We start from the raw sequence: 104761 nt of genomic DNA on the forward strand, positions 1-104761 counted from the left end.
ACCATCTTGACTAACACAGCAGAGGATTGAACTGGGGACCTCCAGAGTTAAAACCCTGAGTGGCTACAGCTTGAACAAACCTGGCAAGAGTCGGCAGCTGGGGGCTATAACAGGTACCAAGCAGACCCTGTAACACCCTCAGCACCGGGTCACAGCTGTTTCGAGCAGGCAGTGAAAAAGGAAAGTGCAGGGGGGTGGATTTTAGGCAGGCAAAATGTAATTAGCCAAAGAGGACTTTGATGAGGACACCTGGAGTGAGAACCTCTAACATGGATGCCAGCAGCAGGCCCTTACTTAGGTCACTTAGCCATTGTCTGTCATGATTTGGGGTGCAATTAAGACCAGTGAGAGGTGATGTCACCTCTTGGCCTGTAACCCCAAGTACATTAAAATGCTCAGCTGTTGTAGCTCCTTATCTGGATGCTCCCAGCCAGTCAACTAACATGTACTGAGTGTCTCTGTGTTAAGCAGCCCTGGGTCAATAGCTCCGAGGCCAGCAGCCTGCCTGTTACACCACAGCCTCTCTCTGGTCTCCACCAGTCTTGGTTACTACTAGCCAAATGACCCCAACATACCCCCAGTCTCGAATTTCCCCCAAACCATCTGTACTGAAATGCCCAGCCCTCTCCTGGACCAGTCACAGGAGTAATAAGGTCCTTGCTCCTTTGAAGAGACAAGAACCCAGCTGTTCGGTGCTTTAAACTGGACTTAATCACTTCAGTGCAAACCGTGGGTTGGTTTAGCTTCAAAGTAAAATGAGCTAATTAAGAAAAAGCGGCAAGATTTGATGTCAGTTCAGGTGTCAGGGCTAAAGGCAGAAATGGTTACGAACAAATACACATGACAAATGCATTGTAGCAACTACAGCCTTGGTTCACGGCATGACTTTTACAACACAGCCGTTCAGCAAGACGGCTACTCCCTCCCTCCTGCGGTCAGGATCTCCCACAAAGGCCAAAGTGCTCGGTTGCTTTGTCGTCATAGGGGAAGGGTAACTTGGGGTTCGTTGCCCTTCTCTTTTATAGTCCAGGGAACTTTTGAAATGTGTCCTTCTTAGGGTGACCATATGGCCCGTTTTGGCCAGGACAGTCCCTTTTTTAGGTCCAATCCAGGCCATCCTGACTTGTTTGACAAAACTGGGCATTTGTCCTGTTTGCTCTTGTCAACTGAAGGACATAAATCCACACCGTGTAGAGGTCAAGCATAGGAGTTTATTCCATACAGCGCTGATGGAGTGTCACCTCGCTTATTAGGCTCAGAGACAGTCAATCAATTGATTACACTGGAATATATGGATTTTCCATGGGCGAGGGAAAGTGATGGGGTAGGCAGTCCCACAGCCCTGGGTAGGTTTAGCTGGAAGACATGATAGCACAGTAGCCAATGGTCAAAGGTTACATAATATCTCCGCCCATGGTCTCAATGTTAACAAATTAACATTTAGTATTTAATTAGTACTTTAATAAATGTATTAGTATAGAATATATGTTGGATTCAATTTGGGGTCCATAGGAATGAAGTAGCTCCTTTGGTTGTCCAACAGATACATATTTAGGGGTAAAAGCAAAGAAACAATGAAAGTATATGGCAATAAAGATTGTCTTTCAAGTTGCTTATTTGTGTTTTAAGTCAGGCATTGGTCCCTGGGAAAAGGAGGTGGGAGGAAGCCATATCTTATACTGACATGTTCCAACCTTTCATAAACTCAAGGTTGGATGTGTGGGAAGAACATCTCCCTACAGGAGAAACTAACACAACAGAAACAGGGCTTCTTTGTTCTGTTTGCAACTTTGAATAAGACAATTATTGCCCTTATTGCCCCCAACATCTGGCATTTTGCTGACCAGACATATCTTAACAAAAACAAGGTTATCTTTTGGTTATTCTGCTTTCTCTTAGCTAATCACTATTTGCTAGGCCTCTGACCTCTTGACCAAACTCTGGACTTTGGGCCTGTACACAAATCCATATACCAGGTTATTACATCAGCAATGGATTTTAACCCTTCACCAGCTGATCATCAGTTGGCAAGAGCAAATGGGGCAAATGCCCGGTTTTGTCAAAAAAGTGGGGTAGGACTCTTAGCGGGGCATGGGGGTGGGGTGGGATGGGGGGCGAGTGGCAATGCCAGCCCTGTGCTGGAGGAAGGGCTAGGGAGAGTGGCTCGGGCTGTCCGGCCCTCCCCGCACACAGGGGCAGGAGGGGGGCCTCGGGCGGCCCCACACAGGGGTATTCGGCAGGGTGGCTCAGACCACCAGCCCTGCACCTCGGATCACCAGCCCTGTGGGCGGGGGCGAAGCATGCCACGGGGGGCAGTCACAGGTGGGCGGCTCAGATGACCAGCCCAGCTCGTAGGTGGGCAGCGGGGAGGGGGGAGGTCTCAGAGGACCAGCCCCATGCACGGGGGAGAAGGCAGGGCTCAGAGCAGCCCCATTCATAGGGGGCAAGGAGACCACAGGGGGGCCGGGGGCGGGTGGCAGTGGGGCTCAGACCAGCCCCGCACACAGGTGGGAGAGGGGTTGTGGGGGGAGGAGGGGCACGGGCCGGCCCCGGGTGCCTGTTGCGAGGGGGACCTCAGGCTGGCCCCGTGTGGGCAGGAGGGTTCAGGTGGCCCCACGCATGGGCGGGCGGCGAAAGGGCTTGGGTGGCCCCACCCATGTGGGGGGCTGATGCCAGCCCTAGGGGGAGGGGGACCTGAGCCTGGTCCCTTGCCGGTGGGAGGCAGGGAGGGCTTGGGCAGGCCCTTTCTCTTTGGGAAAATATGGTTACCGTAGTCCTTCTGCAAGTCCAGTGCCCCCGCTGTTGGGGAAGATGCCATGGACAGATGATGGAAAAGATTCCCTGCTGGGTTCTTCCCCACCAGTGCTTGCTACAGTGCCCCATGGGCTGTCCCTGCAGCCTCTGATACGGCAGTGAATGGCCATGTGATGGGGAGTGCCAACTGCTCCGACTACCTTTCCGTTGTCTGGGGAAAAACCAACTGTTTACCCACACCCCAGATTTGTCTGGTGCCAACACATTTTAGGCCCATAACTTCTTCCCATTTGTACAGTCCTTTGGGCATTTACTGTACACACATCCTGCAAGACTATTCATGCTCAGTGTATTCCTGGTTTCCTACAGACACCTTACAGGACACCTGCTAGATACAGATTATGACATACGTGCCTCGGGGCATGCTGAACTGGTCAGGCCAGCTGATACTCACTCCTCGCTACCAGTGAGCCCCTGGACCCCTCTGGCATGGGGATGCTCTTATGGTCATTGCCCCTCCCTGAAGTACAGCCCCTTCCACACCCATACACAAGACTGCAGGGGAATTCCAAGCAGTCCCAGATCGCACCATTAATACGGGGGGCGTGGCAAGGCTTTAGGGACCTGCTGCACGTCAGTTGTCTGACTGGCGATCAAGGGTGGCCGCAAAAGCATGGGCCGGTGTGAAGTAAGTGACCATGGCTCCTGCTGCTCTTGGGCCTAGCAAATCAGCCTACCTGGCTTTAAGTAGCATTAAGAGCCTTAAAATGGTGGCAAGTGGCAGTGAGGAGAAGGCCTGGTTGGCACTGGGGAGGAAGGCTGGCCTTGCAGTTAAGATGCAGGACTGGGATGCTATGTGATGTGTGCTGGTCTCAATACCGCTACAGCCAGGTCTCGCTGGGTGATCTTGGCCAGTCACTGCAGCCTGGACCCTCAAAGGTATTTATCTAGGCACCTACTGCCCATTGAAATCAAGAGGAGTTCAGCACCTAAATACCTTTGAGGATCTGGGCCTTGACCCCTCTGTGTGTCACATCTGCACCTGCAGATTGGGGGGTGTTGGGACCCACCCTCAGGATCACTCGGTAGAGCTTGCAGCCCCGCAGATGGAAGATGCTTGTAGAACAGAATTGTTATGCCACAGACGGAAAACGAGCCATGAAACGAGGCCACAGGATTTGAGGCGGGGGTCTGGCGAGCAGAACTAGCTGAGTAGACAATGGAGTATTGGCCAGCGGCAAGAGACGCGAGCTGAGCTCAAGTTGCCCTCACTGCTGTGTGTCACTGAGAATTATGATAAAGACTTGAGCGCTGGATGTAGGTCAGCAGTCGCATAAGCATAAAGCATGGTTTCCAAGAGCAACCAGGACCAAGAACCAAGAAAATTCCGAAGCCTTGAAGCCACGCTGCCTTGAATCATCCAACTCCAAGAAGGACAAAGTAGAATAAGAAACCTGGTTAAACGACGAAACATGACAAATGGGGGAGGTGGGCTAGATTATATGGATCGTTTGAAATGACCAGTTGCAAGCAAGTGCCAAGAGGCTAGAGGTGGAAAAAAACACCACCACCATGCTGGGGAGAGCTGGTGTAGGGAGAGGCCCAGTTTCTGTGGTGATAGGGCCATAGAGAGAGAGAGAGAGAGAGACCTGAGATCGTAACATACTTGCCAGCTATATTTTAGTGACTCAGAGGACCACCCGGGGAGGAGCCCTGATTTGTGGAGCGATACTTTTCGTTATTGGTGAGTATTTGGGTAACCTCAGGAAAATGCTCATGAATCTCGTTACGCTTCACGAATTTGAACCCGCGGCATTATTCATCCACAAAGCCACACCCTGAGAGCACACTATATGCTCATCTCCGGGCCAGTCAGGGAGCAGAAGCCAGGCCACGGGCTTTACGTGACCAGTTGTGTGCCATTAAGGATGAAGAGTCAAAACAAAGCGTTGGCAAACACCCCATAGTCCCAAAGTGGTTCATCAGAACAATGCAGCAGCTCCGTACAAATACCAAATGTCTGAAGACAGTGGGGGCTGAGTCATGAGCGAGCTCCTTGCTAGCGAAGGGGTTAAATTCACAACAACATGTATGAGCAGCTGGCCTGATTGAAGCTGGTGCAGGTTCTCAACGACACCGCTGAGGCTCCATGCATATAACAGAGGGCTGCGCTTGGTCTCCTGATTGCCAGGGGCTGCTCTTCAACCCTGAGGCGGAGGCTTGTGGGATGGAGAAGCTTATTTTGCTGCGGCCCATGAGGAACCTGATCTGTGGCTCTGTAGAGGACTTCAGCCATCCTGAACGTGCCATCTGTCACCAGGCATGAGAACTAGACTCACTTAAAACAACACCCAGGGAAGGGGCCTGAAGGAGGGAAACACTAAGGAAAGGAAAGGGGGCTGAGGCAGCCCCCGCCAGCAGAGGGCTCAGATTTCCTCTAAGAAAGGACCGTGAGTGCTTTAAACAAAGAGAACTCTGACCATCAGTGTCTGCTCAGTCAGTCCACAGCCAGGCAGGGCTTTGTGGCAGGGAGGAGAGATGGATTTCAACCTGGTGGGTCAAAAAGTGGCAGCACCACGGGACAATGGCAGCCCGGGGTATGTTTCTAGGAAATTAGCATATGCTCTCATCTTTACCAGCTGAAGCCCAGGCTAATACTCGTGGGAGAAAGACTCTCGGCTGGGCACCTAGAGGGCAAAGAGCCAGCTGCCCAGAGAAACAGCCGTTGAGTGGAGATGATTACACTGCAGCATCGATCCGGCGGCCTGTTACTGCTTGAAATGACCAAGAGAAAGGTGATCCAAAAAGGGATGTTTGTCTGGAGGAGAATTTCAGTGGGAGTTTCAAGGGGAACCAGCCAGGCTGTTTTGGAGATATGAAACTAGGATTAACAAAGGAGTGTTAGTATGTATAGATCTGTATTGTGGCAGGATCTAGGTGCCCCGGTCATGGACCAGGGCCCCGTTGTGCCATGCGCTGTACAAACACAGAGCAAAAATATGGGCCCTGCCCCAAAGGGCTGAAAAGCACCTTTTGCTCATATCATATCTCAAAATTGACTTGGCCGAGACTCCCAGCCTTTGTTTGATCCAAGAGCCCTTGATGCGCCCCAGAGCACACAGCCTGGGGACGCAGGCCCAGATCCTCAAAGGCATTTAGGCTCCTAACTTCCATGGACTTCAGTGAGACTTGGATCAGCCCCAGAGGAATCATGGGAGATCAGCATTGACAATGTCCCAAATGTTGGGACCATGTTCTGTGAGAATCGACAGACCAGAAGTGTCTCCCTCCCCTCCTCTGTGCAGCCTACATACGTGTTTAGCCCCTCAGTAGGTAAGTATCACATACCCACACCCTGTGTTTTGCTGGTTTACGGGACTACGTACAGGGATTTAGAAACAGGAAAAGGGAAACTGAGCCAGGCTCGAAAAACAAACAGCAGCAGCAAAAATAAAACTATGCCCAGGGTGAGCAGCAGAGGCAGAGTGCAGGAGTAACAGTGCGCCAGCCAGGAACCTTTCCTAACCCTGGGCTGGCGCTTGCCAACCCAGCCCCAGAGCCTTTCACTCGCTGGGAGGGACGACTGAGCCCGGCCAGGCTTGGCACTCAGCTTCTCACTTTGCTCCCCGGGAGCTTGGGACGTGGCTTCTGCTCTCAGCACTGCATGCTCCCAGCCTGACAGCCTTTCCATTCTTCTCTAGGGAGCTTCAGCCCTCCCTGCCTTGGGAACAGCATGTGAGCAGCGTAACGCATCATGGCGCCCAACCATGCAGCTTAACAGCGCTGCACCCTGCCCCTTCGTGTTCATTAATGATCCCAGGGCTCATCCTGCCAGACCAGAGCAGACCTGCACTAATCCTTGAGTTGCAGCTAAATGCCTCCTGGAGTAGCAACGTGTTGTCTGCCTCAAATCTCCCTGCCGCATCACTGTTCTTTGCTCCTTGAGCTTATTTAGTGTCCCTGTGTGCTGGTAAATTGCTGTCGTGTTCCACCCCAGAAGGGGCTACATTTTGGGGGAACAAAGGGATAGCGATATAGATGTCACATCTCAGTGTGTCCAGCACCTAGGGGATCCTGCATGAGGACAGGTGCAAGCAATTAAATGGGAATGATCACCATAGAAGGCCCGATTAGAAAGTCTCTCCAAGAGTTTGCTTGAAACACATCATCTAAACCCCCAAGTGTAAACACTGCAACTACTCCCGAGAGCAGGCAGATGTAGCAACAAGAACAGGGGCTCCATGCAAGGCCCACTCTGCTAGCAAAGCCAGCCAGGGGAGGATTGAAAGCCAAATGCTCCACCTCCACTCAGTCTGTCAATCTCCTCAGGATCAGAAGCTAGCTGTGAACCATCCTTAACGCTGATTGATTCCTTTTGGGTTCCATGCTTTGCTCCTTCCTGCTACAAGAGCCAGACCAGCTGATTGGGGCTAATGATGGATAACTGGCAATCAGCTCCAATTAGCAGAGGCGTGGTTAAAGGCCCCAGTCTCACTGCACAGATCCCTTTGGGTCGGAGAAGGAGAGGTGGTGATAAACAGCCAGCCTGCCTCTCTAACGTCTGTGTGTGTGCCTGCAGATCCATGACGGGTCTATAAAGACCTGCCAATCACAAGCCACATGCTGTTTGACCTGGCTTCGCCAAAGGAGCTCAGATACAGGCTGCAGCTAGGTAGGCCGGTCTTCCCTGAGAAACTGAGTAAAGGGCTAGCAGGGCCAGCCTGCTCCGAGCGAGGAGCCACCACCGCAGTGAAAGAAGAGGTGCTGCATCGGACCTGAAGCTGCTGGGCAAATAATCGGCTAGTTAGTGACTTTAGGTACAGCCTGAGCAAGGAATGATGTCCCCCCCCCAGAGCATTGGCACCTAGAAGTCTCACTCAGTTCATCCGATTTTCTCTTTGGTCCTGCGTGCAGAAATGAATTATTGGCCTCTGTCAGGTCTGTTACTAATCCTGTCCCCACCCCACCCCTGCTGACTCAGCTGCACTGGCTAGCATGTGGGGGGACACCCAGTACAGGATAGAAACACCCCTTGTGGGAATGGGGTGCTGGCCCCTTGTAGGTACAGCCCAGACCACGGTATCTACCACACACACCACCAAAGCCACTCCCCTGCTCAGAGGAGAGGCCGAGGACGGAACGAGCCCGGGAGTGTGAATTTCCCTTCCTTTCCTAGAGCTCAGCATAGAGGTCCATTGGTGGGGCAATGGTGTAGTGAGGTCAGCTTAACTGCATGGATTTTTCACAGCCCTGAGCGACATAATGCAGCCCAGCCCAGCTGGGACTCCAGCCAGGCACCCAGCGTAGGGTGACCAGACAGCAAGTGTGAAAAATCGGGACAGGGAGTGGTGAGTAATAGAAGCCTATATAAGAAAATGACCCAAAAATCAGGACTGTCCCTATAAAATCGGGAGATCTGGTCACCCGAACCCCAAGTGAGCATTCAGTGACATGCCCGGCTGTAGATCACTAACTGAGGGGCAGTTTCCTTGGTTACGCTAACCCCCGGTGAGACTCTCATTCAGCTTCCTGAGTGAACGCAGACTGATCACCTGGTGCGGCTTCTTGTACGGGGCTCGGGCCTGCTCTTTCTTCAAGGGCCGTAGGGATAGAGATGACTTGATCGTGTTTTGCTGGAAATAGTCATTTCAAAACCAGGGAAATATTAGTGCTGCTCAAGTGCCAGCCTGGCAGCAAGGGGGGCTAGAAGCCCATACACGGGGCAGATTGGCCCCATGCCCCATGCCCCCCCTCAGCTAGAGTTCCCAACCTGCCCAGATTGGTCGGGAGTCATCCAGAATCAGCATCGAGCTCCCGGTGACTATTGAAAGCAATCCGGGAGATTTTAATAGGCTGCTAAAAGTCCAGTCGACGGCACAGGGGGGGCTAAGGTAGACTCCCTCCCTGCCCTGGCTCCGCGCGGCTCCTGGAAGTGGCCAGCATGTCCGGCTCCTAGGTGTAGGGGCGGCCACATGCTGCCCCCACCCCAAGCACCTACTCTGCAGCTCCCATTGGCCAGGAACTGCCTGGCCGTCCCTGCACCTAGGAGCTGGACATGCTGGTCGCTTCCAGGAGCCGCCTGAGATAAGCCCTCACCCATCCTGCACCCCAACCCTGCACCCAAACTCCCACCCAGAGCCCACACCCCGACCCCCTGCCCCAGCCCTGAGCCTCCTTCAGCTCCCCTGTACTCTAAACCCGTCTGCCCCTGCCCAGAGCCCTGTCCCACACGCCGAACCCCTTGGCCCCACCCCAGAATCCTGCCTCCCTCCCGCACCCCAACCCCCTGCCCCAACTCTGTGAAAGTGAGTAAGGGTGGGGCAGAGTGAGCGATGGAGGGAAGGGGGATGGAGTGAGCGGGGGTGGGGTCTTGGAGAAGGGGCGGGACATGGGTGGGGCCTCAGGGAAGGGACAGGGCAAGGATGTTCAGGTTTGTGCAATTAGGAAGTTGGCAACCCTAGCTTCAGCCCTGAGCTGTAGAGATTGTGTGTAAAAGGGCACACTCAGCGTCCAGGTCCCAGTGAACTCACTCCCCGTGAGCCTGCCAGAGGCCAGGCAGACGTCACCAGCTGAAGGGACAGGTGTGTGAATTCGGCCCAATCACCAAACAGCCCTCAGGTGGCATCTCCCCCACCCAAGTGATTTCCAGAGCAGCAAATTAACAACCTGCCCTTGCATAGCACCTGCTGCTTCACCAACCTTGAGGGATCCACAACAGTCCTGCGAGGTGGGCAAGAATTACCACTGCTACCGTTTCAGGAGTAACTGCACCTTCACACACACAGACCCCAGTCTTCCTCAAGGGCACCCACTTAAGGTTTCTGGCTTCCTTCCTTTCTGGTCTCCCACATCTCTCTCGCTCCAGACCGGGGTTTAAGCTTGCAGTCCTTCTGCTCCTTGCTGCCATGTCCCCAGAAGCTCTGCCTGGCATCCAGCACCTGTTGTTCTCCTTTCCCAGATGCTACACCGCTGGAGAGCAGTTACCAGCCAGCCTTCACAAGGCAAAATACATTTTTATTAGGGCAAAAGCATTACGGAGAAAACCTGAAAACCCAAGAACCTGCATGCACTTGCTAATTACACCAGGACTCACGCATCCATCTTGTGGGGCTCATGCAAGCCAAATTATTTCCAACTTTTCAGCAAGGGTTGGGGTTCCCCTAGGACCCAAGATCCTGTTTGTTGAGTCAAAAAGAAGACCCCTCCAACCTTCCCCAAACTCAGCCTTGATATACCACAAGCCCTTTCTTTGTTTCCTGGCCTCCTCAAAACCCAGCCTGACCCAGTGTATGCAAACCATCCTAAAGGTGGTACTTCTCCGGAGGTGTTTATAATCTCAGGGATTCTAGTAATCACACACAACACCCCCTTGTTTTTGGCTCTTGGGGGATTGTGGGTAACATCCCCTCCCCCATGGAGTTGCATACAATCTCTGGCCCACAATGACACACAAAAAAACACTCAAACTTCATACAATATAGTCCCCAAAGATACAGCAGGTGGTTGCAACATTAGCCGCAACCAGCATTTTGTAGCTGGAGAACATGAGGGAGAAAGGTTAAAGGACCTGCCTATGGGTATATAGCCAGTCTTTACCAGTCAAGGGCAGAACGCTATATCTCATGTACCTGACCGGGCCGCACACCCATTTGACTTGATGTTTTGACTTTGGAATCAGGATGCCCCACTTGGCTATTTAGCCCTGTTAAGTCTCTCCCCTGTTTCAGGATTCCTCTTCTAGTTTTTTTAAACTCACATGTGACCAGTGGCCTGTCTGAGCCAGTGCAAAGAACATAGGACTTGCCATTGTGGCTCAGACCCGATGCCCACCGCGCCTAGCTACAGATCTCTGCCAGGGACTAACAGCAGATGCTTCAGAGAAAGGTGTAAGAACCCCGCAGTAGGGGGATAATCTGACCCTGACACTAGATCTCATCCTGATCTCTGAAAGCTAGAGATTGGCTTGAACCCTGAAGCATGAGGTTTAATACCCCTTCCAAAATGCTTGTTAACAGTAGTTATTACAAAATGGATAGTTTTATTATCCATAGACATGACCAGTCTCTTTTTGACTCTTGTTAAGTTCTTGGCCTCAGTGACATCCAGTGGCAAAGAGTTCCACAGTCTAATTATGCATTGTACGTAACAGTATTTCCCTTTATCTATTCAGGATTTGCCACCTTTACATTTTGTCAAATGTCCCCTTGTTCTTGTGTTGAGTTGCGGGCCATGCTCGGCCCCACTTCTTCCTTCCTTAGGGCAGACCAGTCTCAGCCACACCCACAGTGGCGTTCCAGTGCTCTGGGTTGTAGCAGTAATGCCGAAGCCCCTGAGATCTGTTTGGGTACATTTACATCAGTTGGTGGGTGCGGATTAACCTTCCATTGTGGATGGCTTTACACCTGTAGCTGCAGCTTGATGTCCAAAGGAAGGATGCCTGACTCCGTAAGCCGCTTTGCAGAAGCATGCTAAGAGAGGGAATGCCTCCTCTAAACTCTCCTTTGCTGTGACAGCTACTGCAAAACACCACTTCCATCACTGAGGAGTAACATCTCCGTATTTCCTTGTGCGCCCCTGTCAAGTGAAAGTTCTTAGGGGCGGGAACCACTTCCGTGTTCTGTTTGTACAGTGCCTTGCACGCTGGGGCCCCAGCGGATGACTAGGGCTCTTGGGTCACATCATAATGGTGAGCAGAAAAGCGGGAGTAGGTAGGTCTGGGCTTGTGAGGTTGGCTCGGAGACTTCTTGTTCCTTCTGCTTCCTGCTGATGAAGCCAAAGCACATAGGGAAGGGCCAGTGCTTGTGACACCCAGTGACAAAGGTGTGACCACGGTTTCACGGACATGGTCTTTGTCACTCCTTTTCAATGGCTAAAGAGGCGCAGCAGGATTTATCTCAACAAGACATGGTAGGCCCTGGTCAATACGTGTGCATGGATACTGGGGCAGACAGTCAGAGCAGCCAGGAGATGGACACATCTTCCCTAGAAGTTATAAATAACTATTTCGATGTAAATGATAAAGATGCCAGTGTAAGGCCTGAGGCACCTTCACACCCCATCAGTGTGACAACATAATCCCAGTAGCGTTCAAATCATCACGCAGAGTGGAGCTCTGCCAGAATGACACCTACAAAAACTCATTCCTTCATGGCTCCAGGAAGCAGACCCCAGGCCTGTCCTAAGTCCCTGTGGAACAGGTGTCTTCCGCTGTGCACCCAGGTCACCAAGTTCAGGCTGTTTCGGAGCTGGGGGGGGGGGGGGGGGGAGTTCAAGAGTCAGACCCCTCATAGAGAACACCCTGCCAGCTGCTGCCTGATAACGAGGGAGAACGAACTCCAGCAGCTCTGCTGGCCTCAGCTGTAGTACAGCCAGGGGAGAGGCGATTCCCTCAGGTAGGCCGCTCCCAGGCCATAGAGGGCTTTATAGGGAATAGCCAGCACCTTAAACAACTTGGCAACCAAAGGGAAAACCAGTCCAGGCTCCAGAGCAGTGTGTATGATACTCCCAGCAAGATGCCCTGCTCAATAAGCAGCTGTGTTCTGCACCAGCTTTCCTCTACAAATGGCTTTAAGATGTAGCCACATGTAGAGGTCATTGCAGTAGCCTAATCTGGAGCTAACAAAGGATAACAGCAGTAAAAGTCAGCAGGCCCAAGGAACGGATATTAATGGAAGATGTGAAGTGCTTTGAAAATCCAGACCAGGATGAATTTTGCTATCTTTAGATGTGTAAAGCCCCCTATCCCTGTAGTATGAGCACCTCACAATCTTTAACAGATTTATCCTCACAACACCCCTTGTGAGGTGGGACAGTGCTGCTATGCCCATTGTACAGATGGGCAACTGAGGCCCAGAGACTGTGACTTGCCCACGGTGTGCCAGAGTCTGTGGCAGAGCAGGGAATCAAACCCAGGTCTCCTAGGTCAGGGCCCTAAACCACCAGTCCATCCTTCCTCTCTGCATGTCTTCTAAACTTGTAACTCACTTAACACTTTTCTAGCAGGAAATCAATGTAAGTTAATTAGCGTTGCCAGGCCTTTCCTCCCTCTTCAAACTCGTTTTGCAACGTCAAAACTATGATTTTCCCCATTCTTGGACACTGCTGGCTTGTGACTGGTTAACACGTTCCTGGTAAGATGAAGGTTACACCCAGGAAGCATTTGCTTTTCTGTTTGTAATAATTAGCACTTCCTTAGGTCCTTCCAAGCAAGGATTTGAGTGCTGAAGCTGGGATGGGCATGCTACGTGTTTGCAGATAGCCTGCAATAAGTAATAATGTGATTTGTGGTGCAACCAAGTCTAAACTTGCCTGTTGAAATGAGAGCTCAATGGATTGATACCAGATCAATACAATTCTTTCAGCTCTCTTCCCACAGCTGTTCATCCCAGCCCCCACCATCATACGACCTCAGCAGTAGCCGCTAAACAGCAAACCCCCCCACCACCACATCATCAGTTTGGCAAGTCATCCAGGTTTGCCAGGCACACGAAGGAAAGCCTTTAGCCTACATAGAAGGGCCACGCTTATAATATACCATGATCTAGTACATAACTGCCATAGTCCCCAGCCTCTCCAACCCCATTACTCATTGATGGAGACCCAAGTACCCACAATTCTGATGCAGCAAAGAGATGGGAGGGAAGGCGCCATCTGCGCTTTACAGCTTTCCAATGGCAATCAGACAGGCTTCCAGGACAGCATCAGCTGTGCTGCAATAACATTTACCCTAAATGGGGTTTCATTAAACAGAGGATTTCATGGGTTACTAAACTCAGGCAAATAAAGATCATTAAGCAGTCTGGGAGTGCTCTGAGAGACAAACAAACAGGGAGATTTGCCTTCTGAGGCAAAGAAAAAGCATCTGAGCAGGTCTGCCCCAGATCCTGCCAACTAAAGCACATAGCTGACAGCGTTTCACAGAAACAGAGGCTGTTTTAAGAATCCTACAACCACCCTGGGTGTTTCCACATCAAAGCAGATTCTAATCAGAGAAAAACAAGAGAATTCACAACTAGCCCCAAGTTGCTTGTAACTATTTATTTGTGTTTGTGTCTCAGGTCAAAACTCCAATAGAAAAACCAATAAATACAATCACGAACTGCCACATGCATGGTCTGCCCTATGTCAACACTGCAAGGAGTTCCATACAGCGCGGCTTCCAACTGGAAGGACAACAAGAGAGCCCAGAGCGGGACCTGTGCTGTCTAGAAGACATGGGGACCAGGGTTCCACAAGAGGCTGCTGCTATTGACTCAGATTTGGTTTCTCTCAGTGGGCTGTAAACCCATCAAGTAGCCAGGTGGTAAATGGTTTGCAAATTGGGAGAAGCTAGGCATCAATTCCTTTTTTAAAGTGGGATATTTTAGGAGATAGTAGCCACCAGTGTCGTCCCTGTGCCCCACGTCATACCACATTGACAAAGACACGTTCTCAGTGGTTGTGTGGCCTGCCCCTTCCCCTCCCCCGCCCACCAGGAGGGGCATCTACTGTAGAACGGGGATTCTTGATGGTTTCATCTACAGACACAATAAGGCAAGCAGCCTCAGACGCGGCCGTCAGCGCGTTGATGCGCACAATGGCCGGCTCCCACACGTAGGCTTCAAAATTATCGGCGATATCTTCGTTGTTCACATCCACGCCATACCAGGTACCTCCCTGAGGAAGACAACAGGAGGAAACATCAGTTACGCAGCAAAACAGGAGGGTGCAGACAAGAGGACAGGGAGAAGGAAGATGGCTCCTATGTGCTAACATAGAATCACAGAATATCAGGGTTGGAAGGGACCTCAGGAGGTCATCTAGTCCAACCCCCTGCTCAAAAGCAGGACCAATCCCCAATTAAATCATCCCAGCCAGGGCTTTGTCAAGCCTGACCTTAAAAACTTCTAAGGAAGGAGATTCCACCACCTCCCTAGGCAACGCATTCCAGTGTTTCACCACCCTCCTAGTGAAAAAGTTTTTCCTAATATCCAACCTAAACCTCCCCCACTGCAACTTGAGACCATTACTCCTTGTCCTGTCCTCTTCTACCACTGAGAATAGTCTAGAACCATCCTCTCTGGAACCACCTCTCAGGTAGTTGAAAGCAGCTATCAAATCCCCCCTCATTCTTCTCTTCCGCAGACTAAACAATCCCAGTTCCCTCAGCCTCTCCTCATAACTCATGTGTTCCAGACCCCTAATCATTTTTGTTGCCCTTCGCTGGACATACAGCAGGGGACAGCAATTCTTCTCCTCATTAACCTCACTTGCAATCAGAAAGAGTCTTGCTTGAGGAAAGTATTAGCTCTTAGCACTTTCCATCTGCCAACTGCATTACAAACCATTAACTATGCCTCACACTGTTCTCTGGCATTCACACCACTTAATGTACAGAGAAGCTAACAGAGAGAGATCAAAGTGCCCCTCACACCCAAACAGAATCTCAGGAATTGCCAGCTCCTAGCCCTGGGCTCAGATTGCATCTTTCCTAACCAAAAGATGCAATCACTTATCTTGCATACAGCATTTTACAAACTCTCCCTTGCTATCAACCTCATGGCTAACAGTACTTAGACGCAGTCAGCTCTGGGGTGGGACATGGCAAAGATCACAAATACTGCCCAACCATTTGCTAAGAAGGGAAGACCAATACTGGAGTCAAGTGAAATTTCCAGGGGCACTTAAGGAGGCAACATATAGTTGTCTGAACTGGAATCTGGCCAGGTTTGCATTTCATTGGAAAAGCACGATCAACCTTTATAATCCATCACTTTAAGGTTTAAAAGAGAAGACTCCTCCTGACAAGTGATGCCTTTTCAAAAAGCAAATCAAACCCCAGTAGCAGCTCTAAAAAAGTCACCCCACAGCTGCAATCAAAAGGAAAATAGGTTTCAGAGTAACAGCCGTGTTAATCTGTATTCGCAAAAAGAAAAGGAGTACTTGTGGCACCTTAGAGACTAACCAATTTATTTGAGCACAAGCTTTCGTGAGCTACAGCTCATTTCATCGGATGCATCATATGAAGTGAGCTGTAGCTCACGAAAGCTTATGCTCAAATAAATTGGTTAGTCTCTAAGGTGCCACAAGTCCTCCTTTTCTAAAAGGAGAATAGTTTCTCTTTATGAGCAGCAGCAGATTCCTCATCACATGTGAAAACCATTCACAGTACTTAATCAAAGAGGCAGCAACTGAAACAGTTACAGTTGTATCATTGCTCTGTTCTGCATGCTTCAGAAATTCAGTGTTATCGGTTCTCCCGGGAACATGTTCGTTCAACGGGGCGAGCCCACCTGTGCATGTTTGGCTCTCAGTTTGTTCAGAATGTTGGTGGCATCAAACCCGGCATTGTCACAGAGCTGGCGTGGAATGATCTCAAGGGCTTTAGCATAAGCTCCTATGAGCAACTGTTGTTTGCCTGGAATGGTCCTGGAGTAGTCCCGGAGGTATTTCGAAAGTTCCATCTCTATAGCACCACCGCCAGCAACAACGGAGTCGTTCTGAAACAGAGCAAGAGTAAAACGTTCCATGACCTTTCTCCAAACACAACGATTACACTGAAACTAGTTAGAGGAGAAAGCCCAGGACACGAAATTAACCTGTTACAGATCTGTTTGATGGCATCTCTGGATCTAGAGTATCCACATCATGCAAACCACCACCACCGTCAGGACAGCCTGCCTGCTTTGCAGGTAGTTTCTGCAGAGGGCCAGTGGCTCCTCCAGGCTTGGGAGGAGATGCTCTGGAAGGGGAGCTTACCCTGCCACAGACATATGTGGGTGCCTTTTCTCCAGCTCCACATTCTCTCAGGCCAGACACAGACCTGACTAGTAGTGAATTAAGTTACTTTCACTTCCATCAAGTGGTCAAAAAGATGGCACAAGCCTGATGTGCCATTTTCGCGAAGCAATTGCTTTGCTGCCAAGTGCCGCTACCAGCTATTTCTCCTGCATTTCCTTTGGTAAATCACAGATTGAGGAGTCTTTGCTAGAAGAAAATGGTCCAAAATCCTAAACTGCTTCCTCTTACGTTCCCCAAAGCACCCGTGCTCTGAGAATCTCTTACCTCAATGTATGCTAACACAACCGTACACGTGACGTACTATCCAGAGATGCCTACAAGCCATCAAAGATGACAAGCACATGGGGGGGCGGGGGGATAACACATGTAGACATAGATAAATATCACTGTCCCGGTGCCCCTAGCCCTGACTCATATCAGTTAGCTAGCTGCTTGGAGAGTCACCAGAATGCGTTTCAAGGAGAGGGCTGATAGCTTACGTGGAGTGCGAGGCAGAGTGAGAGTGAAAAAAGCCTCGAAAGAAGATGAGAGAGAAGCAGGCATGTGTGTCAGGGTACTCTGCTAAGGCACCATCCGAACCAAATGGAAGAGCCATTCTGCACCCCCGGAGATTCCTGATCACCCATCGGACTGGGGTTAGCACATACACGCCCCATTTGGTCAGGGGGCAGTTCTAGCCTCCAGGGCTGTGCTAGAGGAGAATGCCAGACAGCGTTCAAGGGTGGCTGGCTTCAAGGGGCCTGTGTTACTTTGGACACTGTCCCTTCAACACTGGCCAGCTTTCTGTTCACTGCACTATGGGAGTGGAGACCCACCGTATTGCTTCTCCTGAGAGGCAGGATCCTCCTGCCCCCAAACAAACACGTTCCCGATTTCCTTGCCCCACACACTTTCCCAAAACATCCCTCCATCCAAGGTGCTGCATGGGATTTACCTCCTTGCTAAGGAAGGTAAGTTTCGAGTCCTAGGCAGACCGTGATAGCCTTTTAAACAAGAACCCTGGCCTATGGCAAATGTAAACAGCTGGGCAACGTCTCCAGCTCCTCCATACCTTGATTGCTCTCCTGACTATCATGATGGCATCATGTAGGGACCTCTCAGTCTCTTCCATAAACTGCTCTGCACCTCCTCGCAATAGAAGCGTGCACGTCTTTGCCTTTGGGCAGCCTGTGAAGAAGTTGTACCTGCCGAGAGCAGAGCATGTCAAGGGTTAGCACTGCCAGGATAACCAGCACCTGGGGCTCATCTACACAAACACGTGGTTTGCACCAAGCTGGGGTGTAAGTCTACCGAGCGCTAGCCTGCCATGCACAGACTGGCTGCAGAACCCGCTGTCACTTGCTGACAGTTCTGTAATGCGTTCTTACACAGCGTGCGTGGAAATGGGAGCGATCAAAACACACCAGGGAACTGTTAACGCCCGGCCAAACGACGTGCAGCAGGCTAGCACATGGCAGACTTACCCCCCAACTTGCTGCGAACTAAGTGTTCATCGAGACAAGTCCTCAGACAGCTTCAAAAGGTGCTTCGTGGATGACCTGGCAAGAGAGATATTCCTTTCCAAAGCCAAACACATCTGCAGCCCTTCTAACTTATACTGTGACCCTGTTGAGCCTCTAGAGACACAGGGGAGGGCCAGATTAGTCTATGAATGGAATGCAAGTTCTTCTGCAAATACCCAGGTATTTGCCCCTGCCTGAGTCTGTGCTGAAGCAGTTAACTGGGGAGAAACAAACAGCAAGAGGGGTTAGGATGTTGGGATTGGTCCCCAAGAGGATCTCTCCCTTGAGATGGGCCACAGGATGGAAAAGCTGAAAATCCACTGAGGTATGGTATTAAGCTTAATTTGTGCTAGCTGATGCACAATGTGGCTGTGGGGTATTAACACAGATGCCCCACTCAACCCGAGAAGGGGCTGCATTGCAGGTGACGGATGAAGGGATGCTTCCACGATTTAGTTGGGGATTCGTCCCGCTTTGAGCAGGGGGCTGGGCTAGATGACCTCCTGAGGTCCCTTCCAACCCTGATATTCTATGATTCTAGGATATACTGTTTGTATATTGCTGCAGGATCCTTTGTACATACAAAGTCACTATGTACATACAAGACACTATATTAAGTCCACCGGACCTCAAGAGGTGTGACGAGGTGCGATACGCTTGGCCAGACATCAAGCCAAAACATGGAAAGATACTCAGACACGCTGAGATTTCACCAGGTTAGCACTTCACCGGTCAGAAATGTTACTCTTTCAGCAGTAATATTCCAACACAAATTAAAATGCCACAGTTCAAGCTACAGTATATTTACCTCTCCCCTCCAATCTGGGCCTCCTCGAAGAGTGCACACTGTCCCAGAACATCATCTGTGAGGGCATTAACACTAGTCTGAATAGACCCACCACAGGCCTGCAACGTACAGAAGAGACAAGGTGGCTTTAGTGTAACAGCAGAGGGACAAGCCCGAATAGCAGGTTACTGTTGTGCAATGGCATCATAGTCACAGAGCCTTGTAACTGGTTGGAATGACTGTGACCTCTAACTCCCAGACACGGAGCAGCCTTGGCTGTAGCCACCCCCAGGAGAAGGCTTAAGAAGCGACCAGCAAGAGAAACCAGAAATGCCAGGGGCAGCACAGGAAGGGTTCAGAAAACCTGACTGTTACACCAGCGTAACCGTATCAGTTAACCCCCCTCCTCACAAACGACAGACTTCTACTGATACAGACACTGGGTGCAGAGCAGGCCGAAGCAGTAGACAGAACACATTATGCTTACAGAGATCCTTCTGGCAGAGGAGCTCATGTTTTGCAGACACCAGTCAAGTGACATAGGTTAAATATCCCACCTATTTCCAGATGGATAAACTGAGGTACAAGTAAAAAAAAAGTGTAAGAAGGGCACTGAACTCCCAATCTCCCACTGGGACGTGGGCACCGAACTCTCTCCGGCTCCTCTGAAAATCCCAGCCTGAGTGACTTGCTCATAGCCATCAAATTACTGTAGTAAAGTCAGCAAAAAGAACGCAGGAGTCCTACTCCAACCACTACAGCACAATCCCCCGTACAGCAGAGCTTTCAATATGCTCCTCCATGCGTTAGCAAAGCATCAAATGGTTTAAAAGATCTTTTAAAATCTTCACTCGTAACGTCCCTTTCCTCATGCCATCTGCGTTGTTACATTTGCCCTACTTGCCACCCCCCTAACGCCAGCCCCGCACTTGCAACCTCCCAAAACGTGTCCCGTGACCCCTCTGGGGGCTGCAACCCCAGGTTGAGAAACACTGATCTAAATGAGTTGAGTACCCTCTGGGGGTACTCGCGTACGCCGGGCTGAGAACCACCGGCTTACAGTTCAGTACAGGGCAGGGAGGGAGTGAAAAAAGCCTTGAAGGATTAATAGCAAATCTAAACCCCTTATTACAAAGAGATGGAAGTTACCATCATAGTCCTTTTGAGATCTTCTTCCGGAACTCGACCAGCACAAAACAGATCTCTGTCTGCGAAGTACTGAGTAGCTACATCACCAATCGGAAGCTTGGACAAGACGACTTTGGCTCCCGACTTGTGGATTTTGTCTAACTTGTCATACAAGATGCTCCACTCTGCATCCACAATGGCCTGGTAATCCTAGCGGAAAAGAATCAGAGATGAGCTTGCAATGCAGTTTCATTACAAAGAATTGCAAATGTCATCACAGGTTACCTGCACAGGGAGATCCCTTGTGAGACAAAAGGCAGCGATAATGCTGCTTTATGCAGCCTTGGAAAGATGTTCACTTTACACACTCACAGGCAATTTTAGGTCACTCATTTTATAAGGAGACACAGAGAAAGTTACAAAGCTCAAAGCAGCATGACTAACAGATAAAGGGATTGGAGGAACTAACAGGAAGACAGTGACAGCTCAGTGTATCCTGATAACAGGTGATTAATGGGGAGGAGAAAGGAAGGGTTGTACAAATATCTGAGTGTTATTTATAGGAAGGAGAGGAGACTGTCTAATGCAGTTAGCGCAAGGAACTAATATAGCATACGGTACAACAGAGAAGAATGCAGATAGCGACGGATATTGATCTTGTGTTTTTCCATAGTGCTCATATTTTACAAACCAGACACAAAAGAGTCATTCCAGCCATCAATAAAATGCAGCCACTGCTGGGTGGCAAGGATTTAAACCAGGAACAGCAACACTATAGAACCATTCAGGACAGACCGTAAAGGAAGCCATGTTTGCTGGGCTGGCCTGGAGAATTTATGGGGAACAAAGTAACTACCCAGACTGTAACATGGCCAAGAAACCAAGATTACCCCTCTATTCCCACATAAACAGCAAGGGGATCTCGGGTGACCACAACTGCTGTGGGAACCAAAAATTAGCAACTCAACCCTCAATTAAATTCTCAGCCCTAACAGTCTCCCCGTAGTTTTGCCTTGAGCTTCCTCCCACGTGACGTTTCTCCAACAGCTTCTGTGTTTATCAGAAGCTGCACATGCCCAGTGGCTAAAAGCTTCACCTTGTTTTAATGCACTATGTGACGCTCCAGTGATTTCCACACATGTATGAAAATCAGCACTTAGGACACTGCTCAGTTCCAGTTTATACAAAGGGCCGGTCACTGGAATAAATGCAGCATGAGCCAGAGGCCAGATGCAGAGTTTGCCAAACTGTGGGTCACAACCCTGCCCCATGACCAGAGGGCGTCACAAGATGTGCATGCTGCACATGGGGCAGCTGCGTGCCCTGGCTACCACTGCCTCGCTGTACTGCGTGCGCTGGGCAGGGACAGCGCTGGATCAGCAGCACAGTCGCTCTGCAGCACACACAGGACAGTACAGCGAGGTGGCATCGACTAGCAGAATGGGGCTCACAGCTGCTGCTGCGCCAATCCCATGCACAGTGGGAGGGAGTCGAGCCAAGCCCAAGGGAGTTAGGTTGTTTTCTGACCTGACCTTGCACAGGCTGTTGTCAGGTCCCATTGGGTTTGGGTCACAGGGCCATATCTCAGACCTCTGGGGGGGTCACATTAACAGTGATGAGTCCAAGGGCGCGTCGGGGGTGGCACAAACAAGTTTGGGAATTACTAGGCTACAGAAAAACATAGTGGTACTGTCCTTTCCATATTGGCCAGGGACAACTCAGCCGCGGGATGGTAGACTTCCCTTCGGACCTGGAATACTGGGTTTCAGTTGGAACAGCCTGCCCAGGTCCTTAAATAAGGCCAATGATGCATATCAATCTGAGCTGGTAAGACAAGGGTACATAATGCAGCGATAGTTACGTGTGGAAGGGCAACAACCCAACCCCATCCAGGAGGGAACAGCAACTCTCCTGCACCAGAAGGTTTAGAAGAGGCTCGGAAATAGTCAGAGAAGCCTCATTCTGCATTGGAAGTGCACATTAGTTTTGGTCCTGATCTTTCCTTTCAGCTCTTACCTTCACGTTGTTGACTCTCACTTCAGCATTGTCTTTCTCTGCTTTGAGCTCTAGCTCAACGTTCAGCAGAGCGATCCTGGGGGACTCGTACTTTTTCGGCTGCATCTCAAACCCGGCATAAGAGAACGTTTTCTTAAAGGCAACTCCAGCCACCAGCTGGGACTCCTGAAAGAAGGGGGTTGGATGTTGGGGTTAGCCAGGCAGGGTTAACGAGATCCTGCAGGAAGACTCCCTGCTTCAGAATCAATGTATAAGGCGAAGTGCCATTTACCCTACGACAGCTGTTTCTTTTGATTAACCCACCCTTACAGAACACAAGTGGCAAACATTTATCTCCTCTGCCCAGGAAACCAACCTCTCCCATCAGATCCTTCCCGCCCACAAGATACCATCGCAAAAGGCACTATACAAAAACTCAGGCTCAACTCTCCAGTCTCTCACTGATGCCTTTCCCATTTGTACCCTTTGAAGATGCCTACCCCCACTCAACCACCTCCCTAAACTTGATCTTTTCCTGCCTTATTCTAGATTACAGCAATCTCGGGATGGGAGCTGCTAAGCACATGAGACTGGCTTGCCCAACGCTGCCCCCGATAACACTCCATGTTGGAAAAAAGTCAGTGTCACATTCTCTCCCCATCCTACATCTTTCTAACAACCCACTAGTTTCCATGTGGATTTCTCCCCAGCAGGCTTTCCTGCAGGGTCAACTACCCCAGGAAAGTATAGTCTCAAGGTCATTAGAATGGGGCTTCTGCACCAGGCCTTCAGAAAATGCCAGTTTCTTTTCACAGCACTCCCTGGTCTCCTGCCCTCTGGGAGGAGACAGGGCACAGCTCCAGCCCTTGAGTTACAACAACCTCCTGCCTCACCCCAAACTCAGCAACCATGCTGGCAGCTCCAATCCTGAGCATCAAGAACCCAGATGCAGCACATCCATTGTGACTAGGAGGAGCTGCCAAAGCCACAAAACCCTTCCCTAGGGTACATGAGCATGGCCCTCAAGGTGACCCAAAACCTTCACACAGCCTGGAGCAGAGTTACCTCAAGAGTTCAACCAACACCCTGGAAAGCAGGACGCTGCAATATCCTCAGGCTCACAGACCTGCCCTGCCAAACTCCTCAAAGTGGCAACTGGGGGGAAAAAACTATCCTCAAACCTGTACAAAATCAAATTCAAGGGCAAACAGCATCTGACAAAACTAGCTTCCATTCTCTGTAGCTCCTGCCAGGAACAGCTGAAATGATTTTCCTTAGAAAGTAAGGAAATAGGATGGTCTCTCCCATCTCAAGTCAGCTGGAGGGAGTTTTCTGTGACTCTCTGAAATGCGTGCAGACCCTCAGTTATGACTGGGTGCATGCAGAACCAATTCTGATTGACTACATTACCTGTCTGGGTGAGATAATGCAGTAGTGATCACCTCTTTTCTCCATGGAAATGCTTGTATGAAGTATTTACAGGCAGAAACCACCACAGAATTACAGTTCACTCACTAGAGACTAGGACAGGCTCCAGTTTTCAGTGGAGATATGCCAACTAACCCACCATCTACATGGGATTAAGATATAAGAGACTGAGACAGCACCAACCACCTTTTACCCCAGGAACGGTTTTCTATCGTGGTATGTACGTTTAACACTATGTACCACAGGTGGTCAGACACTATGGTGATGGGCACCACATAAGAACCTAGGCAAACAAATGGAAATGGACAACCCTTCGCAGCTCATACAGTCTATTCCCCCTGGCCAATTCAGGATAAGTCTCCTTGTGGTATGTAAACAAGGATGTTAGTTACTTCTAGAACCAAAGAAATGTAAGAACTTCCACCTGAATAAGGGCTGAAGACCTGACTTCTCTACTGCCTTGTGGAGTCCTTCATCCCCGCACGAAGCAGGTGTAGTGAAAGCTAGAAACACAGAAGTCACCGCTACGATCAGGAATGGCATTGCAGACCCGCTTTGTACAAAGGGCAGTGCTGTGGAGGATCTGGCTAGTAAGTTGTGCACAGAAACACAACCCTACCCACTCCTGCCTGTTTGCAAACTAAAGTGGGGAATTACAGACAGAAGGCAAAACAAGGAACCACTGACCAGCGTGGGGGATGTTTTGGGCATGAAAACCCTGGCACCGAGTAGGAGCAAATGATTAGGGCTCTACGGGTATGTGCACAGGCCAGCCATGGGGTTTCCTTTGCTGTGTAGACATACCCTAAGAACTCCTCTGAGCTAACAGGAGACTCAGAAAGAACTTACTTCCAGGGCACCTCCCTGCACCTTCTTTATTCCAATCATTTTGAGCTGCAGCAACTCATCAAGCATCATGACGGCATCTACCACCATCCGGGAGAAGAAGTCCTTCTGCTGTGAGATCAGCTTGGAGTTGAGGGCTGTGGCTGCACACTTCTCCAGCAGCCTTCTTTGCTCGCTGCAAGAGAAAAGAAAAGTCACATTTTGCACATGTCTTAGTGCCCTTTGCCAGATCGCAAAGCATTTTATATGCATTTCTTAAGCCTCACTCCCACCTCCAGCCCAAATGAGGAAGTATTAGCCCCCTTTTGCAGAGAGGGAAACCGAGGCACACAGTGTTTGAGGCACAAGTTTTCAGAAAGGGCCTCTCTAATTTACAGAGCTCCGCCTCAGACACCATGGGTCCAGATGTCAGAAGTGCTCAGAACCCACAACTCCAACCAAAGTCCACGGAAGCCACAAGCGTTCAGCTGTTCTGAAACACAGACCCCAAGGATCTCAAATGGGGCACCCAAACTAGAGGCCATTTTGAAACCTTTGGCTTACACTACTTGTTAGAAGTTGTAAGAGGGCAGGAACCAGAACTCAGGAGGGACCTGAGCTCACTCCTATGTTTACTAACGGTTACCAGAACTACTGTATTTTGCATCCACTGATGGATGTGCAAGGGCTTCCCCCACAGTCAGTAGGAATAATAAAAGCCATTCAGTGTGCAACATTCCCTCCTCATTAGAGCAGCTCAGTTCATTAGGGCCAAAAGCTGCCCACAGGGGTACATAAGGCGAGGGACATAGTAAGTGGCCTGATTTTCAGAGACATGCTGAGCATCTAAGATGCTTGCTGATTTCAGTGGGAGCTGCAGGTGGTTCAGTTCCCAGTGTGAAAAATCAGGCCATTTATTTAGGCGCCTAGCATTATGCACCCAAGCTGGCACACAATGGCCTAGATACTCTTCTGGAGTAACAGCCTTGGAGAGATAGCACTGCATCTTCTTAGTCAGACCTACAGATTCCAAATTCAGAGAAAAATCTAGCTGTGGCTGCAGCTGCTCATCCCAGATCTAAATCTGGCCTGGAATCCTCAACCTAGGACCACATAAAGTGCAGCAAAAAACAACTTTAAAATGCCTCTGAACCAACAAGGCACTTCCTGGGGCAGATCTACCATCTAGTCACAATATAGGCTTCTCAAACTCAAATAGGAACTTACTCTTTATCGTCCTTCTTCACTGTCACCGAAATCTCTTTGATCTTATTTACAGCCTGTCAAAACAAAAGCCAGTAGCTGGAATTAGTGGCTCACATTTAAGAATGTGATCAGCCCTCCAGCATATTCTTGTATTTGTATTTCAACCTTCATTGCTTCTTTTGATGTAGTTGAAATTTTAAGTACACAAGAACGGCCACAGTGGGAAAGATCAACGGTCATCTAGCCCAGTATCCCATCCCTGTCAGTGGCCAGAGCCAGAAGCTTCAGAGGGAATGAACACAACAGGGTAATTCTGAGTGATCCATGCTGTCATCCAGTCCCAGCTTGTGGCAGTTGGAGATTTAAGAGACATGCAGAGCATGGGGTTGTGTCCCTGACCATCTTGGCTAATAGCCATTGATGGACCTATCCAAGTATTTCACCTATTCTACTGCTTCCAGTCCAGTAATCAAGAACCATCTCCTTAAACATCGCTGCTCGGCAAGAAACCCAGGATCTATAATAAACTAGGAGGAGTGGTAGATACGCTGGAGGGTAGGGATAGAATACAGAGGGACCTAGATAAATTAGTGGATTGGGCCAAAATAAATCGGATGAGGTTCAACAAGGACAAGTGCAGAGTCCTGCACTTAGGACGGAAGAATCCCATGCACCGCTACAGACTAGGGAGCAGTTCTGCAGAAAAGGACCTAGGGGTGACAGTGGACGAGAAGCTGGATATGAGTCAGCAGTGTGCCCTTGTTGCCAAGAAGGCCAATGGCATTTTGGGATGTATAAGTAGGGGCACTGCCAGCAGATCAAGGATGTGATTGTTCCCCTCTATTCGACATTGGTGAGGCCTCATCTGGAGTACTGTGTCCAGTTTTGGGCCCCACACTATAAGAAGGAGGCGGAAAAATTGGAAAATGTCCAGCGGAGGGCAACAAAAATGATTAGGGGACTGGAACACATGACTTATGAGGAGAGGTTGAGGGAACTGGGATTGTTTAGTCTGCGGAAGAGAAGAATGAGGGGGGGATTTGACAGCTGCTTTCAACTACCTGAAAGGGGGTTCCACAGAGGATGGATCTAGACTGTTCTCAGTGGTAGCAGATGACAGAACGAGGAGCAATGGTCTCAAGTTGCAGTGGGGGAGGTTTAGGTTGGATATTAGGAAAAACTTTTTCACTAGGAGGGTGTGAAGCACTGGAATGGGTTACCTAGGGAGGTAGTGGAATCTCCTTCCTTTGAAGTTTTTACAGTCAGGCTTCACAAAGCCCTGGCTGGGATGATTTAGTTGGGGATTGGTCCTGCTTTGAGCAGGGGGCTGGGCTAGATGACCTCCTGAGGTCCCTTCCAACCCTGATCTTCTATGATTCTACAAATATCACTGGAACTGCTCTACTGCTGTCAGCACAAGCAATGATAGGAAACCAGATCTAGACGCAGATGAGATATGCTGAAGCCATGTGTGTAACTCAAGCACACTTTTAAGTGCAAGCAAAATTCCTATGGACGCAGAGGATGGGGTAGTAAACTATTTTCACTTCCTTTTTAAAATGACTACGTTCCCTGATGCTCCCTCCAAAACACTGTTCTAACAATGTTGGGACAGGACCCTGAAGTGAGCCTTTGGGCATTTTAAGCCAGACCTCCCACATTCGGTCAGGCTAAGAAAGAAGCCATGATAAAGTTCCTAGCAGTAACAACTGAGATGAGATTTAAAGTCATAAAGGATTAATGGCTGCTGTTGTGTTTTAAAGAAGCCAGCTGATATTTTGCAGTGGGTTGGAAGGGATTGTTACTGCTCATGATACTCTCCCCCGCCCCCAATCCATTTTAGAGATGGTTTTTGCCCTCTTCTGGTAGAGAATCACTGTCCAAAATGTTCTAGACAACTATACAATTTTGTGGTAACAGACGGACTCCCCACAAGCCTATGCATTTCCCTACCAGCTCGGTTGCAGTGCGGAAGGCTCGGATGATGATCTGAGGATGCACACCTTCCTCCACGTAGGGCTTCACTTGTTTCAGGAATTCTGCAGCCAGCATAGTCACAGAGGTCGTCCCATCGCCAACCTGCAGCACCACAAGGAAGTTTGTTCATATCACCATCACATCCTAAAGGTTCTACATTAGCACAAGTTCATCAAACCCATAAAGTACAGTTTCAGAAAGACATCCCACCCTTAAGCATGAGGTGTACATACTTTGAATGCAAACATGGACATTTGACTTAGACACTTATGCTGCCAGTGCCTTCCAGAGACCTGAGCAACACACACGGCCCCACTTGGTATCCCAGCATTTCATAGTACAGTAACTCCCCACTTAACGTCCTCTCGCTTAACGTTGTTTTGAACTTATGTCCCTGCTCAATTACAGAACATGCTCCATTTAAAGTTGTGCAATGCTTCGCCATAACGTCGTTTGGCTGCCTGCTTTGCCCACAGTTGGCAGCCCCCCTATGTTCCCCCCACAGCGCCTCCTGCCCGCCAACAGACCCTGCGGATCAGCACCTTCCTGCCCGCGGCAATCAGCTGGCTTGTGGCATTCAGGAGGGAGGGGGAAGGAGCAAGGACTCGGCGTGCAGGCTCCCCCTCCCTCCTCAACGCCGCAAACCAGCTGATTGCCGCGGGCAGGAGGCAGGGGAGGCTGCGCACCATGTCCTCGCTCCTCCCCCCTCCCTTCTTAACGCCACAAGGCAGCCAATTGCCACGGGCAGGAGGCAGGCGCGAGGACACAGGGTGTGGAGTAAAGAGGGAGGACGGGGGGGAAGAAGAGGCGGGTTAAGGATTGGGGCTTGGGTGGAAGGGTGGAGTGAGCGAGCCGAGGGTTGAGCCCCCCGCCCCTGGTGCCTGCAGAATAGGGGAAGCTGCCACCGTGCAATGTACTTCTCCTAGCCTACAGCACCTTCAGACTCCTTGCCTGCTTCATTGTCTCCAGTGCCAGTGGGCTGTGCCTGTGTGGGGTAAGGGAGGGCACCTCCCAACTATAGTGCTGCACTGTACTGTATGGCAAAAAAAAAATTTCCCTGGAACCTAACCCCCCCATTTACATTCATTCTTATGGGGAAAATTGGATTTGCTTAACATCATTTCACTTAAAATCGGATTTTTCAGGAACATAACTACAACGTTAAGTGAGGAGTTACTGTATGCTTCCTCTGTCCTCATGTGTTTATGCTTCAGAAGCACAGTTGTTCACATTCATACCTCTGCATCCTGAGATTTGGCAATGTCCACTAACGTCTTAGCAGCAGGGTGGACGACATCAAGAAGTTTCAGGATTGTGGCGCCATCATTTGAGATAGTTGCTTTGCCTATGGTTTTAGAAAAAGAGTTAAGTCCAAAGTTCCTGACTGAAGACACTTGCCTACCTGCTCCAAAGATAGATGTAAACTCCAGCATTTGATGGAGTTATTTAGAACTCAAGACCAGTTAGATTCATATTTTGATTAGTTTAACACACCAGGAAACCTCACTACACCTCTCTCTATTTTCCTTTTCAGGAAAAATTGGGCTCCTGGCTTTTGCTAAGGTAGAAAGGTTTCCATAAATTCTCTAAATGCGTGATTCCTGCACCGTGAGCTTTGCCATTGATTTCAATGAGCAGAGAATCAAGCCCTAAATCCTCATTAAAGACAACTTTTCTTCAGACAAATGACTGTCCCTCAAAAGCATATGGAACATGATCACTGCTGTATTTCCACACATTCCCACAAGTTGAAAGTGACTGACTACAAATCAGCTGAAAAGGACAGGAAATAGTCCAAGCTGAGAAAAAAGTAAAACAGTAAACAGTATAAATGGTGAAAAGCAAAATGGGTTTGAAAGATGGCCAGTCTTAATCTTAATGTAGCTAAGCATTTTTTAAAAAACATGAATTTTGATGTAAGAGTGCCTCTAACAACCCTGCTTGATAACATCACCTCACTTTCCTTCCCATTCTGGTTTTACAAATGGAGCATGCTAGGTGCCACAGAGGGTTAACAATAACTTTTCATATAAGGAAACTGTTAAGTGTTGAAGGCTGGAATGTCATTGCCTCAGTAACGCTCTTCAGGCTGCCCAGTGCTTCTGTTCTTGGAGCTCCAATGTTATCACTGCTAACAGCAGATACTGCAGTCTGCTCATTCAACAGACCTTGATGTTACTCAAAGAAAGACCACAGACTTGGTTTGATGGAGAAGGTGCTCGGCCAAGTTTATTATCAACGAAGCACAGTAGCTCCCTGGATCTATGTCTCAGGTACACAAACACATGCATGCTCGTTACAATGGACTCAGCCAGTCAGCAGTGGGACTTTCTGCGGCCCTCTCGGTTGGGCAAAGTGTTAAGGCGAGGTACCCCAGCATTTATAGACCAAGGCAAACAACTGGGATAAACAAGTTGTGTACCACTGTACATATTTTATAATGTACATTTTTTACCTGGTATTTTGGACAAAACATTATTATTATTTTGTCAAGCCATCTTATCTTGTACTAGATTGGGATATAGCTGTACTAGCTGGAATATATTTCCGTAAATATCCAGTGCCTAGTACAGTAGCAGCAACTTTGCCAAGTTAATGTACTAGACAGTGAACTTATAAGCACCTGCTTTGATACATGGCCTGACTCTGGTTCATGGCCTCTGGTTCAGGCCTCAGATTTGGCATCAGGCTCTCTCTCTACCACAGACACCTGGGCTTAGTTGTGAAACAAGAGAAAATAAGTTTAGCAATGTCAGTTCACTCCCTGCTCAGGCACAGCACTTCCACAAAGAGCCAAACAACTCAGCGCTGCAGGCCATCTCTGGCTTAAGACAGGTTCATAACTAGAGAGGCAAGTATCTCCAACAGCCAGAGATGGGGAGGGCTCTGAGTTACTAAAGAGAATTCTTTCCCAGGTGTCTGGCTGGTGGGTCTTGCCCACATACTAGGGGTCTAACTGCTCGCCATATTTGGGGCTGGGAAGGCATTTCCCCCCGGGGTTAGACTGGCAGACAGCCTGGAGGTTTTATGCCTTCCTCTGCAGCATGGGGCAAGGGTCATTTGCAGGTTTAAACTAGTGTAAATGGTGGATTCTCTGTGGTTTGAAGTCTTTAAATCATGATTTAAGGACTTGAGTAACTCAGCCAGAGGTTATGGGTCTATTACAGGAGTGGTTGGGTGAGATTCAGTGGCCTGCGATGTGCAGGATGATCATGACGGTCCCTTCTGACTTTAAAGTCTATGAGGCAAAGAAGTTTGTAGACCAGGTTTGAGGTACACTGGCAGAACTGGAGAGACAAAAACTTTCACAACACTTGGGCCACACTATGACAGGATCTAACCAGTACTATGGCACCTCCCTGTCATGACCACCTAGGTTTGGGGTATTTTTTAGAAAGAAAGAAAAAAAAGCTACCTTAACTCAGTCTCCTGGATAAACAATACATCCCTTTAAAGCTATTGGTATTTCTGTCACTAAAATATCTTGAACTAGCTGAGGCTGGAGTAAAGGTTTTAAGTTTGAATGTGATCACAAGGAATCAGACATGTGCACTAGAAGGAGGGTCTCCGTTAGAACTGAAAGCTATTGTGTAATTGAGAGTTGGAATGAGAATGGGGGTGAGGTAAGCGTGCTGAGGTCTATGAATGCTGGGTTAACCGGTGGTTGATGACTTGGGGGCGGGGGGGGGACACGACAGGGGAACAGGACTATCAACCTTAGCTCTAAATTAGCTAATCTTTAGTTTGGGCTTCCCCCCCCAACTTGAACACAGAAGTACCATATAATATGTATCGTGCAGGGATGTTATTTGTTAGTCAGTCAAAAGCCACTGCCTTACATGTGGTAACCTGAAGTGTTAAGAGTCATGATACTTTAGACTTACCTCTGTCATCAACAATAAGTTTGTCCATGCCCCGGGGGCCAAGGGTGGTGCGAACAGCTTCTGCGATTACCTGGCAAGCACTGATGTTACTTAGAAGCTGAGGAATCCCTTGGGAGGTATCTGTGCCTTCCTTCAACAAGATAACTGGTGTGGGCTGAAAAGACAACATACGTTAGCCAATGCCTTGCTCAGATTTTAATAGGCCAACTAGTCCCCCTAAAAATAACTGTGCATATCAAAATTTTCTAGCTCAGCTAATTAATATTATTGAATAAGTTCCCTCATGGGAACAATTTAGGAAATCAGTTCACTGTATTACAGTGTCACTGCTTGCAATTCCATATCTAAGGCTGAAACCAAAGTCTACCCCCCGCCTTAGGCTCTATAAATCTGAAGATTGGATGTCTTAGAACTAAGGATTTCCATATTTTTCAGCTGTTTGGGGGTTTTCTTCTGAATTTAATCTTGACCTTGAATTACCTGAGTTTCTAATTAATGTAGTTCACTACTCTTGTAAGCAGTTTTTGGTTGTTTAACCTTTACATTACTAAGCTGGATTCAACCCTAATTTAGATTTGTCTGAAAAATACAACTAACATGAAGGATAACCAAGACCCAAAGTGAAGATCCATTTTCTTCTAGAATACAATCACAATTCAACAAACGCAAGTAAATGAGCAGATCCTGTTAACATTAAATCTGGTTACCTGTCGGCTGCTACTCTGAAAGCTGTCATGGATATGTTCTGTAACCCCCCTCAGAGGCTGAATTCCTGGCCCTTCCCCCTTCAACAGCATGAAGCACAATGAAATGAATACCCTCCAGCTTCAACTCTGCACTAGATACGCAGTACCCATACTACTGCAACAGCCGGCAACAGTACCGAAATGCTAGGCAGGCAGCGTGGATGGGGCAAAGGCATTCCTACCACTTTGTCATGTAAACTTGTTGAGAGATTTTTCATGATGCCACGGTATGAACACCCGAGCCCCGTCCACTCTTGCATTGGTGCTGCCACCAGCACAGCTGTATCCGTTGCTGGTGGTAACCGATATGCAGATAATGAGGCCTGATCGACACAAGAAAATTAGGGCACAACATCATCACTCAGGGATGTGAAAAATCTACACCAGAGGGGCTTAGTTAAGCTAACTAAGTCCCTGTGTGGAGAGCTCTAGGTCAACTGAATTCTTCCATGGACCTAGCTACCAGCTCTGGATTACCTATGCCAACGGGAGAATCCCTAACGTTGGCATAGGTAACATCAACACTGAAGCGCTGCAGCTGTGTCGCAGACAAGCCCTGAATTCTGTAGTGTAGACAAGGCCTGAGAGGGAACATTTTGGGTCCCTCACACTTGGCTGACAAGGAAAACGGCTGGACAGTGTCAAAACTACAGATAAGATAACTGAAAGCAACAACAAAATTAGGCAAGTTCATGGAGGATAGGTCCATAAATAGCTATTAGTCAAGATGGTCAGGGATGCAACCCCATGCTCTAGGTTCCTAACCCTGCAACCCCAGAAAACTGGGAATGGACAGAAGCTGGATGACTCAAAATTGCCCTGTTCTGTTGATTCTCTCTAAAGCATCTGGCACTGGCAACTGCCAGGGAAAAGACACTGAGCTAGATGGACCATTGATCTGAACCAGTGTGGCCATTCTTATGCTCTTAAGAGAATGACTGAGGGACTCTAAAAGGCCATGGTAACATCCAGCCAATGGATCTTCACTGTGCTCTAGGATGGTCCCATACCACACACCGTGCTAGCCAGCAACCAGTTTTCATCTCTCACTACCTTTGAAAAATCAGAACAAGATGGTATCGCTTAAAGAGGAAGCTAGTCCAACACCTAACCAAACATGATGATTATCTTTACACCATGATGGTAATGTGAGAGATTGAGCCATTAGCAATAAATCATTTTACGGTAAGACCACTATGATTCAAAACAATTACAAAGTTGCGTTTCGAGATCTGTGGGACAAGGGGGACAGAGGTGGGGCATGAAAATTAAATATATGCCCTCAATTCAAGTTTGAAGAATATGTTGTGAAATAGAAACAAGGATCTTCTACCTCTGTCAGAATAACCCTAAACGGAAGTTTACAAAGGAAATCCAATTATTCTGCCTTTGAAAAAAATCAAGTTATATGCAGTGTAATAATACCGCGTGCAGATGTGGTCGCCCCATCTCAAAAAATCTATACTGGAATTGGAAAAGGTTCAGAAAAGGGCAACAGAAATTATTAGGGGTATGGAACAGCTTCCCTCTGAGGAGAGATTAATAAGACTGGGACTTTTCAGCTTGGAAAAGAGACGAATAAGGGGGGGGATACGATAGAGGTCTATAAAATCATGACTGGTGTGGAGAAAGTAAATAAGGAAGTGTTATTTACTCCTTCTCAGAACACAAGAACTAGGAATTACCAAATTAAATTAATAGGCAGCAGGTTTAAAACAAACAAAAGGAAGTATTTCTTCACACAATGCACAGTCAACCTGTGGAACTCCTTGCCAGAAGATGTTGTGAAGGCCAAGACTATAACAGCATTCAAAAAAGAACTAGATAAATTCATCGAGGATAGATCCATCAATGGCTATTAGCCAGGATGGGCACGGATAGTGTCCCCAGCCTCTGTTTGCCAGAAGCTGGGAATGGGCAACAGGGGAAGGACCACTTGATGATTACCTGTTCTCTTCATTCCCTCCGGGGCACCTGGCATTGGCCGCTGTCGGAAGACAGGAGACTGGGCTAGATGGACCTTTGGTCTGACCCAGTACGGCCCTTCTTATGTTCTATATTTTGTAACAGTCTCTGTCTGGACATTCCTAAGGCTGCCTTTAGCGTAGGCAGGGGGAAGTGCCCTCCACAGAAATGACAGGTCTGAGCTTTGCAGAACAGCCCCTTGGTCTGCACAACTTGGGGACAGCAGGTGCCAGAATCAAAATGAGCCACGCCCATCTCCAACAGAACGGTGGGGACCAAAATGACTACAGCTCCCAACATGCGACGCTCACCTTGCCCACAGCAGCCAATGTGGGCAATCATGGGCCCCGCGGCTGTAACAGGGAGAGGAAGCCCGAGGACTACAGATGCCAGCATGCAATGGTTTGAGAAGCCACAGGACAGGGTAACAATTGTAATACCCGGAGGCTTCCTGCACCTTCCCTGCCGTTTCGACCTATACACTACAATCCCCAGCATGCAATGCACCGCTTGCTCCCCCAGCTCGGGGGCAAGGTCGTGCGCGTTGCCTGATGGGACTGGTAGTCTCGGCGAGACCACTATTCGCCCACCGTAACCAGGCTGCCCCGAAACCCCAAGGCCCCCCGCTCAATGGGCTGCTCCAGGACTAGGCCGCAGCGCCCCTCGCCCTCACTGCCGCCGGGCTGTGCTGAGAGACGGGGCAGCGGCTCCGGATCCCCGCCGCTCCGGCAAAAGCCCGCCCTCCCCCACAAATAACGGCGGCTCCCGGCCGGCCAGAGCCCGCCAGCGGCGGGGGGAGCCGCTGTCGGGCCGGGAGGGCCCATCCCCGGGACGGATGGCGGCGGATGGGGCGGGCCGCGCCGATCCCACTCACCATCATTTTGACGGAACGTCTCGTTCGGCCCCTCCGACAGCGGTGGTTGCTGATCCCACAATGCACTGCGTTCGCACAGAAACTTCCCGAGGCTCGGGGAGGAGTTCTAACCGGAAACGGGCGGCTCCTCCCTGCTACAACTCTGTGGTTGGCAGCCAGCAGCTCGCCCCGGCCGGTGTCCCTTCCTTCCCTCAGCTGACCATAGAGATGCAAGGCTGGGCGGGTGGATGTGGGGGGTTGTCATTGAATAGCTCGTTATCTGGTAGGAGGAGGACTGGGGGGGCTCAGTATCTGGCGGGCGGGACCGGCGGGGCTCGCTGACTGGGGGGCGGGACTGGGGGGGCTCGCTGTGGGGCGGGTTGGTGGCGGGACCGGCGGGACTCGCTGACTGGCGGGCGGGCGGGGGGCGGGGCTCGCTGTGGGGCGGGACTGGTGGGGCTCGCTGACTGGCGGGCGGGGGGCGGGACTGGTGGGGCTCGCTGACTGGCGGGCGGGGGGCGGGACTGGTGGGGCTCGCTGACTGGCGGGCGGGGGGCGGGACTCGCTGTGGGGCGGGACTGGTGGGGCTCGCTGACTGGCGGGCGGGGGGCGGGACTGGTGGGGCTCGCTGACTGGCGGGCGGGGCTCGCTGTGGGGCGGGACTGGTGGGGCTCGCTGACTGGCGGGCGGGGGGCGGGGCTCGCTGTGGGGCGGGACCGGCGGGGCTCGCTGACTGGGGGGCGGGACTGGGGGGGCTCGCTGTGGGGCGGGTTGGTGGCGGGACCGGCGGGACTCGCTGACTGGCGGGCGGGCGGGGGGCGGGGCTCGCTGTGGGGCGGGACTGGTGGGGCTCGCTGACTGGCGGGCGGGGGGCGGGACTGGTGGGGCTCGCTGACTGGCGGGCGGGGGGCGGGACTGGTGGGGCTCGCTGACTGGCGGGCGGGGGGCGGGACTCGCTGTGGGGCGGGACTGGTGGGGCTCGCTGACTGGCGGGCGGGGGGCGGGACTGGTGGGGCTCGCTGACTGGCGGGCGGGGCTCGCTGTGGGGCGGGACTGGTGGGGCTCGCTGTCTGGCGGGCGGGGGGCGGACTCGTGGGGCTCGCTGACTGGCGGGCGGGGGGCGGGACTGGTGGGGCTCGCTGACTGGCGGGCGGGGCTCGCTGTGGGGCGGGACTGGTGGGGCTCGCTGACTGGCGGGCGGGGGGCGGGGCTCGCTGTGGGGCGGGACTGGTGGGGCTCGCTGACTGGCGGGCGGGGGGCGGGGCTCGCTGTGGGGCGGGACTGGTGGGGCTCGCTGACTGGCGGGCGGGGGGCGGGGCTCGCTGTGGGGCGGGACTGGTGGGGCTCGCTGTGGGGCGGGACTGGTGGGGCTCGCTGACTGGCGGGCGGGGGGCGGGACTGGTGGGGCTCGCTGACTGGCGGGCGGGGCTCGCTGTGGGGCGGGACTGGTGGGGCTCGCTGACTGGCGGGCGGGGGGCGGGACTGGTGGGGCTCGCTGTCTGGCGGGCGGGGGGCGGACTCGTGGGGCTCGCTGTCTGGCGGGTGGCAGGGAGAGCACTGGTAGGGCTCACTTGTCCGATATCTGCTGTCCAAGTCCATATACAGCACCCATTGCTGTGGGGTGGAGCAGTGATACCTGGGCCAAGGTGAGGGAATGGTGCTGGTGAACAAGGAGCGGGTAGATGGGTTCCCCAGGGACCTGGAGTGCAGCGAGAGGGAGGGAAATGGGCCAGACTAGAGGGTCTGATGGTGGAGGGTCATGGGCAGAGGGGCACCCATTCCCTGTCTGCATTAGAGGAATTTCCACTGGATTAAGCTGTGTTGGTGTGAGCCTGCTTTACATCAGCGTAGCACTTCCTCATTCGGGGCTTACACCAGTGCAGTTACCATGACAGCGACTCAAATTCAGCCTAGATGGGATTTGAAGGGTTTAAAAATGTCAAATGTGCATACAGCAAAATTAATGGGGGAGTGGGGTTTGAGGCAGTGAGACGGGCTGGGGCAGCTGCTGTAGTTGTGAAGCTAGTGAAATACTGTGCAGAGATGGCAGGTAGGAGTCAGGGGCCGAGTGGGAGCAGAGCAGGCTAGAGAATCGGAAAGAGAAGCAATAGCGATCACCTCATTAAAATCACAATTGTAAAAAACAAAACCAGCGTCCAGGGTCTTTTTACTGCAACCCTTGCCCTCCCTTCCCTCCTCATTGAGTGAAAGCAACAAACATTGCGTCTACCCCCAGTCCTGCAGGTACCTGTGCAGCTTTATGACTGTTGGGAGCAGCTCTATTGTAGGGAATGGGGCTACACATTTTAAGTAAAGGCACCCTGGTGTAAGCAAACCTTATTGAATTAAACTCGCAGTCCCCTCTTTGAATGGTTAGGCTCGGAGGGGGAAACTGAGGCACACAGTGCAATGCCTTGGTCAAGGTCACACAGCCTGTCTATAGCAGAGGCTGAAGTAAAACCCCACCTGACACCCAGGCCTGTGAAGCAGCCACAGCCCTCTCCTGGGAATATGCAATGAGACACTCACTCTTCTTTTCAGGAAGCGGAGTGGGTGGAAAAGGAGGAATTTGCTTCCAGTTATTTTGCTGCTGATCTTGCTGAAAAATCTCCTGCTAATTTCAGTGGGGGCTGAATTTGTGAGCCTGGGATTAAATTATTTTTTTGCTTCCTCTCTACTAGGAACCAGTCGGTAATTTCAACCATCTTGTAGCCAGCAGTGGATTGACTGAAACCTTCACCAATGAGATCAGCAGCTGCTTGAGCTCACCAGTGAGTGGAAACTAGAGGCCGAGCTCTGCTCTCTTGCCAGTTTGAGACTTCTACAGTTAGAGGTGCATTTGGGAGCTGCGGGGAAGTTGGTGCACTGGCAGATGGCTGCACTACTTGGCACTGGCAGCTGGTTGCGTTTGGTGCTCTCTCTCTGCGCCTGGCCTTTTGTTGATGGTGAGTACTGGCCACTCGGGGGCTGGAGGGTGCCCCAGTGCTTGCATTGGGTCGGCACCTTTTCCAGTAAGCTTGCAAAGCCGGACTGTGCTGACCTGACAAGAAAGCGTTTAATATGCACATTGAGCTGCCTGTTCAAAGTCTTGTGCTCTGATGCAGCAGCTAGCCTTGTGCTCAGATACTCTGTTGGCCTTAAATAAAGGCATGGGGAGGGGGTTAAAAAAATCTTCTTGAGTGCTTCCCTTTGGGGTGAATTTGTGATTATTATTCTTTGTATTCTCCTCGCTCTGCTTTATTTGCTGTCGTGGAGACCTGCCAAACCTGTCAGGTTTTTAGTCTATTTATAAATTCCCATTTTCACTTCTATATTCTGCAAAGCAGTGGCAATCCGGCTCAGGAGGATCTCTCGGCACATGATCCAGGGTTTCTGAATGCCTTGTGCTTTTAATTTTTTTCCCCTGTGTCTTGGCTTTGAAAGCAGTGAGCGAGCCAAAGAAAAATATAATGCAACATCCTCTTGCCCTGAGATGTGATCCCTGCAGGTCACAGCTGAGGTGGGAGAATCTTGCACTGCCGCTGCCTTTGTTTGGGTGCTAGAGGGAAGAGTTTTGTCCATTAGAGCACCGTTAATCAGCCCCAAAACTCATGCAAAGAGATTTGGAAAGGAAGATGGAGGGAATGCAGGATTGAGGGGCAGCCAGCAGGTAAATAAGGGGAGACTACAGCAGTTAAAAAATTGAGAAAGCAAAGGAGAAGATCCCAGAGGGGCGGTTGCTCCGCTGGATTCTAGAAACGACCTTTGTTCAGTTTGGAGGCGCTTTCCAAAGGGCTAGCAGCCTGTTTTTATGTCACACTGTGGAGGAGTCTTGTGATGGGTCCAAAGCTGCTCGCACAAATTCATTTTCTGGCCGCGGCTGGGGGATTTGGTTAGTGTTGCTTAGTTCATGGTAGGTTAGCAGAAGTGCTGCTGCAGGATGTCAGAATGCTCTCAACAGTACAGAGGGTTAGGGCTCCAGCTGGACAGGTGCTGAACACTGACCGCTCCTGTTGATGTAGGCAAGAGCTGTGGGTGCTCAGCACCTCTCAGGATAAGGCCCTTATTTGTCATTCACCCTTGTACCCTCCCATCCCGTCCTCTGAATACTGTAGTAATTAACAACTCCCACTGACAAGGCACTTTATATCCAAGGATCTCAGAGCGCTTTAAGCCTCATGGTGCCCTTGAGAGGCAGGTTAATAAGGATCATTTCCCAGATTGTACAGATGGGGAAACTGAGGCACAGAACAATGAAGCGACGTGCCCGAGGACTCGCAGCCAGTTAGTGGCAAAGCCAGGAATAGAACCCACATCCCCAGGCTCCCCTGCTCCAGCCGCTAGACACCTCCCCGCTAAGTGACACTGCAACCATCAAGAGGTGTCTGTGGTTGCAACGGAAGGGGTTTTTCCATAGTGCTAGCATCAGTGCATCCATGTGGATCAGTCTCCTGGGCTGCTAGAGCAGTTTGACCCTTTGGGGCTTTTGTCAATGTCTTTTTTCATTCACTTCAGCCTCTCACAAAGAGATCACAACCAAGCGCAGGTGTGGTGGGCTAAAGCTGTCCTCTCCTTTTAATTTAGATGGTGAATTGGATTGCTAGAGCATATTCTATGCTTCACCTGCATTAACCGCGCCTCCCAACTCCCTTGTGCTATGGTCAAGTGTTATTCCCATTTACTATTGGAGGGGAAACTGAGGCAGAGAAAGGGTAAGGGCAGTGTGTTTGAAAAGTGACTGGTGATTTTTGGGCACCCAACTTGACACACCTCCAGGGTCCTGATGTCCACTGGTGCTAAGCACCAGCAGCTCCATTGACTTCATCTGGAGCTGTGGGTGCTCAAGGAACTTGGGAAATCAGGCCCAGGGTGCCTCAAACTGCAAAAACTGGGGGTACCCAGAAGTCAATGGATGTCGGTGAAAATGCTGGTCTAAGTGAGCCTCCCAGGATCACACAGGGTGTCAGTGCAACAGAACCCACGTGTCCCGCTGCCCATGCTCCTGCTGTAACTGCTAGCCAGCGCTCCCTTCCCAAGATGTAAAAGAGCCATCCTGAGTCTTCAAAGCCTCTTTCAGGAAGTGCTGATTCAAACTACAGGTGAAGGGGCCATCTCAGTGGGAGACCATCACCCCTGCCCTGGCTCAGTTGGAGCAGAGAAAAAGAGGACACACCTTTAAGAGGCTCTCAGGAGATCCAGCATAACTCTGACAGCTTCTGTGCCATAGCAAATTCAGCATTAAGCTTTCCACCCACTGCTTGTCAATGGGTCCCTAATTGCTTCCGTGGGAAATAAGTGGCTCCAGAATTAGTCGCGGAGGCAGGACATTTGGAGCTCTTAATTAAAGCACTTCTACGGCAGCGCTTTGGGATTCAGCTAATGATCATTGCGCATCTGCTGTGCCCGGAACGCAGCCGTGTTAAGCCTGCTGGAGTTTTGCGGACCATTTTGTCAGGTGGCATGTGTTGGGCACTGAAAAAGGGACCTCATCGCGCCAGGATTGGGAGCACTTTCTCCTGACTGGCCAGGTAGCCATTCCCCAACCCTTTCATTAGGGGTACTGTTACAAAGCCTGTTTGTTTGGAGGCGACGTAATACACATGGGACATTTGCAGGAGCAGAATTGGCACCGAGCATTGTTCCAGAGAGTGGCATCAATAGATCTTTTCATGATTCTGAATGCAATCATAGCTTCTGTGGGGCAGCCTTCGCTGGGGTATGGCATTGAGGTGGCTTAAGAAAATTATGGAGAAGGGGTTGGAAAAAGGGCCCATGATGTATTTTCACAAGCACTGGGGTGTACGTGCAGGTGTCCTGGCCAAATTACACCAGGAGTCATTTCAATTCTGCCTCCCTGAAACATCCCTTGTGATTTCAGTGGAATGCCATATGCTTGGCTTCCTGCTCTAAACAGTTACGCAGCATTGCTGTGCGCTGTTGAACAGCTCCCTCCGCACACACGCACACCAGAACTGGCTGCATCAGAGTGGCAGGTGAATTGTGCCTTGTATATCCAGCCGCTATTAGATGAAAGGTGCTGTATAGATGAAATGTTATATAACCTGTTGCTTCTCTCACCCCCATTGAGAAGAGCTATTTTCACAGCAGCGTGATTGTGAATTTAGTTTTAAATATCACCAAGGAATTTCCCAAGAGCTTTTCCATTTTCCCCCCTTGTCTATTTTTTGTCTTTTTAAATACGCAGGGTTACGCATCCATGAATATTTATATTTCCAAGTGCTGAGTCCCAGAGATATCCGCTACATCTTCACTGCTACTCCGGCCAAAGATTTTGGAGGCGTGTTTGTAAGTATGAGGATCAGATATGTATTAGACCTTTCATTTCTAGATTTTTCTCAACAGCAACTAGTGGATTTGAAACCTGATCTTCATGTGGTCATTTCTTACATTTGTTGCCCCTTAGAAACAGCGGGCCAGATTCCGAGTTCAGTTACATCAGTGTCAAGTATTGAAACTGGTGGGGTTGCTCTGATTTACACTCCTGTAAGAGAGCTCCGAGTCTGGCCCGAAGTGTGCAGATTGAACTTTGGAATTTGCCAAGGAATTCTGACGAAGCTACTCCAAAATCTCTGTGATCCACTTACCTTCCCTTGGGAACACTGCAGTTCCTGCTCAATCTGGGACATGCAAAACAAATGAGTTCCTATGTTAACATGGTCCGAAAAGCAGATCCATGTGTAAGAAAAATGCTGGAACTGCTTAAGAAGTTATTTCTGCGAGATAGATTGGGGTGTGGGTGGCCAGGAATCTATCCAGCCTTGTGCAGTTCAGTCTCTGTGTGATTTTGCCTGGGAGAGATTTGGGAGGGTATCAGTGCTATGCTGTGTGAGCTGCTCTCCCTGTCTGCCTAATCTTGTGTGAGATGCCTGGCCCGTAACTGATTGGCTAAGTGCCAGAATTATAAATTGTTGTTATACTAACTGCAGAGACATCTGTGCAAGCAATTTGCATTTCTGAAATCCCTCATAGATGCAGATGACCTATTACAAATCTCCAACAAGCAATTACCAGTGCTACCTATGTACTAGTTAGTAGTAACACATTTTAGCCTCAAAGTGTCTTGCAAATGTTAACTGTATAACCATCACAACACCACTGCAAGGTAGGTAGATATTTTTAATCCCCATTTTACAGACTGGGGAAACTGAGGCAGACGACTTAAGTGATTTGCCGAAGACCACACAGCAGGACAGTGTTAGAGGCAGGCTTTAATTTCAAGAGTTCGTGGCTCCTAGGCCGATGCTCAGTCCATGAGATCACAAGTTTCTAGCTCCAAGTCCTGTGTTTAGACCCTACCTCTGAGCTTCTAGGGCCAGATCCTGAAAGCTATTTAGGCTCCTAACTTCCATTTAAATCAATGAGCATTAGGAGCATAATTACTTTTGAAGATCTGGACCTTAGATTCTCTTTATACTAGAACAAAGGGATTCTGCCGTATGTTGCCATTTCTCCACCATCAGCAGGGCGTCCAGCGTGGCATGGTAGAGAATGCCTCTTGTGGGATTCGGCTGAGATAAGGCCGAGGGCCTCATTCACCATTGCCCTGCACCTAGTGTGGTGCCAAGCGTGTGAGATGCTGCCGTGCTCATCTTGTCGCCGCTTTGCACAGGGCCATGGAGAATCAGGTCCAAAAGAAAGTAAGCCAGCATAGAGCAAGGATGGGCAGCTGGCAGAGTGACCCAAGCAGCCTCTGAGGGGCCATACTGTACACAACTCCGATGGACTGACAAGCCAGCAGTGCCTGTCCACTCTGCAAACTGTGATTCAGTGACCTGCACAAACGGGACCTTGGCCCTGTAATAAAAAAAGGAGGCGAGGGGGGATGAGTTCAGTAAGAAACACGTGAACAGACCTGCCTGAAGCTGCAGGCTGGGCAAATCCAGCAAGAGGCATTTCTCTACCATGCACAGCATCTGGGACAGCCCTCACAGGCCAGGGAGATCAAAGACAGGGAGCTACATTATCTGGTTATGGACACGTACACCGTGAACATGAGTTCACAGTGAGACACTCACGTCCAATCCTGGATCCCTAAGAACAACTGCAGGAAGGAGCTGCCTTAGACAGGACCTCCCTGTAATTCCCTGCATGGTCTCCCACAGGACTAATGAAACTGTGAGCCTCCCACACTGGAGCTGAACCACACGCAGCAAGGAGAGGGAGTGCCATCCAGGGCTTAGAGCCCAGAACTGCAAGTCTAGAGATCTAAGTACTATTCCCTGCTCTGCCACGGACTCACTGTGTGTCTCTGGGCGTGTGATGGAACTGCTCTGTGCCTCAGTTTCCCCATCTGTAAAATGAGGGTAATAAGCATTGCCTACCTGCCATGGTTGTGGGGGTTGAGGAATAGTTGGCAGAAAGGTGCTATGGCAAGGAAGAGGAAGTACTAGCTAATACATTGTACTCAAACTCCTCTGATAGCTCCATCAGGTTTTGCAGGGTTTAATATTAGACCCTTAGGTGCTATAGACCTGCAAAGTATATAGGAGTCTAGCAATAACAAGGCTAGATCTGACTGTCTTTGTAGTTTTCTTCGGTTTAGTTAGGGGCACGAGGGTGAGAACTGTTGTGTGAAGCTGGCCTTAACCAGAACAAAGAGAGCCTGTTGCTGCAGACCCCAGAATAGATCTAAGTTAGCAAACCTAGCCGCTCCCCCTGCCCCAAGTGTTGCCCCCTGCCCTTACTCCCAGTCTGCTTCTTTCCTTTCCTCTCCAAGAACACAAGATATGAGCAGATACACCTGGTCCCGGCAGACCCTCCGGAGGCATGCGGGGAGCTAAACAATGGAGTCTTCATCCAAGATCAGATCGCCCTGGTGGAGCGTGGGTAGGTTTGATGACAGATCTGTTTTACCGATGGAGGGGGGGAGCTATTTATAGTGTGATTCTAGAACAGTGGCGTGCAGGGCGTGGGCGGGTTGGTTTTTTTCCACCAACGAGATCGGGCGAATGAAATCTGGCACGTCGCAGAGCATCTGCCTGGGGAACGGTCCCGTGGAGATTTTGGCTCCTGTTCATTTTTATCATAGTCCTCTGACAGCAGAGGCTCCTCTGCCTGGAGAATATTACTGAGGTATTACTGTACTGCTGGCATTATTGCTACGTAGCTATGCCAGTAAAGCTCCTCGTGGGGACAGTCTTCTCCTGGGATGGTGAGTCCACCTGGGGAGCTGTGTACGCTGGTCGTTTTTTCCTTGTAGACAAAACCTGAAACGTGATTAGTCTCCCGTCCCCTGTTACTTTCTAGTCTGACAAAACTGACTCCATCGTCAGCTTTCCCCTCTGCCGTACGTCTGTACAGAGAGGTCCCGGAAGGAAGGCAGCTACTGCTGTTTAATATAAAGGAAACAGGCCAGTCATGTACCCCTTCCCCAGGGAATCCTCTGACAGCTCTGAGGTTCATCTTGGGCAGTGTTTGGGGCATCACCCCTTCTCATGAGACATTTAGGGGGCTGTGGAAGGGGCCCAGGTGAGCCTCCCAGCCCCACAGACGAGGGGGTGGGTCTGCTGAAAAAGAAACCTCCCAGCTCAATCGGAGCTGGAGACGTCTGGCATGGGACTGCTGTCGCTTACTCAATAGCAGACGCTGAGGGGACTAATGTAGCTTCAGGAATTGTTAATGTCCTCCTGGATTTCCTCGAGGAAACTGAGCAGGGAACAATGCTGCCCCCCAACTCCACTCCTCCCCGGGCCCTGCTGCCAAGGTCCTGCCTCCTCGCGGTGGGCCCAGTGCTGCAAGGCATCACACTGGGGGAATTCAGCCCCACAGCGGCCTCTCTGCTCATGCAGAATCTTAGCTCCGGCATTCTGAGAGCAGCTATGTGGTCTAGCAGCCAGGAGCCTGGAGAGGCCCTACTCACTGAGACCATTTTTCTAAAGCATCCAGCTTTCCCCTGGCGATTGGGGCTTGGTTAGAGGAGGCTGAAGCCTCCTGGCTAATAACCACAGAACAGGTACAGTGTGGGCACTGCCAGGGCCAGCCAGCTCTACCCTGCCCACCACCGCCCCAGTTCCGAGTTGCAGGGATGCATTCCCAAGCAGAGAAGGGAAGGACCCATTCGGTCTTGGCCTTGCTGCTGAGACTTTGGGGGTCTGTCCACACTGCAGCCAGGCAGCTAGCAGCAGCTGCTGCGGCATGTCTGCTGTTTCTAGCTGGTTAGCTCACTCGAAGCCAGCTCGGCATGCCCACGCGTGCTGCAGTCACACCTCCGATTGTGTGTAGGTGGACTGTGCAAGGGCACTGATTATGCTGGATCAGCGGTTTTTGCGACAAGAGCACCTGCTCCGTGGGAGTGAGACCACCTGCTCCCTGCCGGCCGGTCAGCAAGCAGCTATCTCCCAGGCACTGTTAGCAAAGGAGTCTGCGCTCCCAAGCAGAAGCCAGCAGGGCTGTGCCAGTGGAGGATTGCCGGGCAAGTGTCAGTGTTACGACAACGTCCCAGACAGGCCGGCGATCACAGCTGGTGCTGAGTGAAGGGGGCCAATACAAGCCAGCAGAGTCGCTCACTTGCTCTTGCGGTGGAGTGTTACCCTACAAGCACTGGAGAGTGTAGCTGAGGTGCACTGAAGACCGAGAAAGTAAAAGAAGAGAATTAGGGGAGATGCTTTCATAGATCCCAAGTGCAGAAGGGACTGTAGTCTGTCCCTCTGCGTAACACAGGCCAGAGACCTGCCCCACACGAATTCCTAGGGCAGAGCTTTTAGACGAATTCGATTTAAAACCAGCCAGTGACGGTGAATCCACCGTGACCCTTGGTAAGTTGTTCCAATGGTTAATTATTACATTTGCTCAGACAGTAATATTAATGAGGCCCGGTCCGAGCACAGGCCTGGGAGCCAGGTGCTGCAGAATCCTAAACCCAGCTCTGACACAGATTCCTTCTGCATCCTGGGGCAAATCACTGCACTGCTCTGCCTCAGTTTTCTCACCTGCTCCCTCACTGATGTTTCCAGGGTGTCGGGATAATGTTGGTGAAGCAAAGATAGAGAAGTGCCTATTATTATTATGAACAATAAAAATCCTATGGTTAAAATGGGCCATTCGCTTCCTATTCCCCCACTCAGACATAAGTGTGGCCCTTTTCATCCTTCACTTCTGCGGGTGGCGATTGTATGAAGCACATGAAGCGCGTCAGCTGGGAAGGGGTGATGTCTTTGAAGAGGGAGACATAGGCATTGCGCTGTGCAGACAGCTGGCCGAGCGGGTCTCTGAGACACAGTGTTATGTTCTGCCGCAGGGGTTGTTCCTTCTTGTCGAAGACGCGCGTCGTCCAGGAGCACGGCGGGAGGGCAGTGATTATTGCCGATAACGCGTACGACAACGACAGCTTCTACGTCGAAATGATCCAGGACAGCACAAGGCTGACGGCGGACATTCCTGCTCTCTTCCTCCTGGGCAGGGATGGGTAGGTGCCTTTCCCCAACATGCGCACACACCTGTATCTTCACAGATTGTGCCGCCCCGTTGTACCCATGCAGCCCCATTGAAGTCAGTCTGGTTGTGTGGATGAAATGAAGGATCGCACTGGCACCTTTGTTTCCGGCACCTCAGATGTTCTCCCGATCTTTAATGTACATGGGCTCTGGCCAGCCATGGAGAGGGAAGTGCTCTCTTTATCGGCAGCATGTTAACGTAGAATAAATGATAAAGCTAGCACTTACAGCAGAGATCATAAACTGCAGGCCATAGCCTGTGACTCTGCAGGGCTGGCCCAGTGCTGATGAGCCACCGTGGCCCTCCACTCAGCCATCCCTGTTCATCCAGCAAACGAGGCATCTGCAATCACACTTGGCTGCCTGGCTTGATTCTTAAGCATGGAAATTGTTTAGGCAGCTTATGTGCAGCGCTCACTCTCCTGGCAAGTTGCCAGGGCAGCCGTCCGTCAGAAAGTTCCGGCTTCCCCTGTTGAAGGCCAGACTCTACAAGGTGCTGAGTATCCCATGGGAAGGGCTAAGTGACTTCACTTCCCTCCGAGATCAGTGGGAGCTAAGGGTGCTCAGCACCTCCCAGAATCAGGCCCTGTCAGTGAGACCCTTAGTGGAGTCAGTTGTATTTGTTCTGTGGGGTTGAGTTGGTCTTGACCTTGCACTCTTGGGTTGGCTCCAGAGCGCGTCTAAGGACTAAGCACCTCTTTCCTGATTCACTCCATCAAGATGCGTGTGTGTGTGTGTCTAGGTACATGATCCGACGCTCCTTGGAACAGCACGGACTCCCTTGGGCCATCATCTCCATCCCCGTCAACGTTACCAGCATCCCAGCCTATGAAACGATGCAGCCTCCATGGACCTTCTGGTAGTGGGCAGAGAAAGGGAAGGTCTTGGAGCCTTCTGGATGGATTTGTTGAAGGGATTGGCCTTGAAGAACAGCCCCTGCCTGCCCCAAAACTCCACAATCCAAACTCACTGGGTGATTCCCACTGGAATTATTGTGTTGCAGCTGGTAGCCAGCTAAACTCCGACATCATCATATCATTCACCGTCACTGCCGGATGACTTCCTTAGTAACTATTTCCGGGCAGGGAGGCAGACGCCCCAGAGTCCGAGAGGCCAGAGCGTGCTAGAGAAGCATTTTGAGGAGCTGTCAGATAGCATTGCATTGCAAACAATGTCAGGTGTGCACGGCCAATCTCAAGCAAAATGGTAACGTGTGGATAAAGCGTAAAGAGGGGAAAGAGCAATGCACAGGGGATCATCCTGGGCTAACAGGACCCACCAGGTTGGCCAGAGGTTTATATTTTGTTGCTGAGTGGAGCCAGAAGTGTAAACTCAGGCAAGACGAGGGTGCCTGGAGGAGAGAGGAAGTGGCTCTGTGTGGGTTTGTCTTTCAGAGATGGGGCTCAGAAGAGAGAGATCCCTCCCATTGAAATCAATGGGAGTTAGGCACCTAAATCTCTGGGAGGATCTGGGCTCGGACTCCGTCACGCCAAAGGGAACGAGGCTGCTGGAGCCTGAGGCTGGGCTGGAGACAGCCCATAACCACAAGCGGCTACAGGAACGTAAAGGTCCAAATCAACTGCATGGGCCAGATTCACCTCTAGCCTAAGCCAGCACAACCCCACTGGCTTCACCAGTGCACGAGCCTGACACGTTCCCTGGCAACTGCAAGGTGACGGGAGCCTCTAATACCTTCTACTGTTCAAGGGCCTGATCCTGTTCCCTTCACTTCAGTCAGGTCCCAAGTCTTTGGATCTGGCCCTTGGACCATGATTCCCAGTGGAGGCAGGAGCGCAGCGGTTTAATGCGAGGTGGGCGAAGCTAGCCCTGGATTTGGAATGTTTTGTGGCGGGCCAGAGCAGGGTGGGGCTGGCCAGGGCAGGAGGGTCGTAAAGTTCCCAGCTGGGTTCAGATCTTGACCCCTTTTACGCCCCTAATGCTGAGGTTGTTCCGAGCCAGGGTCTCAGCTCAGGCCCAGCTCTGCTTCTGACCCTTGGGAAGCTTTAACACGCGGCTGTTCTGAGTTAAGGCTTGGCCAGGTTCTAGGGGCTTGGGGCCGTACGCTAGAGGGCGCGGGGTCAGGGAGCCCCAAGGCTGCCTGGCTGATGCGGGGGCAGTGCTGGGTGTAGGACCAATCTAGACCAGTTTGGCTTTGCCCCTGGCTGGACCCCCTATGCCTTCCCCCAGCTAGCTCTGCCTCAGACATGAGGCCAGCAAGGGGGGAAGGGAGCAAAGAGGAATGAGCAGAGAGCTCAGTGCATGGAGGCTGTTTGGAGTGGGTTGGGGAGGATGTGGGCTGCTGGGGATGAGGAGAAGGAAGGAGTTATAATTAGCAACGGGGAGGATGGTGGAGGCCCTTGGGAATGGAGGAGGGAGATGGGGCAGCCTTAACTCTCCCCCCCCCGGCCCTGGAACCCAGTGTACATGTGACACTCCCATGGATCGGAGCCTTGTCATCGTCTCTTGAATGCTGCAGTCAGGATTCATTTGTGGCCACATGATTTGAAGCCCAGCCTTCTGCAAGATCCTGTAGCCCAGAGGCTGTTGCAGCAGAGGGAGCCCAGATCACTGGCATGTTCCAGGGTTGATGCACTGGGAAAGTCCCCATCAGACAGCAGGTTCCACTGACCCAGGACACACTCAGGCCCAGTGCTGCTTGCCCTGCACTCCTGTTAGCTGAAGGTGGCTGAATGGCACTAGGGCTGCGTGGGTCTTGGCCTGGTTCAGCTTGGCTGCAGCTTTCAGTTCCTCCATCGCTGTCACCCAGGCAGGGAGCGTGTGAACTGCAGCCCCACTCCCTGCTAACTTGTTCCTTCCATGCTGCTGCCGGCGCTGGGCAGGCAGATCCCACTAGATCATGCCACCTCCAGCTCCCAGGACCTGTCTGACACCACAGCTGCCAGCTGGCGTTTGCCTTCATGCTGTCGGGGCTATATTCATTTGTAACATGAACCTCTTCTTTAATCTCTCTAATAAAGCCTGAAGCTCTCAGCCGTCTGATTTCTTGACCTCCCATGAGTGGGTGTATAGAGATTTATAACTGGGCAAAATAACATCAATTGAGGCACGTTTGGAGCTGTGACAACGCAAGGCTCCGTGCTTAGGTCGTTCCAGATTTGCTCGACAGGGCTGGGGAAGGAATGGCTGCTGCTGAGATGTATTTCTTATGGGGAGTGCTGCATTTGTAGGGTCAGTGCCTGTTCCAGGGGCGGCTTTGCTCCGAGCCCAGAGGACCAAAAGGTAAGGAGAACAACCGTCCTCCCTGCCCTGCTCGCCCCAGCGTTGAGGCTTTAGGTGCTGACAGAGAAGGTGAACGAGCCACGGGTATGTCTAAGTTTACTGTCTCTTTGCTGTTAGCACATTGATTTGCTTTCGCACACCCTTCACCACGAGAGTCACAGAGTTGTGTGCAATTTTCCACCAACAGGGTGTAATGTCAGGGCTGGACTGGCAGGAACGAAGGCCAGGCAGGGCTGGGTCACAGCGGCAGTAGTGTGTCCTTCACCCAGCACTCAGCCCCACCCCTCTCCTGGAAGGGCCGACTCTGGGATAAGGGGAGGACGTGTCTGTTCCACAGCTGCGGGTAAGAACCCTGATGTGGTCAGCTGGCCACTTGGAACTGGAATAAGATAATCAATTGCTTTCACAAAGCCCACCAACCATCAGATGGCAACTTCCAGTCACTACTAGCCTGGGCTTGCTTTAAACTAGACCATCCCTGACAGGTGTCTCTCTAACCTGTTCTTACCTAAATCACCCCTGCTGCAGATAAAGCTGATTACTTCCTGCCCTAGCATCACGAGGGCCCTAACAAATTCATGCCGTGAAAAACGCATCACAGACCGTGAAATCTGGCTATGGTAGGGGGGGTCGCTGTATTGCCACCCTTACTCCTAGGTTGCCTTTAGAGCTGGGCAGCTGCTGGCTGGGTGGCCAGCTCTGAAGGCAGCACTGCCATTCGCACCAGCGCAGAACTAAGGATGGCAATACCACGGCTCCCCTATAATAGCCTTGCGACCCTTCCCTTTTGGATCAGGACCCCCACGGTTCCGACACTGTGACATTTCAGATTTTAAAATCTAAAACTATGAAATTTAAGAGTTTTTAAAGCCTCTGACCGTATTTACCAAACCACTCGCAAACGTGGAGAACAAGTGATCACCATCTATGTTTAATTCAAAGAAACAGGCCCAGCCCCAGTCTTACCACTATCATTTTATTGAGGTCACCGAAGGGCACGACGCCACAGGGATGGCAGTGGGACGGGTGACAAGGACCAGGTGCAGCGCTTTATGGGCTGATATCGTTGGAGAGGGAGGATGTGCCCATCTCGGCTTCGCAAGTTCCCCTAGATCTTACCACCAAAAGGACAGACTGAAACGGACAGAAGAAACAGTTCCACAAAGTTCAAATGCTGTGGGAAGCTTGCAGAGTCCAAATCAGCGGTGGTTATCGTGGTTTGATTTATTTTCATTCAGGTGGATACCAGCTCTCTCTTATCATGCATTATGTACAGACAGACACCATATCAACTGATTGAAAAGCTCTACTGACTTCAGTCTCACCACACCTGCATCAGTGTGAACACAGTGATTATAGAAGGTGGGGTGTGCAGTAGCCCCTCTCTATGGGGTAGGGTTGCCAACTGTCCCAGTTTCGCTGGGGGTCTCCTGGAATCGGGCTCTATCTCCTGGAGGCTACTAAAACCAAACTGGGAGATTTCAGGCCACTAAAAGTCCGGCAGCACAGCAGGGCCAAGGCAGGCTCCTTGCCTGCCCTGGCCCCGCGCCACTCCTGGAAGCGGCCAGCACGTCCCTGCGGTCCTGGGGGGCGGGAGGGGCAGGGAGTCTCCATGCACCGCCCCCACCCCCAAAGCTCCCATTGACTGGGAATGGCAGCCAATGGGAACTGTGGGGGTGGTGCCTGCAGGCGGGGGCAATGCAGCACCTCCTGCCCGCCACAGGGACGTACCAGCCGCAGCGCAGGGCCGGGGCAGGCAAGGAGTCTGCCTTAGCTCTACTGTGCTGCTAACTGGAAGCAGCCGGAGCCCTCACTCCCTCCTGCACCCCAAACCCCTGCCCCAGCCCTGAGCCCCCTCCTGCATCCAAACTCCCTCCCAGAGCCTGCACCCCTGCCCCAGCCGTGAGCCCCCTCCTGTACCCAAACTCCCTCCCAGAGCCCACACCCCCTCCTGCACTCCAACCCCCTGCCTCAGCCCTGAGCCCCCTCCTTTATCCAAACTCCCCCCCAGAGCTTGCATCCTGTACCCCAACCCCCTTCCCCAATCCTGAGCCCCCTCCTGTACCCAAACTCCCTGCCTCAGCCCTGAGCCTCCTCCTGCATCCAAACTCCCTCCCAGAGCCCGCACCCCTCCTGCACCTCAACCCCCTGCCTGGAGCCCCCTTCTGCATCCAAATTCCCTCCCAAAGCCTGCACCCCTCACCCATTCCCACAGCCCAACCTCCTGCCCCAGCACAGAGCCCGCTCCCACACCTTGAACCCCTCATTTCTGGCCCCACCCCAGAGTCCACACACACCCCTGCCGGAGCCCTCACCCCCTCCTTCATCCCAACCCCCTGCCTCAGCCCGGTGAATGAGAGTGAGGGAGAGTGAGCAACGGAGGGAGGGGGGATGGAGTGAGCGGGGCCGGGCCTCAGGGCAGGGGCAGGGCAAGGCTGTGGGTTTGTGTGATTAGACGGTTGGCAACCCTACTCTGGAGACATGTCTGGCTACAGTCCACGGGGGAGGACGTCCCAAGCCCTGAACCAGGAACCTGCGAGGAGGGGGGCTGATGAGGCTCATTTACCCAAGGCCGTTTGTGACCGCAGGGAAGCTATGCAGAGCGTGGATGTGACAAGGTAGGGTGAGGTGTAGGAGACCGGAATGGCACTAGAATTCTGCTTTGCCGTGAATCGAACAATGGAGAAAATAAAAGCCAGGTGGCTGAGCTGCGGAGCTGGGCGCAGATTGCAGATGACCTCAGCAAGGGCAGCCCAGCCTGGCCCACCCGCTTTTCTGTTTCAAAAAGATTAGTGGCAGCTTCCATCAAAAGGCAACTACTGTTAAACAGAGCCGCTTTGCACCCCACGCTACGGCGGTTTGCTGGGGCTCATCCAGCGAAGCACCAAAACCTCCCGCGCCAAATACTCCCCGTTTTGCAAGTGGACCCAACCCAACCCCAGGCTCGGTATTCAGGCTGTTTGGGAATCTGGATCCACAGTTTGTAGCACGCACCGATCTCTGCTTACGTGAGAATATACCGATCAAATGGCTTTGCCTACCTCTCCTGAAACAAGACTGCCACTCGCCCCGTCCCAAAAGGAACGTCGGGCTGTTGGTTACAAGCACAACAGTAAGAGGAGGTGGGCCTGCTTCCCAACTCTCTCTGAACTGAAACGCGTTAACTTAAAGCCTTAGGCGGAAAGCTACCATCGGAGGGAGATGGATGTTGGCAACTTTAAAACTCAAGGTTGGCCAACAAAATATCCAAGGCAGGGCTAGCCGCAGTGCTCTGGTTCTTCAGGACACCGGCAGGCAGGGTGTATACATTCGAAAGAGGAGGGATTATTTAGAGCTGAAGCATTGCACAGGAAATCCACACACAAGGGAATTGTGCCCGGGCATGAGAACCAAGAAGTGAAACTGACCAATATAGTGACACCGCTCAAGCTGGCCTGCAAAAAGGAAGCCGCGTAAATGGAGACAAGGCTTGGGGGTGGGGGGGGGGTTGTTAAATCTCCCGTTTTACGTTTTGGTTTTTTTAAACACCTCATTCGTCACAGATAGGGCTTTCCTGCAATATCATTTTCATCTGGATAGTGTTGTCACTGTAATTCACATCTAGCCTGATCACTTTGGTTAGCAGGTCTTTGTTCAACCACAGTTCCTTGCTCTCAAATGTAACATTTTTCTTCTACAGGTGGGACCTTGTTTGAGATCCTTGCACCATGTGGGTTTTTGGAAGACTGCTTTGCTCAAGCAATGTTCCGGAGCCATTGTAGGCCATGGTTTAACAGTCGGTCTACTCCATACCAGCGTACTCCCTTCATTCACTGCAGTTCTATCATCACGGGCATTAGCACCACGTCAAATAAACATATTGCTGTATTGTTTCAAGCAAGATCAAAAATCAAAGTACAACTTCTTGTGCAGCAAGGGCTTAAGAAGGTGAAAACAAATTCTGATCTCAGCGACACCAGTGTGAATTTGGAGTAACTCCGAGGAAATCAGTGAAGCTATTCCAGATTTACACCAGTGTAGGATTTGGCCTGTGATCTGCAGGCACCAAGTTTCTAGGTCAGTCTCCCAGCTCCAGGCCCGCAGAATGTGCTGTCACAAGGCTAAGATAGGTTCAACAGTCGTATTTCAAAGCTGCCTGCCTCGTAGAAGGCAGAGATATTTCTAAGCGGCTCAGACTCTATTGCAGGGCAGGTCCTGCCCTCACAGGGGAACGGACTCCCGCATCGACTGGCATCTTCCCATCTCCGGCTCTGGTACTAGGCGGCCTGAACTCTCATCTGGATCCTTTGCCATCCCCCCCGAGAGCTCCACGCTGCTCTGATAGGGTTTGATCTGAGAGGGGCTGAGCACTCGCAAAACCCACTGGCCTGGAGAGGAGCTGTGGGCGCTGGGCACCGCTCAGACCCAGGCGGTCCCTTGGGGAGCTTACACTAGTGGGTCTAGAAGGAGCTGCCAGCTCCTTGCAGATTCAGCCTCCAGAGCCTGGCTGAAGGTCACGTGATACCCCAGGACCCAGCCCTGCAGCCTTTGCACCCCTTGGAGGTCAGTGGGATAATACACACAAGGGAAGGCTGAGGATGGATCCCTCCAACCACCCCCCAGACACAATAGAGTCGACTGTTTCTCCCTTCGCGCTCCAGGGCTGGGCTTGGCAAATCCACCTGGGGTGGGACCAGCCCCCCCTTCCTGGTCCTTTGCAGAAGAACCGGGGCCCAGGTTTTTAGAGGTATTTAGCCATTGCTGGGCTCAGCATTCCAATGCCTAGCTGATTCAGGAGCCTATGTCTCCTTGTTAAAAGGGATTTAGGCACCTAAGAGCCAAAACCGCACTGACAGTCAATAGGCTCCTAAGCGCCTAACTCCCTTGTGACAACGAGTTTTGGCGCTACAGTGCTGAGCAGAGGAATGCCTATGGACCGTTATAACTGGCCCCCGGTGTCGAGCCCCCTGCGGCAAGCTGGGTCAGGATTTCCCTTTGGTGTCCGTTCAGGAGCCCCTCACAGGCCAGCACCACTGAGCCTGATGCCCCGGTGGGGCAGACAGACCTCCCCATGGTGAAAGCCCCACAACAAAAGTACTAGGCCAACCCGCGAGGGCAGCAGGAGCAGGAGACCAAGGTAAGGAGTGTGAGGCTCCACCAGCTGACTGTATCCACCCCCAGAGCTACTTAACCCTTCACCTGCTGGCACTAAGAGTACATATATCTACAACTCAAAATACTCAGCCTTGTCCAGACATGGAGCAGCTAATCCTCCCAACTCCCCCGCCCCCCCCAGCTAGGAATGTCTGATCATCCCCCCCATTTTAATCTGAGAGCCAGCGAGTGTAAGTGACTTGCTCACACCGCAAGTCAGCAACAGAGCAAGGACTAGAACCCAGGAGTCCTGGCTCCCAGTCTTGTGCTGAGTCCATGAGACTACAACCTCTCGGCACAGCCACTGTCTCCACAGGGTTAAACCTCTGTTCTCCCCCCTCCACAGCCCCGAGAAAGTCATGTGCCCAAATCCCCCCGGACTCCGCTCTCCAAGTTCTCAGATCACTTAGATATTGACACCGGAGGAAGTCCCGGAGTAGCTGGTTGTTCGCCCAGCGTCAGGAACAAGACTTGTGCTAAGGCTTGTGCGCTGTGCTCAGAAGGGGAGGGGACTTTCCCTGCCTGCGCCATCTCCCCCGCCCTGGCGTATTGCTCTGTGTGCAGGGTCAGACACAAACAAGGAGACCAAGGCGATGTCTGGGTGGGCTGATATCTCCCTCAGCCATGGAGGAGTGGTTGGGACAAGCGGAGCCATTACCTAGAGAGAGGGGACTACAGACACACTCCCTCAGAAGGATGGTCAGGAGCAGGGAAGATCCCCGCTTCCTCCACTGCCCAACCTAGCCAAACCTTAACATGCTCTCTCCCTGCCGCAGCACCAGCCCTGGCCGACACAGGCACAGTCCCTCCCCACGGTCCCGTCTCCGGTACAAAGCCGAACCCCATCCCTGGGCCCAGGATCAAACATCCGTCATCTCATCCTCCAGCTCCGCGTCATCCGTCTCTCCTTCGCCCTCCAGCTCCTCCTCCTCCTCTGAAGTCAGGCTGGCGTCATCGGCTTGAGCCAGGCACTTGGGGCATGAGCAGGTGAACAGGTAGTGTTCCCTGAGGGGAGCAGGAGAGAGAGAACCACGTCAAGGGACTTTGCAGGCTGGAGCGCAGAACCCTTCCGTAGAGCCAGCCTTTCGGGGGTTAACTCCCCACTTATCCCTCCCTCTGGGCAGGGAGAGCTCCCCAGGGAGGGCAGGGTAGTAGCCTGAGCCGTGAGTTATGCTGGACAAGAAGCCACTGGTCTCTGTCGTTCTAACCTGAGCACACACTATAGCTACATAAGAACGGCCAGACGGGGTCAGAGCAAGGGTCCAGCTAGCCCAGTCTCCTGTCTTCCGACAGCGGCCAAGGCCAGGTGCCCCAGAGGGAATGAACAGAACAGGGAATCATCAAGTGATCCATCCCATCGCCCAGTCCCAGCTTCTGGCAGTCAGAGGCTAGGGACACTCAGAGCATGGGGTTGAATCCCTGGCCATCTTGGCTAGGAGCCATTGCTGGACCCACCCTCCAGGAACTTCTCTAATTCTTTTTTAGAAGCCTTCACAGCATCCCCTGGCAACACGTTCCCCAGGTTGACTGTGTGTTGTGAGAAGAAATACTTCCTCTGGCTAGTATTAAACCTGTTAATGTCACTGGGTGACCCTGGTTCTTGTGTTGTGAGGAGTAAATAACACTTCCCTGGTCACTTTCGCCGCGCCACTCAGGATTTTATAGACCACTGTCATATACCCCCTTGGTCGTCTCTTTCCCAAGCTGAAAAGTCCCAGTCTTTTGAATCTCTCCTCACATGGAAGCTGTTCCATCCCCCTCATCATTTTTGTTGCCCTTCTCTGAACCTTTTCAAATTCTAATACATCTTTTTGGAGATGGGGCGACCAGATCTGCCCGCAGCTCTGAAGGCGTGGCCGTAGAAGGGAGTTATATACTGGCATTATGGCATTTCCTGGTTTATTATCCATCCCTTTCCTATCCTAGCATTCTGATAGCTCAGGAATAAGACAAGCTTGGGCGAGATGCATCCTTGGGTCGGTCCCCACCGCAGGTGGAGGTGTGCCTGCAGTGCAGGCAGGTATACCAGGCTCGCTTTGATCTAGCTTGCACAGGTGACAGGAGCAGCGGAGATGCAGTGACACGGGCCTCAGCGCAGGGTAGCTGCCCCAGCATGAGCCCACCAGGGTCCCTGGGTACAAACTCGGGTTACTCGCCCACGCTGAAATCTGTGCCCCCACGTCAACGCTGCTATCGTTGCCTAGGTTAAAGCTCGCCTGGGCATGCCCACCCAGGCCACACACACGCTCACTGCTGTGTAGATGGACCCTGCAGGTGTTGCTGTGTCCACTCCCAGGGTTCATGCTGCTTGACAGGTTAGGAGCCACACGCTCCCTGCAAAACACAGACGGCAATAAAGCCCCGGGGCTCAGGACTTTGCCAGGAGCTGGGGAGAAGGCGTCACCAGCTCACAGTGCAGACGAATCCCAGGTGCCGCATGCAGCATGCATGCACGTGATGCACACATCACTTACATGCATGCCTGCTGTGTGATCCTCCTGCCTGCGTATCGTGCATGCTGGTGTGCCGACCACATCTGTCCATCCCAAAGGGCGAGCGTGCCGAGAGTGCACACAGGCTGTACGTTCGGCCCAACACCCTTCGGACCGCGGAGGACACAGTGGCCCGTCCAAGCAGGCTGCATGTACACGAACGCTGCAAAGCCAGCCGAACAAAGACCAGAAGGCACCGTACAAAGGTGCAGATGCAGGCCACAGGGCGATGAGGGCAGAAGCAGCAGGCTCAGCTCTTGGGGCAGAGGCTGAATGGAGCAACTCGGGTTGATCTCAAGTATCCCTCTGTGGCTGGCAGTATTAGAGCACGCACCGGGCCCCGCCCTGCTCAGCCTGAGGGAGGGCCAGGGAAGGGGGGCCCGGGGGGGGTGTGGGGTGTGGTGTGTGTGAGAGTGTGAGTGGGCGAGTGTGCACTGGGACCTGCCCTGCTCAGCCAGAGGGACGGGTGCAGCAGACTGAGGCCAGACGATGCCATTACATCCAAGAACAGAGTAAAGATGCGGGGGAGGGGGGGGGTGTCCCCTGATCCCTGAAAATAAATTGACAATATTCTGCAGAACCACTTTGCTCCACCCATGCCTTGGCAACCCTTCCTCCCACCGCTGCTTCTACCCCGATCTGTCCCCAGGGCCCCCTGGCCAGCAGAGTCCGACCGGCGCAGGTGACTACTCCTACCTGAGTATCTTGTGGCGGCTGTGTCTACTCCGCTCCCGCTGGCAGCAGTCTAAATAGCTAATGCAGATTTCCTGCCGAGACAAGAGAAACAGGCCCGGCTGAGAGTCAGTTCCCATTGCACTGAACCACTGCCGGGCTCCCCCGCCCCGGGGGGAGGGATGCTTTCCAGGAACAGAGGGGAAAGTGCAGCAAGTCACTGGGGACAAGGCACTGCCAGAGAGCAGAGGGAACTGGCAGGGCTAAAGCAGAATACAGCATCCAGCAGGGCTAACTTCCAGGGCAGGTAGAAATCAGAATCCAGCCCTATGGAGAGACTGACCCAGCAGAGCAATCAGCGGACCTTTCCATGGCTGGGAGGCCCGGCCAGGACTCAAGGGGCTGCTGCATGGTGACACCAGGCAGCACAGGGGACGTGGAGAGCCAGAGAGAAACAGAGGGTCCATGTGTGTCCTGCAGCCCCAGTGAGGAATCTCCTTTGTTGTCCTGACAGCCCGGTCCCATGCCTTCCTCCACTTGAGCGACACTGCAGGCCGGGGGGGCGAAGGTCAGATCTGAACTGCCCCGACGTTCAGGGGCTCGGCGGTCGGGCCCATCTCTAATCCGGACAGCAGAGATCGCCTGGGACTCCCCGATTGCTCACAAAATAATCAGGGTCCAGAACGGCTCGAAAACCCAGCTGGGCTGAACCGCAGCTCATGATGACCCTTGTCCTTTCCTCAGCAAAGGGCCACAGAGGGTTAATGGTCTTTTAGCAAAGACCCTGAACTGGGACTCAGGAGACCAGGGTTCAACCCACAGCTCTGCCACAGACTCCCTGTCTGACCCTGGGCCAGTCACGGCATCTCTCCGTGCCTCAGTTTCCCCATCCATACAATAGGGATGTTACCTCCTATGGGGGTTGGGAGGTGCTTGGATACTATGGTAATGGGGGGATCATGTAAGCACATAGACAGAACCCTACTGGTCTTACACAGGCTGGACAGCCACTGCCTTCGGGAGGAGTTTGGCCTGAGAGAGGGCTACAAGCTTTGGCCCTCCCCAAACAAACCAGCCATTCCCTTCCCTGCAGGCTCACCTCTCCCGGCTTGATCTCCTCCAGGGCGATGAGGTGCAGGAGGAAGTTGTTATCCGGGAAGGACGTCTCAGCGTTGGGGATGCAGCTGTGGTTACCTGCAGCAGGGAAGAGACGGGCACCAGAGCCAGTGAGTGACACACAGAGGCAGGAGACCCCATTCACTGCACTGCACCGCGGAACAGCCAGCAGACGGGGAGGGCTTCGATCAGTTCTGCCCGGGGCTCAACGCGGTGAGCTGGAGGTGAAAGGCTTGGGATGCTGTTCGCCTTTCTCTGAACCAACTAGTCTCCCCACTGGTCGTTTAATGGGGTGAGAAGCAACGGAGGAAAATATTCCTATTGTAGATCCTGCTCCCTTCTCCGTAAGCCTGCCTGCTGTACAGACTTCCCCACCACCCTGGCTGAGATACTCCCTGCAGCACCAGACGGCTGCGTTATCTCTAGGCTCCCTCCCTTCTCGTTAATAAACCAGTCTGATTGCCCTTTCTTTAATAACAGGAGGCAGCTAAGACTGGAGACGGTTTCCTCACCAAGGTATTTTTACCCCATTGCATGCAGAAAGCGCTCTGGGGTTTGAGTCACATGGTATTTGTCTCTAACATGCCTGGCGCACTTTGGGCTCGGTAGGAATATGAATGCACTGGAGGTCAACTTGGCGATAGATTGCAGACCCTGGTTTGTTATTGTAGGGTTGCTCACGTGTGCTGAGCTGCTGGCATTTATTTGCTTGTTTGAAAAGCTCTGGCGTGTTCGTTTTTGAGAAGCATCATATAAATAACGCGTGGCTTTTGCAAATGGACGCAAGGAAACGAGAAGGCAGGCCAGGCTGTGACCCGCCCGACCACGCCGGCATCTCTTGAAACCTTCGGACCGTTAGAATGGTTCAGCCAAAGAGGGAGGGGGCAGGCCGGCCAATCAGCATCGGCCCGTTACTTACAGCAGCTCTGGAGCACATAGAGGCCGGATCCCTCGCAGTTCAAGAACTCCCCAGTCTCTGAAGCAGAAAGGGAGGGTTACAGCACTGGACAACTTCTCCAGCCAAACCCTCACTCCAGGAGAGTGAGCGCGTGGGGAAACAGCAGGGTGGGCAAATTCGACCAGGGCAGAGCCGTTTTGTACCGGTTCACCTGGGCCAGTCACACCAATCCACTTCAGCCTCCCAGGGAGCTTGGGGACTGGACAGCTGGGGGGGGGGGGGGTCGGTATTTAAAGGGGCCAGACCCCCCTAGTTGACCCCCAGATAGCTGTGGGAGGAACTGAAGGCACGGAAACATCCAATTAATTACTTAACTGCACCCACAAATCAAGCAGACACCTACTGGTCCGCATCTGCGCCCATCACAACCAGCAAGACGGGGAGCTGGGTTTTAAAAACTGGTTGCCATCGCCTGGGGACACACCCATCTCCCTCCACCAGCCCCAGGAGCTGCTCCCTGCGGCTCGCCTCCCCTCAGCCACACTTCCCAGTATCTGGGAGCCAGATCCCCTGGCTGTTGAGACTGTTGAGGGTTTGGTGAATCCAGAAAAATGGCAGCAAACCAGTCCTGGCCCTGATGTTGAATGGGAAGGAGGGGCCTTGTCCCTGAGCAGAGTTCTCTCAGGGTACAGCTACACTGCAGCCGGGAGCGCTAACGGCAGCTCATGGACCCTGCCAGGGCCTTCAGACAGCACCGGCCAATGCAGCCCACAAAATCGGCCAGCTGCGATCGCTGCTGAGTCCCACGCCCAGCCCTGCCCGTTCCCTGGTCCCTGACTGGCCTGGAGAAGACAATGACCCAGAGAACCGCACCGACAGCCACCCGGGGACCTCACCAACGCTTCCTGCTGCAGTTACCTTTCTCGATATCCTTATAGAGCTGGTCTATGAAGGCGTCTAGCTGCTCTCGCTCGTGCGCGGGAAGCTCTAACGCATCGCAGGCATGGACCCACTGGCTCAGGGAACTAGCGGAAACCAGACAGAACATGGTTATGTTTCCAAAGGTCTCTGGATCTGGCCGGGTGGGCGAGAGAGCCACCCGTACCCCAGTGCTAGGGAGAGCTGTGATCACACCTCGGGAGCCGGCACGGGTGCTCACGGCACTGGCTTTCGTTCTTCAGCACAGAACACTCAGGAGGGAGGAGAGACTCTTTGGGGCTCCCAGGGTTCAACTGTCCAATGGCCCCAAGAGGCAAAGTTCTGAAGCAAAACCAGACCTGAACTTTGGGAGGCTCTGGATTGAGGGCACTGGGGAGGTCCTGTTCTACTTGACAGAAAGGCGGTAAAGAGCCGCTTTTACAGAACCTCAGCAATACATACTAGGTTTTTTCTCTGCTCTCGCTCTAGGTACTTAAGTAGCTCCCATCAGCTGGGCTGAGGGATGTGCACGGATGACTCCTTCAGACGGCAGAGGGGATCCATGCAATCGCTGAGGGGAGCCCAGAGCCCTAGAGAGCTTTGGGACTCTCATGACTTCCATGCCGATTTCTCAACAGTTCCCCATGCACAGCCAGAGCGCAATTGCGAATCCACTGGTTACCTTGTTCCTATGCCTTGGCCATTGGTCCCCACCAGGGCAAACAGCGATCGGAACCCTTCTGGAGTAAACCACTGCAGAGAGGCCAAGAAGCAAGAGGATCAGTTTACCTGTCAGGACTGTAGGGCTAGCTACCATCTCAGTGGCTCCCATTTGCTCAAGCTCAGTGTTTCTCAACCTGTTTGATACCAGGGACCAGCCTGCTGCCTTCCTGCACTGCATCAGGGAGATTTCAGGGATCGGCCCCGGTCCAGTTGCTGAGAAACACTGCTCTAGCTCGCAGCCTCACTTGTCGGACCCACTGCAGAATCACGTGATGGGACGCGGGGCTGGGGCTGGAGCTGCCGTAGAACGGGCCCTCATGCTATTACGACCAGCAGCGAACCGAGCCTCAGCTCTGCTGTGACCCAGGTCTAGCGTCCTGTAATAACAAAGCCGGGACACAAGGCGGCGGTCCCTAGAAATGCCCCGTGAGAGAGATCTGGACGGAGAATGTGAGGCACAGAGCTTAGTGGCTTGATTTTCATCAGCACTTCGCATTCACTGTCTTCAGTGGGAGAGCAGCACCTTTGACAAATCTGACCCGTCAAGCAAAGGGGCTCCATCCTCCAGCAGAATCCAGGGTCAGCAGGGCTCCCCTCAGACTCAGCCTACGTTCTCCCTCCCTCGGCTTCACCCCATTACTCCTTGTGGTGTCCTGTCCCAAACAATTCCTCCCCCTAGTAGGCATTTACAATCTTCTCAGATGGTTCTGGCCCCACCCAGTTCTTAGGGATCCCTCCCAGCTCCCCGTTGGCCTCGTCTCTCCTTTCTGCTACTCAACGGTGGATTCCAAGTACAGTCACTCCAGAGCCATAGAGCGCCGGAGAGGGCACAAGCCTATTACATTGTATTTCTTTCCCCCGGGTACATCCCCTGTAAGGCAGCAGCAAGGGGAAATGCTGAACAGCTGTACGTGTTCCAGAGTCGAATGTAAGATACAGGAGGTAATATCCCACTCCGCTCAGCACCGGTGAGACCTCAGCTGGGTCCCATCCTGGGCGCCACACTTAGGAAAGATGTGGACAAACTGGAGGGAGTCCAGAGGAGAGCAACAAAAATGAGAAAAGGTTTAGAAAACCTGACCCACGGGGAACGTTAAAAACCCTGGACATGGTTAGTCTTGAGAAAAGAAGTCTGAGGGGGGGACTGACAACAATCTGCAAATATGGTAACGGCTGTTACAAAGAGGACGGGAATCCATTACTCTCCGAGTCCACTGAAGGGAGGACAAGACGTATTGGGCTTAATCTGCGGCAAGGGAGACTGAGGTTGGCTATGAGGAAAAACTTTCAAACTCTAAGGGGAGTTGAGCACTTGGAACAGGCTTCCAAGGGAGGTTGTGGAATCCCTGTCACTGGAGGTTTCGAAGAACAGGTTGGACAAACACCTGTCAGGGATGGTCTAGAGAGGGTCACGTGGTCCTGCCTCAGTGAGGGGGCTGGACTAGGTGACCTCTCAAGGTCCCTTCCAGTCCTTCCTTTCTATGATTCTTGTTATCCCCTGAGTCCGTCTAAGCTCAGAGCACTGAGGGGGTTAAATGCTCAGGTGCTAGAGAAAGAGGTTGTCCCTCATATCCCACCTCAGCCCCGCTGGGGTAAGGGTGAGGCACCAATGGGCTCCAGGTCAAACCTTAGCCCCTCAGTACTGTCAGGAGGAACGGCAACCAGGACACCCCACTTTCGGGGTGTCAGAGGGACTAGGGAGAAACGGGGGCTCCTCAGCACTCTCTCTGGGGTGCACAGGACTCTGCCGGGGGTGGGGAAGGGGGTGTCAAGGACTCACCACTCACCCTGCTGAGATGTTCTTCGTAAAGGGCATCCGTGAAGAGCCGCCGGAGGAGCTCTAGCTGGCCCTGGAGACACATGGCCACAAAGTGAGCGAGGAGAGGAGCCCCAGGACAGGTGTGGCAGCTTTAAATCCAGCCGGCGAGCAGAGTCTGGAGCAGCCTGAAGGCTCTTTGCGCCACCACTTCTGGTCAAGAAGCTGCTCGTCTGAATTGCCCCCAAGCTGGCAGCCATCAAAAGCCACCACCACCTGTGGCTGCGTGCCCACGAGCAAAGCATTGGTATCTGGCCACTCCCTATGGGAGAAGCAACCTCAGCATGGAAACCACTGGCACTAACTGCTCCTTTCTCAGTGGACAGGCCACAGCTTGGTCTGTCTACCACGGAGCCAGGGCAATACACTGGCTAAATGGCCATGGCTGCCTCTAGTGGCTGGTCCAACAGCCTGCCGTGTACTGAGCACGAGAGGAGAACTCCTTTAGCTCAAGTGGAGAAGGCCCGTGGTTTGGACACTGACCGTTCCGGTTCTGGTCACTGCTGGGTACCGTGGTCTCTCTCTGTGACCAAGGGTTTGTACACAAGTGGGGCCTTCAGAGGGAAAGGAGAGGAACTCAGGGATCCCCCCAAAAGGCCAAAGCACTCCAGTGGTGTGACGCACTGACCTTAAATTTGTCCCCCAGCAGCTTGTGGACGATCTCCTCTTCTTCGTTGGCCGTTTTACTGCAGAACTGAGAGAAAAGCTTTATCCACCAGTCCTTGTCCTTTGCCTGAAACATATCAAACAGCCGCTCAAACTGGCACTCCAGCAGGAGGGAAGTGAGAGGGGGCTATGCGAGATGGCAGGACACCCAGATCTGGACGCTATTTAGGCCAGAACATTAGCACTGCTACAGCGATGTTTAACGCGTGGAATACAAGTGAGCCAGAGAAAGGAAAGGGGAGGAAGGCTGGTTTTGTGTTTAATGCACAGGGTGGGAACTCAGGAGAGCGGGGTTCAATTCCCTGTTCTGCCACAGACAGCCTCTGTGACTTTGGGCAAGTCACTCGGTGCCTCAGTTTCCCCATCTGTGACATAAGGATAATACTTCTCTACTTGAGATGGGAGCGGTGGGGATATACAGGTGAGACACACAGCAGTGGGGCCCATGTGCGGAGCTAGACAGAGAGGGCAGGAGAAGCCAAGGAGAGTATGCCATGGGGGGGTATTAATGTGATGGGCTCAGCCCAGTTCCACAGTGATAGTTTTTGTTCTAGGCAAACTCAGGTCTCCCTTTGCTAAGGTGGAGGGGAAGCCACAGATGTGCGACAACAGCTTTGACTCCTGGTAACATGATGGGATGAGGGACGTCAAAACCACAAACTCCACCATTAGGAAAAGCAGGAAACGCATAGTCAAGGGGCTGCTTCGTACACAGCCACAACCCTCATTTTAAAGAGCTCTCCCAGGCCAGTGGGAAGACCCAGGGAATAGGAGCAGGAGATCACTCAACATGCAGATGACAGATGCCTTCTCAGGACACACTAACCCAGATGTTAGCCCATAAAGATCACCTCCCACGGCACAGCTATGCCACACGGGTGGGTGTGCATATTTATTCCGCCCTTATCACCATGGTATCCAAGGCCCTTACAGAATCTGTGCTGCCAGCAGCCTCTGATTTCCCGCAGCAAGAGGCATCTTCAGCGCCTAGCTCAAACAAGCGCCCAGCACAAGCCCTGAGACAGGAGCTGGAGCAGTGTCACGCGGTCAGGACAGTGACACAGAGACCCAGGCTGTGGTGGGACATCCTGGCTGGTGTGTCTGTGTCCCACTGCCGGGTGGAATCCGACCTGCCTGACACATCTGTGTCCAAAGGGCTTAGATGCTCTCGAGCGAATGACAGCGGAAGGAGGGTCTGCTTCTGGGGCGGAAGGTCATGAGGTCCTTCTCTGCTGCATGCTGTCTCAGCAACGAACGCTCGCTAGTGCTGGTAAGTGCGTGCAGTGCAGTGAGACATCCCCAGCCCCGCATGCTGACGTGCCGGGAGGTTACCTTACAGAAGTCTACACTGCAAAGCGAAGGTGTGCTTGTAGCCTACCCAGGCTAGCTTTAATCTTAGCAGTGAAAATGTAGGGAAGACATGTCAGCACAGGATCCAGCAGGGGCCCCCAAATGAAATGAATAGGCAGTGGGTTTAAAACAAACAAAGGGAAGTGTTTCTTCACACAACGCACAGTTAACCTGTGGAACTCCTTACTAGAGGATGTTGTGAAGGCCAAGAGTGTAACAGGATTCAAAAAAGAACTAGATAAGTTCATGGCGGATAGGTCCATCAATGGCTGTTTGCCAGAATGGGCAGGGATGGTGTCCCTAGCCTCTGTTTGCCAGAAGCTGGGAATGGGCGACGGGATGGATCACTTGATGATTCCCTGTTCTGTTCATTCCCTCTGGGCACTGGCCACTGTCGGAAGACAGGAGACTGGGCTAGCTGGGCCTTTGGTCTGACCCAGTCTGGCCGGTCTTATGGGCTAACAACCAAGTAAAAGCCTGCACAGGACTCTGGACATGTCCGCGGGTTGATAACCTGTGCCACCATGTTGTCGCTACGGCTGTGAACCCCGCTAGCTAGTGGCGGGCATGCCTACCGGTGCTACAATCATCCCTTCACTTTGCAGCGCAGGCGTAGCCCTGGAGAGGAGAGGGCAGACACCGGGAGCAACGTACAGGAGGTGCCGAGACACACCTAGCGCCGCCAGCAGCAAACAGAGGCACGCACCTGTTTGACGGTGGCTACCATCCTCACCAGCAGCATGATGCTGGACGTCTCCGGTGGGTAATGGATGTTTCTGTACAAGGGGGAGGAATCACAGAGCGAGAGTGAGAGGAGCAGAGATGTCCTGGCACTGAAAGGGCAAGCAGGGTGTTTGCAGCTCGAAGGGAGACAAGGACTGGAATCCCACACACAGCCTCGTTCAGACGCAGACATCGGACTGACACCAACAGCCCAGGAGCTCCGCGGGGGAAGTGGAAATTAACCAAGTTCTAAAAGGCTCACCCGGGGCACTGATGGAGGTCTGGCCAAAGGGGCAACTTCCTGCCCTGCCTTTGGACTCTAGCAGGGGACCTTCCAAGTTGGGTCTACCGCGCATTTCTCTGCTTGTTGACAGTGAAACGGCTAAAGGCAGCAAGGCCCAGGGGCTGGATCCAGCACTCGAGAGACTCCAGCTCTAGTCCCAGCTCTGTCATGTGACCTTCGGTAAGTCAGTTCCCCGCCTTCCCTTCCCACCCGTTGTCTATTTAGATTGTAAATTCTTTGGGGCAGGGACTACAGTTACTCTATGTATGTACAGCCCCCAGCACAATGCAATTACAGCTCTGATAGGGGTCTCTGGGTGCTACTATAATAAAAATAACTGAAGAGCCAACTAAAAATGTACGTGTTACACCTAGTGAGTTGTTGTCTCATGTTTCAGCAGAGGGCTGGAGTCAGGAGAACTGGGCTCTGTTACCATCTTGATCACATCCCTTCTCTGTGCCTCAGTTTCCTCATCTGCAAGCGGGGATAATAATCCTTCTCTCTCTCTCACACAGAGGTGTTGGGAGGCTTAATTCAATAATGTCTGTGAAGTTCTTTGGGATCCACAGATGGTGCCACTGAACTGCAAAGTATTATAATCAACTGACTGGTGTATACACACTCTATTGCCCTCTACTGGATGGAATCAGAATTGCTCAGCTGGGTGTCACAGCCTCTATATGGCTAAAGGAGATTCTCTCTTAGCTCAAGCGACAGAGGCTTGTGCTTCAGGAGCAGGAGGCTCCTCGCTCTGTTCTCACTGATGCCGTGAAGTTCTGAGTGGGTGGCGGTGGGATGCAGCACAGTGACAACTGCATATCGTAGGAGGCCCTGGCTGGTTATAGGCTGGACCAATGGAGCCGTGGGTGCCTCTGCAGAGACAGAGCAGTAACTGACCCTGCTCCAAACTACCTTCAGCTGGACACAGGGTGAGTCCCCGTCTCTGCTCCCGAACGAGCCAGAGCCAGTCTATTCAGTAGGTAGTTCTGGTCCTACAAACCTCCAGTGCTCCTACCTCCAGGCCTCCTGCAGTTTGTTGAGGGGATGTTTGGGGTCCTCTCGGGAGGGGCCCAGGCACAGCACCTGGTGGTATTGCTCGAAGGCAGATTGCCTGCATTCAGCACTGCAATACGCAACCTGGAGAGCAACAGAGACAGCGACACATGTCAGTCAGCGGAAGAGTAACCTAGGAACGTAGCCCTCAGGAAAGTGAGCAACCCTTAAAGGCCAGCCATTTTCCTAGTGACCTAGGGAGAGCACTGTGGTACGGAGGAGGGGGTTCCTGGGAGCAGTCCTACACCAGCCCACCTCCCCTTAGTACAGAGTCCTGGCCCTATCTATTGCAAGAAAGAGCAGGGGGTAGCAAAGGCATGTGCCTTCCCCCTGGGTGAACCCCTCCTCGGACACAGATGCCCCTGTGAGCACCAGGATATGAAAATTCTCCCCTGCACCCCCATTGTGTACGACGAGGCTGTAGAGTGGGAAGAACTGGCCTAGACGCCCCAAGTGGTCCTGCCCCGTCAGATGCTCTCTCCATCAGTAGCTAGGAAAGCAATTCAACCTTCCCGATGAGAGCGCCCCAACACCAGGGCGGCTGCAGCAACAATGGCAGATCTGAAAGGGACGTGGCCTCCTTGCAGATCAAGCCCCATCCCAATCGATCAACACAAGGCCACAGCAATGGCAGCTCCCAGCTCTCCCCAGCAACCCGGTACCTGGCAATGGGGGCAGTGCTGATGCAAATCCTTCCGGATGCTGCACTGCTCTGGGTGAGGCAGGACCCGACGGCTTTTCCCCAGAAGCCTCTGTGCGTTCTCCTCTGCCGTCTCCAGGGCCCGCAGGCAGTGGTCACAGGCTGGGGAAGAAGGAACGAGCCAGATGACAGAGATAGAGAGAACCTCCTTCTAAAAGAACAGATGCGTTTGCATGCAGTGGGCCAGATCCTCGGCTGCTGTTTCAGGGTGGGTCCATTAACTTCAGTGGTGCAACACTGGTTTACAGGTGCTGAGAATCTGGTTCACTATCCCACTCTAAACCACCACTCTGAAAACAGCACAGGCCCAACACCGTCTGTAGAAACACGGCCCTCATTATCTGCATCACTTCCCGCATTCTTCAACTCCCTTTGCCACCAAATTTCACCTGCATCATGAGTCCCCAAACTGATCTGCGATGAGAAACCCTTCTGCTACACAGCTCCTGCCATCCGAAACAACCATCACGTATCTCCCTACCTCACTGATTCTTCATGCCACTTCAAATCTCAACTGGAAACCTTTTCTCCCTGTCCTAAAGCTCTTTTTTAGTTTCTATCCCCCGATCTGTCATCATTATTTAACCCTGTTCCATGTTTAGGGATTGATGGTATAAAAGACACAGTGCCCGGTGAAGCCAAGGTATACTGCAACAGGGTTCAAGGAATGATCCCTAGATATTATTGCTTCTGTGCGGCTCCCACCTTTTGCACTGATTACATCCAACTTGCAAATCACATTATATTCCCTGGGATCGGCATTTTTCTCCCTTCAGGCCACGGGTCTGGGATGAGAACTTGGAAACATTCTTTGTCCAGCACAGTGTTTCTAACCCCTGGAAGGCCATGAGGTATCCAACCTTAAAACCATGTTCTTTTGATTATCATCTTGCTATCCCGCCCCCTTTACTTCAATAACAATATGATTTTTGCAGAAGATATTTCATGGAGCACCATATTTAGAGATCAGCGGTTTATACCACTGACGTGCTGGGTTTGTACAGCTTTTCCAGGCTATCAAGCATTTATTCCTAGCATTGGTGGTTTGAAAGACATCAGTCTTTAAACTGTCACTAGTCTTTTGACCACCAGCATTTTGTTCCGCATAGGCCACAGACTGAATACAGCAAGTCTCAGACCTTGGGCCAGTGTAATTTTCTGGGGCACGACGTCAGGGTCACTGCTTCTTTCTCAGCGCTTTGTTATGCAGGACATCAGAGTCGGTGAACTAAGGGTCCCCTCCTGGTCTTAAAACCAATGACTCTCCTCTCACCTTTATATCTGTACAGCACGTTCCAGAGGAACTGGGATGACACCACAGGCTTCTCCAAGAAGATCGTTTCCCCTTTATGGATATTCCTGGTGGCAAATAAGCCTTTTCCCTTTGAATGGAGAAACAAGAGTGACTCCCGGTCTGTAGCAATTTGCAGCACTGCAAGTTCAGTTAGGGCTATTCCATCTCCCCAGCTAGCTGTGAGTTCCACTCTCAGGGTAGAACAAGAGTTAGGAATAGAGTCCATGTCTTCCAACGGACCGACGCCAAGTCCAGTGTCCTAAGCCAAAACCCTGGCTCTGAGAATGTAGGGTGGAACCCAGATCCAGAGCTGTAGAATCCAGATCCAAATGTTTATGGCTTGTGCCCCCTCCCACAGACTGCTCCAGGGGGCAAACTAGGGCAAAACTCCCACTGACTCCAGTAGGGCCAGGATTTCACCCCTCAACTTTATCTTTCACCTGAAAGGATCTCAAAGTTAAATACTAGGGCTGTCGATTAATCGCAGTTAACTCATGTGATTAAGTCAAAAAAATTAATCGCAATTAATCGCACTGTTAAACAATAGAATACCAATTGAAATGTATTAAATATTTTGGATGTTTTTCTATATTTTCAAATATATTGATTTCTATTACAACAGAGAATACGAAGTGTACAGTGCTTACTTTATATTATTATTTTTATTACAAATATTTGCACTGTAAAAAATGATAAACAAAAGAAATAGTATTTTTCAATTCACCTCATACAATGAGGTGTACTGTAGTACAATCTCTTTATCATGAAAGTGTAACTTACAAATGTAGGGTTTTTTGGTTACATAGCTGCTCTCAAAAATAAAACAATGTAAAACTTTAGAGACTACAAGTCCACTTGGTCCTACTTCTTGTTCAGCCAATCGTTAAGACAAACAAGTTTGTTTACATTTACGGGAGATACTGCTGCCCGCTTCTTATTTATAATGTAACCAGGAAGCGAAAATAAGCATTTGAATGGCTCTTTTGTAGCTGGCGTTGCAAGGTATTTACGTGCCAGATATGCTAAACATTCGTATGCCCCTTCATGCTTCAGCCACCATTCCAGAGGACATGCTTCCATGCAGATGATGCTTGTTAAAAAAAATAACGAATTAATTAAATTTGTGACTGAACCCCTTGGGGGAGAATTGTGTGTCTCCTGCTCTGTTTTACCCGCATTCTGCCATATATTTCATGTTATAGCAGGCTCAGGTGATGACCCAGCACATGTTCATTTTAAGAACACTTTCACTGCAGATTTGACAAAAGGCAAAGAAGGTACCAATGTGAGATTTCTAAAAATAGCTACGGCACTCGACCCAAGGTTTAAGAGTCTGAAGCGCCTTCCAAAATCTGAGAGGGATGAGGTGTGGCGCATGCTTTCAGAAGTCTTGAAAGAGCAACACTCCGAAGCGGAAACTTACAGACCCCAAACCACTAAAAAAGAAAATCAACCTTCTGCTGGTGGCATCTGACTCAGATGATGAAAATAAACATGCATTGGTCTGCACTGCTTTGGATCGTTATCGAGCAGAACCCATCATCAGCATGGACGCATGTTCTCTGGAATGGTGACTGAAGCATGAAGGGACATATGAATTTTTAGTGCATCTGGCACGTAAATATCTTGCGACACCAGCTACAACAGTGCCATGAGAACGCCTGTTCTCACTTTCAGGTGACATGGTAAACAAGTGGGCAGCATCATCTCCTGCAAATTGTAACCAAAGTTGTTTTGTCTGAGCGATTGGCTGAAGTAGGACTGAGTGGACTTGTAGACTCTAAAGTCTTACATTGTTTTATTTTTGAGTGCAGTTATTTTTTGTACATAATTCTACATTTGTAAGTTCAACTTGCATGATAAAGAGACTGCACTACAGTACTTGTATTAAGGGAATTGAAAAATACAATTTCTTTTGTTTTTTACAGTGCAAATATTTGAAATAAAAATAATATAAAGTGAACACTGTACCCTTTGTATTCTGTGTTGTAACTGAAATCAATATATTTGAAAACGTGGAAAACACCCAAAAATATTTAAATAAATGGTATTCTATTATTACCAATGTGATTAATCACACAATTAATTGCAATTAATTTTTTTAATCGCTTGACAGCCCTATTAAATACACAAGATCATTTCATGCAGCACTGAAATGCAACAACCTCTGGGGGCGTATCATGTCACCTGGCAAACATAGCAGCCCCAACAACATTTTCATTTAGAGCATAAAATTGGGAGATCCTTGGTAAACACTGCGATTCAAACCCCTCCTAGCCTCCTAAGAGGTGAAAGCTGTGTCATCACCGGTAAGGTAATTTTCTCTAGGGCTGCAGTAAGGTCTAGGATTTGACCGTGTAGCCCTACTGGCCTAGCTTGGTACTATTTCTTTATTATGTGATCTGTTGCTCGTCATTTTAGCATCAATGAGTAAAAATAATTCAACATAAAAGACTTCCCATCCCATCATAACACACAAATACTCAGGAACAAATACAGACACCGATCCTGCAAATAGTTCCACACTGACTTAATGTTACACATATGAATAGCTCCATTGAAATCAAGGGGACAACTCATGCACAAAGATAAGCCAGTACAGAAGCATCTGCAAGAGCACGACATAGTGAGGACAATAAAATGAACCTGGCATTATAGATATTTTGGGCCCCAAAGCTAAAGCTAACAGCAGCTATAAGCTTTATAGCATTCCCCTATTTTCACTCCCGTGTCTCTGGGGAAAGTTCACATTTGGGCTGAGATCAGCCTTGAAAGAGAATTAATTCTTCTGGAGCTTTTGAGTCAAATTCATTCTGCCACTTTGGAGTCACACAAGCAAGAACAAAAATTGTCTAACACTCTTTAGAACAGCTTCCCCAGCATCACCCCCCAAGCCCTGCCAATGTATCTGAAGTATGATTTTTATAATCCAGTCCATAGATCGCCCCACCCCACTCTGCTGATGCACCTCAGTCCTGACCTGCAATCCTCTTTCCCTTGCAATTCCAGCCTTGGACTTCACCCCCACTGGCCCCCCAGCACACCTCCAATGTGCCCAGCTATTCCAGCCCATTCAGCTGTCCAAATTCCCGGAAAGGGGAAGCTGGGGGAAGGGAGGCTCAACCATGTTTTTTTTTTTTTTTTAAATCGCTGTTTTTAATTGGGGTGGGGCAGGAACCAGACAAACAGGTGGGGGGGGTGGCTGATCCAGCCAGGAACGGCTCCCCATTCAGGGGCAGGAAGAACAGGGATCCCCTTGCTTTGCAAGGAGCACCAAGGCGGGAGATGGGGGCTGATGGAAAGGGACAGATCACGCTCCCCCCTGGCAGAAGCCACAGATGGAGGTTTAACAGTCCCTAGAGTGGGGAAGGGGGGCGTGTGTGAGAGAGAAGCGGGTCTCCCAGCCAAGGAAGGGCAGTGCAGGCTGGACAGGACCCCATCGGGGCTGCGAGGGGAGGGATCCCGGAGGGACCCCCCCCAGGGTGGAGCAATGCCCAGGGCTGTGCCAAGCTGCACAAAGCGGAGTCTCTCCCAGCAGCAGCAGAGCCACCCTCATGCCAGCCTGGAAGGAGGGACCTGAGTTTGGGTGGGTGGCTGGGGGGGGGGCGGAATCTGATCCCCTGGCCGGTGTGTGTGTGTGTGTGTTGGGGGGGGAGGGGAAATCTGATCCCCTGGCCAGTGTGTGTGTGGGGGGGGGAATCTGATCCCCTGCCCAGTGGGGGGGGGGAGGGAATCTGATCCCCTGGCCGGTGTGTGTGTGTGTGGGGGGGGGAATCTGATCCCCTGGCCGGTGTGTGTGTGTGGGGGGAATCTGATCCCCTGCCCAGTGGGGGGGGGGAGGGAATCTGATCCCCTGGCCGGTGTGTGTGTGTGTGTGGGGGGGAATCTGATCCCCTGGCCGGTGTGTGTGTGTGGGGGGGGAATCTGATCCTCTGGCCAGTGGGGGGGGGAACTGATCCCCTGGCCCATGTGTGTTGGGAGGGGGGAATCTGATCCCCTGGCCAGGGTGTGTGTGTGTAGGGGGGGGAAATCTGATCCCCTGGCCGGTGGGGGGGGGGAATCTGATCCCCTGGCCGGTGTGTGTGTGTGTGTGTGGGGGGAATCTGATCCCCTGGCCGGTGTGTGTGTGTGTGGGGGGGAATCTGATCCCCTGGCCAGGGTGTGTGTGTGTAGGGGGGGAAATCTGATCCCCTGGCCGGTGTGTGTGTGTGTGTGGGGGGGGAATCTGATCCCCTGGCCGGTGTGTGTGTGTGTGTGTGGGGGGGGGAATCTGATCCCCTGGCCGGTGTGTGTGTGGGGGGGGGAATCTGATCCTCTGGCCAGTGGGGGGGGGAACTGATCCCCTGGCCCATGTGTGTTGGGAGGGGGGAATCTGATCCCCTGGCCAGGGTGTGTGTGTGTAGGGGGGGGAAATCTGATCCCCTGGCCGGTGTGGGGGGGGAATCTGATCCCCTGGCCGGTGTGTGTGTGTGTGTGGGGGGGGGAATCTGATCCCCTGGCCAGGGTGTGTGTGGGGGGCGGGGGGGGAATCTGATCCCCTGGCCGGTGTGTGTGTGTGGGGGGGGGGGGGAATCTGATCCCCTGGCCGGTGTGTGTGTGTGGGGGGGGGAATCTGATCCCCTGGCCGGTGTGTGTGTGTGTGGGGGGGAATCTGATCCCCTGGCCGGTGTGTGTGTGTGTGGGGGGGAATCTGATCCCCTGGCCAGGGTGTGTGTGTGTAGGGGGGGAAATCTGATCCCCTGGCCGGTGTGTGTGTGTGGGGGGGGGGGGAATCTGATCCCCTGGCCGGTGTGTGTGTGTGGGGGGGGGGGAATCTGATCCCCTGGCCGGTGTGTGTGTGGGGGGGGGAATCTGATCCTCTGGCCAGTGGGGGGGGGAACTGATCCCCTGGCCCATGTGTGTTGGGAGGGGGGAATCTGATCCCCTGGCCAGGGTGTGTGTGTGTAGGGGGGGGAAATCTGATCCCCTGGCCGGTGTGGGGGGGGAATCTGATCCCCTGGCCGGTGTGTGTGTGTGGGGGGGGGAATCTGATCCCCTGGCCAGGGTGTGTGTGGGGGGCGGGGGGGGAATCTGATCCCCTGGCCGGTGTGTGTGTGTGTGTGTGGGGGGGGAATCTGATCCCCTGGCCGGTGTGTGTGTGTGGGGGGGGGAATCTGATCCCCTGGCCAGGGTGTGTGTGTGTAGGGGGGGAAATCTGATCCCCTGGCCGGTGTGTGTGTGTGTGGGGGGGGGAATCTGATCCCCTGGCCGGTGTGTGTGTGTGTGTGGGGGGAAATCTGATCCCCTGGCCAGGGTGTGGGGGGGGAGGATCTGATCTCCTGGCCGGGGGGGGGGGACCCTCACCTTGAGGCTGCTGATGAATCTCACTTCCACCATGGCCCGGGCCGGGCCCGCAGGATCCGCACAAAAGCAGAACAGGTCACCCATGGAGGCAGCCATCTTGGGCGCCCTCCCAACTCTGACCTGGTGGGGGAGCGGGAAAGTCTTCCTCTTCCTCCTCCTCCTCTTCTTCTTCCTCTTCCTGGGCCCTGCCGCCGGGCCTGTGCCGAGCAGCCGCTGCACCCGCTGCCCTGGCTGGGAATCCGCGGCGGCTGCCTGCTGTTTGCGGGCGGGGGGAGTCGAGCAGCTGGAGGCTGAGGAGAGGCGGATGAGGGGCAAAAATCAGGGACGGGGCTGGGAGGGTAGGAGCCGGGGTTCAGCCCCGGGGGGGGGGGCGAGGGGTAGGAGCCGGGGTTCAGGCCGGGGGGTGGGTGGGTAGGAGCCGGGGTTCAGCCTGGGTTTAGGCTGGGGTAGGAGCCGGGGTTCAGCCCCGGGGGGGGGGGCGAGGGGTAGGAGCCGGGGTTCAGGCTGGGGGTGGGTGGGTAGGAGCCGGGGTTCAGGCCGGGGAGAGGGCGGGGGGTAGGAGCCGGGGTTCAGGCCGGGGTATGGGTGGGTAGGAGCCGGGGTTCAGTCTGGGTTCAGGGTAGGACCTGGGGTTCAGCCCGGGGGGGAGGGCGCGGGGTAGGACCCGGGGTTCAGCCCCGGGGGGAGGGCGGGGGGTAGGACCCGGGGTTCAGGCCAGGGTAGGAGCCGGGGTTCAGCCCTGGGAGGGGGGCGGGGGGTAGGAGCCGGGGTTCAGCCCTGGGGGGAGGGCGGGGGGTAGGAGCCGGGGTTCAGGCCAGGGTAGGAGCCGGGGTTCAGGCCAGGGAGGGAGGTGAGGGGTAGGAGCCGTGGTTCAGGCTGGGGTTCAGCCTGGGTTCAGGCCGGGGTAGGAGCCGGGGTTCAGCCCCGGGAGGGGGGGGGAGTTAGGAGCCGGGGTTCAGCCCTGGGGCGGGGGGTAGGAGCCGGGGTTCAGCCCCGGGAAGGGGGGTGGGGGGTAGGAGCCGGGGTTCAGCCCCGGGAAGGGGGGTGGGGGGTAGGAGCCGGGGTTCAGCCCCCGGGAGGGGCGCTGCTAGACGGGGGCAGAGGACAAAGCCCCGGCACTGGGAAGGGGGGGGGGCGGCTTACAGTTTGCCCCGATGGGATGAGCCACCTGCTGTGTTTGCAAATAGAGGGTGGGGGCGGGGGGCTTTTTTTATGTCCCCTCTCACCAACCAGCACCCCGCTTCCCAGGGCTGGGCTCCTAAAGGCCCAGGGCCTCCCCATGCCTAGACACGGCAGCTCTTCCCTTGCTGATCTATTACAGGGGTGGCCAAACTGTGGCTCACAAGCCACTTGCAGCTCTTTGACCTTGCAGTGGGGGGGCGTGGTGGGGGGGTCTAGGCTTCAGCCCTGCAGGGCGCTCCTTCTGGCATTCAGGGCTTCAGCAGGAGTGGGGCTGAAGCCCTGAGCCCCTGCAGGTGCGCCCCAGCTCTCAAACTTCTGCAGATTGTTGTATGTGACTCAGAGGTCCAGTAAGTTTGGCCACCCCTGTGATATAAGACGCAGAGGGGCTACAGGAGCCTTGATTCAGTGAAATATTTTACATACACCCCCAAAAACTCTGTGTCACAGTTTGAGTATTTAAAAGAATCCCTTATCAGTTTAGGGGTCTGCCTAAAGTCTCACAGCAGTTCATAGACTTGTCTTATCCACAGCTGGGATTCCCTGAAGTGCACTCCCGTCTTTGTAATCCATTTTAAATAGAGTTTTACTCCTTTTAATTGTTTACTTTTTAAAATGTGATTTTTATTACTCTGAGCACTTCATCGTTCACCTTTGGTATCATTGTGCAGATCCATGTCATTGTGCTTGTCATAAACATAAAGGGAAGGGTAAACACCTTTAAAATCCCTCCTGGCCAGAGGAAAAACCCTTTCACCTGTAAAGGGTTAAGAAGCTAGGATAACCTTGCTGGTACCTGTCCAAAATGACCAATGAGGAGACAAGATATTTTCAAAGCTGGAGGGGGGAGAAACAAAAGCTCTCTCTGGCTGTGTGATGTTTTTTGCCAGGAACAGAACAGAAATGGAGTCTTAGAACTTAGTAAGTAATCTAGCTAGATATGTGTTAGATTCTGTTTTGTTTAAATGGTTGATAAAATAAGCTGTGCTGAATGGAATGGATATTCCTGTTTTTGTGTTTTTGTAACTTAAGGTTTTGCCTAGAGGGATTCTCTGTGTTTTGAATCTGATTACCCTGTAAGGTATTTACCATCCTGATTTTACAGAGATGATTCTTTTACTTTTTCTTCTATTAAAAGTCTTCTTTTAAGAACCTGATTGCTTTTTCCTTGTTCTTAAAATCCAAGGGTTTGGGTCTGTGCTCACCTATGCAAATTGGTGAGGATTTTTGTCAAGCCTTCCCCAGAAAAGGGGCTGTAGGGTTTGGGAGGATTTTGGGGGGAAAGACGTTTCCAAGCGGGCTCTTTCCCTGTTATATATTTGTTAGACGCTTGATAGTGGCAGCAATAAAGTCCAAGGGCAAAAGGTAAAATAGTTTGTACCTTGGGGAAGTTTTAACCTAAGGTGGTAAAAATAAGCTTAGGGGGTTTTTCATGCAGTTCCCCACATCTGTACCCTAGAGTTCAGAGTGCGGAAGGAACCTTGACAGTGCTGTTTATTTTATAGTTTAATAGCAAATACTCACTGAAAATATTTATAAGTAAGTAGTTTTAGCAATGACATCTGTGTTTCTAGTATAGCACTTGCTATGTTTTTTACTGTGATTTTTCATTTGGATTTTTTAATTCTAACTTTTTCTTCTTATTTTTATAGCACAAGTTTATTCTGTTGAATCATGATACTTCCAGTCTGACTGATTTCCTGGCCTAGTGTAAAAACTTAATTTTCATTTGATCCACCAATGGGGATTACCTTTTGCAACTATTATTTTGTCTCTCAAGCCAGTCCTTAGTTCTGTTTTGCGTGTCATTGCTTGTGTGTAGAACTTAATTCTCAAATATTCGATTAGGGCAGGATACTATCTCATATTAAACCCTTCTCAAAGGCAAAACTCAACTGTAATCTTTGCTAGACATAAGAACGGCCGTACTGGGTCAGACCACTGGTCCATCTAGCCCAGTATCCTGTCTTCTGACAGTGACCAATGCCAGGTGCCCCAGAGGGAATGACCAGAACAGGTAATCATCAAGTGATCCATCCCCTGTCGCCCATTCCCAGCTTCTGGCAAAATTTCTCTCTTAAGACCAAGCAAATAAGTCACAACCAATCATGTATTTGTTTAATCTTGCTGCTTCTCCCCATTAATTGTCTCTGAGCAGTTCATGATTCTCTCACTAATCCTGTCGTTCTTCTAAAATACTTAACTGAATAATTAGGCTTGAATAAAGCCATATACAAACCTATACATCTAGGACAAAGGAGGCAGGCACCTACAGAATGGGGGACTGTCCCCTGGAAACAGTGACTCTTGAAAGGATTTAGGGGCCCTAGTGGACAAGTCGCTCAATATGAGCGTTTGTGATCTGTGGTAAAAAGGGCAGAAGCCATCCATGGATAGATAAACATAGTATGGACAGGGAGATGATTCAGCATGGGTGAGTCTGATACTGGAATACTGCATCCAGTTCTGGTGTGCACATTTCAAAAAATTACATTAAAAAATTGGAGATGGTGCAGAAAAGAGCCATATTTGAGAGATGGAGAGGACACTTTATAATGAGGCCTTGACCAAGCTCAATCTGCTTAGTTTATTAAAAAGCAGATTGAGAGGTGAGCTGATTGCAGTGTGTAAGTGCCTTCATGGAGAGAAAACACCAGGTATGAAAGGGTTCTTTAACCTCGCAGAGAAAGGCATAGCAGGAGGCAATGGCTGGAAGCAGAAATCAGAAAAATTCGAATTAGAATAAGGCATAGATTTGTAAGAGTGAGGGTGATTCATCATTGGAACAAATTACCAGGAGAAGTGATGGACTCTCCATCTCTTGATGTCTTCAGAGGAAGACTAGATGCCTTTCGGGAAGGTGCTTTAGTCATAAAGCAGATATTGTGAAAAAGCGGAGGGCTGTGATGTGCAGGGACTCAGATTAGATCAGAGCTTCTCAACCAGGGGTCCGGGGCCCACTGGGGGGACCTCAAGCTGGATTCAAGGGGTCCGCCAAGCAGAGCCGGCATTAGACTTGCTGGGGCCCAGGGCAGAAAGATGAAGCCCTGTGGTGTGGGGGCCCCGACAATTGCCTTGATTGCTACTGCCTACTTCTGGCCCTGGCTTTTATGTGCAGGAAAACAGGTGTTGTGGCACAGGTGGGCTGTGGAGTTTTTATAGCTTGTTGGGGAAGCCTCAGAAAGAAACAAGTTGAGAACCCCTGGATTAGATGATCTAATGGTCCCTTCTGGCCTTAAAGGCTACCAATTTATGAAAACCTGAGCGTGGCATGGGGAGCAGCTTCTGATGTTTTACTGTGTAGCCGGCTTGATCCCCAGACTCAACAGTCACTGAGTGAGGTGATCCAGGGAAAGCAACTCAAACATCCAAAGAGACTGGCCAGAGGCAGGACATCAGCCTTCCAGGGGAGGGGTGGGCGTGGCAGTGACATCACAAAAGCCTTTTTTAGGACCTCAGCCTATTGGGCAAAGGTGATGGGGAGGCGGTGATCTCACAGAGAGACCCTGACAACAGCCAGGCAGGACAGAGGAGCAGGGCTGGGGCAATCAAAGTGAGCCCCGTGGCTTTGCTGCAGCAAGTCTCCTCCTTGAGGTCTCTCCTTGAGGAGTGAGAGAGAATTAGGATTCCCGTACGTGAGCGTGAGGAGGACCCTCTTTGGAGTTTTCTCCTTCCCTACTACTGATTTTGCTAGAAAACCCAAGTCCTTGTTTAGAAGGTAAGAGGCTCAGAGAGGTTTGGAACCTGTTCAGTCTGATCCACCTGCTGCTGGCTGAATTCTAGGCACTGAAAATGGTAGGTTAAGGTGGCAGAATTTGATCTCCTACCTCGGACTTTGTCCTGTAGAATCACGGGGGACATTGGGGTTTGTCCTTTTTGGTTTCCCTTTTCCTCTGTCCCTCCCTCCTTTCTCTTCTCTTGTTCCCTTTTCCCTGCTTCCCTCCCTCCACCAAGCAGGTGCAGGGGGTTGCTCTCAATGTGGGAGGCCCTCACAATGAGATGGGACTGGAACAACGCTCTGAGAGTGATCCCCTTCGGAGGTCACCTGGGCCATCCTTTGGGATATCTGGTGAGACCCCTCAGCCTCCCGCCTTTCAGAGTCTCAATGCTGTTTGGCTGAGCAGGGGGCTATTGATAGGGAGGAGATTCATGTCCTTTTGTTCTTTTTAAGACCAAGCAAATAAGTCACAACTAATCATGTATTTGATTAATTTTGCCTCGTCTCCCCATTAGTTTTCTCTGAGAAGTTCATGATTCTCTCTAACGTGTTAGTTCTTCTAAAATACTTGCTCAGGGCAGTCAGTGCAATGCAATGTTGGGCCCTTCCTCCTGCAGGGACAGGGGAAGAAGGTGAGACTTCAAGCCAGGGCTCTGCCTGGTTCTATTGAGCAGTAATCACAGGGACCCAGCTGGCTTGGGGAGTGAGCCTCAAACCCTCCACTCCATGAGATCCACAAGATGGTCCTTGGAGAAGAGTCACTAACTCCTTCCTAGAGAAACAGGAGGATCCCCAGGCAGTCAGCCCCTCTCTCCTACGACTACTGAGATTCCTGGAGAAATTGTCCCACCAAGGGCTTTAGAGTCAGGCATGGGGGCGGTGTCTCTCTCTCCTTTCTGATGAGCTGTTTCTGAATCAGGGATTCAGAGAGGATGGGACCAACCCCAACACTGAACATTGTCCCAATCTAGAGAGACAGAGACAAGTGCCCTGCCGGATACAAGCATCGTCCTGGTTGCAGCAATCCCCTTCCAAAGCTCTACGGTTACTGAATCAGATATTCCACCCTGAGCACAATATCTCAGCCCCCTGGGAATGGGGAGGGGCTTATTTGCACAGCATCTACACCTACCCATTGATCCCGAACTACCTCCTTCCCCCACAACATGTCAACTTCTGGAACAGGTCCAGAGTGTCCCAGGAGAGAGCCAGGGCCATAAGGAGCAGCGCAGCTCTGCTCTGATTCACCATCATTCTCCCCGAATTTGACAAAAGTGACCTCTGACCCCCAGCTTCCTGACTGCAGGCATAGATGGGCTGGCTCTGACAGGCTGTAGGATCTGCTGCAGTGGGGTCTGTGGGTTGGGAGTGTTCTTCTTGCCGGGGGAGTGGGGGTAGAGTCAGAGCAGGGAATGAAATAAGCTTAAGTTGAGTTCTTCTTTTCCTGGTTCAGTGGTGACCCTGGGCCTTTAAGGGGACCATGCTCCAGCCAGGTTCATGCCTGGCCTTCGTCCCTTCTTGTCATCCTGGAGCAGCTGGAGATGCAAGTTCTCAGTGAGGGCACATCCCCTTGCTCCAGGCTTCCTTGGGGGCAGAGAAAACTAAGGTGTCTAGCCCTAGCTCCTCTGCCCCAGCATCTCCTTCACAGGGACCCAGGGCAGAGAGACTCCTGGCCTTTGGGAGACTGGGAGCTGATGATCCCCATCTCCTCTCCCTTCCATTAGAACTCAGCACAGTTCCCCAAAATGGGGAACCTCATGGCTCACCTTGGTCTGTACATCAGTAACCCAACCAAGGACACGGCCTAGGAGGGTGCTGAAGCACTGGAATGGGTTACCTAGGGAGATGGTGGAATCTCCATCCTTAGAGGTTTTTAAGGCCTGGCTTGACAAAGCCTTGGCTGGGATGATTTAGTTAGTGCTGGTCCTGCTTTGAGCAGGGTATTGGACTAGATGACCTCGTGAGGTCCCTTCCAACCCCAGTCTTCGATGATTCTATGACACCAGCTGGCGTGTCAGGGCGGGGATTTACCGGCTCTATTGGCTGCTGCTACACCAGAGAGGTAAGGAAAGTTTTGGAATAGCCTTCCAAAGGAAGCAGTGGGGGCAAAAGACCTATCTGGTTTTAAGATTAAACTTGATAAGTTTATGGAGGAGATGGTATGATGGGATAACATGATTTTGGCAATTAATTGGTCTTTAAATATTCATGGTAAATAGGCCCAATGGCCTGTGATGGGATGTTAGATGGGGTGGGATCTGAGTTACTACAGAGAATTCTTTCCTGGGTGTCTGGCTGGTAAGTCTTGCCCACATGCTCAGGGTTTAGCTGATCGCCATATTTGGGGTCAAGAAGGAATTTTCCTCCAGGGCAGATTGGAAGAGGCCCTGGAGGTTTTTCACTTTCCTCTGTAGCATGGGGCACGGGTCACTTGCTGGAGGATTCTCTGCTCCTTGAGGTTTTTAAACCACGATTTGAGGACTTCAATAGCTCTGACATAGGTGAGAGGTTTTTCGCAGGGGTGGGTGGGTGAGATTCTGTGGCCTGCATTGTGCAGGAGGTCAGATTAGATAATCATAATGGTCCCTTCTGACCTTAATATCTATGAAACCCAGCTGGGAAAAGGGACCCCAAAGAAGAGTGACACTGATGGAAGCTGGGCAATAGGACCCCTGAAGAAATGAGCCCCCCTCCCATCTGAGACTGACCCCACCTGGAACCTCTGCCAAAACCCACCAACAGCTCTGAGATTGACCCCAGCTGGATGATCCCCCACCCCAATTTAGGATCAACCCCCCTCCCCATGCACCCAGGATACTCCACCCACTGGAGAGAGCCTTGCTATTCTGTTGGGCCAGGGATGCAGTGTGGGTTCCCCACTGTGTAGCCACCAATGGGAATGGAAGAATACAGGCACCGGAAACCACCAAGAGAAAGCTTGTAAAGAGAAGCTGCCAAGGAACAGCTGTCACAGGAAGACTGAGGAAACGGAGGCAGGAGCTCCCCCTGCAATGGGGCGGGGGTGTTTGGCACAGGAGGTCACTGGAGAGGAAGACGAGTCAGTTTCAGGGTTCCAGCCAACATTTAATCTCCCCTGATTCCTGGGAGCACCACGTCTCTGACAGGTTCTTGTTCTCTTGAGGCAGGAGGACGTCACGGCCAAGGTGATGCGCCTCCGATCCTTTCACCGCGTGCCCATGGCTCCGCAGGGACTGCACCTCTTAGGACACCTGCGATGGGGTGTATAACCCCACACTGAGCCAGGAGGGGTTAGGGAGCAGTGCTGGGCCGCTGTGATCCTTCCCCCTCCCCTCCCCCCCCCGCCACTGCACCTGCAGAACTTGCTCAAGCTGGAGCAGGAGTTTAAAAGGGGGCCTGTCATGAGGTGTATGTACTCTGCACTAGCCCAGCAGCCAAAGGGTTAATACAGGCCCTGCCAGCCACTGTGGATTGGCAAGCTAACAGCAGCTGGGAGGGTAAAAGGGCCGGGAAGCAGCTGGAGGGGCACTAAAGAAGAGTGAGCAGGCAGGGGAAAGGACTCCTGCTAGAGAGCTGTCCAAGGATAACATCTCTGAAAGGGATGAACAGGCCAACAGACTGAAGAGCCTGCAGAGGCCGGAGGGAAGGTAGGAAGGAGCTTAGGGCACTGTCAAGGTCTCCTTGTCTAACTTGAGGGTCCTGAGCTGGAACCCAGTGGAGGGGGCAGGTGGGTTCCCCACCTCCCTAGGGTGACCAGATAGAAAGTGTGAAAAATCAGGACAGAGGGTGGGGGGTAATAGGCACCTACATAAGAAAAAGCCTCAAATATCGGGACTATCCCTATAAAATCTGGACATCCGGTCACCCTAGGCAATTTAGTCCAGTGCTTAACCACCCTGATAGTTAGGAAGTTTTTCCAAATGTCCAACCTAAACTGCCCTTGCTGCAATTTAAGCCCATTGCTTCTTGTCCTGTCCTCAGAGGTTAAGAAGAACAATTTTTCTCCCTCCTCCTTGTAACAACCTTTTATGTACTTGAAAACTGTTATAATGTCCCCTTTTAGTCTTCTCTTTTCCAGACTAAACAAACCCAGTTTTTTCAATCTTCCCTCACAGGTCATGTTTTCTAGACCTTTAATCTTTTTTGTTCCTCTTCTCTGGACTTTCTCCAATTTGTTCACATCTTTTTTGAAATGTGGTGCCCAGAACTGGACACAGTACTCCAGTAGAGGCCTCATCAGTGTGGAGTAGAGTGGAAGAATTACTTCTTGTGTCTTGCTTACAACACTGCTGCTAATAGATCCCAGAATTATGTTTGCTTTTTTTTTTTGCAACAGCGTTACACTGTTGACTCATATTTAGCTTGTTGTCCACTATCACCCCCAGATCCTTTTCCACAGTACTCCTTCCTAGGCCGTCATTTCCCATTTTGTATGTGGGACATAAACACCTTTTCCATCCCTTGGAGAGGACAGAGACATTATAAGGCTTGAGCCAAGGGTGTGCCACTCACAGGCTACCAGAGGTGGGGTGAAGACCTTTTCTTTTGTGGGGACGTTGGACTGTAAACATTTGGTTGGACTCTGACAACCCAGAACTCAACTGGTGAACCGGCTGGAGGGCCAAGGCCTCAGATACCGATCACCGAGCCCTGTTGATCCCACCCCTCCTATTATCCCCATTTGAGCTACTATATGGGAAGCAGACCCACAGGATCCTGGATCTCCTCCAAAAGACATGGGAGGAGCCAGACCCAGGAACAACCAACATGGAACACTACATGTTCTTTTTGAGGGAAAACTTAGAGACGCTGTGGGCTTTCTTGAGAGAGAACCTGCTGAAATCTCACTAGAACCAGGAATGGGCCTACAGTAAAGGGGCCAGGATGTGAAAATTTAAACCCAATGATAGGATTTGTTGTTGCTACCAACCATGAAGTCAAAACTGCTGGCTAAGTGGCAAGGATCCTTCAAGGTTGTAAAAAGGGCAAGGGTAGTTGATTTTGAAATCCACCATCCAGGGAAGAGAAAATAGATCCAGGTATACCACATGAACCTGCTGAAGGCTTGGAAGGATCAAGAGGGCCTCCTCATAATGCCTTTTCCACTGGAACCTGAGCTTGGCCTGTTATACCAATAAAATAAAAACCAGCAGGATGTTATTAAAGGGGAAAAGGCAAAATGCCACATTTATTGTGAATACAGACAGAATCATAGTAAGCAGTTAGTTATAGCTATAACATTCCATTCAATCTCATATTTATTCACATATTCATTCATACACACACACACACACATACAGGTTCTGCAAGGTTGTTATCATAAAAAGAAAAGGAATACTTGTGGCACCTTAGAGACTAACCAATTTATTAAGGGAATTGCTTCATCGTGCTTTTGCTGAATCAGTCAGCAGATGGCACATTCCTGACGGCTCCGTGATGCCAGATGTTATCTTGTTCTTTGGTTCTCCCATTCTTGAGGGTGTTGGGTGGATTCCAGTCTGCCCTCCGGGGGGGGGGGGGGGGGGGTCCTCTGGTTATTTCCACTTGACGCCTCCTTCAGCCGATGGACACTGGATTCTTAGGCTGGCACCTCCCTGATCATTCAGTTATTATCCACACCAAGCATCCATCCACATACATCCTCTGTTTTACTCACAATTGTTAACAAAGCGAGATGAATGCAACAAAAGGGCGGGGAGTCTCTGGGTGCTGTTTCTATTGTTACAGAGTATTGCTTTGAGCCTCTCTGTGCATGAGTAGTTGTTGTTACAAAGAATTGCTTTGAGAACAGACTCTGTCTTAGAATGTACTAACACAATTAGCAGCTTGCAAGTTTCACACATAGAGGGAGAGAAACAGTAGCAAAAACCAAGAGACCTCTTAATTGGTAATACCCTGGAATTTAAACTATGGGGAATCAAACTCATTTGTGATTTTAATACAGAACTTCTTTAGTATGATCCAACAGGCCCACAAGTGCCCTTAATCCATGATTTTGGCCTGAATAGAAACAGCAAATATGAATTGAAGACCTTCCCTGGGAGGTCTTAGCATTGCAAGAACAAACCCACCTAGCCTACCATCACGTGGATACCAAGCTGGGGGAAAAGGTCCCCGAGAATCTACGACCCCTTTGGCAGAAGTTATAGGAAATGGTCTGCCAGAAACTACTTGTCGTGTTGGACGTTAAGGAAAAAACCTGAGATTCTCACCTAATCATATGACTCCAGGAGCTGGGACTTTAAAAAAACCACCCCAAATATCTCAACGCTCCCAATAAAGTCACAAGAGTTGGCAACGCAGTCAGTTCAGGTTTTTGCTGTACACTAAAGAAGCCAAAGGGTGGCACTGGCCACTGAACTCCATATTTCACCACAGGGACAAGCAAGGATGCAGCTTCCTGGGCAGTGGCGGATTAACGCACAGGCTCTGGCCAATTTGGGGACCCCCACATGAGCGCCAGAACCTGGATAGAAGCCGGGGGGAGGGGGACCACCGGTGTCAGGTCTGTGGCCTTGCCCCCTGCTCCTCCTCTTCCCCCTGAGGCCCCGTCCCCTGGCCAGGCTGGAAGCCGGAGCCAGGCAGTGGTAAGAGCCGCCCAGGGAGCCCGGGCCGCTGTGGGAAGCCTTGGACCCTCCCCCTGCCCTGGGTGCAGGCCAGGGGGCCCAAGAGTAGCCCCCAGCCTGTGTCCCCCCGCTGCCCCCTGGGATTTGTGCCTGCGGTAGTGACCACGTGCGGCTCCGCTCTTCCTGTCGCCTCTGACTCAAGGCTCACAGTTGGGGGGGGGCCAATGTCCCCCCGAAACTATGCCCATGCCGCTGCTTCCCGCCTGCCCAAGGGTACTACGCTCATGTTAAAAAGTGGGCAGGGGCATGGCACCCCCCCCCCCCCGGTGCTGGTGTTCCTGGGCGCCCGGGTGTGGGGAGCCCAAATATTCTTTGTGCCCAGGGTCCCAATAAATCTTAGTCCGCCTCTGTTTCTGGGGCAGCAATTGCAGCTCAGCATCTTAAAAAATCACCGTGATGGCAGCCATTTTCATAGAGTTAAGTGGGCCTCATCCGCTCTTGACACGAACTGGCCTTTTGTTTGCTCTCCCTTCCCGCCCTCCCCCCCCCCCCCCCCAGCTGACACCAAAGGATCATTTGCTACACTGCACTTGTGCTGAGCTCCGGCTGCTATCAGAGTTGCCTTTGCATGTTCCTTTAAGAAACTTGAAATCCCCTCTACACAGGCTGTAAGCATAGCTGCCTTCCCCCCCCACCTCCCCTTCAACTCAGTCAAACCCAGGGCTCTGTAGCATGGCCGCTCTTTGGGCATTAGATGTCGCTGCAGGCTTTCTGGCTGGCCGCTGACTTTCAGAAAAAGTTCAGTCAAATAAGGGCTCAAATCTACCAGGGCCTTAGCACCTTCGTGTAAAGTGCTGAGTTGCCCTTAATTCCCAATGGCATTGGTGAGTGCACTCAGGACGTTTTGCAGGACCTCACAAATACTCCTTTTCTTTTTGCAAATACAGACTAACACGGCTGTTACTCTGAAATCTGTCTTCGAAGGAAGCAAGGTAAGTAACGTATTGACATGTAGCATCCTGCTTTAGGCTGCAGCTTGTGAATGCTAGTCTAAAGGTGCCCGGTTACCTCCCTTGGAATCAGAAAAATTGGAGAGAGAACAGAGCTATTTGATCACCTAGGGGGAATTTCCCCACTATACAGAGAGCCATCACAAGGCCGACACCCCACTTACATCCTACATAAAGCCTCAAAATAGGGTTTAGTCTTGAGCTAACCTTCTGTGTGTGTGTGGGGGGGGGGGGGGGGGGGAACATGTACCAATCAGCCAGTGCAGGGCTTCCACCACTTGCCTATGCAATGAGAACTATGTTGGTATGATCCACTAAGTGGCACAGACAAGTGTGGCAGATACAGGTAATTGTTATATTTATTTTTGGTAGTTTCTTCTGCCTTGGACTTTCTTTGTAGGTGGTTAATGGGGAGACAGTGTTGCCTAGTGAACAGAGCACTAGACTGGGACTCAGGAGCCCTGTGTTTCTGGCTCTGCCATTTATTGGTTGGGTGAACTTGGGCAGCTCACTTGACCTCTGTGCCTCAGTTTCCCCTTGTGTAAAATGGGGAGAATGCTTCTGACCTCCTTTATAAAGTGCTTTGAGAGCTATGGATGAACGAGTGCTATATAAACTACGGATTGTTATAATAGGAGCTGTGCCTTTAAGAACAGAGTGTGGCAGACAGAGTGTGTTTGAGATTTTGAGCAGTGTGTGGGAGATTTTTCCAACCTGCACAGAAAGCAGGAGACCGTGCCTGAGTTCCAAAAAGGTCAGAACTTGATTTAATAAACTCACCTTTCCAGAAAGTAACTTTATTCTCAATGGTGTCACATCAGCACTTATGGGGAATTAGCTGCTTCAGGGCACAGCTAATGAGCTACAGAGCCTTTCACCTGCAGCCACCAGGATGAACCCTGCCCAGTTGAACGAGGGAGTGAAAGGAATTTGCCATTCTGCTTTGCTCTTGACTGTAAACTCTTCAAGGCAGAGACTGGTTTCAGAGTAACAGCTGTGTTAGTCTGTATTTGCAAAAAGAAAAGGAGTACTCGTGGCACCTTAGAGACTAACCAATTTATTTGAGCATGAGCTTTCGTGAGCTACATCCGATGAAGTGAGCTGTAGCTCACGAAAGCTCATGCTCAAATAAATTGATTAGTCTCTAAGGTGCCACAAGTACTCCTTTTCTTAAGGCAGAGACTGTCTCTCCATTTGAGTTTATACATCACCTTGCACAACGGGGCTCCAATCTTGACTGGTTCCTTTAGTGGGAGCTCCTGGTCAAAAAAATTTTTCCAATAAAAACTTTTTTCATGAGAAAATAGTTTCATTAAATGAAATTTGTTAACGTTAAAAAAAAAATGTTGCGGAAAAACCCTGACATTTTTCAAAATGAGAAATTTAATTAGCCCCCCTCCCCCCAGCACCGAAGTATTTTGGTTTTGAAATTGTGGGCTTTTCCCGTACTTCCCAGACCTGTGCTACTGTTTTTCAGATGGCCAAAGTTGGGAAAACAATTAGTGGGGGGGGGGGACGACTACAACCTGTTTTTCACACCTTCACAGGTATGTCCCATAGTGAAAGGTTTAAATGTGTAGACGCCCGTTTATTGTTTTAAAAGTGATGTTTTGTCGGTTGGGAAACAATAAAAAGGAGAGAACGTGGATTTTCCCCCATTTTCCTAACACTTCTTTACTTTCCATTGCGGGGGTGGGGAAGACGGATTGGGGATTTAAAAGGAACAGAAAATGGAAGGAAACCCTGAGAATTAAAAATTATACCTTTATTCTTTCCCCCCATGAATCATTCCAGGGGGGAAATAATCCCATTTTCCAACCAGATCTAATTTGTAGTGACACCTTTAGAATGCCGCGTGACAGAATATTTTCCAGGTGATACGTACATACAGTATGTTTTAAAGAAATGTCACTCATGTGAAATAAGAAAAGCAGGACTTGTGGCACCTTAGAGACTAATAAATTTGTTAGTCTCTAAGGTCCCACAAGTCCTCCTTTTCTTTTTGAGAATACAGACTAACATGGCTGCTACTCTGACACATGTGAAAGAGTCTGCCCTCTGCTGGATGGACTGAGAACTGCTTGACAGTGCATCAGAGGCCTTACACTGCTAGCAGTTAACGGAGATTTTTCTTTACCCTGAAGGGTAGGACTTTGTGCGACAGCAGCAGGTCTACAGGCGCACAGTGCAACATGAGGTGAGCAGGACGTGTGGCTGTGCTTTTTGCACCAAATTGCAGATGTAGGAAGTCTCCCAGGCCAGTGGTGGATGTAAATGAGCATTTGGGCTTGAACTGGTGTCCTGAGACACCAAAGAGCGCCTTGCTGAGCGGGTCAAGCTCCTCCCTGGAGGAACCAAGCCTCAGGGTGTTCGATGAGGCGCAGGTCCAAGTGGATTGATACTTCTGGCTCATCCCAGGAATTCATGGTTGCTGTGGTGACTATGGCCCTGTCCTGGGTGGTTTCTGACTCAGCTCACCGAGCTGAATCTAGTATCTGTGATGGGGTTGGAAGAAAGGGAGACGTGGCCTGGGCAGAGCATCACCTCCTGTGAATTATGGTGGGACCTTTCCTACAGGGTTGAAGGACTTGTTTGAACGGTCTGGTCCTAGAGGCTGAGGGAGCATCAGGGAATCCAGAGAGGTCTGAGGAACCAACTCTCTTTTTATGAGTTACTTGGATCAGAGATCAGGGCCCTGTTGTGCAAGGCACTGTGGAAAATCAGCAGGCAGATCACCCTTTCAGTGGTTTGGCTGGCCCACATTACAGTCTTTTGTTCATTACCAGAGATACCGTGGCCCCTAGCCACCGCTTCGGCTGGCTTCCCTCTTACGGGTAATCCTGGTTTGTAGATGAAATAAGAGGGAAAATGGCTAGCGCACCAGTGATGGGAAATTGCAGTGTGAAACTGACTGAACATATGAACCATCTGCCAAGGTGGTGCAGTCTGAGCCCCATCACCCACAGGGTCCAATCTCCCTGCGAGCCACCCAGACACACATTTGCTTGGAAGAAAATATTGCCTCCCAGTTCCCATCCCTTTGTAGCTCTTTTGAAATAGACTAGATTTTATTAGGGTCGAACGTGAAGCAAATAAATAAATTACAGTGTCCGAAAAGTGGGGCTATGTCTATAAATAATACAAGAGTCGTGTTATTTACAATGTTCTGGTTCAAAAAGAAGCACAATAAATTATCCTGAGCTTTTGGGTGCGAAGAGCGCCCTTAGCAGCTGGCAATGTGAACTCAAAGCACACCTGATACAATGAGGTACAAGAGGGATTGAGCCTCACCTGTCCTCAACGGTCACAAACTCAGTTTGCTCTCCTGTTAAAAATACAATTGCTGGCTCTATTCTGAGATACTGGGCAAAACCACCAGATGCTGTTGCCTCTGACACGCGGTACACAATGCAGAGATAGAAAACACAACATAGCAACTACAGCTGGAGTCCTAACGAGTGTATGTGCATTGCTGGGGTGGGGCGTAATACCATGCTTGGTATAAAGAAGGTGTTCGAAATCCAAAGCAAAATTTGTATAATGGGCCAAGGCAAAATCCCAGATCCAGACGCTGCCCGATGGAGAGAGGTAACTGAAAGCTAGGCCCAGATTTTGCCACTTGAGTGCCTCTCTGCATGGTAAAGGTAATGCAATATGTGCGTAGGGGTGGACTGAGGTCTTTGATCTGGGCTTTGCAGGCCAGGAGAGAGGCAAAAATGTACAAATCCTTATTGTAGCGCTGCAGGAGGGCTGCCTGGAGGCACTTTCATTCTAAGCCCTAGGCACTTACAGCTTTCAGAAAACTACCCCTTGGGCTGCAAATGTTTATCTTTACAGCCTGATCCTGCTGTCTTACATGGAACTGCAAGGACTTGAGTCTCCTCTCATGCCTCTATGAATTAGGACTAACTCCATGGCAGATAATGGAGTTACATCGGTGGAGGATCCATGTAAGTAAGTTCAGAATCGGGGTCAGCATATAGGGACAGCAGCATCATGCTCTTCACGGAGCTCCCATTGAAATCCATGACAATTGTGCTTATGGCAGTATCAAGCCCTCAATTATGGCCCGCTGGGCTTTTTTCTCCTTCGTTTGGTCAGATCCCGTTTACTGCAAATTTTAGTGGAGCACTTTTTGTGCAGATCTGAACTGCAAACCTGACATGGAAATAAAATTAACTAGGGAGGCTACTTGGGGAAAAAATCATTAGTCTGATTCTCTTATCACTCTCCCTGCCAGGGCTACCCTACCTGGTAGCTCAGCACCACCAGGGGGCTGATAAACCACAATAGCACTGCGTTTACATGCACTGATGTCTGGATTGGAAATCGAGGACTGCCCCCCCATCTCTAAATTTAACCCCAGTCTTTCTGCTGGAAAGGGACCATGCTTTCTGGCATTTCAACAGAGAAAAGAAAGATGTATGGGTTATCTGGAAGCTGCCCATGCGCAACTGACCTGATGAGCAGCAGGCCCCGGGTGTCTAGTATGAGGTTGCCAGACAGTGGGTGTTGCATATCATGGACTCATCCTAGACAGCACCAGGTCAGTCCGGTATCCTCAGCATTCAGATAAAGAGCTTGATCTTTTTATCTGGCTAGAGAAGCGCATGTGTGGAGCAGCTGCTTAACTCCCTGGTAGCTTCATCGGTCAGTCTTCTCCTTGGGCATAGCTGTAAACCCCTGCTAGTTCCATCGCAAGAGCAACGTCTGCAGCAGGGAATTCTCAAGCCATTTAGACCTCCACGTCCACCGTGTCTTCCTCGTTGTTCTCGAGGTCCATCGAGTCCGTAGGAACAGGCTGCATTTCTCCGAACTGCGACAGCTTCGCTTTCTTCTGCTCCAGGCTCTGCTTTCTCCATTTGATCCTCCGGTTCTGGAACCAGACTTTCACCTAGGAGAGGTTCAGCACAATGGGCAATGAAAACCACTCGCTCTGGGCCAAGGCTCAGGCGCATTAAAGCCCTGACCCTGCAAGTCTTTGAACTGTGCTAAAATACTGTCAGCAGGGCCTGATCCTGTAATCCCTCCACAGGCAAGTCTCCTTGACTCCTGGAGTTGGTGCTAAGAGGCTCTGGGCAACATGGGCCATGAGGATTATTAATAATAGTTATAAATAAAGCAGTGGCTCTTTTCTTTTGAGGCTCTCAAAGCACTTTACAGACATTTACCTAAGCCTGCCAACTGCCCAGCGAGGTTGGTAAGTGGTATTATCCCTGGTTTACAGACGGGGAAACTGAGTCATATGGCGGTCATGCCATTTGCACACAGACAATAGTGAAACGGATCACAGGAGTCCTGACTCCCTGTCCCTGGCTTTACCTACTAGACCCAAACTCCTTCCCCAAAACCTTCACCCTGATTGTGCTGTCTTTAAATTATAAACTTCCCAAAACGAGGAGTGAAATCCTGGCCCCACTGAGTCAGCGGCAAGACTCCCATTCAGCGCAGTGGGGCCAGGATTCCCACCGCCCCGCCCTGCCCCTGTGTATCCGAAATGTGTTTAAAATTAAATAAGCAGCTGTGTCGTTCCCAGCAGGCAGAGGCTCTGAGTGCTAAATCTCGGCACTGAGTGATTTCTGCCATTTCCTGAGCTACCCTCCTGGGTCTGTCATGGAACGTGAGACAAGATCCATAACCTCATGAGCTCTCCCGTCATAGATCCTGGCTACATTGCAATAACTGTCACACTGGGGGAACCCAGTTGCAGAACAGCCATTCTGGTTAAAACCTGGGTCGTGCAGCACAGACCAGATTGACGGGGTTTCTTTAGCTGCATCCCCATGAAGGCCAATAGGAGTTTGACCATTGGCTTTGATGGGAGCAGCGGGAGCCGCTGAGACTTTTTAGAAGGGCTGCAGCACAATTCAGGAGCACAGTGTGGTCCCATCTACGGTGCTTTGACTTATGCCATGGACCCACCAGCTGGCAGATTTCATATGTGGTGGCCCCAGCTAGGCAGCTGTTTCACTCTGGACGGGAATGTGCAATCTGGGCGTGCCTGAGCATGAAAAGGGTATAAAAATTAATGTGACTCAGTCTGAACGCAGCTCTCCCTAAGCAGCGCCATGTGCCAGCCACCTTGGCATGAAGGGGCTGATTAGACCAGTTAAGAAAAGGCCCGATCCTGCTCCCGATGGGGTCAATGGCAAAACTCCCTCTGGGTCATCCAACCAGGACCAGCAATGATCAGCGAAAGCAGGAGAAGAGCTGGGGGAACAGTGCCGCAGGCTTGGCAGGGTGGGGGCCAACGCCTAGGCCTTCTTTAAAGTGACGCAAATCAGCGATCATGGAAAGAGTCCCCAGTTTCCAGGGGTCTTTGTGCCCCTCAGCCCCCATGATGGTCGCATCCGGGTGCATGCACAGTGACAAAATCAAGAATCATAGAAACTAGAGATGGAAAATGAGCTTGTCTAGTCCACCTCTAGAAAATGCAGAACTGGTCCTTGCAGTACAATAGGAAGAGCCAGGCTGCATCAAACCAGTGGCCCACCTACTCCAGTCTCCTGTCTCCAGCTGTGGCCAGTATCCGCTGCTGCAGAGGTACGATGGCCCCATTTGGACAATTGCACAGTAACCTTCCCACAGAGGAAGATTCTTTCTAACCTACAACACTTTGGCTGTCTTGGGCCCTGAACCAGGAGCATCTACACCCCAAATGCATTTTTAGCCTACTTAATGGATGTATCAGTGGAGGTTGTTAGTAGTCAGACAAATTTCTAAGCCTATTTTGCCTCCCGTCTCAGTGCTATCTCGTAGGGTAGGGCCACAGGTTACCTATGCATCGTGTATTCGCCCGTGCGTTGTCTCATCTAGTTTTAAATATCCCTAGTCATGGGATCTCCCTTGGGACCCCCAGGGACCCTCCCCATTTCTGGGGAGAATCAGCTCCTTCTGACTGAAGCTGCTCACACTATAACAGAGACAGAAGCCCTGAAACTTACTAGGTGGCTCATCTCCTGCTGTCATTTCCGGCTGCAGTCCCAGGAAGGGACCATGCCGGGATCTCTGCCTGACCCCAGGGACCATGTATAGATCCCAGATTGATCAGGGGAAGGGAGTAGATTTCCTACCTGGGTCTCTGTGAGGTGCAGGGTGGCTGCCAGATCCACCCTCTCCGTGCCCACCATGTATTGCTGTTTGAGGAACTCCTGCTCCAGCCGCTCCAGCTGCTCTGGTTTGAAGACTGTGCGGACCCTCTTCATCTTACAGGGCTCCCTGGATCTCCAGGGAACAGGAGGGCCCAGCGAGACAGGTCCTACGCAACCAGACAATTCCAGACCTGCGAGCAAGGGGCAAGAGTCAGCAAGGCGAAAGACAAAAACAGCCCGATTTGCCTTGCAGGAAATGCCTGACACGTGTACATAAAGACAGCACCCGTCACAGCCCTTGTTAACCCTCGTTACTGTGGGTGAATGTGTTTTACCTGGTCCAAGCCCTGCTAGCTACAGCTGTGGCTTGTTTCGGAGCAGGGCTGCTCCAGTCCACAGGGGGCTAAGGAGGGATGGAAGAGAAGGAACAGTAATGCCCTGAGGAAAGAAACAGACAGCCTCTGCTAGCCAATATAACTGGGGATCCCTTTATTGACAAAGGGCCAACCGTGGTCCCAAGGAAGTCAGTGAGTGATTGAGGTGAGCTGGATTTGACCCGCTCCATGCATTGCTTATACTGGAAGTTCTTGTTCAGGGCCAGATCCAGCAAACACTGCGATTCAGTGGGATTGCTCCAGAGTAAAGATAATAATGTGCCTATGTACTGGGGAGCTGGATTGTGAGTTCTCCATGGCAAGGTGGATCTGGTTTTTGTGTTCTGCATAGTCCCATGTATATTGCTGGCATAACAATAATTATTATATTATTCAGAAGTGTCTGATTGGTATAATAATATGGAATTCTTAATAAAAAATCATCAAACTGCACAAACTCAAGAACAGGCAACATTGCTTCTCAGGCCCTGAGCCGCCAACTTTTTCCCACGCATTTCAAATTGTTACACAAAATAAATGCAGAGCTTGGGCCTGCCAGCCTTACTCACATGAGTAAGCCTTACTTATGTGAGTCATCCGCTGACTTCAGGGATCCCCATAACCCAGGAGGGTTGCAGGATGGGGGCCTTTGCATAATGAATAAGTGGGAGTTTTCTGAATTTTGAACCCATCCCTCCTAAGTCCAGGAGTGTTAGGATCCGAGGTGTTGGTTCTGCCCGTGCTTTGGATCTGGGTTCTGATTTTGACCATCCCAGAATGTGGAGGGCTGGAGGCACAGGGTTTGCAGTTAGGCCCCTTGCTAATACGTATTTACACTGGAAAGCCCTGATCCTGCAGTTGGATCCACATGTGTGAGTCCCTGTTCCCCTACTGAGCCCCACTGACTTTAGAGGGGCTCTGCAAAAGCATAGGGATCCACCTGCATGGATCAGCCTGTGGGATCATGGTCCGATACCATCATGGTAGGAGTTAAAAAGGTTTCCAAGTATCAAAATATAGTTATGTAAACCGCTGGGAATTTGAAATGTCGATAGCAAAATGTTTCTGGCAATAAATATAGGCAGAATGCAATTATAAATTGTTAGAATTATAGGCCTTGATCCTACAAATTTCTTCTACACATGCTTAACAAGCGTAATCTCACTGGATAAATGGGATTACTCCAGTGTGTAAAGCTAACCAGGTGCGTTATGTGTTTGCAAGATCAGGGCCGTAGTTTTATTCATTAAGATATAATATTTGTAGCTGTTATATCTATAAAAAACATGTTTGGAGAATAAAACTAATGTGTGATAGCTATTTAAAAATGTCTGAGTGTATAAACACTTATGTAGGACCCGATTCTCTGCTGGTATAAATCAACATTAGTTTGAATTCAATAGAACTCAGCCTATTTACACCAGAAGGGCTGTCATATAATAACTAAATTACGATATATTTATTATAGCAGTAAATAGGATTTGGAGTTAAATAATTTCTAAAATCATTTTTACAAATTGCCCAAGCATACTGTCGCCACCTAGCAATGTAATTATAATGTAATATATACATGTACATAGATTAAACGGTCTAAAAAAAGAGATAATATGAATTACATAACTACATTAAATAGTTTTTAAAGGTTTCTGAATATAAACAAAACTTTTACTATCTAAATCTTAAAAAACTCTAGGGCTCAAATCTTGGTTTCTTATGCGGGCAAAAATCTTCATTGATTTAGGTGGGTAGTTTTGCCTCTGTTAACACCCCTGGGATTGGCCCCCGCACGCTCTATGATAATAAATTTCATAGTGCACCATCTAGTTTTAATCAAGGTTACTCACTGAGACAAAGGGTTAATTTTGCTTAAAAATCAATGGTACCATATGGTTTAATGAGACAAGAATATACACACACTGAACTAAAATCTGCCCTCTGCTACAGCAATCCAACTCCATGGGGCTCTGGTTCTTCCCATGAAACCCAAATTAATCTGTAACTTTAAAAACAAAAATCCCTTTTTGCTCTCGTTGCATTTACATTAAAAAGCCTAACAGACTTTGGGGTCAGATTCTGCAAACACATGTGAGAGTAATTTTACTCAGATCAGTAGTTCCAACTGCAGCAAAGCACAAATCTGCAGAATCAGCCCCTAAGAAAATAAATCCCGATCCCTGGGCTCCCTTCGCCCATCAGCTTCTCAGGATTAATAAGTATCAGGCCCTTTAACCCAGAAACAGAAATAAATATTGGAAAATTACTGGGCTCTCTCCTCCCCTGCTTCCCTGCACACAGAAACTGAGCAGAGTCTGGAAACGGCAGGAAATTAAACTGAATTTCTGTCTGTGAATGTATCATAGCCAACAACAGACTAGCTGGGCCTGGGGTGCGAGATGCACCCCAGAAACCTCAGGGGTCCTAACAGAATTTGAAAAAAAACTTTTTGGGTTTTCTGCTAGTTTAGTTTAGTCCAGAAAAAGTCAAAGCTCCGAGGGTCACAGTTTGCTCCTGCCCAATCCTGATGAGTCTGTATCCCTTGCCAAGCTACCTAAAGAATAAGGCAGAACGCTTGCCGTCCTCCAGACAACCTCTTACAGCTCCACAGACACAGCTGCCCCTTCTCGAGGTCCCTTCCAGTCCTTTCATTCTATGACACGCTGACATATAATATATGACATATATTACATATGTATTATAATTCTATGACATATAATAATACCTAGTTCCTATGCAGGACATCTGCCACACATCCTCTACCCACATAGACATACAAACCCACCTCCACCCAGACTACACCAGGACAGAAACACCCCCCACACAGATAGACACACACAAATACACTGGCAGAAATGGGTCAGAATCGTACACCCCTCACCCACCACAGTACGTGTGCACACATACTGGATGGAAACACCCTACAGTTTAGACAGACACACACACACACATGCACCCTATACACAATCCAGGTATGCCTAACACATGCAGACATGCCACATACCCGTACACCCCTCATACCTCCAAACGTACACACATATCAGACGGCAACCCCATTCGCAGATCTGGATATAGTACCAGTGGTTCTCAAACTTTTGTATTGGGGACCTTCCTTCACACAGCAAGCCTCTGAGTGTGACCCCCCCCCCCCCCCGTAAATTAAAAACACATTTTTTCATATGGAACACTATTATAAATGCCGGAGGCAAAGCGGGGCTTGCGGGTGGAGGCTGACAGCTCACGACCCCCATGTAATAACCTCATGACCCCAAGTTTGAGAACCCCTGAGACAGACCGCCACACCCATTCACACACTGACAGAAACACCTCAGACACATACACAGACCAGGCAAACACCCCTTGCGTGCGCACACCCCCATACACACTAGACAGAAACACCCTAGGAACAGACACACCCCACCCTCCACTCACACCCCACAGCCCGCCCCCCCCCAGAACACACGCACCCACCCACCCCATAGCCCTGCCAGCTTAAACACTACTTACTGTCTTGCTTACAGCTGGGATAAGAGAACAGGCAGCCCCTCTGCAATCTGTACTGCAGCTGCTGATGCACGACCCCATAGCCCGGCTTAGCCAGGTACATGGCTGGGTGAGTCATGAGGCCAATGGAGTAGGTGGCTGGGTAAATCCAGCTGTGCCACTCCAGAGGCAGCTTGGAGGACCATCTGGCAGAGGCCGCGCCTTCCTTCTGGGGCTCTGGCTTGGAGAGGATGGCGTCAATGTTAAAGGGGGTCTTCTGAGGGGGCTGGGGAACATCTGGAGAAGCTGGGGGGCCAGATGAGTCTGTTGCTGCTGCCAGGATGTTGCTGAGCGGACCTGGGGAGACCAGGCTCTGGAGCATGTTCAGTCAGCAGATCTGTGGCTGATGGGGAGGCTGGACTGAGCAGGTTCCTTAGCCTGGGCTTGTTGCTTTCCAGATGCCTTGCAAGCTGCAGGCTCCTAGCCCCGGCCTCAGCCCGCTGCCTGGCTGGCTCTTTATACAGAGGAAGGGCCCAAGGTGGCTTTATATCGAGGGCTTCCCCTGTGAAGTGTAAATAAGACATTAATATGCAAAGCAGGCTGCAGCTGGGTGGAGAAAGGAGAGGCTGTTCCAAGGCCTGATGCTCTGCTGGGTGTCTGCAGGACAAGGGGTGTCTCTGGGCTGGGACAGGCAGAGGACAGCCTAGCATGGCCTAAGACAAGGGCCAGGTCTGCTTGGAAAGATCAAATTGGAATGGGAAGGGAGGTCTCACATCCCATACAAATACACACACACATAACATGCATCTAAAAGCCACCTCCCCCCCAAATATACACAATATCAATACAAGCGTAGATGTATACACAACACCTAGATACAAAAGTACAGAGAATGACACACAAACATCTACAAGATAAATGTAAAAATACGGTTATACACACACAGTATAAGCACAGAAATGTGCAGACACATGCATATACGCACACAAACACACATCACCACAAATATATACATACCAATAACTGCAAGCACGCACACACAATGTGTACACATGCACATGCCTATATGTGCTAATGCACCTAAACACACACACGTCTCTGTGCAAGAGGGTGCTGAGATATGGAGCAGAAATTCACTGTTAATTTGCAACCTGTTATTTCAGTTTGTGTGTGTGTGTGTGTACACTAGTGTGTGTAATTGTGTGCATGTCTCTGTACTGTTCCATCCACATCCTAGGGCTGATTCCTGCCTCCCTGTCTGCCTTTCTACTGTCACACAAGTCAGGAGGCATTGCGGTGTGATCCCAGCATTCCCTCGGAAGCTGGGGGTTTTCAGGGTCCTTTCCAGCACTTTATCCTTTTTGGTCTCTCTCTTCATTCTGTCACCGTCAAGAAACTGCATCTCCCATTGCTGATGTCTGAGTCCTGGCAAAGTCTGTGCCTTCAAGCCCTAGATTTGTTTGGCACAGACATCAGAGGCTACGAACCTTTTGGCTTTAACTTGAAAATAAAACGTAGATATATGTATAAGTGTGTGTGTATTAACAAACCTGCCTTAAAGTGGGCACAAATGTAAACGCATGCGTTAAAGTTCCGTTAAGCTGCCAGAGCCGTGCAAATGCGCCTTACTGTAACAGAGAATCAGACTCAGTGTTTTTACACTCTGAGGCAAATGTAAATCAAGAAACCATATTGGAATACTATTAGCCTATCTCGTTAGTAAGGAAATATCCTGGAAATGGGTGCCCATGCAAGAACCTAGAGAGAGAGATGATAATCAGGTGCTGGTACAAAAGAAACCATCAGCCTTTTCTGTAAAGTGTTTACTTCTCCCGTTTAGCAAGCTGCCTTCCGTGACAATTTGGAAATACTTAAATAAAAAAATACAGCTGAGGTTTTATTGCTCCTTGTTACAATGTAAGGTCCCAGTCCTGCAAACCCTTCCTAACTGAAGTCACGTGCTTGAAGTTAGGGCATATGCTTAAGCAGCTTGCAAAATTGGAGACTCAGGCAATAAAAAAATAGCCTTCCAAACTCCCCAGAGACGGATGTTTTCCAGCTCCAGTTCCTCTTTGATGTTTTGCAATAGGTTTGCAGGGGTCAATAGTCTGTTACTCTTGTCCAAGTTTTAAATTCCAAATAATGTAACTTGTTCTGGTTAGCATCTTTAATATTCTCTATCTAATGATTAATAACTCTTATAATTATTGCACATTATATAAGTATTCGGAAAGCATATAGTTGCTGAAAATAATAACTATTATGTGGAATAAAATCCTCTGAAATATTTGCAAATAAATACAAAACTTAAATGGAGAAAATAGAATTTTGCCTTGTGCAAACTTCAGAGAGAATCTGATAATTTATTTATATATATATATATATATATAAATTTAATGTAGCTATAATTAATTACTATTATAAAAATGACAATGCATTAATAATAATGGCCCTCAGCCCATCTGCTTTTAAGCAGATCTTCCCAGTGATTTGATATTGATGGAATAATACATAGCCCAATATTAGAATACAGATAGAGAGGTGTGAATGGGGATTGATTGATGGGTGGATGGATGAATGGGAAAAAAATGTACACTAACTTCTTTCACATGAGGCATCCCATACAAATTAATAAAGGGGGGGGAAGCATAAACCAAAAATAAAGTAACAATGCTTTTGATCTTCCATTGGAGTCAATGCTAAAATTCCAACTGTCAAACTGGACTGGGATAGAATCCAACCAAGTGCGGAATTTTGCTTTTAAATTAGGGATGAGGAAGATATTCACAGATATCCAAACGGAAGCTCACACTAACTAAGGCGGTAAGAGAGGGTGATTCCTTTCTCAAATCTATGAACCCCAACTGGGGTGAAATGAAAGGCAGCAAGAACCTGGCCAGTTAAAAGGAAGCAAAAAAAACCCCCACAACTCCTTATGGGGCTGCCTGGTGCATTGTGTTCCATCAAGCAGCTCTTGTAGCGGGGACAATGCATCCAGAGTCAGGGGGATCTGAGAGATGGTGGGCAGAGCCGTGGGGACACAGCAAAGATGTGGGAGAGAGAAATCAGGGAGGTAGAAAGAAAGGGGGAGTTGGATGGACAGGCAACGGTGACAGTAAGGTGAGTTTTGTATTCTGCCCCAGTGGTAGAATTAGCTGGCTAATGAGGCATTTTGTCTCCCATTAGCACTGTGTGCTCTGCTAATGTATTTCTGTTAAAAAGCTGGGGATTTTCACCCAGCGGTAACGAGTTGGGAAATGTCTTGGGAAATGTCGCACCAGCCAGCCAGCAAAACAGGGGGGGCCCTGCTCCGGGGAGCCAGGCACTTGCCATGCTAACAACACCCCCTCCTTTCCAAGTGGCCCTGACTCTGCCACAGGACTGCCAGGTTGGGGTTTGCATGGGGTCTGTTTCCAACCCAAGTGCCCAGTGGAGGGGAAGCTTTTGCAGGGGAGCAGGCAGGGGAGATAAAAGGATGTCCCTGATCCTCCTTTTTTTTTTTTTTTTGGTTTTGTTTTGTTTTTAAAGGGGGTAGAAAATGAAAGGGGAGGGGGAGTTTCTTAGAACACTTTAAATAAAAGCCCTTTGTAAACATCCCCCCTTGAGCCAAAGGAACCCCGGGTGACAAGCATTTCCTGACAACTCCATTAAAGAATGGAGCTGTATTAACATTCCAAGCACCTTGACAAGAGATGAAAGTGGGGAACTTGAGTCCAGCCTCTTCTTGCTCCAGATGTTGTTACGGGCTCCCTGAAAGGGTTTTCTTTCTTTCTTTCTTTCTTTCTTTCTTTCTTTCTTTCTTTTTTTTTGCAAAGAGACAAAGATGCTGCCCACTTCAAAGGATTCTAATTGATGCTAATGATTATTAGATAGAGTGGGGGGCCTTGTTCCCCAGGCCCGGGGGAGTGCATTTTACAATCCCGTCATAGAAAGCTCCTTTCCCCCCACCTCAGAAATGGAGCTGCGGCTTTCAGAATTTCTCTCTCTTTCTGGCTTCTGATTTTTTTCCTCTCTCTCGCCCACCTTCCTCTAGACACCCTGCAGCTCTCACTTCTTTGCCCATGAGAAATTTCACACCTAGCCTCTTTCAATGGGGAGGACCTGGCTGCATTTCCATCTGACTTGAACAGCCAGCCTCCTCAGCAGACAAAGATGCGGTGGAAATTTCCTAAAAGCAAAACAAACAAACCAAAAAATGTGATCGGGGAATCTTTAAACCAGGGGCTTAAATCGCTTTTAACGCACAAAAGCGTCACAATGGAAGAAATCTTTGCATTCAGCTCCTCTGGTGCAAGGTAAAGGATTAACCCCGATGATTATTATTTATTATTTGTATCGCAGTAGCGCTGAGGAACCCGCATTGTGCTAGGTGCTGTACAAACACAAGATGGTCCCTGTCCCCACAAAGTTTACAATCTATTTAGGCGACAAAGAAACAGCAGGTGGATACAGACAGACCAATAAGGGAAACAGTGAAACAGGCCAGCATGCCCGGCAGTGGTCTGAGCGCAGGGGCAGGCTAGATCGGAAGGGCTCCTGCATTGATTTGTTAGATCTTAGTTCTAATTTAGCATGTTGACAATTTCAGCATCGCCAACCTCCAAGGCTCAAAACCGACAAGTCAGCCCCCTCCCCCACCAAAACTAAGGAGATTGGCTTAAAAATCTTGAGATTAAACTAATAATAATAAGAAGAACTTTGGAGTTCTTTGTGTTTGGCTTCTGCCATTCGAACCTTTAGCCTAGGTTACGCTAGGGTCAGATTTTCAAGCTTTACTTCCGCACCCACAAGGGTTAGAAGCTTCCTGACTTTTTTAAATGAGAGCTGGGATTGTACATAATCAGGTAACTCCAGGAGCTGAGGGCTCCATCTCACAATCTTTGCTCAAGCAGAAATCCCACTGTATTCAGCTTGGAGAGTGAAAATAATGCTTTGTCCTCACTGCCAAAAAAAAGGTATGTTTCTAACTGTGGGATAACTAACGTGCATTCTCTGTTGGGCTGTAAAATCCTAGTAGAGACAAGCTCTGTAGTTTTACCATGAGGTAAACTACTATTGTTGTTGTTAATTTGTATTTGTGTAGCATCTCAAAGCCCTGTCATGAACCAGGACCCCCTTGTGCTGGGCGCTGTACGAACATAGAACAAAATGTAGGTGTAGGACATAAAGGCTGCCCTACTGGGTTGGGCCATTGTCCATCTATTCCAGTATTCTATCTCCCACAGTGGCCCATACCACGGCTTCATTATTGTAATTATGAAAGGTTTCAGAGTAACAGCCATGTTAGTCTGTATTCGCAAAAAGAAAAGGAGTACTTGTGGCACCTTAGAGACTAACCAATTTATTTGAGCATAAGCTTTCGTGAGCTACAGCTCACTTCATCGGATTATGAAGTGATCCACCCCGTCCTCCACTCCCAACGGCTGGTAGTCAGAGGTCTAGGGACACCCGGAGCATGGGGTTGCATCCCTGACCATCTCAGCTAATAGCCAGTGATGGACCTATCCGCTGTGAACTTATCCAGTTCTGTTTTGAACCCCATTATAGCCTTCACAACATCCCCTGGCAATGAGTTCCACAGGTTAGTTATGCACTGTGTGACGAAGTACTTCCTCTTCTTTGTATTCAACTTGCTGCCTATTAATTTCATCGGGTGACGCCTGGTTTTTGTACGGTGTGAAAGAGTAAAACTTCTCTATTCAATCTCTCCACACCACTCATGATCTTATAGAGACCTCTGTCGTATCCCCCCTTAGCTGTCTCTTTTCTAAGATGAACAGCCCTAACCTTTTCAGCCTCTCCTCCTCTGGAAGCCGTTCCATACTCTTGATCATCTTTGTTGCCTTCCTCTGAACCTTTTCAGATAACTTAAGACGAACAATAACAGATGGATACAGACAGACCGACCAGGGAGCTCAAGGAAACAATGGGACAATACTGGGTTAGCATGACAGGCTGGCTTCTCAGCCCAGCAGCAGCCTAGGCAAGGTCAACCATGGACAGGGACATAATACTGACCTCGCCCTAGCTACCTTGCAGAAAAAAATACAGGTACAATTTCACAGCAGGACGGGGGTTTGGAAGAATGTGTATAGTGGGGGTGCTGAGAGCCATAGAACCAAACTGTAAGCCCTGTATATAATGGAAACCACTTTGAACCAAGGGGTGCTGCAGCACCCCTCATTCCAGCACTTCTGCAGCGGGCTAGCTAAAGCATGTGAGTTATCCCACTGTAACCCTCCCACACCTTTGTTTTGTTTTGTTCTGCAGTGAAGAGCGAGGCAAAGTCAGTTTCACCTTCTGATTCCCATGTACTTGTCCAGTGCTGCCTTGTCTGGGTGCCAAGGTAAGCTGGAAATCAGATTTCATGTAATTTGCTGGTAACGCAGTGAAAACATTTATATGCAGGTTTGATCCTCTATCGAGCATTATTCCAGTTCAGTATTTCTAATATTGATCCAAGCTTATTTCTAACTTTTGCTTGTACTCCAATCCCATCTTTTTTAGTTTACAAAAATCTGCATTTTTGCCTAAATTGCACACACACCCCCGCCCCCGGCAAGGTCTCTCTAAAGGGGTATTGCTCACCCCGTGCATCATCCTGTCACACCCTAGGTATGTGCCAGGGCCTGAGTTGTGGATGCTGTGGGAATTGTCGTGTGCCAGCTAGTGGGGTGCTACATCTA

General features: G+C 50.8%; 4 protein-coding genes and 1 long non-coding RNA gene across 11 annotated transcripts; 2 read left to right on the top strand and 3 right to left on the bottom strand.

The window, feature by feature from the left end:
* Window positions 1-13776: 13776 nt before the first annotated feature.
* CCT7 (chaperonin containing TCP1 subunit 7) lies at window positions 13777-34989 on the bottom strand. 2 transcript variants are annotated; one of them, XM_048846413.2, is made up of 12 exons: window positions 34851-34989; window positions 31266-31419; window positions 28620-28726; window positions 27358-27483; window positions 25426-25478; window positions 24223-24394; window positions 21967-22131; window positions 19972-20160; window positions 18844-18941; window positions 17585-17717; window positions 16026-16232; window positions 13777-14409 (listed from the first exon to the last, which is right to left on the bottom strand). In XM_048846413.2, the coding sequence occupies exons 1-12, from the start codon at window positions 34854-34856 to the stop codon at window positions 14185-14187; spliced, it is 1635 nt and encodes a 544-aa protein (XP_048702370.1). In that variant the 5' UTR covers window positions 34857-34989; the 3' UTR covers window positions 13777-14184. The 2 variants fall into 2 exon arrangements, with proteins under 2 accessions (XP_048702370.1, XP_048702369.1); XM_048846412.2 differs by lacking the exon at window positions 34851-34989 and having other exon boundaries at window positions 31266-31434.
* A 39-nt stretch (window positions 34990-35028) lies between these two features.
* Window positions 35029-53335, top strand: PRADC1 (protease associated domain containing 1). Of its 6 annotated transcripts, XM_075128151.1 has the most exons (7): window positions 36344-36475; window positions 37511-37774; window positions 39393-39520; window positions 41014-41114; window positions 43546-43655; window positions 46066-46233; window positions 47004-49252. In XM_075128151.1, the coding sequence occupies exons 3-7, from the start codon at window positions 39466-39468 to the stop codon at window positions 47122-47124; spliced, it is 555 nt and encodes a 184-aa protein (XP_074984252.1). In that variant the 5' UTR covers window positions 36344-36475; window positions 37511-37774; window positions 39393-39465; the 3' UTR covers window positions 47125-49252. The 6 variants fall into 6 exon arrangements, with proteins under 6 accessions (XP_048702374.2, XP_074984252.1, XP_048702378.2 ...); XM_048846417.2 differs by lacking the exons at window positions 36344-36475; window positions 39393-39520 and adding an exon at window positions 35029-35112; XM_048846421.2 differs by lacking the exons at window positions 39393-39520; window positions 47004-49252 and adding an exon at window positions 53181-53335.
* Window positions 53336-53347: 12 nt separating this feature from the next.
* On the bottom strand, window positions 53348-74822 carry SMYD5 (SMYD family member 5). Its single transcript, XM_048846415.2, has 13 exons — window positions 74682-74822; window positions 69318-69426; window positions 68007-68146; window positions 67307-67428; window positions 65992-66061; window positions 63898-64002; window positions 63241-63303; window positions 61413-61483; window positions 60731-60837; window positions 59834-59890; window positions 58898-58992; window positions 57823-57893; window positions 53348-55639 (listed from the first exon to the last, which is right to left on the bottom strand). The coding sequence occupies exons 1-13, from the start codon at window positions 74775-74777 to the stop codon at window positions 55495-55497; spliced, it is 1251 nt and encodes a 416-aa protein (XP_048702372.1). The 5' UTR covers window positions 74778-74822; the 3' UTR covers window positions 53348-55494.
* LOC142071963 (uncharacterized) lies at window positions 64932-104402 on the top strand. The gene is made up of 3 exons (XR_012668248.1): window positions 64932-65205; window positions 65891-66471; window positions 104346-104402. It is a non-coding gene; the product is annotated as an uncharacterized LOC142071963 (long non-coding RNA).
* On the bottom strand, window positions 90068-98560 carry LOC125635588 (homeobox protein not2-like). Its single transcript, XM_048847449.2, has 3 exons — window positions 98100-98560; window positions 94207-94415; window positions 90068-92027 (listed from the first exon to the last, which is right to left on the bottom strand). Exons 1-3 carry the CDS (start codon window positions 98455-98457, stop codon window positions 91869-91871), a joined length of 726 nt encoding a protein of 241 aa, XP_048703406.1. The 5' UTR covers window positions 98458-98560; the 3' UTR covers window positions 90068-91868.
* Window positions 104403-104761: the final 359 nt, after the last annotated feature.

The sequence above is a fragment of the Caretta caretta genome, chromosome 4, assembly GCF_965140235.1.
Source record: "Caretta caretta isolate rCarCar2 chromosome 4, rCarCar1.hap1, whole genome shotgun sequence".
NCBI classification, from domain to species: Eukaryota; Metazoa; Chordata; order Testudines; family Cheloniidae; genus Caretta; species Caretta caretta.

Coding starts and splice junctions, on each gene's coding strand:
- CCT7 (XM_048846412.2), bottom strand. CDS start 31,434: ATGTTGTCTTTTCAGCCCACACCAGTTATCTTGTTGAAGGAAGGCACA. Junction 28,727..31,265: donor ACTTATTGTTGATGACAGAG/GTAAGTCTAAAG, acceptor CTAAAACCATAG/GCAAAGCAACTATCTCAAAT. Junction 25,479..27,357: donor TCCGCACTGCAACCGAGCTG/GTAGGGAAATGC, acceptor TTGTTTTGACAG/GCTGTAAATAAGATCAAAGA.
- PRADC1 (XM_048846417.2), top strand. CDS start 37,702: ATGGCTGCACTACTTGGCACTGGCAGCTGGTTGCGTTTGGTGCTCTCT. Junction 41,115..43,545: donor AAGATTTTGGAGGCGTGTTT/GTAAGTATGAGG, acceptor TTCCTCTCCAAG/AACACAAGATATGAGCAGAT. Junction 46,234..47,003: donor TTCCTCCTGGGCAGGGATGG/GTAGGTGCCTTT, acceptor GTGTGTGTCTAG/GTACATGATCCGACGCTCCT.
- SMYD5 (XM_048846415.2), bottom strand. CDS start 74,777: ATGGCTGCCTCCATGGGTGACCTGTTCTGCTTTTGTGCGGATCCTGCG. Junction 67,429..68,006: donor AGCACTGCCCCCATTGCCAG/GTACCGGGTTGC, acceptor GTTGCTCTCCAG/GTTGCGTATTGCAGTGCTGA. Junction 55,640..57,822: donor AGCCGCCACAAGATACTCAG/GTAGGAGTAGTC, acceptor TGCTCCCCTCAG/GGAACACTACCTGTTCACCT.
- LOC125635588 (XM_048847449.2), bottom strand. CDS start 98,457: ATGCTCCAGAGCCTGGTCTCCCCAGGTCCGCTCAGCAACATCCTGGCA. Junction 94,416..98,099: donor TCCCAGCTGTAAGCAAGACA/GTAAGTAGTGTT, acceptor CCTTGCTCGCAG/GTCTGGAATTGTCTGGTTGC. Junction 92,028..94,206: donor TGCACCTCACAGAGACCCAG/GTAGGAAATCTA, acceptor AACCTCTCCTAG/GTGAAAGTCTGGTTCCAGAA.